Raw genomic sequence first — 143,577 nt, forward strand, 5'->3', positions numbered from 1 at the left:
GAGTTAAGCGCTTCGTCTACTTGTTCAAGTTTTCTTTTCTTGCTTTTGTGTTTTGTCACATTTGAAGATTGCTCGGATGAAGAAAGCGTAGAATATACCCCTTGAATATCGTCATCATCACTTGACATCTCTTCTTGTACATATCTTCGTTGTAACTTAGCACGTTTTCTGGTAGACAGTCTGTGTCGTGCAATGAAAGCCACCAATAAGCAAATCAGGTTAGCTGCTTGCAATTGCCCGGCTCGCACAACAAGAACTGTCTGGAGTAGCTGGTTATCCATGGTAACTTTATTTGCTGTGTATTACTTAATTAGAAAACAAGACATATAAGAAGAAAATATTGGCGGATTTAGATACCAATATTCCTATTTCCTCTGTACGAATAGGCTTGTAAACGAACCAAACGAACACGAACAAGGTCATGTTTGTGTTCGTTCGTTTGACTTTAAACGAACACTTAATCATACAATATTTGTGTCATGTTCATTTATTTAAAAAATGAACATATTCGTGTTCGTTTATGTTCGTTCTTTTAAAATCTAAACGAACAGTACATGAACATAAATGAACATAACTAAACAAAGATAAACGAACACAAAAAACCATAAATGAATACAAGTAAACAAGTATAAAACATTAAGTAGATGATTCATCAAAAAATGAGCATAAATGAGCGTTTACATACATTAATGAACAAACGAAACATGTGTTCATGTTCGTTCGTTTAAATAAATGAACACAAATTTTTTGTTCATGCCCGTTCGTTTATTAAATGAACGAACTTTCCCACCAAACAGTTCACAAATAGTTCAATGAACTTTCGGTTGGTTTACAGACAATCTAGGGTTAGTGAAAATATAATAAAGTATGTTCGTTCACCTTGCATATAAATCCTAAATAACAGGTGGTAAATCACACTCACGAAGTGAAAATGGTAAGCCTACACGGCTCCTTTATTTATTTATTTATTTATTATAAAATTACAATTTCAATAGTTAGAATTAGTTATGGTTTCCTATTATCTATCCTTAACCCATTATCAGAGTCAAAGTCAATAGTAGTGATATAGATCTAACTGAGAACATAAAAGAAACCAGCAATCGGTGATTTTACCTCAAGAAATCGATGGGGTCCGGTCCTGTTTTGATAATGATAATCGAGAAAAACTGAATTGGGTATGGTTAATTTAAAGTTTTTAATTTCGAGAAAAAACTGAATTGTATATATTGCCCATTTGCCCTCTCACTATGTCACATTTACTTTTTTGTACTTGCAAATTAACTATTCACTAAATGACCAAGAAAACAATTAACAAAATAAATTTTTAAACTTTTAGTCATAGTAATAATAAACAAAATTTCAAACCATAAAGTCCAGACCGACTTACTGAACGATTGAAGTAAATCCACTTTGATTTTTAGGCACATGGGACACGCATTTGATTGTTGGTGAGTTGGTTATATCGGTGATATTTGAGTTTTCTTCTTGCTTAAACATCATTAACTGATAGCTTTTTTAGATAAAAGTTGAAAACTCTTTATAAAACATGACTTTGATTCTCAATTTCACTGCTTAAGCTGACCTATCTCTTTTCTTTATGAAGTTTGGGAGATTTCAAATCAAATTCCCTTTGAAAGTGCCAATTTAAATCATAAAATCTCCTTTAGTCATTAAAATTGTTGTTTGTTGTACACTCTGATACATTACCCATTATTGATACTGGTCAGGCAAATTAAGCTCGTCCTAATGGAAATTATTATTTATGTATTCGGAATCGACTTGTCCATCATTGTATCCTAATTAATTAAAGAAATATAAGTTACAAGTTTATTCAAACAAAGAGTTAGTTACTGATTACACGTGTCAAGTTTCTCCGTCACCTAAGACATACAAATTTGAGGTCTGTTAACATAATTTGATGCCCACCTATATTAAAAATTAAGTTCATCACATCTGATCTACACAAGTTTAGTAAAATAAAATGCTAAGAAAAGACAGAAGTTGAATGGAACTAGGACGGTAAACAAACACAAACAACGGCATACTCATACTCGTTTATTTAACTTTAAATGAACACGAAAACGGACACTTAATCGGACAAATATTTGTGTTCATGTTCATTCATTTAAAAAATAAACATATTCATGTTTGCTTATGTTTATTCATTTAACGATCATAAACGAGCATAAAGGAATGCAACTAAACAAAAATAAATGAACACAAAGATATCATGATTCATCCAAAGTTTGATACAAAAATTACCATAAACAAAAATTCACAGACATAAATGAATGCCCCAGACATGTGTTCATGCTTGTTCGTTTATTAAATAAACAAATTTTTCATCGAACAGTCACTAAATGTTCACTTCATTCACAGAATTACAGGTCTAAACGGAACCCATCCTTATTTACAAATAACAATTTACACAGGCTAGAAAGAAACCCCACAAAAACCACAAGGACCAAACCTATACATCCACCGTACTTATAACCACAACCACCCTCTTCCGTCACCACCACTCACCGGCGATCCAATTAGGGTTTCACAACACCATGGATCAATCGTTCCTAATCATGCTCTCCAACCTCCTCCACCTCCAAAACCACCTGGACCCCACTGCCTCCCTCCTCTCCGACACCACCACCACCACCACCACCCCTTCCTCCCTCCTAACCACCACCTCCGCCGCCCCACTCCTCTTCTTCACCATCGCCTCCGTCCTCTCCTTCATCTCCACCACCCGCAAACCCCGCACCCCATCCCCACCACCCACCACCTCCCAATACTCCGTCGCCGCCTTCCGGGCACTCTCCACCGAACGCATCTGGCACATGGAAGTCCCTTTACGTGACGCCCAGTGGCGCTCGTTGTACGGACTATCATACCCTGTATTCACCACAATAGTTGATAAATTAAAACCCTATATTGCACAATCCAATCTCTCACTCCCGTCTGATTACGCTGTTGCCATGGTCCTCTCTCGCCTCTCGCTCGGGTTATCCGCCAAGACCGTAGCGAAACGATACGCTCTTGAACCGTACCTCGTTTCGAAAATTACTAATATGGTTACGAGGCTGTTGTCGACTAAACTGTACCCCGAGTTTATTAAGATACCTGCGGGCAGACGGAGGCTTCATGAGACCACGGCTGCGTTTGCGGAGATTACGTCCCTCCCGAATATTTGTGGCGCGATTGATAACACGCATATTAGGTTGCATAGTTTGCCGTCGGGTGTGGCGAATCCGAATGTTTATATGAATGGTTACGGGTTTAAGTCGGTTCAGCTTCAAGTGGTGGCGGATTGTAAGAAGATATTTTGGGATGTGTGTGTGAAGGCGCCGGGGGCGTTTGATGACGTCTCGCATTTTCGGGATAGTTTGCTTTATAATAAGTTGATATCCGGGGATATTGTGTGGGAGAAGGTGGTGAATGTGAAGGGGCATCCGGTGAGGCCGTATATAGTTGGGGACTGGGTGTATCCGTTGTTGTCGTTTCTGTTGACGCCGTTTTCGTGGAACCGGACGGGGAATCCGGCGCAGAATACGTTTGACGAGGGGTTGATGAAAGGGAGGAAGGTGGTGGAGGAGGCGATTGGGCTGTTGAAGGGTCGGTGGAGGATTTTGAAGGATATGAATGTGGGGTTGAATCATGCGCCGCAGACGATTGTGGCGTGTTGTGTGTTGCATAATTTGTGTCAGATTGCAAGAGAGCCGGAGCCGGAGTTGTGGAGGGAGCCAGAGGAGAGGGGGCCGGTGCCGAGGGTGTTGGAGAGTGAGAAGAGTTATTATTATTTTGGTGAGAGTTTGAGGCAGGTGTTGGCTGATGATTTGTATCAAAGGCTTTCTTCAAGATGAGGATGAAGGTGGGTGGTTCTTGTTTAAGGTTGGTTTTGTCTTTTGGTTTTTTTACTAATATTGTTGTAACTTTGTTCTAGGATGATTAAAGCTTTTGGTAATAACTAATAAGTAGTGAGTATGTGAACTGGTTGGTCTGTGATATGTAGTTAAAGCTAACTCAATTTCTGAATGCATAGAAGATGTTTTGCAGTCATATGTTGTTTCCTGTTTGATCTCTTCTGCACCTGATGTTGAAGTTGAACCTCTCCTAGACACTATGGTTGTGTGCCTGGTTTGGCCATAACCATAAGTTATTGTTTTGAACTGATTGGTTCGGTAAGTTTTCTGTTTGGTTCCGTTATATGTTAACTGTATAGAACAGTTTGGTTAACCAGCCACTGGGCTTAATGTGGTTAAATTTGATAAAGACTTGTGTTTGGAAAATGTGAAAGGCTTCAACAAATTTAATCGGAAACCGATTAAACCGAACTGATCTACGTGTTTGAGACTTGGGTCAGTGGGGTTAATCGGATTTGGTTAAACTCGGCGGGCCTGGAGTCAGCCGTCAGCTCATTGTTCACATCATGTTTTCTACTAACTAAAATATAAGCACCAGCAGTGAAACACACAAGCAATGCAAGATGGCAATTAAATTGCAGTGTGCCAATGGTTCTAGCTCTATGAAACTCAGGGTATTCTTTAGATCTAATTGTAAAGTTTACCCTGCTCTTTCACGCATAAAGCAGCATTTAGTGTTTTGACACCAGTAAAACGAAAACCCATCTGATCAAACCACATTCCTTGCAAAACCAACCTGATTCTAATCCCTAACCGAGAATAGTTCGAATTTAGGGTTCTCAATTCAAGAATTGTGGAAACTATGCATGCCCAGATTGGGACAGACATGGGTATCGCATAAATCGATCCTGTAATCTCCCTGGGTATCGCATATATCGATCCTGTAATCTACGCCTCTGTTTACGAGGAGTCGCTTCATATGATAACTGATTGATTGGGATATAAGAAAGTGTTTTTCAATTCTGAAAGATTATATTTGTCATAACATGAAATTACAATGGGGGATATATGCAATTTAGTTTTGGGTTTAGTAAAAAATTGATCTAAAATGTGATTTACAAGACAAACCTATAAAGTTTCTAGCATGACAACATCTCTACTTGAACATTCTGATATATCAGAGAATAAAGTCATAATAAACCAAAGCTAGTTTTATTAAGAATAAGTGTTACAAATTCAGGCTGATCAGCAAATCATAGATAACCATACAATCTATATACAAACCTTCTGTTACTATCACCGGAAGGGTCTCACACTCCACTTAGCATCTAAGACTGATCAAATCATCAAATAGCTCGTGGCTCTCAGATTACTCGACGGCTTGTTAACATGTTAACAACTCAGGCTGATTAAGTTTGAGCTCACTGGCCCGAGCCAAGTTCGAGCTTTATAAAACTCGACCTAGTTTGACTCGAGTAACTCACCCATTGGCTCGCTAAAATTTGCTCCTTTCCTTGTATGTTAAAGATGACACATTAATCATGATAACTGAGCATATTCAGTTCTCCCACTGTTTGGAAGAAGCCCATCCTTGGCCATTTCAGAAAGAATCTTGAACACTGCATCCATGTTCCCTTGTTTATGGTTTATCTCCACAAGCGCTTTCACCACCTCAGCGTCTGTAACCTGACAACTTCTCAACACATTTTCTATAACCTCACTCGACTCCACAATCATTTCACCTTTCACAAGCTCTTTCACCAACGCAATAACCGTTGCAGTATGAGGAATAAACCCATGACTCACTATCTTTTTATAAAAATCAAAAGATTTCCTCAAGTTCCCACCTTTACAATGACCATGTATCATAACATTATAAACAGCTTCATTGGGCACTTGTTTTCTTTGAAGCATTTTATCAAACACCTTATCCGCTTCACTCATCAAACCTTTCATGCAGAACCCTTTTATAAGAGCTACAACACTTTTCATCTCCATGTTACCACAATTCTCTATTAGAGTATTGTAGGTCACATCATCCGGAACCGCATTGTCGTAATACAACTTGAAAAGAATCTGCTTTGCTTCACGGGTCCGTGCTTGCTTGCTAAGCCCGTTAATCAACACACTGTAAGTCACAACATCGGGCAGCAAGCCTTTATGAATCATTTCATCATGCAAGTGTAATGCGTTTTTTATATCTCCTTCTATACAATAAGCGTTTATTAAAGCCGTGTATGTACATTCGTCAGGTGGTAAACCTAATCTCAACATTTCTTGGAACACGTCACATGCTTCGGTTAGTTTACTTTGAACACAGAGACCTTTAATCAGTGATGAATACGTAACATGATCGGGTTGAACACCTTCTTTGACCATTTGGCGTTTCATTTCAAAGGCTTTATCGAGTTCTTGATTTCTACAAAAACCGGTTATGATTGTACTATAACTAACAACGTCTGGGGATAATCCGGTTTTACTAATATCATCAAGAACGCGCAATGCGTCATCCATTTTCCCATCTATTGTATGTCCATGAATCAAAGCATTATAAGTCACAATAGATGGTGAAAACCCGTTCTTTTTCATTTCATCCAACAACTTATAAGCTTCTTCCATGAACCCCTGTTGAGAGAACCCGTCAATCAATGTTGTATAAGTTCTAGCATTCGGAAACAACTTCCTTACACGCATTTGTTCTAGAAACCCCATAGCCCGGTGCAAGTTTCTAGCTTTACACATGCTATTAATCAAAGAAGTATAAGTAATAACATTTGGAGACAACCCGTTACTCGTCATCTCATCATGCAAAACGAGCGCTTGATGACAATTACCATCTTTACAGTACCCGTTCACAAGTGTATTATACGTGACTTCATCAGGAACAATTCTCTTCCGTTTCATCTCTTCAAGAACCCGACCCGTTTCTTTCATCTTCCCTTCTCGACCCAGCCCGTTAAGTATTACATTATACGAAATCACATTTGGCTCCAAATCCCTCTTGGACATTTTATCAAACACCTTGAGCGCATCATCAAGTCTCCTTAACTTACAATAAGCATTAATTAGCGTGTTATACGTAATAACATTCGGCAAACAACCATTTGTTTGCATCTTATCAAAGAACTCCAAACCCTTCTCCAACTCATTAACCGCACAAAACCCGCGAATTAATATATTATAAGTAAACACATTTGGCGAAACACCAGTATTAATCATATGCATATACATTTCTTCAGCTAACTTGATCGGCTCATTCAACCTAATAACCGCATCAAGAACCGCGTTATACGAAAGCACACCGGGCATAAACCCATGGGATTTAGCTAAATGAATAGTGTTTAACCCCCTTTTAACCAATTTCAAATTGGAATATGATTTCACCAACAAATCGATAACCGAAGAACTCGAATTACAATCAAAGTATGTGTCTTTAATCAATGTAAAGACCATGTCTCCGTTTTCGTCGTCCCGGGTTTTAACGGCTACGTCTTCGGCAATAGATTGAGCTGTTTTGTAAAGCTTGAATCTTGTGAGAATGTGGATTGATTGAATGCTACATTTTAGATCGAAAAAGGGTTGACGGCGGGCCCAATTGATGAATGATAGGATTAGGGTTTTGTCGAATTGGGAATGGTGGAGTAAATAGGAAGCTGATTGAGGGGTGAATTGGGAGGATAGAGGGTTTAGGTTGTGTATGTGGTGGCGTTTGAGGATAGAGATTGCTTTTCCGACGAGATTGACATCAGGCGGCGGTGGTGACGGTGGCGGTGGAAAGGAGGTGACGGTGGAAAAATGTAGGTTTTTCCGGTAGGGTTTAAGGGTTTTCATTTTTGAGAGAAAATAAATTAAGGGGGGTTGTCAGGAGAGAATTGATATTGCACACTCTATTCGGTTACAACTGCCGTGACGGATCCAAGAATTTATGATTATATGTGTGGTGACAAATCCAGGAATTTATGTAAGTGGTGGCGAAAAAAAAAAGAGCAGGTCGGGTCAAAACAAAGTGTATCATTTAACCTTCGTGGAGTTCGGTTGAGGGAGTGTCTGGGATTCCTTATTTTACCTCCTTATGACTTATATAAGTCATAAGTTGTAAGTTACAAAATTGTAACTTATAACTTTTATACACTCGCAAAACCTAAATTTCTTAAACTTTAACTTATAACCTATAAGTTATAAGCTATAAGAAGGTAAAATAAGGAATCCCAAACATCCGGGAGGCTTCAACATGCTATATAGCATCCGTCCATTCTCTATTCACCCGTATATACATGTGTAATCACACTTTATGCATACATGTAACGCTCCCAAGATGCATACATCATACACGTGTAACCATGTTTGTACGTTTAATACCAACTTTTATACGCTTGTACAGCATTGGGTTTCACCCATAAAAAAGGCGTGCCACTTTCAAGGTTAAATCGTTGTCGTAATATGTTTTAATACACACTCCCACACACACACTCGCACGAACACGACATATTTAGCTTAGCGTGACCACCCGCCGCCCACTGTAACCGCTTGTCACTACCACCTATCTATCCATGCCACCAATCATCCCTCCCAGCCCCTGTCATCGCCACCGCCGCTCACCACCGCCACCACCCACCACCACCACCACCATATTGCTCTCAGCCTACCACCACCACCCGCCGTCACTCACCACCATTTTATATTAATTCGGCCTTTTCTAGTCCACCAAACATCACAATGTAATAATTCATTTCATTCCCACATGGTAACCAAAAATCACAATGAAATGGTAAATATTCATTCCATTTCTCACTCTTTCAATTCCATTATATCATATCAAACGCACCCTAAGAAATAATTAGCATGATAAAATTAAAGCTAACGATATTACAATTTAAATTTGACTAAACTATATTCGATTATTTATTTATAAAAGTAAAACATATCGTCATTTTGATAAATATGTCAAACATATTATAAACATATTATGTCTCCGTATTAACCTATTTAACCAGAGGTGAACAAATCAGGTTTTTCAAATACCCAGGTTCGGGTATGTAACCGGATTCGGGTATGACCGGATATTGGAAAATCGGGTATTTTCAATACCCGGGTCGGGTTCGGGTCCGGGTATTCTCTCTAAAAACCATATTCTATGCATCAGGTTTGGATCGGGTATAGAACCGGGTATTCTAAAACCGGGTATTTGAATACCCTATTTTCGGGTATTGAAAAACCCTATTTTTCAGTGGTTTTTGGGCTTTTTCCAGATTTTTTTCGGGTATAGGTTAGATTTTTTAAGGGGTTACAATTTTAAGAAGTATTTTCGGGTATTTTTCAGGTATTTTTTGGGTATTTTTCATGTATTTTTCAGCTAATTTCGGGTATGGATCGGGTATTTGAAAAACCCGATTTTGGGTATTGGAAAAACCCGGTTCCGGGTATGGAACCGGTTCTGGGTTTCGGGTATTACCGGGTATAAATCGGGCCAGTTCCGGGTACGGGTTTTGGTACCGAAATGCATACCCTATCCGTACCCTACGGGTAGGGTCGGGTTTGGGTTCGAGTATTAAAAACCCAGGTATAAAACAAACCGGTTCCGGGTACTTTTTTGGGGTATGGGATTTTTGTGCACCTCTGTATTTAACACATAGTTTAGCATGTTAAGCACTTATGCAAGTAGTAAACAGGTTAAACGGATTAAAGAAACCAAAGATCTTTATCGGTTCAGTTGAACAAACATAATGCTTCATTGTCTTCTTCACTCACCAAACCAAGAACCAAAGAAATGCAACTGAACATCACTTCTCAATCTCAAGACCACTCACCATTCATCTTTATCCCCTCCTCTATACCCACTCCTGTTAAACCCTACTTACCACCCATGCACACAGCCTTAACCCTCCTCCGTTCTCTCACCACCTCCTTCCACCACCGCCGTCTCATCACCCACCGCACTTTTAACATAACCCACAAACCCCACGCCCAATACCCACCTCGTACGTCTTTTTTCTCGCGCTCCGCCGACCAATCTTCAATCAGTCATTTCGTCGAACACTTGGTGGGCGACGAAGAAAGTTGGGATTTTGATAAAAATAACGAATTGTTTAGCTTTGATGCCGGGTTTGGGTCGAGTGTTGATGATTTCAAGAAGCCGAAGTCGAATCCGACACTTGATGTGAAGGAATTGGATGAGCTGCCTGAACAGTGGAGGAGGTCTAAGTTAGCTTGGTTGTGTAAGGAGCTTCTGTCGCATAAGCCGGCTACTCTTGTTAGGATATTGAATGCTCAGAGGAAGTGGGTTAATCAAGAGGATATGACTTATGTTGCGGTGCATTGTATGCGAATTCGTGAGAATGAAACCGGGTTTAGGGTAAAGTTTGTTACTTTAATTATTACTAATGCTTAATTATACAAATTTGTTTGTTTGTTTTATTTTTTAGTTGATATATTTGGGTTTGGTTGGTTAATTTTTAGGTTTACAAATGGATGATGCAACAACATTGGTTTCGTTTTGATTTTGCGCTTGCTACGAGGCTAGCGGATTTAATGGGAAAAGAGAGAAAATACTTGAAATGTAGGGAGATATTTGATGACATAATTAACCATGGATTAATCCCTACGGAATACACGTTTCATATTTTGATAATATCCTACCTTAGTTCATCGAATAGAGGCTGTTTAGATGAAGCATGTGTTATCTATAACCGAATGATTCAGTTAGGCGGTTATAGTCCTCGACTTGGCCTCCACAATTCTCTTTTCAAAGCCATTGTAACCGCACCCGAAGACATCTCAAAGCGGTATCTTAATCAAGCAGAATTCATATTTCATCAAGTGGTGACATCTGGTTTCAAGATTCATAAGGATATCTACAGTGGTCTTATTTGGCTTCATAGCTATCAAGATGAGGTAGATAAAGAAAGAATTGAATCTTTACGGGCCGAAATGCAGTTATCTGGATTTGCAGAGAGTAAAGAAGTGCTTGTATCTGTTTTAAGGGCTTGCTCAAAAGACGGGGACGCTAAAGAAGCTGAAAAAACATGGAAAAAGCTTGTTAATTTAGCTCAAAGTATTCCTTCTCAAGCTTTTGTTTATAAAATGGAAGTGTATGCAAAAAACGGAGAATGTATGAAATCTTTAGAGGTGTTTAAAAGTCTGCAAGAACAATTAGGTTCAGCCAGCACTTCAGGATTTCATAAAATTATAGAAGTGCTGTGTAAAGCTCGGGATGTGGAGCTTGCAGAGTTTGTGATGAAGGATTTTATTGAAAGTGGTAAGAAGCCATTAATGCCATCTTTTATTGATTTAATGAACATGTATTTTACATTAGGTATGCATGATAAATTGGAGTATACTTTTTTTCAGTCCCTTGAAAAATGTCGTCCCAATCGTACCATTTACAATATATATCTAAAATCTTTGGTACATATTGGCAATCTTGAAAAGGCGGAGGATGCATTGTGCCAAATGCAGAATCTTGAGGATGTTGGTGTCGATTCCAAATCTTGCAATCTTATTTTAAGAGGGTATTTAGATGGCAGAGAGTATGTTAAAGCAGAAAAGATGTATGCTTTAATGAAGGAGAAAAAATATAATGTTGATCCTGCTGTGGTTGAAAATCTTGAACGAGTTCTGAGTTCGAATGAAGAAATTGTTAAGAACCCGGTAACCCTGAAGCTTAGCAAAGAACAAAGAGAATCTCTTGTCGGATTATTGTTAGGTGGTTTAAAGATTGAATCAGATGAAAAAAGAAAGAATCATACACTTGTTTTCAAGTTTAATGAGAACTTGAGTGTGCATAAGGGTTTAAAGAGACGCATTTGCAACGAGTTTCACGAGTGGTTGGATTTGAGTAATGAAAAAGATGACCAATTGACTACAGTCTCACACTCTTATTTTGGGTTTTATGCTGACCAGTTTTGGCCACAAGGTCAACTGGTGATTCCAAAATTAATTCATCGGTGGCTGTCACCGCGAGTTCTTGCATATTGGTACATGTATGGGGGCTATAAAACTTCATCTGGAGATATTTTGTTGAAGATTAGAGGAAGTGAAGATGGTGTTGACCGAATTGTTAAAGCTTTACAGAAAAAGTCTTTGACTTGTAAAGTCAAACGCAAGGGGGGATTATTTTGGATTGGTCTACTTGGAAGCAATTCAGTATGGTTTTGGAAATTGGTGGAACCGTACATTGTATTGGAGTTAAAAGATCAGTTAAAGCCAGAACAGTTATCCTCTGACATTAAGGAAGAATCCCAAACGGTTGACTTTGATAGAAGTGATTCTGATTATAGTGAAGATGATGCATCCTAGCTATTTTGTTTGGATTTTCATGATGGTATATCTTTAAACACTTTACTAGGGTTCAAAATCTTATGATCTTATTTATAGAATATCGTTTGTGCATATTTAATATTACATTTGGTATATATATTGCATATTTGCATGGGTGCCTTAGATTGTTATAGAATATGTAAAAGAAAGAATTCTAGAAAGGCATAGCATGTTTACTTGGTTATTTTTTTGTTGTTGCCAACCATGTGCCACCTTAGCGTTCACCTGCCATTCAGATGCCAATTGGCTTAAAGAACCTAGTACCTTTCATAGATGCACCAAAACTAGGATTTTGATGATTTGAGGAAAATCCTAGGATATTTGCCTATAACCAATGTACACATGACAAACGATTTAAAACGTTGGCCTTTGCTGCACTAAAGAATCACGCAGCTGAATGGTTTCCCTTGAAGATTTGTTGCAGCTTCAGTTGGCTTACTTGTTTACAGTTTCTTAATATTTTACAGTGGTCATCTGGCTTAAAGAGACTTATAGTCAGGTAGACACCCTATCAATTTACTTTCATTGAGTTAGCTTTTATAGAGTTAATAAAAAATTGGTTCACATGTGAAGTAAAATTTGTATTTGGTTAAAACTGAATGTAATTCACATGTGAACTATAATTTGTTATCGTCTTAATAATATTTGATTCACATTAGCTCATGTTCAAGAGCGATTTTTCCTGTACAACAATACAACATATTGTTACATTATTAAAAGTTTAGGGTTCAAATTATAATCGCTGTATAGTACACGGGACCACTGTAAGTACAAATTAACCATCTGCTAAGTTATTCTATATACTTAGGCACCAATCAATGAAGAATGGGTATAAATTGATTTGAACAAAAAACTCTCCCTCTTTAGTTTCTTCTATCTCAATAGAGTTGATCCTGACAACATATTTTATCTATCTATGGTGGAATAAATGAGGCACACTAATTAAAGTGGATACGGCGTAAACGATCATAGTGTTGTGTAACACTAGACTCCTATACATGCTACTAATTTCTAACATTTACATAGCTACCCATTTTTATCTAGGGGTACAATAACCGAAGACAAACTGAAAACCGACAAAGTTAACCGACTACGGGTATTTTTTGTGCCCTTGATTAACCGAACCGAACCATTAATATTTTCATATATTTGTAACTTTTATACCTCCATTTCATGTGCCCATATCTCCATGTCATGACTGTCTAAACAAAAAATTTAGCCCAAATTTGGTTTTGGTCATTAACTGAAATTCACCGAACGGACAAACTAACCGAATAACTGAACCAAATTAACCGAAAAACGAATTGTTAATAAAATTGATTAACAAATGACTTGGGTTATGATTTCAGTTTTGGCTAATAACCAAACTGTACACACCCTTACTCGTATCATCATGGCTATACATATCTAAATAAAAAAAAAACATTTTCAAAATTTAGACACTAGACTAGGTATGAATATGGGCCACATGAAATGATAAAATTGGACCCCAAATGAAATCTTAGATTGAATAATAATGAATATTAGCCCCCTTCCTTCATTCCTTAAAAGAGTGTGGGAGAATATTGTTAATGTTCCTTCCTTCCTTCCAACTTAACCTAGTTTCACATTCACATTCACATTCACATTCACATTCACATTCACATTCACATAACACACAACCATAATAATAATAATAATAATAATAATAATAATAATAATAATAATAATAATCAGTTAGTTACTTAACCTCTTCATCATCTTCTGTGCATGCCAATTGCCAAACCCTCATTCCATCCAAAATCAACACCAAAATGTTATCCGATTCAGAGCTTCTGAAACATCTCCACGACGTCCTCCGAACATCCGACCTCGACACCGCCACCGGCGCCACCGTCCGCCGTAGACTCGAGCACGAATTAGGTATCGATTTGTCCGACAGAAAGCCCTATATTAGGCAACAAATCGATCTGTATCTTCAATCGCGTTATACCGATGGCAATACGGACGGAGGAGGAGGCGTTCAACAATTGGACAATGTTAAGGTCGATGCGAACGATAATAGCGGGAGTATACCCGATGATGACGTAGAACCAGAAGAAGAAGAAAGTGATGCAGAGGAGGAGAAGGTTAACAGGTGTGTGTGTATATGCAATTAATGTTGATATTGTACAGTTTCTAGGGTTTAATTTGAGTCTCATTATTATTTGTCCTCTTATGGAATGAGCAATTAATATAGCCTGTAGTCAGATTGGCATTCTTTATCAATGTTAATTATAATTGTTATTATTAACTTATAAATTAAAATGTTGTTTACCTGATGAATTTATTGTTTCCTGTTGATCATTAGAAGATTCACAATGTGTAATTAGGATATAGGGGCATATATGTTGTTAATGTTGTAGAACTCGCTGGTCGGGCGGTGGGGTAGGGACTAGCGATTTATTGGACTCGAGTTTTTATATGTAGTGTTTAGTTTTATATATAAGTAATTTTCAGTTTTATACACACACAGCCACACATTTATGTGTGTATATACGCAATCGCTAGAAATTGGCTGGAAACTCTCGCAAATTGCCAGAATTTGGCAGGGGAATTAAGGCCAATTAGAACCAATTTGGTCCGGCTTTGACCGATTAGGGTCGACTAGGTCCTGCTAGGACTGATTAGGTCCGACTACCGATTTTCTCACCAGTTACCCAAAAATTAATCGGTAGTCCTCCGATCAGCGGCTAGTCGCCGACTAAATAAGATTCTTCAACACTGTGTGTTGTAACTCAGTTAATTGACTGCAGTTAGTTTCCACATTTTTTGTGTTTAATATTTCTAATATAACTCAAATTGTTTCATGAATTATGAAGTAAAAGCAACAAGACGGCTGCAAATGGAAAGAAAAGAGGAGGAGGTTTTAGCAAACCATGTGCACTTTCTCCTCCACTTCAGAAGTTTACTGGAGAACCCGAAATGGCCCGAACGGAGGTACAATTTAATATAAATACTAAATATTATGTTTTTAAATTATTTATTTTGAGATTTTTCTTGTTTGTTGTGTAGGTTGTGAAGAAGATATGGGCTTATATCAAAGAGAAAGATTTGCAAAATCCAAAGAACAAAAGGAAAATTCTTTGTGATGAAATGTTACATGAAATTTTTCGTGTCAAATCTATTGATATGTTTCAAATGAATAAAGCTCTTAGCAAACATATATGGCCAATAGAAGATGAAGAAGGTACTCATGAATATTAAAAACGTTAGTTGTTAACATTACGTGATCATATTTTCTTTTGAAAATGCAGTTACAGTTAAACCTTCAGATAAGAGCAAACTTAATAAACGAGTCAAAGAGACGCCTTCAGATAAGAAGAAACAGAATAAACGAGTCAAAGAAACATCTTCAGACAAGAAAAAACAGAATAAACGAGTCAAAGAAGGTAATGCCAGGTCTTGACTAAGTGAATTTTGGTCAATGTTGTAGAAATATTACTAATGTTTGTGTATTGTGTTCTCAGATGAACCTGAAGAAAAGGAAAAGGGAAAAAAGTCAAAGGGTTCAGGATTTGTTTCTCCACTTCCAATATCTGATGAGCTGGCTGAGTTTTTCGGTACGGGTGAACACGAACTATCTCGTTCAGAAGTCGTGAAGAGAATGTGGGACTATATCAAGCAAAATGACCTTCAGGTTACTTACTATTCTGTTAAGATTTCCTAAAATGGCTCGTTTCAACCCAGACTCATTATGGTCAAAGCCCGTTTTGATCTGAAGGCAATTGATGTTTTTTTTGACAGGATCCATCTGACAAACGGAGGATTCTATGTGACGATAAATTAAAAGAACTATTTAAGGTTGACACGTTTGTTGGCTTCACGGTTTCAAAGCTTTTGACAGCTCATTTTATCAAAGATAAAGAATAGCCATACGGTTTCTTGATAAGGTAAGTTGTTTTTTGCTTTTATTTCGTTATGTTTCGATAAGTGTATATAGGTCTCGACTCTTGAGAATGCTAACCATATGATCATTGGTGTATTCTACTTTTTGTTTAACATCATTGACAAAAGTTACCAGTTTCACTTGACATTAGAACGGTATTTTGGGATTTGTTTTGATTTCTCTTCTTTTAAACCTGTTAGGTCTTTTCAAGTCTGTAAATATGTTTTTATTGTGCAATTTGGATGGTCCAGTTTTGTAGAGATGATGCAATCTGTATTGTCCTAATTGGGGTGTAGTCATGTTTCACTTGGTTATATAATATTAGTTTCAATATATGTTTTGTATTATGGTCGATCGACTTTACAAAGAAGTAAAAACATCTCTATATATAGAGAATAGAGATGGTTACAAGAATATAGAAGGATAAGTAAAAGAAATAACATATCATAATCTATTTGGATCAAATAGTGACATCAAGAATGTGATGAATTTCAGTCAAGAGTATTTCTCTTTATGTTAATTCTTTCTTTGCAGATCTTTGTTTTGTACTCCGGTTTTTAAATTGCAGAGTCGGTGTCTGATTTAAATTTGTATCGGTTTATTAAATTCAGAATTGCTGCCTGATTTATAATCTGGATTGAGCTGTTGCTTCGATTTTCTTTTCTTTCTTTTTTCGGACAACAATATATGTTTATAGAGAAATGGAACCAGTCAACCAACTGGAAGCTGAAATGAGATACAAGTAAAGAAATGGGAAAACATGTACAAAATTAAGATCCATATATATATTGTGTTTTATTAGCTTTACAAAGAAGCAAAACTCTATATAGGGATGATTAGAAGAATATTAAATATAAATAAAATATAATAATTTAAAGTGAAAATGAAAGATAAAAGCGACGAGTTTAAAGACAATCGAGATAAATGTAAACATATGTGAACTGTGAAGTCACAAACAAGATAAGGTTTGTGAGCTTTACGAGCCAAGTATTTTATTGCTGAAGTTTCGAAACTCTATTCAAAATAAAACATATAAGAATTTTATATGTTGGATCAATATGTGCAATCAGATTATTGTGTGGCTTGGTATACTACTAATTGAAGAAACACTGGTTCAACCTAGAGGTCTAACTTATGTCTCAACTAGGTTAGGGTTACGTCCAATCTCCACGAGTACTAATATGCTAAGTCTACAAAACAAAACACTGTGAGCTTGTTACGAAAAGACGAATAGGGGATTCTTCTCGTAACCATCCTCCGGCGTGTGAATCAGTATAAGTTCTTATAGAGTAATCGTAAGAGTGAGAGAGTGAGGATCCTTAAACCGTTGGTCAAAGTGTGGTATTTATTGCCTGGGAAGTAGAGAAGGATTTACCAAGCTGTCACTATTAGTAAAACCTTCTGTTCTTATAGGGGAGCAAGCACGAGGTTTCTGATTGGACGCGACAGCTGGTAGATAGTGACGGTTGTCACCTAAGGGTACAACACTGACGTCCTGTGATTGGCTCGTCGTGCAGTCGTGGGTTCTCAAGGAATCTTGGACTGTGATTGGCCTAAGAGTTAAATGCAATGTTCTGTTTGTCCCCTCAGGTCACCACCAGCAGGCTTCTTGTAAGTTGCTAAGGATGGATCCGCGAGTGATGATGGCTGACCTGCGGCAGATATTCAAGACCATCTTATTGCGTATCTAGATCTGTGGGTGAGTTTAAGACCCTATCTCTTCACTAATGTCCTTAATTAACTTCTAATCCTCCAGTTTAGACATGCAAATTGTTGGGTGAGGGTATCAAGGTAGGGGTGTATCTAGGGTGCAAACAAGTCGAGCCGCTCGCTAGCTACTTGATATCATATTGGTATAAAGCTCGAAACGAGCTAAGCCTTATCGAGCCCGAGCCTCATATAAAGTTGTTTAGTTACTATCACCGAGCTTGACTCTTGTATGGGAAGATCGTTTAGACTTGTCGAGCTTTATGTATTTTTAACTTTTAACTTATTCGGACTTCTATGTATTACTAATTGAATAATTTCACACTTCACATGGGAACTCGAGCCAAGCCTTAGCTCGTTTAAGGTACACGTACGAGCTCAAGCCGAACTTATGGTCATTTAAGTTTTTCGCAAACTAGCTCGCGCCAAGCCAAGCCGATTATGCATCCTAGCTGTCTATTTTGGCGCCATGCCAAGCCAAGCCGATTATGCATCCTCCAGTTTAGACATGTAAAGAGTAAAAAGGATAATTGATGGTTAAGGGATAGTGGATGGTGTCTGTAAGGATAAAAGTTAATTAGGAAATGGAGGAGTGGAGTGTTTAGTCATTAGTGGACCTACCAGGAACCTCAAACGTTGATATGTGGCGAACCGATTCCTACGGCCGACACACTTCAATAAACTTACTTTCTATCCACTTGTTTTTTACCTAATTTCTTTTGACAGAATGCCTTTTTGCTTAAATATTTCCAACCATTAATGCAACACCCACTCAATATAATACAGTAAGTACAGAAAATTTGTCTCAACTTTTACAAAAACATTATCGCATAAAGTATAAGCATAACAAGTATATACTTACACAACATTACCTTGTACTAGTTAAATCCAACTTGTACAAATGTTATGTTTGATATGCCTGCGTACAACAATCAAGGTTGGCGCATAGCTGGGTAAACCGTCGTATAATACAAAAGTATGTTAATAAAGTCCCATTAAAATTCACTCGAAATTGGTTAACCCGTTATGCAACCATACATTTAATTTAATGCATAACATATTTTACACCTTTTCAGAGTAGAGAGAAGATTAAAGTGGATGGTATACATTAGACTTAAACTACACCATGCATAGTGACTTGATTTTACAATGGCTAATTTATTCTTAAAGTTAATAATATGGCTAAAATATCAATCTTAAATTATTATTATTATTCAAGTTAATAGAATGCCCTAAACATCAATTACAAATCAAATCAATCATTTTCTAAAAGAGATAACAAGCATTCAATCTAGATGATTCATTGTAGTTATTTATGCTCATTTTCAAGGAAAAATAACTTTTATTCTCCTGCATATGAATTTATTAATAATGCCAAGTGTGTGTGTATTTCATTTCATAATAATTATGTCGAAAAACAAGAATTCATAAAGTACTATATTTGCTAAACATAAACGTAAAATACAAAAAAGATAAATATCAACTCTTCTGGTTATTAGATCATGTTGTAGATATTAATTTTAGGAGGCGATATTATGTAAATATAGGCCATTAACCCTAATTTCACACAATTATCAATACAATTAACAATTTAGCATTTATGCACACTTAGGATTTTAGTATCTTCGTCAGGTAGTCGAAGTTCATCAGAAAAATGTCGCCACATTTTTAAATTGACTGTAGCCATGTTTCCAAATCAATATTTTCATTGACCCTTGAAGAATGTGGGGGCTTTCATTTTTTGTGTGATCAGTCTGAATATGAATAAGAAAGCGAAAAAAAATAATAGCAGTAAGAGCGATACTATAAATCGAAATAATCATTATGATAATAATCATGATAATAAATAATGAAAAACAAAATCTCACAAATAGAAACAACAAAAACTAATAAATTACTTATTAAAAAACCTTTTGCAAAAATTGAAAAACTACCAACTCCTAAGGAAGTATTGTAGCTTTTTCTTTGGTGGCAACAAGATATTCATCAAGAACTGTTTGGAGTGATACTTGAACAAAGGTTGTCCGGCGTGTAATTAAGTCAAGTAATTTTGTAAATAACTTTAAATCCTAAACCTTAAACGTTAAATCACATGGTAGAAAATGAGCAGATGAATCATGCTTTGTAAATGTTAAATTACTTATGAAATGAGTAAATATTGACAGAAAGATTCACGTGAAAAAAGAAGGTGAGAATATGAGAATGGGACAAAAGATAAATACCCCCATTCACATGCTAGATTGATTAGGATTGTTTTGTCTAGAGCTGCACAAATCGGGTACACCTTGAAAACCCGAACCGGTTCGGAACCGGTTTTTTTCAACCCGGGTAGAGAATGACACCGGTTCCAGTCAGGAACCGGTTCGGTTCCCGACCCGAACCGGTGCCCAGATATGCGAACTTTTAAGAACCGGGTAGGGTATGAACCGGAACCGGTTTTTACGTAAAAACCGGTTCCACCGGTTTTTTTTGAAATTTATAAATTAGAGCCGTTAGGAACCGGTTCCAACGGCTATATAGCCGTTTTTGACCGTTGGAACCGGTTTTTTAACTATAAATAGGGTTTTTTAACCGTTTTTGACCGTTTGACCGTTCAAACACGTGATTGACAGACAATAGTACAATTCTTCTTCGTCGAAACAAATAATTTTACCAAAACAAATAATTAGTCGAACAAGTTACAAATAATTTTACCAAAACAAATAATTACAACTCTTCTTCGTCTTCATTCTCTTCACCCTCGTCTTCGTTATCGGAAGAAACCCCGTCAGCCGCCTCCTCATCATGAATATGACGCTCTATTGGTATTTCGTCTTCAAAGTTCGACTTGTGTTGTACACGATCCACCGCATCCAAATGGTCCTTTAGGCAAATGCAAACCTCTAGAGACTCGGGAGTTATTTTTGTTCTTCGCATAGATAACACCCTCCCACTAAGAGAAAAAACCGATTCGGAAGCAACCGTTGAGGCTTGTACGGCAAGCAAATCACGAGCCATGGCGGATAGAATGGGAAATTCGTTTTGTTTACCTTTCCACCAAGCCAATAAATCAATATTGCGAATTTCGTCTACCGTTGCGCCCTCAACATAGTTTGCTCCACTATATCGACCAAGTTCGCTACTTGGTGTGTTTCCTCTTTGCCTCTTAGATGCGGATTCACGAATCCCATTCATCAAGTTTATAAGTGGGTCATTGCACGGCCTACCACTTGTTGTTTTTTTCACAAAAGACGATCTCGTGCTTGGACCGTACATTTGAAAATAGTGGTCATAAAGGTCTTGAAGATTTTTGTTGAACTTGTCCTTCGCTTCCGTCGACAACTTCGGGTCAATCTCGTGCATACCTAAGTTGTCGAATATTTCCTCAATCGTTGTTTCAACCCCATTAACATTCCAATAGGGGTTTAATGCGGCGGCACAAGTAAAGACCGGCGGTATGATTTCAAAATATTTTATGAACTTTTCTTTCATCACCGCAACAATATTTTCGAAGAGTTTGTTCTTCTCCGCAAAGCTTTTAAAAACACAAGACATATAGTACAATTCTTGCAAAACCCAACAACTAGTAGGGTAATAGACTCCCGATAATTTTGTTGTTGACTTTTTGAACACGTCAAGATACTCCAACATATAACCGACTTGGACCCAAAAACTTTCCGGAAACATATCGGCCTCGCGTTGTTCAACAAGATTGTTATGAAAAGCTTGTAAAGTTTGGCGTTGGCCAAAAGCACACTTTAACATATGACAAGTTGAGTTCCAACGGGTTGGAACGTCCCAATTCGGCCCCAAATACTTTCTTTCCACCGACTTGCAATAGTTCTTATATTCAAGATGTCTTCTTTTACCACTTTTGAAGACATCTTGTAACATAAGTCTAAAGTATTTTAAATCATCACAAATGTGTTCATTGTCAAGACCTACTTGAACAACCAAGTTGATGATATGTGCAACACATCGGACATGAAAAAAATCCCCGAAACAAGGTGGTGAATATTTAATGATAAATTTTTCAGCCGCCTTAGTATTGTTTGAAGCGTTGTCAAACGAAATCGAAAATATTTTATTTCTCAAGTTGTAAGTCGTTATAACTTAATCAAGTAATTCAAACAATTTTTCGGCGGTATGTGGGAACGGGAAGTTTTCAAAAGCGATGGTGCGTTTCATCAATTGCCATGTCACCGGATCAACCCAATGAGCGGTGACACATATGTATGATTCGGGCAACCCGTGTGGTGCCGACCAAACATCGGTAGTTAAACTAACCATGGCTTCTAAAGAATGAAAAGACTCGATTAACTCTTTTTTAGCACACTCCCACAACTTGACACAATGACGTCTTAAGGTAGTACGACTTACATGTGTGTATCTCGGTTGTAGAGTTTCGCGAATCAACGACGTCAACTCCGGGTCATCAAAGTGGTTAAACGGCAAACCTCGTTGAATAACGAACTTTGCCATTCTATCTTGAACTTGAGTCGTGTTGTAACGAAATAGTGTACCATCTTTACCCAAGTCAATTTGATCGGTCGTGCCAATCCCTTTCAACGCCTTGCAATATGGCTTCTCGATGTGCTTTCTCAAAGTAGAGTTGGAATCCTGCTTTAATATTGAACCACATAGTTTGCAACGAGCCTTTTGATAACCTTCGTCATCCACAATCAAATCCCAATTCTTCCATATGTCTTGGTTGCGGTTATGGTTGACTACCGTAACAACCCTTGGGTCCTCCGTAACAGGAACGGGGGCAACAAAAACACCCTTCTTAGCCTTGTTGTTAGTTTTTTTGATGGGTGCCATAATAATATTTTGTTGGATGGTCGGGTAAAGGAACGGGTTTGCTAAAGGAGTAGTATTTTAGTTTGTTTTTGAGTTTGGTGGTGAAACAAGTAATGGAAACAAGTTATATATAGGTTTGGCCCAAAAACCGGTTCCAACGGCTATATTACCGTTGGAACCGGTTCCAACGGATATATTGCCTCAAAAACCGGTTCCAACGGCTATATTACCGTTGGAACCGGTTCCAACGGCTACTTGGTGTCTAAAAAACCGGTTCCAACGGCTATATTACCGTTGGAACCGGTTCCAACGGCTAGTTTGACTTTTTGTTTGACCCTTGAAAAAAACCCGGTGGAACCGGTTTTTCCGGGTACGACCCGAACCGGTTCCAAATAAGAACCGGGTTGGAACCGGTACTGAAATATATATAGTAGAACCGGTCCCGATTTTCGGGTACAAAAATACCCAAACCGGGTATTGTTCCAACCGGGTTGGAACTGGAACCGGTTCCGGTTCGGTTCCACCGGTTAGGTTCCGGAACCGGTTTTTTTGTACACGTCTAGTTTTGTCCCCTCTTTAAACCAAAAAAACAAGAAGAGAAGAATATTTATGTATGGTACAATAAAGTTCATAAACAGATTAATTGAAGATAATGCACATTCATATGTGACTCGAAATATTATAGAGCATTCACGTTCATTCATTATTTTTATCTATATACTTTAACTAAAAGTTACTTTTAATTTTTAACATTAAATTTTGTTCATCTTTTGAAAATCTCCACATCTCAATCCTTGTATATATATTTGTATTTAATTAAATAATACTTTTAACCAACTTTTACAATTATTTCTCTCTTTTTCACTCAAAAAAAAGTATATGGATAAATTGTGGGTTGGTAATTATAAAAATCACTATTCAATCCATATACATAATTCATATGATTTATGGATAATGAAAAGTATAAAGAATGAGATGAAATGATTTTATTTTTCATGTTTTCCATATATTAAAGATGTGGAAGGTTATAAAGAATGTGATATGAATTCTCTTAGACCTTGTAACTAATAGTCTCACTATTCAAGAAAAATATGAATGTTTTTAACTTCATATTGATTTTTATATAATTGGTTATGGGGTACAATATGAGATTAGTATCCAAAGCCTTAAACATGTGACATGGTTTCTATCATATCCAAATCTATGAACTAGATATGGGACTAGTGTTAAAAAGTTTTCAAGTCTTGCCCTCCTACTTATGTGGGGACAATATGACACACTTAATCCATTTTCTTTAAAGTTTTCATAGATTTAACTGTTCCAACAACACAACTTTGAGTATATCGATATCTCATTCATCTTAAATCTGTTTTAGGCGTGGTTTGGTTTGTTACGAAGCCCTCACATAGTCAAACACAAACTCATAAATATATATATCTATATATCTCATATAGTAGATACACCGGCAGATCCAAAACTTTTTTTCCTATGAGAGAAAAAACTTGGACCAATCAAGATGGATCACGCCAAAAATGGATCAAATTAAACAGATTAAATAATGATAATTAATCAATTAATTTCTAAATGCATTCCAAAAATCTCTCCTTTTCACATTGTACTACAAACACTCTTTAACTTCCAACAACTAGAATCAATACTCTCTAACTCCAATAAAATCTTATACCTTAAAGCCAAATTTGAGTTCATATTTACTCTCACTTCATGAATAAACAGAGTTTACTTATATTCTCATTATATAGATAAACTTATAAAATTTTAACATCAATAAGTAGGTCGTAATTACAATAGAAGAGTTAGCGAGCCCTGTACAGCTGCTTACCTCGCAGATACGACCCTGGTGTTATAGTTCACATACATTGCTACTTCTAATGCAAATATAGCAACTTTTTAATCGATCCAAGTGTTAAGGAATCTCCCCTGTATGCCATATTGTTTGACAGCCCATTTTACCCACGTTAGATATTTCTTTTACCAAAAAAGGAAAGAAGAATTAAAAAGAAGAGGGTATAAATGGAAAACAAAAAAGGAAAGATTCCCATGCCCGACAAAACCAATGGGCACCAGAAGCTTCAAACGAATCTAAACAAAGAACTCAACCCATTCAAATCATTTGATTTCCTTACCAGATTCTCTACCGAATATTTAGTTTTCTTTTATTTTCCAAGGAATATCGTACTTTCTTTTTTCGTTGAAAAAATGCACCGTTTTTTTTAATTGTTCGTGCTTACATTTAACTTTATCTTAAACTTTAATCAGTTTATTAGGTTGTTTTTTGTGTCGATATTAGAAATTTCACAATAAAAAATATATAATTTCTTCTAATTTTCTTTTTATCATATGAACGTTGTGTGAAGTCTTTATCTAGCATTTGAATGCGTGAAGGCTCGCACCTTTATTACATTTGCATTTGATTTCTCTTCTTTGATTTATGAACTTTATGTTGTAGATACCATTGAACCTGGTGATCTTTAAGCTCAAATCATTTCATTTTGACCAACTTAGAGTCGGTGCTCCCCATTTGTGACTGAAAATGTTAAGAATCAGATCATTGATGCTTTCCATGTAACAGGTCTTCTGAAAGGCTGGTCCAAGCCTTGGCTAGCACCTCTTATTTTTTTCTTGGTAACATAGCTTTGCTTTCATCCTGGTAGAAATATTTGTTCGTTATTTTGGGGGCATTTGTTTGTTGGATCTGGGGTTGATGGTAGGGAGTTTGGGTATTAGTGATGCAATGAATCCAAGTTAGGTTGATCTTGCGGGAGATGAAACTCAACGTGCGTTTGAGATAGAAATATTTGACAATAGTGTAAAAAGAAAGATTGACTTGGATTAAATTTATTTACTTTTTAACCCCGACAACTGAATCCATCGAGAGCCAGCCACTGAGTAACTAATTTGAATTTGTAAACGACCAACCAAATTACAATATTACAAGCATAAAGAATAAAACTACATTAGGACATCACAATGTTAAGAAGTTTAGTAAGGGGGTTTATGAAAAGAGTAAAAACGAATGAAAGGGGTGATGGAAGTAGTACCACTCTAATGTTAAAGAAAGCACTTTAGAATCTCAAAGTTAGTCCCTACAAATTGACGGTGTGGCGTGAGAATCATCGACACGACTTTAACACATGGATAAGAACTAGATTCATTTTCCCTTTAGGTTCTAAACCTTTATGCTTACAATCATTTTGATATGACATCCTACTTTGATATATATTGTTAGACTATATATGATTTAGATCACGGTGTGCATCGTTAACAACAATATAACAATAAGTCATGTTAGGAGTTTGTTAAGGCCAAGAGTAACGGTTAATGTTCCTTAAGTGGCATTCTATGTCACATCATCATCACTCTTTTGAGCAAAAAAAAAAAATGTAATGGATAGTGCCCCTTAATGACCCTACAATCATTACCATTCCAAGACACATATGAACGTTATTTTAGAAATGCACATGGTCCTTCATGTCATTATAATGCCCCGTAGGGGAGTGTAGGGGCTTTATCCGCCCTGTAATATCTATATAATGTCCCATTACACATGGCGTAAGTGTAAAGATAAAAGATCGAATATAATCTCTCTCTTTTTGTAAGGTCCCGTTCCCGGTAACCCTACTTTGGTGTTGGATTTACTTATAAACACGGTTCTAAAATCAGAGTAAATTAAAAACTTCGCGGAATAATTAAAAACTTCCAACATCACAGTACAAAACATTCATTCTTGTCTTAACATACAAATTGCCTTTTCATAAGTAATTAATTAAAACAGTCATAACACTTCATAATGGATGCCAGTCTCTTCAGTCCATGCCCTATGTCCCTCCTTAAGCCAGCTGCCTCAACCTATTTGCCTGCGTGCATACTAAAAGTCAGCTACGCTGAGTGAATTCTAGTTAATCACTTTACATACAATACATTCATACCCTTACTCATACGCGTCCGAAGATACGTATTCATACCTTAGTTTTCTATTACTCCTTTCATATATATATCTTATATACATGCATACGTGCTTACATATTTTCTTTCATAAAACCCTATGGTATACCATAAGCTATTCTACATTAAACATCACAGATATTGTAAGGGTCTGGTCCCTAACATCACATATATTATAAGGGTCTGGTCCCTACTGCCTCGAATAACCATACATTTATCATACGTGCATATTTTACCTGTCTCATGTATATAATATATATAATACATGCTCATTCATACTATCATTATATAGTAATAACATCCAATACATAGTCATACACGTATCATACACTTATCAATTAAGTAAATGTATTAACTATCATATAGGAGTATGCACACAGCCTCGAAAACATTTCAAAGAGAAATGGGGCTAGAACTCATCTGGAGTCGATTTCTCTCGCCGTTAATGGTAATTCCCTTCTTTAGTTGTGCACGACTAACTGTACAATACATTAAGCGTGTCAATTATCTATTACCACTACTTTCTACATCTAAATTTATGAAACCCTCAACTAACGGGGGTCCGGGGGCAGCACCCCTGGTAGCGGGGTCTAGGGGTGGCAGCCCCTAGCAGGGTCCAAGGGGAAGCGCCCCTGGCTGGGGTCCAAGGTCAGCTCGGAAAAATTTTATTTTCATTAACAGTCCTTTAACAAAAATGCATCAGAAAATGAATTTTATAAAATTTCGCATGGAAGAATTTCGCTTCGCATGCATGGAAGAATTTCGCTTCGCATGCATGGAATTTCGCTTCGCATGCTTTTTCGCTTCGCGTGGAACTTTTTCGCTTCGCATGCTTTTTCGCTTCGCATGGAACTTTTTCGCTTCGCATGCTTTTTCGCTTCACACGGTCATGCGATGCGAAATTATTGATTTCGCTTCGCATAGCTGTGCGATGCGAAATTCCTGCCTTTCGTCGTTTTTACCATTTTAAAGCCATCTTCCGACACATTCTGACCCATGCACCTGATCCTGAACCCATATCTCTCATAGTCCAAATCCACCTTTTCACCTTAAAGTGTACCCAAGAGGTTATTACTTGCCAAGTTTATATTTTTCTTACATTTTACAACCCGATCTATCATTATATCTGTTTGCATGACGATTCTAACCATAAAACTTAACCATTTAAACCGAAACCCACCTTTTTGCTTCGGGTTCGAGTTCAGATCTGGACAATACGTAGATCTGGACGTGATTCTTGTTGCTTGACGATGTTAAACACGAGATTCCACCCTTCTTTGGCTTGGATTTTAAATCCGAGTGCTAGAGAGAAAGTATGTGTCTGTTTCTTGAGTGTGTGTCTGTGTTTGTGTGTTTGGATGAGAAAAGAAAAGAAAAGAAAGGAAGAAGTAGTTGGGTATATATAGAGGGGGGTTTCATGGGTCCCATCACCCATTCCCAATTCCTACTCCAAATATTATCCTAACACCTAACACACAACTAACTTAACGACACACAGTTAATAACAAACTTTCTATTATGTATTATTTAACAAAAGTTGGATGTTACACTTTTAATCAATCAAATCATAAGTATTAGAAAATGGCACATAAGATGTCTTTGGTGTTAATGTGATTGACTGCTACATAGTGTGTTGGGATATAATTATAAAGAAAGCGTGTATATGGGGATGAGAAAATAGTTTTTAATCTTTTAACCACTAAACCAAAATACATGATTGAAAGGCAAGCCAATAACTTATATTTGTAAGGTTGAATAATTTATCGTAATTGAGTATAAGAACCAAAATGACAATGTTCTTTATTATAAGTAGAGTGCACTTCATTTACCACGAAAAATCGATGTGTTTCATGTAGGTATGTGCTTCAAAGGGTGCATGAGCTTGTAGTATACACATTAGCAATTTATATAACACATTAATATTTTAGTTTTATGATTCTATACTGTTTAAGCTAAAAAGATATTGAAAATGGAAAATATAAGTGTCTGGACAACTCTAAGATTTAGGTTTTCACTAAACTTGGACACAAACAACCACTTATTATTAGTATAATTAACGTGTCTAGTTTGTGTTCTCCATCACGAGAGCTTCCCAATGAACCAAATCTTGTCAAATATGAAGATAAAATGAATGAGATATTGATTCTTAAAGTGATATATTTGAGAAAAAAAAATTTGTTAGAAATGAGCCGAAACCTATTTAAGATAGAAGTGTGAGTGGTATATCTAAGTGGAAGTGTGGAACCTTTGTTGGATGTTATTTCCTAATTAGGTTATTAGGTATACGAAATAAAAAAGGGACCCAAGACTCATAAGGGTACAAAGCATTCTAATGCACACCCACACTTTGGATGATGGATTGATGGGTGTAATATATCGTGCCATTAAGCACCTGCTACCGCTACTGGCTCGAGTAAGAGGAAGTTTGGTTGCTGCTTGTTACTGATTTGCATATTTTTGCTGATCTTTTGCTATCGCTTGACCATCAAGAATACAAGATATTCTCGCCGATAGCATTTGCTGCTACTAAGTAGTAGGTAGTTTCTACTAATCGGATTATAAGTGATAGCCATTAAACATTCTATTTCTACCATTTTCGTATTTTCTTTATTTGATTGTAATTGTATTTTATCTTCTTTTAGTATCCTAAATTATATTATATACTGCTTGTTAGTTGTTTTTTTATAAATATGAATGATATATTCTTGCATGTTTAAAATCCGAGTTATTTCAATGTTGTTTCAAAATTTCTATTTGTACAATCTCAACGATAATTATAATTACAGAATTTAGAAAATGTTAACAAACATTTTAGTTAACAATAAGAGCGTAACCCCACATGTTATACCCAATATTCATCTTTTACTTTCACATCTTCGCTACATCCACCTCCTTCATTATTCACCTCCAGTACTTAACCTATATTATACCCATCACTTACCATTCACTTTAACATATTAATTTATTATAATAATCCTTGTTAAAATAATCAAATTGTCTAGTTAAATTAACAAGTTCAAGATAATTAAATTGATTAATAAACCTTCTAGGCTACCTCAGTCGGTTATGACAATGAAGATAAGAACTAGGCTTCCTTCGAGAGATTGCCCGTTCGAATCTGAACCACACATAGGCTTTATCTCGCCAGCGTTACGCCAAAGAGTTTCGACTCTTGTGATGGTGTAACTCATGTCCAGTGGCATAAGAGGAGAAGGTTTCTCTGAAGATGCCGGGAAGACCCGGGAACCAGGGGTTACGTCATTCGGAAGAAACACTCTGGGTTTCAAACAGGGTCGGTTGCAAGTTGACCTGAGACCACCCAATCATACCGAAGATAATCATCTTCTAAAAAAGTTAAATTAATTAATATCAAATAAATACATTTATAATATACTTGCAATCCATATTTAGTTCCACTATATTTACATTCTTTTTATACTAGAAAACTACATCATTTGCATACACAAACCCATTAAACCTATTTAACACGATAAAATCAATCATGTCATTAATATCCCAAACACCAACTCGTTTAACTTTATATATCCCTAAAATACTTACAAATTACCAAATTAAACACCCCAGGCTTTATGAGAGTCTTCTATTTCACTCTATTCCCATAAATCAACAGTATACACATATATATACATCTCTTTCTCTCCTCACAATCCATTTTCATCATCAAACTCAACACCGATGGGGAGCTTGAACCCGCCTCCTGAGCTGACTTTGGACATCAAACCAACTTTCATCCCCAACACAATTACACAATTTCTACGACAACTTGCCACTATCACCACCCTACCCGACAAGATTCTCAAACTCGACGATTTCGTTACCCGATTACAAACCGAAATGCAAAAGATTGATGCCTTCAAACGTGAACTCCCACTTTGCATGCTTCTGATTAACGATGGTCCGTTTGTTTCCATAATTTTCTCTTTAATATATATGTTTCTATGCTCACCGAAATGCGTACGTTTGTTTTCCAGCGATTGTTGCATTGAAAGAGGAATCAATGGTGTTCAAGAAGACATCAAATTGTGAGCCGGTGCTTGAAGAGTTCATACCGATTAAAAAGAGTTTTGATGAAGATGAACAAGTGGATATGATGATTAAAGAAAGTGGTGGTGCTGGAGATAAGAAGAATTGGTTGAGCTCTACACAGCTTTGGAATGCTAATGATGATAACCCGAACAATGATCAAATCGCAAACATGAAACCGAATTCAACACACCAAACAACCAACAAGGTATAAACTTGTACTTGATCAAATTCAAGCAAGCAAATGTTTATTGATTTATATGTTTGATGATTAATAATTTAATATCTTTTCAGAGAGTTGTCGAAGAAGATGATCATCATGTTATGATTAATGACTCGTATGAAGCGCTTGTCCCGTTTAGAGGACGTTACGGGCTCTCTCTTATTACCCCTGGAAACAAGAAGCCTGTTAGGGGAAGCATTTTGCTTACCAAAGCTAGTCATGACACCAAATTCGTTCCTTTTTCGCAAACTGATCGATTAAATTCACCAACCGGTGTGACTCATGGTCCGCTACCTCAGCAACAAACGTCTAGGAAACAGAGAAGATGTTGGTCTACCGAGTTGCATAAACGGTTTGTTAACGCGCTGCAGGAACTTGGAGGCTCACAAGGTTAGTTAGCCCGTGATAAGTTAATATTAAGCATCCTGATTAAGCATCCTGACTTTAATTAAATTTTGTGGTTTTATATCTTTTGTAGTTGCCACGCCTAAACAAATTAGGGAGCTTATGCAAGTTGATGGTCTTACAAATGATGAAGTGAAAAGCCATCTGCAAGTGAGTTTTAAACTTTCAACCTTTAAAGGTTTCAACTTTTTAAACATATGTTTATATAATAAAGTTGTGCAAATTAAGGTGAACTTGCTGAATATTAAACATATATATTTTTTTTATAATTGTAGAAATACAGACTTCATACAAGAAGACTTCCATCTTCTAATACATCATTTTCAAATCAATGTTTGGACTCCTCAAAACATGGAATTTCTCACTCGGGTTCGCCTGATGGGCCGCTCGTTATTGGCACCGCCACTGGTGGAACTTCCACCACTGACGGTGACAGCATGGATGATGGAGACGACTCGAAATCTGAGAATTACTGCTGGAAAGGTGTATAAATCTTGATTTTTTCGGAAAATAATTTAATTGATATAGGTGAGGTTATATATAAAATAGACAAGGTGAAGAAAATAACTTATACATAAAGACTGATGAAATTTTGCAGGATTAGTTTCCTTTTTTTAAGTTTCATATTAATGTTGTTAGTATTTTCTTGGATTCTTTGTCCAAGTGAGCTTCATGTGAAGCACATCTGTAATTGAGATGAGGAACATGATGATTGAGGTATGCATTATTTTGGGCATATTATTCCCTTGTTTGGTATCTTTATGAAATCTTGGATCTTTTTGCCCTTTGGATTTACTTTATCTACCAATTTCTTTCCTTTGGGATCATAAAAAGGTTCCTTTTTGTGGGTTGAAATTTCATTATGCATTGGTAATTTTATTCTGAAGCAAGTTTCACTCTCAAGGGTATTTTCTGTTACCTTTACATGAGATATACCTTTGTTTTTTCATGTATGTATATTATCATATATGCGTACGTGCATGTATTACGCGCCACCAAGTACGTAACCAATTTAAAGTAGACAACTATGAGAATTACATACACACATGTATACCATTTGTGTTTCTTCTCGTTATAAGTATATGTACAGTTTTTACCATTCTCTACTAAAAGTTGATTTTGTATAGATTACACTAATATATGTATTTATAGACAATGTGAGGTTTGCTCACCGGGTAGAGGTATACATCTTCTAAAGAAGAGATCGAGATTCAAACATGGGCCGTCAAATGAATAATTTAGAATTATCAGGGCCGTCTCCGAGAATTTTGGCCAAAGGCGAATAAAAATTTGGGTCTTATGTTAAGAAAAGATTTTTTTTTCATAAAATACATATAGTTAATATTAAAAAAATTTGGGCCTATTGGGACGTGTGGATGGGCCGTCAACCATCCCGTCATGTGAATTATTGATGTGAAGTGAAATAGGATTAACATTTTAGATTTGAAAAAAAAAAAACATTATGCCAAACACAAAGTCACAAACCACAAATCAGCTCTATTTTCTGTTTGGCTAAAAAACCCTGTAGTAAATTCAACCTTCAATTTGTTATACTTTTCAAGATGCCTTTTTAACTACCACTCAACAAATAAAAAATAATCATTTAAGTTTGTCAAAATCAAATAGTGTTTTGACGATATTTTTCTAAATAATTATATATAGAAAAAAAGAGTAAGCATAAATTTTATTTGCCGACAATATTATTTAATGTCTTATGTTTTCTTTCTTTAAAAAAAAGAACAAAACGCACCGTCCAATTCCTAGGTGGTACCGCAAAAATACGATGATGATTCAATAATTTATGACAAATAATAAATTAAATACGTAGTTAGTATTAAAATACAATTTAAATAAAAAGAACAACCTTATCTCTACGTCCTGATCGGGGAATCTATGCCTTCATAATCAGAAAATATATATTTTCAAAGATTTGATGAATGCAAGAATCTTTGAAGTTGTATAATTCAAACCAATAAATAAGCTATCTTTGACTTATTTGTCTTTTGGACTTTTGGTTTTTTTTCTATCTTGATTAATCAAGTCAAACAAACTGAAATGATTATTAAGTTTTTATTTTACTTTTGTTTTTCAGTTTTGGTGATAATAATTTTGATGTTTATTTTTTTCCCTAGGCACAGATTCAAGCCACTTTTGATTAGCCCAATTGTTCTATAAACTTATAATCTAGTTCAAATTGTCGAATTATGATCATTTTCTGAAAAATTATGATTTACAAGTCACAATAGTTTTTGAAGTGTTTAGATACATAAGAGTTCATAGTTCTAAGATTTAATAAACTAAAATAGTTATTGTTTATTGTATTTTGAGTTATTGCTTTGCTTGTATTTTTATATTTTATTTACAATTTTTTCCATTAAAATAAATAAAATGACGTAGCAGTTTTCACACATCTAGAAAGTAGAGCCACGCCTTCATGTGTGTTTACGTGTGGAGTCTGTGTGGAAATGATATGACGCTAATGTTACGATTTTCACAAGTGTTAGCAATATTTTTTTGACGACATGTTCTAAATTTTGGACACAATAAGTAGTTGAATTCACTTATGCCTTATTAATCGTTTCTCTTGATGACCTTTATAATACATTTACTGATTAATAGTCTTTAATCAAAAGTTCCAACATCGATCAAACATAGCACAATGTTACGGTGCGTATTAAGTGCATCTAGTCTAAAATAGTCTTGCATCTTTTAATAAATTAGAACATGCAAGCGACACTCAAATCTCAACGAAAAAAGTTAACCTTACAATTTAAATATCATATAAAAACATGACAAACAATTGCATGATTACAAACAGTCAATACTCTTCGGGTTTGCAAATAAATGTTCTCTGCATATTAACTTAGGTTTGTTGGAGCAACGAAGAAGGCAGTTTAACATGGGTGGGGGTTCATTGGATACAGACTGATACATCTTCCTCACCATTATGTGACTGTCTAGAATCATCACCTCCAACAATTTTCTACAGCTCTGAAAAACCAAAATTTAATCATTAATGATAAGCTAATTGCCAGTTATACCCTTTTGAAATGCAAACAATTTTAGGAATGTAAAATTAATGGTTTATCCAGCAATTATTATACACTTCATACCTGAGGATTTAGCACATTCATTTGGCTTAAAAGGTTCGCCTGCAACAACAAAATAACAAGTTAAAATGTAATTATATCATATTTCAATAATTAATATTTAAGAAAGCAGAAATACCTCCAATATTCCAGGATTTTGCATGACGATACCAAGCACACGGCGTACAAGTCCCTTGTAAACAATCTTGTTGATGGTACCATCTCCATTTATCCAAGGCAATATTGGCTTATATGAACTAGAAGAACCATCCAGCCTAAATTCACAATTTTCCTCGTGTGGGCCCGTTAAGGTTTCAATTTCATTGTTTGTGTGAGCTTCACCCATAGGTTGAGGAACCTCTTCCAGGTTGTTCAGGATTGTTACTCTGTGTTGCACCTCATCAGTACTTGTATGCACCTCAGCGAGGTCTGTGGAAGCTTCTTCCATTAATTTCTTGTTTTTATTTTTATGGTTTTGTTGCTGCAACTTTAGTGGCTCACCATCCTTGAGATGAAGGTCATGTTGGTGAGATGGCATTGAAGTCAACATGTACTTTGATCGGTACATAGAATCAACAACATGAACAGAATTGTACGCGTTAACCTGCACTCAACAATCGATAGAATTCAGTGATAAACCATAAATTGTGTAACTATATAAAGCAAACCTTTAAAGCACGCCCAAATGCCTCGAGCACCTCCACAACAAGTTCTGCCATCTTTTCCTCTAAAAGTATTTGCAATATAATTAGATTCATATGTATGCAATACAATTAAAAATAATGTAAATAATTAGCATACCCTCCACATGAATAATATGGGAGATTTCTTCAATGCTTAAACCTTGGTCACCAGAGTTTTGGATGGCTGAATAAACAGTTTTGAACAGATTGGGAGATACTTCTTGTGCACAAGATACCAGGTGACTTGCATAGTAAGTCATAGCTTCCCATGTTGACTCATATGCACCGTTTGACTTTGAGACTCCTTCCATATGTTCAGATGGCAGTGTGTTGTACTCCAAATTGGAAACAGATGATGTGATGTCATCAACTCTTGAAATCAAACCACGGCTTATGGATAACTGAATACCTGGGAAACCTTTCTCTTTACGGGAAGTTAATTCGCTGTCTAATAATTTCGGCTTTTTAGTTATTTCAACACTGCAATTTTCATTATCGTCAGATTTGCGCTTCTTTAATTCCTCAATTTCTCCAATGCCTTCGTGAGGCAAACACGGAAACATTGATATTTTACCTGTACACATCAGCACACACAGTTGGAGGACATCTCCACACTGCAGGTCATCAGATAAATCCACTCCATTGCCTAATAAATCATTTTCTCTTTCGTGAAGCCACCTAGACATTTGTACAACTCTTTTTCCGGTGTTAACAGGAAATGGAGATGAAGAAATATTATGTAAAAACTGCTGGGAGAGTACAAAGTGGCCAATGTCACTACCCCTCACCTGTCAACACAATAAAGAGTAACGAATGAGCAAAAAAGACAAATAGTTATCAGGCATACTCTAAAAGAAAATAGAAATCTTGTTACCATAAAGTTTTTGTCTTTGAGGTAGTTAAAGGCAGTAAAAAGATCATGCTCTGAGTATCGGCGCAATGTTTCTGCTAGAAAATTTGAGACCTCTGGAGCTTTTGCAGTGCTAAGAAATATCAGCTTAAAAAGCTCAATTGCATTAGAAACTGCTAATGATTTGTATGCTTGTGTACCAAAATCTTTTACTTTATTCATAAGCTTAATATAGCTTTTAGGAAGTCGACTCTTTCGACTGTGTGCTTGTCTTTTCTCACCATCCTTTAATTCATCGGTATCCAATTCCTAAAGCACGGGCAAAAAAAGAAAGTTTATGATACACAAAAATGATATATGCCTAATGGTATCCGATATGCAGGCAGCTTAGCATTCAACCATAACAAGTAGCATGCTTTACAAAAGTCAACCTGGTCAAAGTTACCAACACATCAACTACCACCTCATCATACGAAAATCGAAACTTTTTGACAGGTGGTTGCCTTAACTCAAAATTCTTGAAGCTATGATACCTTTTTATAGGTGAAAAAATCAAATAAAGTAGGATACCTCTATATGCAACTTGGAGGTATATCTGGCACTTTTAGTGGGCTCCACTTTAGCAGCCTGCTTGTATTTTAGAACCTCGTCGAGGGCCATCTGTATATCTTTGTTATTAAAATCGTCCCATCGTTCTTCACTATTAAAATCATTTGTATGATCAATAGGATGATGCCCCTTAACAATCACATTTCTGCCATTAGCACCAAGTGATTTGTTATTGGAAGCATCTAGATGCATTGCATATCTGACACTAAGCATGTTACAGAGTCTCATTAAAGCTTTTCTCAACTGCTTGTTTCCATTGAGAATGCTCATTCTTCTTCTGCATGTATCAGGAGGTCCGGGTAGATTTGGAAGTGAAGACCACTCTACACGGTGAAATTTTGCTCCAAGAGCAACACGGTGTTTTACATATTCAACAACCAATATCCTGAAAAAGATCACGAATAAAAACTTTTGTTACATATTTGAGTCAGACAGACTATTTATTACGTTAACAAACAAAATAAGTACCTATCTTTGTCTTCTGTCCACGCAAACCGTTTCTGGCGTGAAGGCTTTAGCTTTGACAAGACACAGTCATGCATAGCAGAATAAGAATAACCATTCTCATCTTCGTTGATCAACATATTTGCTTCATCGATTTCATCGATCAACCTGTGTGAAGAACTTTGTTCTTTTGTGGCATTGTTTGCACTTTTGGCTTGTTTCAGTCTGCGTGAGTCTTCATCAAGTGAATTTTCATTATTTAGTGGTGATCTTCGTTTGGAAGACTTATTTATTGTACAAGAAAATGGAGCATCCTTTAGAGCTGGGAACTCATGCTCTTTGGCTCTTGCTGCTACCTTTAATTTATTCCTTTTATCATAAAATACACGGATCACCTGCAATGGGAGCACTAATCAACTTACAAAAACATCAAAAGTGCTACCTTATGTTATTAACAAAAAGCTCATAAGCACAAATCAGGTCATAAATCAACTACATAGCAACTACCAAGTAAAAACAAACCTGCTCCAAGGTCAAATTAAGACTCTCTGCGATCTTCTCACACTTTCTGAAGGATATATTTTTACTCACGTCTTCGTTTGCTACAAGTTTTAATAGCTCATCCCGCTGATGAGCTGTCATAACTCGGACTGAGGTCCAAGAACGGACATGATATACCTGATGAAACCAAGCTTCAGAATATACAGATGAAAAATAGCAAATGATTATCAACAGACCTCTTTGACAGTAGATCCAGGGAAGGCATGCAAAGCAGCAGTTGGATCAGAAGCAGCATAGCAATGCTCCAAGGTGTTCCAATATTCATCAACACTTTTCTTGCTTGAGAGAACAAAATCATGCCTGGCCTGAGGCCGGAGATCAGAAGCATTTATGCCTTTATATATCCCCACAGGTTCCTCAATGTAAGGCTTCAGTTCAAATGAATGTCTAAGAGTAGTGTGTGGGCCCACAGGAATGTCACCACCAATCAATCGTATCAACTGAAAAAACATCCAAAATAATAGAAGAACTAGTAGTAATCCAAACTAAACTTGCCCAACTGAATTTGAGAGTAACTAATAATACCTTGAGGCGTCTTAAAATATCAACAAGATATGAAAGACGTCCAGTTGCTCGGGTATCCATAAGACACCTGTACTCGTGTACAGGAAGATCAGAAAGGCGTAAACCTTTCTTGCATTTCTCAACCACAGACTTGAGTTGTAAATTGGAGCCTGCAACCTGCAAGAACAACTTAAGTGGCATAGCCTTAATGGCTGCATCCAACTCAAACAATTTACAGCTGCTATGTGGGTTCTTCTGTTCATGTCCATCTTTTATAGCATCATCCCAACCGGATAAGCCAGTGAGATGACCCCAAAAAAACACATGAAGCAACTTTGCACGAACCATTTTTGCCAATACAAAACCGTTCTTTTTCATTGCTTCATAGTATTCAGATTGAGTATCTATTCTCAAACTTGTATTAATTCTCTCCACGTCGTTTAACACAGGGATTGATTTGTTGCTTTTGCCGGTCTTTAGTTTTGAATAAGCTTGGGTACGTATTTGTTTTTCAAATAATCTTATTCTGTCATGAACTCGATCTGATAGGTCTGCTGCTTCATATACAGATGGGTGTAAAACTACATCAATTGAATGTTTTCGAACAATATTTGTAAGAGAAGGGATTGCAAAAGAAATGCATTTGCAATGTCCATCTTGTTGAAGCTTGTTTAAGCTACGTTCTAGAGTCTTCCTGTCCATTCTAGTCGACTGCTTCTTTTCAAGATTTTCAATACTTTCCAGCAGCCTTTGTAGCTCGGGTTTTATAAGGAGTTTTTCTTCCTGCAGCAACAAATTTTGCACAAACTCTCTAAAATCAGTAACGGTTTTCAAAATTACAAACTTTAGAAAGTGTACACTAAATTGTAAGATCAAGAAGTCAACAGAAAATGGATTGAATTGCGTTCTTAAACTGTTTTTCAATAATAGCACCTCGGAGCCCCTATTATGCACAGAAAGTACTACTATCTAATCTCTAAACAAAAAAGACTATACTCACTAGGAGGCAAAATTAATTACTTGAATATCCATATAAGGGGATGTCCAATGTATGTGCTGTAAAAAGAGCATCTTTTTACACCATTTCACTCCAATGTATACATAAAATACTTACACAACTTTTTAACATTAACTAATTTATGTAATTACTTGAATATCCATACAAGGGGATGTCCAATGTATGTGCTGTAAAAAGAGCATCTTTTTACACCATTTCACTCCAATGTATACATCAAATACTTACACAACTTTTTAGCATCAACTAATTTATGTAATTACTTGAATATCCAGGCAAGGGGATGTCCAATGTATGTGCTGTAAAAAGAGCATCTTTTTACACCATTTCACTCCAATGTATACATCAAATACTTACACAACTTCTTAACATTAATGAATTTATGTAAACATCAAATAATTTAGTGCAAAGAGAAAACCATAGAAACTGCAAGAACCACATAAGCACTTGCACATGCACGTGCTTATGCATCGGTTTTGTATTAAACACGCCCCTATAAGTATATGCACACACACACACACATATATATATAATGTGTATTTTCGTGTGTATACAGAATACAGACCTGTAGTTTTTCAAGTATTCGCTGCTCCCTTAGTGATTTAACTGTATTCAAACCAATACAAGGATAGGTTGTATAAGAGCGGCGCCTTCGGGGTGCTGGTGAACCAGATGGAGATCTCTCTAAGGAAACAGGATTCAATGAGGGCTTTACAGTTACAATTTGAGGTTCTGCATCAGGAAATACATCAGTTGCCTCAGCATTACCCTGTTCTTCACTGACCTCAGCATTCATGTTGGAGGCCTGATAATCTGCATCTTGGATGGTGTGAGTTAGCATCAGCTGTCCAGCTTGGGCATAAGTCGGAGGTTTCTCAGTATAAGGAACTCCAGCATTATAGTTCCCACAAGTCCAAACTCGGTTGACTACACCTCTTTTAAGGGCTTCTGAATTTAGATGCATCCTGAATCTTTTCTTCATATGCTGAAAACGATTATCGTATCCTTTGCTGTCAATGCCAAGCCTTTTACACACCTGCTTACAGCAATGAATATACAAAAAGTTGGAAAAATCATTGCTCTCCAAAACTAATAGAAAGAAGCTATACCCAATAAAGATAACACACCTCGTTATAAGTCAACCCTTTGGAACCTTCAGCATCAATCATATCATAAATTTGTTGCTCAATAGGAAGCTCAAGAAGCTGTTCAGTAATTTGCCCTCTTTTTACTCGTTTAACCTGTTGTTCTGTAACAAGACCATCATTTCCACCTCCATGACCTTTGGGCATAAAATTTTCAGGAGAAAACTTCTTTAGCAGCCGTACGCACGTAACTTCCTGAAACGCGGACAAAATATATATGACCGAGGCGACAACTTAAAACTATGGCATAATTCATAGATGTGGGACAAATACTATAGTTAGACTACCTTATTGTTCACTTTAGCAGTAAATTCCTCGACTATACTAGCATATTGCAGCTTGTTCAAGAACTAAGAACATTTGAGCAATGAAGTTAAGTCAGTGAGGAAGAACTTAACAGAAAAACAAATGCAGGGATATGGCCATATGGATATGTTAAACTCTAATATACTAGCTTACATTTCTCCAAGCTCTATGTGCAGGTTTATTGTTGCAGTAACCTAACTCCCTTTTAATATCTGAAGCCACGAGAACCTTCAAAATATAAAAGCAAAATTAACTTAACAATTAGCATCTAATTAATTATGAAGCCAAGTAAAACACTATCAGCTGAAATGTCAATAGTAACCTTGCGATCGGCCTTTTCTAGTCTATCACATATAGCTGTAAAAGCAGGTCCATAGTTGTTTACGCGTTCTTCAGAAACATCCGTTCCTGTACCAACTTCTTCAGCTGCATTGTCATTATCAGTGACACCTTTGGTAATTTCAAGTCTTTGTAAGTGACCCAAATGCTTTGCATAACAGTATAAATAGAGCATATTGGTGTTCACTATTGAACCATTTGTATACTCTTCATTGCCAGCTTCTTTCTTCCTTATTATTGTTGACTGCCTCACAATTAACCCGCGCGTTTCAAGAGTCTTTAGTATATAAAAAATGTCGTTGCTTTTTTTGTCAAGTTCCTTGGTAAGGTCATTTTGGGTAACTCCATCTGTTCTGCAATATACAGCAAATCAATAACATTTATGTATTTTTCATTTAGGCTTATCATATTACGCAGATTTATCATGTGGTGGCGTTGATAGCCGGAAGACAAGGGTACATGCACCAATCAGCCGGTGTCCCGATGGTTGAGTGTTATGTGCCTTATGTCCAAGGCTTGATGCAAAACTACTATCGAGCCGGGGGTCTCACCGAAAGCAGCCTCTCTACTCCTATAGGGGTAGAGGTAAGGCTGTCTACATCTTACCCTCCTCAGACGCTACGATAGCTTTGCTATTGGTGGAATATACTAAGTACGATGATGATGATGATGATATTACGCAGATTCACAAATCAAACAAAATTTTGCACAAATTGTGTGCATTAAGATATCCACTGTGGTAATAAATAGGGGTGTACATTAAACCCGAAAAACCGATCCAAAAACAAACAAGAAAACGAAAAGACCAAACCAAACCGAAAACTGACAATTTGACATTATTTTTATTATTATTTATTATTTTTTTTTTTGCAAACTTTGAACTTACAGTTCTGTTTTGGTTTTGCATGCAACAAAAGTCAAAAAAACCAAACGTAACAGAATGTATAGATGTTTTTTTTTTTAATTTTAAGTAATATACAGAATTATAACCGAATGTATAGAATTGTAAAAAATATGTAACTCAATATTTTATACCAAATATACAATAATCAATTCGTTATTAATTAAAAAAATATTATTCAGGATTTCAGGCCCAAATTCATTATTTTGAGCCAACTTTTTCCTCGGCCCAAAATGTTCATACTCAAATGCCAAAACGAAAAAACAAAAACCAAACAGTTTCCAAAAATTAAGAAAGCGAAAAAGTTTTGGTTATTTGTTCGGTTTTAGCCGAAAACAAACCTTGCAAGGGCAAGACGCTCAAGAACACGGCGTTGATCCTCCGAAACGCCGGCATCGGAAGCTTCAATGTCGTACATTCCGACAAAGCTATTAAGCATATGCTCCGCCGCAACGATTTTCAAGTCCATAGCCTCAGCATCTTGGAACGATTGAATGCTAGGGTTTTGAGCATCGTACGGAACGCCGTTGCGTTGGAATTGGAGAGTTGGAATATTGAGAAGACTGGACCATAAGGCCTGCTTGAGGTTAGAGGATGAGACATGAGATTTGTTGTTGATTTTGGACCAGAGACGAGTTAGGGTTAGTCCTTTAGCTGCTTGTGTGCATATTTCATCCAGTGCTCCGTGGATGATGGATTCCATTGGTAGTTAACGGTAGATGGCCGTTAGGGAATTTGGGGGGTTTTGGAGGGAATGAATTCGAGAGGTAGGTTTAGGGTTCGAATCCGCAGCAAGCAATTCTGATTATTGAGTGGTGTTCGGTTTGGTATTTATATTTTCTTTTCTTTTTTCTAAACAAATACTATATTTGACTAATACCTAACAATCTCAAATATTCGCAAAACTTTATATTAATATGATTTTTTTTTTTCATTAGGTGTTATCAACCAGAATCGATTAAAAATGTAACATAATTGAAATCTAAGTTATATGGTTGAAAAAATATGAAACGAAATCAATTGACTTAAATTCTTTTCAGCATCGTCACTATCACCACATCGCTGTTATACTATGTGATGAAAAGTTTAACCAAATGATTGAAGGATTCACCTCCTCGCAACCATCACTACCATCGTATTGTCGTCACGGTCACTACCACATTGCAACCTTTTTAGTATGTTTATAAACCAAACATGGTTACTTTTTGTCACGCCTCAAACCCAAGGTAAGACGATCGGTTTAATTTTCACAAAACATTTTTTTCTTATATGACAGAAGTCTTAAAGTCCATGAAACCAAAAGTAAAATCCATGTATATCAAAAAGTACACGTTGCCAAGAGTACCACATACCTATCAAAATTCCTTGTCAACTTTGAAATGGGGATCTTATATTTCTTTAAATACACACTAAAACAAGTCAAATTTTACTAGTAAGTTCCAAGTCAATTATTTTCAAACATAGCTAATATATGTGGCTAATTAGAAATCTTTAGCTATGGCTTGAGTTTAACATATTCCTAGTGACCAATCTAAATCTCATGGAAATGAACCATACTTGATGTTAGCATGAAGCTAAAGATAGATCTAAAGAACAGTCATATAATATCCTACTTTAAATTCGGAAACAAACACTTATGGGAAATGTACTCGCTCATAGGATATTCTATCTCAAACTTCCTAGCTAACCAATACACACTTAAAAACATGTAACTCACACAACACATTAACAAAGTTAAATAGATTAAGTGACATAATCAACATAGGTTAAACGCAAAATAATTTCTTCTTAAACTTCATGTATTTTTAACTTAAACTGGTTAACCTTTTTTATTTAAGTTAATCCAAACACAACATTATATATATATTAAAAGGGAACTTGTAGTTATCACACAAAAAGTTACTATTCGTAATATCAACCTCTTATATTTTATACGCGTTGGAAGAGCTTTCAAATGGGTAGTTATAAATTCATTATATAAATATTAAAATGCAAAAATTGTGGAGTTTTATTCTCAACTTAGGCCACCAAAGTTTCTTTGTTTAATGTTTTGGCCTCAAAACTTATACAATATGGCAACTTAAGCCCCTATAGTTCCTTTCTTTAAAACTTTTCTTATGTTAAGCTTATATCTAACTTCTAGTATCTCGTAATTATACATCGGTACCAGTATCAGTACCAACACTATCGAATCATTACCGATATATATTATTTTGGTTTTCAATTGATATAAAACATCCGCCGACATCTTTTTAGCATATCACAACTTTATTTTTTATTTTTTTTGTCTCTTTCTATTGCTATATCTAGTGCTGTTACCGCGTTTTCGTCCTAACGCGCGGGATAATTTTAATAGTATTTATTAAATAGGTAGAGTTAAAATATAAAATTCAAAAGAAATGGGTGGTAAATGTTTTGCAGACAAATTCTTTTCATGCATACCACCAGATTCTTACTTTGGGCGCCAAAAATGGATCCAATGTCAAATTACAGTTACCCCAAATTCATGCCAACTTCTTCGCGCCAACACAACTTCACCCTGCAAACACATTTTCACGTTTCTTGCTCCTAAACAAACAATCAAATTCAAGATTCATAATTTCATAACACCCACTTATTCATCATTCATTAGATTAGTTTTTCACTTCTGAAAAACAAAAACAAAAACAAAAAAAACCCTTAAAAAATCATATAAAAAACAAACCAACAATGGCACAGGCACACCCGGAACAACAATTACAGGAGACAACAAAGAGGGATGAAAAGAGGGAAGTTTCAAGCCCGACGCCTTTTAAATTCAACGCGCAAGCACCTGAATTTGTGCCCAGTTCGCCTAGTACCCAATCGCCCGTGTCGGGTTACTTTTACCCGTATTTTAGTTATATGGGTATGGGTGGGAATGATGGGAGTGGATCAGGGGATTGGATTTATGCTGGTGTTGGTGATCAAGATCAGCAAATGCATGTTTTTACGAACCCGAGTTTTTTGCACACCAACTGTTCGAAGAATGTCCTGACTCAAGATCTTCAGCAGAAAATCGTCAAACAGGTCCCTTTTGCTTGTTTTTGTTTGAGTGAGTTTGATTTATCTGATATTGTGATTGTTTTTTTTTTTTTTGAATTATGTAAGTTTTTTAATATGTAATACGGTTTTCGTTTGTAACCGATAGGTGGAATATCAGTTCAGTGGCCTGAGCCTGCTTGCGAACGAGTCGTTGGTGAAACACATCAGCAAGGATCCAGAAGGCTATGGTAATTACTCATGAGTCATGTCACATTAGACATTTACAGTTAACATCATCAATGTGTTTTTTTAATAATTTCGATATGAATTCTCGTAATGTTACAGTTCCTATATCTGTTATTGCATCCATGAAGAAAATCAAAGCCTGCATCACTAACAATAATCTGCTCGCCCAAGCGCTTCGTTCCTCTTCAAAATTGGTTAGTTATTTGACCCGCCAAGTTTCCAATAATTTATTTTTACTGTTTATAATTTAATCATATGTAGGTTGTAAGCAATGATGGGAAAAAAGTTAGGCGTAAGCACCCGTTCATAGATAAAGATAAAGGAGAATTGCAGGTAGTTTGAATACTTGTTGGATGCTTGTTAGTTTTCATAACTGTAATTTGTTTCGTTTAATTATTAACGCAGTCCCGCACTGTTGTTGGTGAAAATCTTCCTGAAGATCACTCTCATCAAAATCTTGAGAACATATTTAGTGTGGTTGGATGGTAAAGTTTCAAACTTTTTACATTTTTTGGCATCTTGAAATGATTCAAGCAGTGGTTAACTTTGTAAAGTTTCATTACCCTCATATTGGCCAGTGTTAAAGCCATTCGTATATGTCATCCACAACCCCCGGAACCAAATTCATTGCATGCAAAAGGGGGTTATGTTTTTAGTAATAAGGTATGTAGTTGATGTTTTGTTCTTTGGTTCGTGAGTTATGTTGTTCAATTTTTGTTTCATGGTTTTGTTTTGTAGCTACATGCTCTTGTGGAGTATGAAGCTGCTGAAATAGCAGAGAAAGCGGTATGATTTTGTGGTTTTTGAATTATCTGAATTGAAGTTTCGGTTTTGTTTCATCCATTTTCTTGAATATCTTGATGGCATCATGAAGGTTGAGAAGTTAAACGATGAAAGAAACTGGAGAAAAGGTTTTCGTGTTAGGTTGCTGATTCGTCGTTCAGTATGTAACTTTTTTTACTTAAACTGGGTCCAATAAAAAAACTTAACGAGTCAATTGGGTTCGCACAAAGTATGTATTTAATGCATATAAGAGTATAACCTCTTGTTTTATTAAAATATAAAATATTATTTTATTCACAATAAGGGTTGTGAGTGAATAAGCCGATCCTGGGCGAGCTGAGTCAGGTTCAGCTTGTAAATGATCAAGACAGCTTGTTTAATTTTCAGAATATTAAGTTTTGTATTTTTTACACATTGATATATATATAAACAAAATAATATCTTTAACATACAGATATATATGTTTGAATTTGAGTTACAGTTTATATATAGTACAGATGGTGTATATAAAAGTATAATATATGTTTGAATTTGGGTTACAGTTTACATATAGTAAAAATTTTCTTTTAACTTAAACGAATCAACGAGCCAGCTAACCTTGACTTGGGCTCAACTCAGTTACAAATCAGCCGATATCGAGTGAGCTTTTTTCAAGCAAGTCTCGAGCTTTTCCGATAGCTCACAATTAACGCATTAATTATCAATAAAAAGGGCAAAAGGGCTGACCCATCTCTACTGAAAAAGGCCCGTTTCAACCCAAATCGTTGAGTCTGTCATCTCCATGAATTATTATAATCGACTCTTTTAAACGATTATGCAACTTTTATAATTCAAACATCCAGCCAAAATCAGTTCTAAAGACAAGGAAGTCGGACTTTGATGGACTTCTTGACGAGGATGACAACTTTGACTGGGAAGAGTCTTCTCAGCCCAATAGTGGGACTTCAGAACCAGCTACTGACAATAACGTGAGCCCATAATATCCCACACATCTTAAATGACAAAAGTTTTGATTTCTTGTAAAAATAAAAATGACTATAGTTACTAAATTTTGAGCCGGCAGATTCAGGAAAATTCAAAGAAAGGATGGGCCCGCGGTAGTGGTAAATCAAAGTCACGCACCCCGACCCACGTCACTTGTGGGCTTCTTTCACCGAGCAGCTCGGCCCATTTGGACGCATCACCAACGAGACAGAGCCCTAAAGGCCCAAGAATGCCAGATGGGACAAGGGGTTTTACAATGGGAAGAGGGAAGCCTATTCTAACAGGCATACCTTAAGGTTTTTGTTATAGTATTATACGCTAGTGTTCATTTTCATTTTTTATTTTCTGTTGTAATAATTTAACATGAAGGTTCTTTTGCCAACATGGGTTCATAAAGTTCAACTCAGTGAATAATGTTATGTTGAGAATGTGTCTTTATAAAGATCCTGCTACCCACACATGTGCAGCAGCTTAAATATTGTTAACCATTTAAATTAATGGAAGCAAAATTTGACAAGTTTTTGACGCAAAACAAACTTGATTCACCCGACACATTATCTCAACATTATGAACAATGCAAATTGAAAATACAAATGGAATCTCAATAACAGTACTAACTGTATAGAAATTGAAATTCATGATAATGAGAAGTAAATGCTCTAATAATAGTCGGGATACGGGTTAGAAGAGTATGATATTGTTCGTGATTGGTTGGCTTGTCGAAGAGCGTAATCCATTGCTCCTGTGATAAACACAGTTACAAACTCGTATGCAAACCTCATTAACAGCAAACATATTTCAAGTTTCTGAAGCATACTCGCGCGATCTTTTCTTATAGCATCATCATCCAATAATATCTTTCACAAACAAAAATAGATAGTTGTGAATGTGTGTGTAAGTTAACAATCATCAACTATAAGGATATACTTAATATGACTTTTGGAGCTCATGAAGGGGCATAGGCATGGTCATATAGATATGCATATATCTATATCTAAATGAACACCCATATTAATCAGTTTATGGATAGACCGTGGGACATTCAAACATGAAATGTTATGATAATTGTGAGAAACAGACAAATACCAAGATATTAGATATTCCTCTCACATGTTTTTGGAAAAACAAGTACAAAAAATAATATATTAAATTATTATTGTATTTACAATTGTGTTTAATTGCCTCTCTCACATATTAAACAATATTTTTTAATATTTGATATAAATTTAATCATGGATATTTATTATTTAATTATAGATAGTTATTATATCATTAATCAAATGAACACGTATTTATTCACCTATGTAATATATATATATATATATATATATATATATATATATTTTAAAGACAAACTTTTTTATTAGTAAGCAAATATATAATATTACATTATGCAATCCGTGTAATACACGAGATTATAACTTGTATATATAAATTATTGGACTTAATCCTTGTCGGGTTGGGTTTAAACACTTTAGTTTAGTTTGTATCATTGTTAACAGCTAACTGATTCCAATGCAATTCAGTGTTTATCATACCTAGCGTGTGTCTTTATTTGAATAATTATGAAGTATAAATAGCGTGTGTCTCTATTATTTGAATTCGGATCTTAAAATCTTCTATTATTTGTTTTAAAATTAAAGTATAAATAGGGTTAAATGTTATTTAGTTTTCAGTTTTTGATTAAGTTTGATATTATAAGAACATTGTTCTTTGAGCCTTTGGTTCGTTTATTCATCTTTGATTATCATAAAGTGTCTCGAGCCATTGATCGCTTCCAAAACTGTATCAAAAATTCTAATAAGTTGGTACAGAAGAAGAAAAGGCGAACTCGAAAATATAGATACAAGTGAGTTTATCAACCACTAGACCAAGGGAAATGGTTATGCTAGATTATGGTTTCCAACTTTTTAATAAATGTAATATTTCGAAATAGACATTTCACTCAACTTTCATATATACAATAATAGTAAGTAGTTTTTTTTTTTTTTTCGCAAGTGTCGGTGAGTCACGTGACATCAGTACCTACATGTGGGTCCGTCCTAGCTGAGACATAGTTATCAGTTCATTCCAAACTATCAGGTGAATGCATGTTGGAATTAATATGTGACTATCTATCTGGTGTTACTTAATTTGATAGAAACAAAACTTGATAAGTTTGTGACAGAAAACGAATTTAATTGATTCGGTCACCTGATAAAACACTTGTGGTAGAACTTGCAGAAGAAACCATTGTTGCCATAATTTGTGGTGCATAGTTGTTTGTTCCAAATCAAGTGTGCTGCTATGTTATGAGTTTTGTAAAAAGAAGAAAGATCGAACAATTTGCAGATACTTGCCATCAAGATTAGACATGGCGTAAAAATAGAAAGATACAAACTTGTATATTATTCACTATATCTCAACATTTGCACAATGACAGCTATATTGAACACAATGCAAAAACTGAAAACATAAATCGAATCTCGATACTCAATAGTGGTACTAATTACCGTCTAGAAACTGAAATGCGCGCATGATAATGAGAAGTAAATTAATGCTCTAATAATAGTTGGGATAAGGATTAGAGAAGTATAATATTGATTGTGATTGGTTGGCTTGATGAAGAGCATAATCCAGTGCTTCCCTGATGAACACTGTTATAAACTCGTATGCAAACCTCAGCAACCGCAAACATATCTCCACTTTCCGAAGCATACTCGATCTTTTCACGGCATATATACTAATATTCATGCATATGATCATATATTTGTGTGTAGGGAAATGCTCAAACAAAAATGATATTTATATGGCTTTTGGAAGTCATGAATGGACATAGGCATATGGATTTACATGCATATCTGTCTCTCTCTCTCTCTCTCTCTCTATATATATACACTAATACGCGCGCACACATATATATACATACACACATTCAGAAACGAACTCTTACTATAATTGCGGAAATCAGACAAAGAGCATCCAGATATTCCCCTCATTATTATGTTTTTAATAAACAAGTAATGCCAAAAAGAATCATATTAGGTGTTCCTATTAATACTTGTTAATTTTATTTTTCGTTATAAACATCATTAATTTTCTTATAAAACTATAACATGAGATTCGTGTGATATTTATTATTACAAAAATTATTCAAATTTCAAATTAGAGTTCATTAGGAAAAAGAAAAATATTACATACTAGTATATTATCATACCTCCTAACTTCAAAATTTCAGAAATTTTAATTTCTAGTTAGGAAATCTTAAGACGCAACTCGTTTCTATTGATTTTCAGATACATACGATTTTACTAAGTCGCTGTCAACTTCTCTTTAGCTTAAAAGAGACGTAATTGAAGAAAATATTCATCTTTAATAATCGATAATCATTATCATTAAATAATACTCATCTAAAATATCTAAAATAGTTTGATATTAGGTACTTGCTATGTGAGATATCTTAACAATAAGATAAGATTGTGTAACTAATTATCATTCAATTTAAATATTTTTCTCTCTTAAAACCAGGTTTGAAAACTAAATGTTTATGCAGCATAAAACCTTAAATAGATCTCTAAACCTTTATGGAATAAAAAACTAGTAGCAAACACAATATTGTGTAGACATTATAGACAGGACATCTTATAAACAAACCACCACATTTCTTATTCATGTCTAGTTTCTTACTACCCTGTTTATTTTATAAAACTTTTGCCGTTAAAAAAAGTGTATATACATATAGAAAACATCTTGTAAACAAACATCCATATCGCTTATTCATGTTTCCAATTAAACTTTTGAGAGTACCATTAAAATATTTTAATATTGAAATCTATCTAATCGCTATTCACAGAAATATCCAGACCCTTCTCGTGAATTTACGAAACTTACATTCATTATTTGTAAAAGCAGAAAGAATAACAAATAATGTCTATGGCTAACCAATCCAACCCAACCCAACCCAACCCAACCCAACCCAACCCAATACAAATCTTAACTCACCCATTTTCAACTGACAAAACAAACAAAGCTTTTAAACATAAAAAGAATAAAATAAAAACTGAGCGTAAGCAACTAGTGACAAACAGTTCAACATTCAGAAGTGTATGCAGCTTACAAATCAAACTGGAAGTACGATTTTAAAAGGTATCATCTTTTTAAAGTTACTGGCAGGAGTACAGATTCATGTGTAAAAATCAGATTTGCAATCCCAAACTATTATCATAAACTAAGTACAGTACAAGAAATTTTAAATAACCTAAACAGCAGGCATTGAAGTAGTTAGAATGACATACGCCAAGAAATGTAAGCCATCCTGGATTTTACCCACAGCAGTCGTCCGATTAGCATGTAGATCCTCAGAATATGAGTTGACTTTATCTTGAATTGACTTTTCAGATACAATTTCAGAGGAATCAGCAGTAGCAGATTTGATTGCTGCTGCATAAGCTTCTGCTACATCTGATATGCCTGTTTTAGTCGATTAAAATTAGAATTATTTATATCTTGCAGCAATAATAACAATAGAGAAAATATAAAGGAAAATATTTACACCTGTCACAAAACTGATGGCAACTGCCTCGAGATATCCAGTCATCGATTGTGTTTTCAACCTCATTGTTTTAGCTTTTTCAACAGAATCCTCGGGCCATTCAATATTTGCAATATCCTCATCATCATCAGCACTTTGGGCTTTGTTTGCATTGTGTATAACTGATTTCCCAAGGCTCAGAAGTTGAGAAACTGCAATGCAGCACATTTCTGAAAGTCTCTGCACACAGATAACAACAATTAATTGCTTTTCATGACTACATGATGTAAAATAATGTTTTTCTTTGAAGTAAAAGTTTACATGTATGCCCTCAGAGTGAAGAGAATCTAGTCTGCCACTAGTTCTTTGAACAATATCACTTGGAGACAGTCCCGTTAAGGCATTTGCAAAGCTGCAAGATATCATTTAAACCATTGTGATACTATTACTTTAACACGACAAAAGAAGATGAAAAGACTGTTTTACCCTGCAGCCATTTCTGCAGCTTTGCTCACACTTGAACTGTGAAAACTCTTGATCTCATCATGAGTGCTATCATTAATGGTCTTTCCCTTTTCTGATTCTTGTTTGTTTTCATCAGTTACAGTGTCCATCATCAGCATTTGTTGGACCTCTTTAAGCTTTACATCATATGTGAATTTTTCTTCTGTTGACAGCTTTGCTTTTCTTCTATTAAATAGCAGTGCGTAATGGTTTGATAACGCTTCGAGCTCCTACAAGTCATATTATAACACATGCTTCGGTTTGAACTTTGAGAAAATAATAAGTATGCTTTAACATGATCAAATTCTATAAAAAAAAAATCGCCCTGCTTGCGGTGCGCGCATATAATGTATATATGTGTGAACCCTCGGGTGGGCAAAAGTAAAATTGCACTAATTTTAACGTTATTTTACTAATCTCGTGAAAATAACGTTAAAAGTGGCAGAAGGTTAATCAGGCATCATGTGGTGGCGTTGATAGCCGAAAGACAATGGTACATGCACCAATCAGCCGGTGTCCCGATGATTGAGTGCTATGTGCCTTATGTCCAAGGCTTGATGCAAAACTACTATCGAGCCGGGGGTCTCATCGGAAGCAGCCTCTCTATCCCTATGGGGTAGGGGTAAGGCTGTCTACATCTTACCCTCCTCAGACCCTACCATAGCTTGGCTATTGGTGGGATATACTGAGTACGATGATGATGATGAAATTCTATAAAAAAAATATACCTCCAGCTGTTCTGGACCTCCATAGATGTAGAAGCATCTGTCAAAAGTGACCTCTTCTGTCTCATGTCCAGTTTCTACACCATTTTTGTCAACTTCCATGCCTGATTCTATGATTAAAAGATCCACAGTTTCTTTTCCAACATACTCAAGCACTTCAATGCCCTTAGCAGTAAAAGCTCTTCCAGTCTATTGAATCAATTCATTATTTTAATTATAAAATATATAATTATTTTGAAGGAAATAAAAACAAGGATTTTGTGCTAACCTCTAGAACAGAACCTGCTGCAGGTAAACCACCTTGTTGTATAGAATTCTCTAGCCTGAAGAAACAAATATAAGTAAACGGATTGAAATTTGAATTACCACCGTTGATCAAGATATTTTTAATACTTTCTTATAAGATACTTTCTTATAAGTGATTATCCAAAAAAATGTAGACCGATACAATTGATGCTATTTAACTAATACTATATACCAAGAATTCTAATACGACGACACTACCCTAATAACATAATACCATAATAATGTTGTCTAATGATCAAACAACAGCATATGTACATAGTCATGATCAAGAACCATGGTCCATAATGTAGGCAAAGATGAAAATTTGATGGCAATATATTGACTATTTGACTTACTTTTGAACAAAATCAGAACCGCCTTTCCACGCATTACCCAATGCCTGCCAGGCTCCAGAAGCAAAATTCTCCACAGAAGTGTCAATAGCCTTTATACCCTGTACCAAAAAACTTGTTACTTTTGCAATTAAATGCATATAAAAGAATTTATTTAAATTTATTAAATGATGATATAGAACATTATAACTTGCCTGGCCAAGGAATGTGTCCTTGCTGGCTTTCTCGAGTTTTTCCAGAGCAGCCTTCCGCTTCTTATCATCTTCATCTTCAGTTTCCTCGTCTTTATCAGAAGAAGCTTCTGAATGATCCTCCTTAGAAGATTCTGAAGCTTCAAACTCCTTCTGCAAGTCAGAGATACTATTTGCAGCTGTCTTAGCAACCTCAGCAGCCTGTAAACACAAACAATCGCAGTCTCAATTAAGATCCAATGCACAACTTCATCAACATGAAATCATTGGCAATAAAAAAGTTCTCAAATTGATTAGATTTCATTTCACTATTTCAGCTTCAAGTTCACGAATCGAGCCAGGATGGGTTCTAGCTCGAGATCGAAATTACACGAAGCAGCTCAGCTAGGCTTGAGCTCGATTTTGAAGCTAAACAAGCCTAAAATCGAGCCGAGCTTGGGTCGAGTTTGGCTCGGATACTGTACCATGAACCAGTTCAGTTCAAGTTGTTTCATATCAAGTTTTTTTAGCTAGTTTTATCGAGACCAAGCTTCGAGCTTTTTGTAACAGCCATGAATGAAACCCTAGGTTTGAGACTATAGTTCATCCAAAACAAAACCCTAATTTCAGAACCACACTGTTGATAATGCAATAGAAAAGGAAGTAAACCTAATAATAATAATAATAATAATAATAGAGTAATTGTTTTGCAATTGAGAGAGACAGAGCATTATTATTAATATTACATTGCGAGAGATCTCTTCGGCAGCTTTCTGAAGATCGGAGAGAACAGATAACGGAGAGAAGCTCCACCCCCATCCACCGCCGGTGTTGGTGTCTTGCTTCGCCGTTAGTTTATCTTTGAGTGGTTGTGTGTCGTCATCGATGTTGGGTTCCATGTTTTTTTTAAATAATCGAAGTTTTATATAATTTACTAAACGATTACAATAAAGTGGCAGGCAAACGGGCAACAAGCTGCGCCGCAACCCCCTTTTGAACAGCAAAGCCAATCCTGCTAAAAACGAAGTTTTGAGACCTAGAAGCTGAAGAGGTTCCGTGTACGACGCGCTGAACCCTACTCAAAAATTTCACAGCCTCTGGAGCCAGAAAACCAAATGTATCAAAGGCAAATGGTAGAAAGACATGTTGATTATCTAAACAAGCTTTCTCGTGTTTAACAACTTTGCCCGATTCAGCCTTCAACGCAGCCTGACCCACAACAAACCCACGGTCCCTGAGCCCAACAAAAGGAGACACTCCTGTAAGATCCACACAGGCGTGTTTCCCCCCTGCCCACCCGAACACAAGAATATCAGCTGGTCGTAAAGTAGACCTCCCTTCAATAAGATCCGTGAGAAAGTTAACAAGGGCCTCCTTTTTAGCAGAAATCCCTGCCCGTTTAAGAACATCACACAGAACATCCCTAACCAGATCATGTCTGTATTTAAAGCCAGGCAATTCTTTGCAATGCACCGCATGGTCACCAAAAGAATCCAAACAGACCTTGCGACAAATTGGGCAAGGTTCATCCGTCGGGAACATAGGGATCATTAACCGGTACTTAAGGATAGCCCGATACTCCAAACCCGACATACGTTGGCCTAATCCTTCAATGGGGATAGCCGTTAGAAAATCCTGAGCCCGAGGAGCCCGAAGGCATTCAAACACCGCCTTTTGGCGAGGGGATAGATCAAACTTCACTTCTAAACTCTTGACGATTCCACTAAATAAGGCACTCGCCACAACATGTTGGGTTTTAGGGGGGCGGTGTCCTTATTAGAGAACCCGCTAAGATCAAAATCTGGAAGTGAAGTACGTGAACGATCCATCGCACACCCATAATCAGAGTCCAACCTATGAATATCACAACCCCGAAGAATATGGTCTTGCAAACACCACGACTGTGCTCTCGAAGCCACATGTTTAGAAGGTTTAAGATTTGGGGATGGATGGACCTGCAAAAGCAATGGATTTGGATTTGGATTTGATCGCGTGTTGCCAACTTAAATGAAAACCACTTCGGATCTTCAACTACAACACTTCGCCTTGACTACTCGTCTCGTCGGTCTATTTATATATGGAGGCAAAAACCTAAAATCCGCGTCTTTTTACAAGCTAGGCCGCAATTTGTGCTCAGAGGACCGCAACTTGCGGCCTTCTTTACCAAAATTCCCTAATCTGCGCCCCTGCATGCAGCCTCTCTTACCAGATAGGACCACAAATTGCGGCCCTAAGAGCACAATTTGCGGCCTGTATGGTCTTCTTTATTTTTTCTCCATATCTTGACTATCGGCCTCATTCATCTTCGTTCTAACTTTCAAGTATCATCCTAATAGTTTCCATTAAACTCCATTTGGCTCGATTAAGCACCAACACACCTGCAATTATAAAAGATCTCAAAGTAATCGTGTTCGATATATATAAATATCTAAAACACACGATATTAGACATTAAAAACGCATTCTTTTACCCACTCATCAGTTTCCTCGCTAATCAAGGAAGCTTTAACTCCTTCAACTACAGCCTTACGACGTCGTCTCGGGTTTCCTAAGCACCACACGTTATTTTTTAGGTTTCTAATGGACTCCTAGCTAAATTCCTTTCTTTCTATCTATGGGACCACGAAAAACCCACCAACGCCCACTCAGTTCAAAGAACCAATTAGTGAAAGTCACATTATCATCAATGCTCCCATCATTATCCTGGTGCCTCTGAAACTAAATATTGGGAGCAGAAATCGAACCTGAGTCGCATGAAACACCAAGTCTCTCCCTTACCGCTCCGCCACTAGCTCATTAGCCATAAGCACCACACATCTCCTCTTCTTTTGTAAAATTAGTTACACATTGTTACAAAAATTCACTTTTTAAGGGGGGTGTTTGGGATTCCTTATTTTAGCTCCTTATAAGGTATATGGTGTTTGAGAAAGTTAGATTTTGTGAGTGTATAATGCATAAGTTACAACTTTGTAACTTATAACTTATGCCTTAAATAAGGCATAAAGAGGTAAAATAAGGCATCCCAAACACCCCCTAAACTTACAAGAAAATACAACTCATGATTCTCCGATTCAATATGACGTTTCGATTCTCGCAAAACTAATCGGCGATTGTTACTCATCGGCATGATTGTTCTCGTCATTGATTCCATCACGAATGGCGATTCCTCACTCTTGACTCAGCGACTTCAGCTCAGATGTTTCAGGATAAAACCTGTCGCTTTTGTTGACTTGTCTAGTTTTAGAAACAATTAACAAAACCACCTTGAAACACTAGTGGTTTTGATAGACCACCTACATTTACGAAAAAAAATCCCAAACATGCAGATTCAAGTTAAGAAGAGCTAGGATTTTGTTTTTTAAGTTACATTTTTACCCTTTCAACATTAAGAAGTTGTATTGCAGACCATGATAGATGGAAATCCAAGGTAAAAGTTAAGTTGGTAACTATATATATTAATCAAATGACTAGAAGGTGTTCTTTTGTGCGGTTGGCCTTCTGGACCAGTGGTATGGTGGGAAGTGATGTTTGATGTATTAAGGACTTAAGTTTGAAACCTGGCTAAAAAGAGTTTTCTCACGGCTGTATGTTTCTTCGATGATGTTATTGGGTGAGTCAGGCCTAAAACGTCAAAATCAGTATGGACGGTTGGCATCCCGTCTCAGGGATGGTTCCAAACGTCATTCCCTTGTTCTCTAATTTTTTTAATGTTTTTAATAAACAACCTTTTTTTTAATGTATACACAATGTGGAATACACTGTTTTGGTATTTTTAGATATATGCTAAAGTACAACATTCACTTAATCCATCCTTTATACATATAATCGATGTTTATAAAACCAATGACTACAATTAAAACTCAAAGATTCAATTAGCAAGCATTGTACAGGAGTGAAGATGATTCCAAAGATTCAGATGAAAACACCTATGACTCTAACATCAACCAATAATAAATTGCCAGCCATCAACCAATAACTTGAGTCACAAACAATGAACACAACTCTACATTCATGGCCATACTTCTTAGTCCTCATAATCTTAATCCTATTTGGTTTATACAAAGCCATAACATGCATTTCAACCAAAGTTGTCAAATCCTCAAACACTCGAATCACCAACAACCAAACCCCGATTTCGTTAGAGGTCAAGGTCACCCTGCCCACACGAATCATATTCGGTGATCCTGAAACCGTTACAACATTTGACTCGGCTGAACTCGTGCAGCTGCCCAAGAACAGGCTCGGGGAGGGCTCGTTAGGGACGCTTTATAAGGTGGTTCTTGATTGTGGTTCCATGATTACTATAAGAAAGATTTATAAGAGGGTTAGTTGTGGGACTGATTTTGAGTATTGGATCAAGTTTTTTGGTGGCGTTCGTGATGATCGTTGGCTGTTGCCGATGTTGTTTGGTTTTTGGTATGGTGGGGAGGCTTTTGTTATTCATGAGTATTTGTGTTTAGGCAGTTTGGAGGAGCTCTTGCATGGTAACTAGTCTTTCGAGTTGACGGTCTCTTTCCTTTTAACTACATAAATTAAGGGTGTTCATGTCTGGTTCGGTTAATTCAGTTATACCACACATCAAATATTTGAAAACCGAAACTGAACCGTAATATTTGGTTAATCAGTTATGACTAAACTAAACCATTGATCAATTGTTCAGTTCAGTTATGGTTTGGTTATTTGTTCACTTAATTGTTCAGTATGAATCCGTGAAACTGCCCAAACCAATCATTGATTGCATTCTGTGCAATTTTTATTATAAAAGCGAAATAAGCTCAAACCATAAATGAAATTAAAACCAAACCATTTGTAAGGTGTGTTTGCTTTGGTTCGGTTTAAATTTTCAACTGTTTGGTTTTGGTTTACAATGGTCAAAAACCGTTACTAGCAGTTTGGCTTAAGATAAACAACTGTGAACACCTTACACGAGTCCTAACTCTTAATGTATTTCATTAATGTAGGTAGCGAAGGTGTTCAATTTGCACCGTTAAACCGGAAGATCAGACAACAAATCGCGCTAGGAGCAGCAAAAGCCGTAGCTTCAATTCACAGCCAAACAACTGAAAAAGGTGAACCACTCGTTTGTGGGGTGATCAAGTCGTCAAACTTCCTTATACAAACCGATTTCTCCCCTCGTCTTTCTAGCTATGAAACACCATACCTTATATCCCCTTCCAATATCATCAGAAGAAACTGTGGCCGAATGGCCCCGGAACTAACACAAACAAGAAGTGTGTACAAGTTTTTCACTCGGTCATCAGATGTCTATAGTTTTGGGATTTTGATGTTGGAAATTATTACCGGGAAGAAACCTTCGGTCACTAACTTAGGTGAGTACATAGCCGAGAAACGTAAGAGAGAAGGGCCAAACGGAGTTCCTGACAGGCGAATGGCTGGTGTCACGGATAATGTAACGGCTATGATCATGATTGCGCGAATGTGCCTTTTGTCTGATCCGAAGCAACGCCCTTCGATGGAAGGCGTGGTTGAGATGATTCAATCAGCTCTTGATTAAATTTTTGTACCAGTTTTGAGTGAATGTAGCAATAGTTAAAAAAAGAATCAGTTGATTACTGGTTATTCAGATAACTTGTGTTCAAACTCATATTCAAGTATTCAACTACAAAGAGTTATAGCTAAGCCCATCATGAGCTATCCACAAAATGCTCATGTTAGGCCGGGTGTTTTGTAAACTCTCTAATAGGGTTTGGCCCAAGATTATTTATTTTGGGCACTTAATTCAACATTTTTGGTTTTTTCAAAAGTACATTTTAGGGCCCTGTTCAGCATCTCTTATCAGCTTTTTTCAGTCGATGGTCTAATTTGTTCAAATACTCGAACCCATTGCTCAATCGATGGTCAGGTTTATTCAATCATATTTGAAAAACTCAATCTTGTTGCAATCAACTACCCTATGTGTTCAAAAACTGGTCAACTTCGTAAGGTGTCACATAAAGCATAAGATCACATCAGACCGTATATGTGAGGTGCATCATGATATGAGATCTCATCACCGCATGATGTAATGCGTGCATTAGTATGCACTTGTGCGCATTTTAAAGCCAAGGTTACAAATGATTACCAAGACTATGTGTTATGGTTCGTGACAGTGAAAGTCATGTCACATAGGCACCATAGAAATTTCATTTTTACTATCACATATGACATATCATGTGTTATGGTTAGTTACTTTTTATTTTACTTATTTTCTTTATTTATTTATAGCCGTTGCTAGTGGCTAATTTTGGCATCTAATCCCACACGGCCATAAAAAAAACCAAAGGAACAACCCTGCACGACCACACCACGCACACCCATGACCACGGTGTATAACACATTAACACATAAAGAGAGGGTAAAGGAAGACATGAATGATTTGTGAATAACTTTTTAATTAGTAATCCAATACAAGTTAGTCTACAAGTGTTGTTCTCTACCCAAAAAAAAATCTTTACTAACATAAAGACAAGTCTTCTAAATTGTACATCTAATATCCTTGCAACACCAATGATGGTTGCGACGACAACGAATATTATGAGCCGGTATTTTTGAACATCCGTTTTGAAGGCGGCGGTGGTGGCAGTGGTGGGACTGGTGGCGAGTTAACCATCGGTCTCGGTGGCGTTCTTTTTCTTATATTCTCAAGAATCGTCGGATCTTTCGGCTGACACCCAATCGTTTTACAATCTACCGGGTGCGTCACCACAGGCAAACACTCAGTTTGCGGTCTTTGATTTTGTTTCCTAGAGAAACAGTTGTAACTATCATTCATAATAAGCTTATCATTCATAAGCTTTTCACATTCACCTCCAATCTCATTAAAAAAGTTGTTAAAAATTGTCATGTTCCACAGCTCAGGCAGACCACAAAAACTATCATGCACCTTACCAGTCAAATGGTTGTCTGAAAAGTCAACCCTTTCAATCATTTTTAATCTCTCCAAACTTTTGGGAAGTGGGCCCAAGAAGTAGTTTTTACTGACATCCAAAACAGTTAAATATTTCGGCCCGCCTAGTTCCTCGGGCAGGCAGCCGGTCAGCCGATTATTTGCAAAAGAAACTTGTTCTAAATTTTGCATTCGGCCAATGCTTCTTGGTATGCAGCCACTAAACTTATTATTTGCTAAAACAAGTGTTGAGGCAGGTGAGTTCCCCATGTTTTTCGGCAGGTGTGACGAGAATCGGTTATTGTTCACGACGATGGCATCGATGTCGATGTTGAACAGTTCGGGTGGTAACGGGCCTTCGAATTCGTTAAACCGGATATCGAGAAAATGCAAAGATGACAAGGTTAATACCGGGGTGGGAAAGCGGCCTGAAAGGCGGTTGTTACTTAAGTCTAGCTCAAACAAGAGTTGGAGGGTGGAGAATGTTTTTGGGATGACTCCACAGAATCTATTGGAATGGAGATGTAAGATCCCGAGGTCGGTTAGCAGGCCGAGATGAGGAACGAGTTGGCCCGAGATGTCTCCGAAGTTGAGGTCGACGCCTGCGACGGTCTGAATACTCTCGTCGTCGAGAGCTTGGAGACAAAAGACACCATAGTAAGAACATACATTGGGCCCAACCCAGTTTCCGGTCATGTTAAACGGGTCGGAAATCATGGCCTTTTTCCATTCTTGTAACGCACAATACGCGTTCTTGAGCCGAGGGTTGTCGAACTTTAAACTTGGATCGACATCAACTTTTATATCGTCAAGGAGATGGTCTATGTCCGGGTTTGGGATTGGGTGCGTTTGTTTCGGTGCGGTTAGGCCGCGACGGCTAACCGGATAGTGAATGTTGGTTATTGGGATGGAAAATGAGGAGGTATAAAATATGAAAAGCAGGGCTATGTGGAAGAAGAATTGCATTTTGAGAGGGTTTAGGAAATGGAAAACCTGATTTGGCTGGACCAAAGGTTTCCCATATGAGTTGCATAGCAAGGATGTTATAAATGGGAGGATGGTGTTGAATCTTGTTGGGTGGTCAATGCAATATTTATCCATGAATATCTCTTCATCCCACAAATTCTTAACAATCTCCTAAATGCCTCAAACTAATATAGTATTTTTGTTGTTACTTGTTAGTAATATTATTGGTAATACTGGTTTCATACCGTATTATAGAATCATGTCAGATACCCGGCCCAATGCCCTTTTAGTATCGGGTAGTTGGGTACTCATTATGTATTTTTAAATTAATCAAACAATCAAATATCAACTCGGGACGACCATCATGAGTTTACCACCTATACCGAAAATCTTTCGGTATTGATGGGGTGGGCAATGATCCCCCGTTACCTCTTTTTTCATCATGCCCTTGGTTTCCCAAAACCCACTCCAAGTGCTCTTATAGTCAATTGATTATTGTTTGGTTTATTTGACTCTTTTAAGCAAGATAATGGTGCACTAGATCTTTGTATGCTGCTTTGCGTTCTTAGTATGTTAGTTCTTGACTGTGCTGAATCTTGAACTTCAAGCATCGATGCAAAATACAACGGTCGCAGTATTCCATGATTGCAAACGTTCGTATAAAAAAACTCATTATCAAAACTTGACGAACTTAACGTTGAATCTATATAAGTTAACTTGAATTTTGGGAGGGGCAGATAAAGGTTTAATTTGTAGAACACGTGAGTTAAAAAAAATTACATTTATAAAGTTTCATTATTTATTTATTTATTTTTGTATTAACCCGAACAGTCATATAGTTACTGAATGACAACGAAGGATTTGAGCTAGGCCTTGTACAAGGTTGTCAGTTCGGATTCCGAGCTCACTCGAGTTTTTGTCCCACTGTGTGTTACGCCAAAGAGTTCTACTCTTGTGGCGGCATAACGACTGTCAAGTTGCAGTCAGCGATATGGTTTCTTAGGGAAAGCCCAAGCCAGACTCTGAAGCCAGCGTGGACCCGGTTAAGACAACATAGTCCGACCATAATAGGGCATCAGGCTCTCCAAATTTAAATAGTATGGTAGCGTAAAATACAAAAAAGTCTCCACGATCTAAATAAATATAGTTATTGGAACTTTTTAACCTTCTACTTTATTTTATTATACTTACTTCCAGTGGTCCAAAAAACGTGTCTTAAACTTTTGTTTTGTTTTTGTTTTTCAAATAATCCAACGGTTATATATCAACTCAGGCCGGCAAGAATGAGTTTGCTACCTATACCGAAAATCTTTCAATATCGAATGGCACGAATGAAACCCACCGCGTTCCCTTCTCCACACGCATCTAGAAAAATAAATGTCTTTTATTATATGTACTATTTGCTACCATAATCTTATAAACCATGTCACCTATCATAACTTTCACTTAACCCTATGCAATATAATGTCTCAATTATTACATCATTCATACACGTGTAAATAACCTGTGTTATTGTACCAACCTATTCATGTTAAAGGGATATGATCCTCATATACCACCCTCATGCTGACTGAATATGCCTATATGGCTCGTATAGGTCTATACGGGCCGTATAGGCTACGCATGGCTGATATGTGACAAAAAAACAGCTTTTGTAGCCTATATGACCGTATAGGCCTATACGAGCCGTATGGGTGTTTAATGACTCGTATTGCTCCATGACACACCATAAAATCTATACGGTCGTATAGGGCGACCGTATAGAAAACTTTTGCAGAAAAAGTTAGCCTGCCTTTGAACACTGTAAAGCGTTGCTGGAAAACGACTATACGAGCCTAGACGAGCTATATAGTGCTACAGATTAATTAGCCAAATATGTTATGTATATTTTAATAGACAATTTATTTTATTCTAAAATATCATATAATTCAACTTTTCAGTGTAAAACATAATTCTATACAAGTGAAAAAAACATGAAATGGATAAAAAGAACGGTTAAAATTACTAAAAAAATATGATACAAGTCAGATAATATTTGGATGATGGCTACATAGAATGTTAAAGTCATAAACACATAAATATATGGTTGTTGGGCTATACGAGACACTACAAGCAATGATCGACAAAATCTGACACAAACTGACATGACTCAGACGCTATACGACCGTATAACCCGCTATACTAACCGTATAAGAAAAAGAAGGTATGGAAAAATGGTATGAGAGGGATCCTAAGCCAGTCAGATTGTCCATCTATACAATCAACCAATAATTACACCATATATGCATAGCATAATCCACATCCAATTCACACCCACCACTAATTCCAATTCCAATTCCAAAAGTCTGTGTTCTTTCTGTAAATGGTCCTACATGTTTCCATATTTCCAGTGTATACTAACCAATCCATCACCACAAAATTCTACACAGGCCCCACAAACACCACCCTTACTCTCTCACGGCGGCGCGTTACTTCCACCGCTTCTCCGACAACCGCCACTTCACCGACTTATCCAAACTACCACTATACACCACCCATTCTATCACCACCATCACCATCACGCTCCTGAACCGCCAGACACTTAATCGGCCCATCGTGTCCGGTCAAAACCGAAAGGCACGAATGAAACCCACCGCGTTCCCTTCTCCACACGCAAATGCTTTTATCCACGGACCCACTAAACACCAATTGGCCCGCGGTAGCCAGACAAAGCACTGCCAGCTTATGTCCTCTAATAACGCCACCTTGGGCCAGCGTGTGCTTATGCCGTTCCCAAAAGTTCAGCAACCCGTCCGAACTTCCAGCGTACACGACTGCGTCCGTGGCATTAACTGCCACGGACGTAACGGCCGCGTTTTGGTTTAATAAACTATAAACCATCATATGCTTTGTTTCCTTTCCAACCAACTCCCGCCTCCATACCTTCATCGACCCGTCAGCCGAACCCGAGAAAACGAAACCGTCAAAACCCGTAGCAACCGAGTTAACCGCGTCGTCATGCGCGTCAACGGATTCCATACATTTGGAATCCGAAAGTCTCCATACTTTAATTGTTTTGTCCCAAGAACCAGAATATAATAACCCGTTTTCTTCATCCAAACTCATGCATGAAACAACGTCGTAATGCTTAATTCATGGAACGTTACGGTGACGTCGGACTTCCACGTAGTTTCCGGGATTCATGGAGCTGATTATGAAGTCACGTGTGGTAGGTAAACTACCCACCCGTTTATATACTTTCTTCGAATCCGAATATCTCCATACCCGAATTTTACCGTCTTGGTGACCCGTGAATATTTTCTCGCCCGAAATAATAATCGCTTTCACCAATCCGCTGCTGGATTTAAACCCCGAAAACTCGGATAAATTTTTCCAAACACGAATGTTTCGTGAATCCGAACCTGCGTAAAATAATAAACTAGGTTAGATACACGTATGCTACACTCGTTGAATTAACAATATAATATGAAATAAATAAAGTTAATCAATAAATAATAATAATAATAATAATAATAATAATAATAATAATAATAAAGACGAATATGAGCAGTGTAATAAACTGGGTTAGATATTATTGCGTTACATAAGTTGAAAAGACGACACAATGTGAAATAAATAAAGATGTTTAATAAATGACACAATGTGAAATAAAAAAAAACACGAGCTCGAACCTGTGTATAATAAATCGCGATATGAAGCGAGTGAGTAGACGTGTCCTTCTTCGCGAATTAACGAGCCGATTAACCCGGTGGAAGCCGAAAGGGTTTGGTCTCCAGCAAACGAAAAGTTCCACGGAGATTTAGTAAACGGCGACGTTTGGTGGACCGGGGACATGAAGTAATTAACCGGAGATGCATTCGGAGAATTGATTGGACTTGGATTAATAGAGACGTTGCTATGGCTGTGATGTGAACTGCTGTCGGTGTCATGTTGGTCTTGACCGGCGGTGAGTAGAATGTTGGGCTCGGAGCTGTGGAAGAGTGCTCCGAGCTTGGTCTTCTTCTTGGTCGTCATGTTAAGTAGTAATTTGTTGAATTATGGAGGTGATGGATGGATATATAGAAGGTTCTGGTAACGGTGGCTTGAACCGGCGTGTCTACACTTGGTTTGAAAATTGGAATAAGTGGTGTTGGCGTATAAAAGTCGAAACGAGTTGAAAACTTGGTGATTTTCTTTGAACGTTTTTTTATCTATCAACTTGTCAAGCTTTATGTATTAAATTCACAACTTTTATTTATTGGTTTTATACTTGTTACTATAAATAAAATTATATAAAAGTGTATACGTTGTATTAAGATATTATAAACATAAGTTTTTTGGTTGCTGGTCCGGTAATAAAGAAAAAGTCTCTTAAACTTTTAAAGCTTATGATTTTATACTTGAAAGTAAAAAAAATGCCTTTCTTTAAAGGATCTAAGAAATGGGAATGCAACAAAATTCAATATGATACGAGAATACGCAACCCTAAAATCGAAAAGGATACCCACCATTACGAAGAAAAAAGTCTTTTTGTTAAAAGTCAAGTAAATTCTAACAAAAACATAAAATGAATCCAAACATCAATTAAAAAAAAATCACGAATATATGAAAAAATGCAATTAAGTACTTAAGATTACTAATTATTCTTCATTGCTACTACGTAAAAAGGAATAACGAGGTTAGTATCCACGTCCACGCCCATGTAATTAAGTTAAAAGTTATATTTTGTTCATAACTTTGTATTTTAAACTCATCTTATTATTCATTTCTTATTATGATATTTTTTTAATTATTTCACACCTTTTTTCCTATCAAAGAAATATGGAGAAGTGGGTTGAATATGAATAGTGTATATCTAAAGATACGGAACTAGGTTATAAACCCGTGTGATATACGGGGTTGTGTACAATAAATTATAAAATTAAGAAAAGTTTATAATAAATATATACGTATTATACTTGAAAGTCAACTTGTAAAGAAAGTAAAACACGAAAGTCAGAACATGAAATAACCTAATAAGTCTCTTTCATAGAGCCGTTGAGTTTTAGCTCGTTTGGCATTAAAGGTGATTGGGTCGATACATGTAAGGGGCAATGTTAACTAGGCAAAATGCTTTTATATCGGTAAGTCTCACCCCTTGTGATTATACTGTCGGTATACTCGTTATGAGGCATTTGGTCCATGACATCGGTGAATTCTACCCAATCAAGTGGTGAGGGTTTAAACCCCATCATGCTATTTATATTGAATTTAGATGATTAGAATTAGGAAGCGTGTGTCACCGAGACATTAAATTACTATTATCCCTAAGAATCTAGGATAAATTATAGCATGTCACATTGAAAATAAATGGAATCTATAAATTTGTACCAGTAACTGGTTTATGGATGAGTGCTCTTGGAGTAGTCGGTCTGGCCTTGAACCTACGTGCCTATGATTTTGTTTCTCAAGAAATTCGCGTGGCGGAAGATCCTGAATTTGAGACTTTCTACACCAAAAATATTCTCTTAAACGAAGGTATTCGTGCTTGGATGGCGGCTCAAGGTCAGCCTCATGAAAACCTTATATTCCCTGAGGAGGTTCTACCCCGTGGAAACGCTCTTTAATGGAACTTTAGCTTTAGCTGGTCGTGACCAAGAAACCACCGGTTTCGCACTCGTGAACTCAGGGATTAGAATAGAAATATAGAAACCAATCGGCCAAACCATTGAACTCAGGTGTTGGTGAAAGATTTGATTTGACTCGTGAAATCCAATATCCAAGCATTCGCATCATCAGGGCCAAGTGGCTAAAGCCCACTTCACACTCGCTTAATGGATTATCATATTCATGGGTCCCGGATTGCAAGTGCTTCCTCCTTATACTTCGAAATGTCTTTTTCTTACGCAGGATAATAAATGGAATATTCTTAAAACACAAAAATAGAGATTTTCTGACAGAATAGCCGTATCACATTGTATCATACTCGTCTCAAACAAACACCAATGGTGTCACCTGCCCCGCTGGCAGTTGTTTCTGGTGGTTGTAACCTAGCTATTATACCAAATTAATTCTGGTAAATATTGTGCTTGTGTTAGATTGTTTAACGATTAGGGTTACATCATATGTATTAATATAGAAAACCATTTTATATCTCTAATCCCTATACTATCACTAATAGTGCCATTTTTTTCTCATTGTAAAAGTCTAATATCCATTACACTTTGAATTCAAATAAACAAGTCTATCAAGCATCATTTTCACTTTTTAATCTTAACAACTAACAAGTAGTGAAACCTACAAAAATTGAGATGCTACAGATTACAATAAGACTGTTTGATCGGTTCGGTTTTCGTTAAAATCGGTTTCATCATAGTTCGGATTAGGACCAGAGGTGTAAAAAAAACCCAATTGGGACCAGTTCATGGCAAACCAACCCGAACCGATTTGATAAGGAAACTTGTTTCACCCAAACCGGTTCATGAACTGACCGAAATCGCCGGTTTTGGTACCGGTTTCCTTTTTGAACAACCAAACCGGTTTTAAAACTAAACCGGTTTATAGAAAACCGGTTTTAAACCGGTTCTCAAATGAACCGAACCTACCTGGACCAGGCCGGCCTATCTTGCTTCTAAACCGGTTTTCTGGTTTGGGTCAAACCGGTTTTGACCAGCGTTTGACCAAACCGGTTTGGGAAAAAACCGGTTTTGTACACCGCTAGTTAGGACCGTACGACTCTAATTTATTCCGTTTTTTATTTTGACCCAATCTGTGAGTCCAATTATTTACATCAACGGACTCAAGAATCAAGAATGGCCTGGACTTTTATGGGCTTTTGTTTACATCCTACAGCCCAAATCTACTGTTAATGCTGGGCCGAAAATTCGACCCGGATTCGGTTCGAACCATACATAGGTCTATCACCCAAGATAAGTTTACTTGTTCTGCAAGAACTCATTTCTATCATACAAAAGTGATTACTGATTACTAATCCTTCGAACTTACTTATGGAATTGAACTTCGAAGAAGGCAAGCACCTGCACCACGAATGCTCAACGTTAATCCTGGTTTGTTCCATTAACTTCTTCCCTAGGGTTTAACAAATTCTGTTTAATTATTATTATTGTTATTAATGTAACTGAGGTTATATATTGTTTAATTGATGATGCTTGTTGTTCAATTGGTTGACGTAGCCAGCATTATCGATCGGAAACGTAGGGCAATTGGCTGTGGATCTTTTGATAGCTTCCACGAAAGCTGAGCGAGTTGGTTACCTCGATGATCCCAATGTTCTTCCGTGTGTAGGAAATGACGCTTATGCCCCTACTTCTCAAGGCGACCTTGCCCTTCCTCTTGAAGGTTCCGGTTTTTGCTCTGCGTCCGATTTTGTTATTACCTGTGTTTATACACAAATCTTACATGTTTGCAAAAATAAGTATATTCCTCATATGAATATAATCAAAATCTGTGTGAAGAAAATCAACTGGAAATAGTATTGCATTTTGCAAATTTGAAAGTGGATTCTGATTCGAAATTAATGGTGCATAATGCATTAGCATAGAACATTAGAAGCTACATGACAGTAAGCCGATTCAAGATGACTAATCTCCCAATACATAGACCCTTTGAGCGGGTTAGGCTCTAAAGAAATACAGAGAACGCTACTTGTAATTTACTTCAGTTTTCGTCTTAAGTTATAAACTTGCAATGCCTTTTATAGGTTTACATTCAAAGGTTAGTAACCAAAAGAAAAGTTAACAGGGCATGCATGTACTAGACCACTAACCACTAATCTCGAGACTTAGTTAATATATAATAAGAAGCAAATGAAAACGACACTAAATAAAGATGAACATGGGCAACGGGGGTTGTAGAGACACGTATCACGACATATATGATAAAGGTTTAGTGGAGTATCAAGTATCTATATCATACGCAGGATTCAGGAATGTGATTTGCATCATTTTTGTCATTGAAATTGTCTTTGATTACCTGTTGTGTGCATTTGCAGCTTACGAGTCACCTTCTAGTGCATTGGCCTTTATTCAACAAAGATCACCAGTTGTCAAGGCAAGCATATCATTTTGTGTACCTAGATCATCTTCTGTTATTTGTTACTGCTATTGAAAAATTGGCATACCGTATACTTTTCGTTCTTTAAACATGCTTAATCTTCATTCCATTTTTCTATTAGCACACTGGCAAAATGATAGTTCGATAGCTGTTTCTAGCAATAATTTTGAGAAGATAATAGGTGTCCTATCATTTGTGAATGATAGTTGTCATTAAGATGAAGGGTCCCATATAATTGCGTATACTTGAAAAGGGAATTTGATGATTAAATGAAGAAAATAACACCTGATCATAAGAAAATCGGTGCAAAGTTGGATCCTGTATTTGGTTAGTTAATAACTGGCAATTGGTGTTCTTGGTGTAGTAAATGAACAATGATAATAACTAATAAGTTATATCCAATGTAAATTCTTCCATTGGGCCAACCAATCTAATGTCTGTAATGGATATTGTACAACTATTTGCACTGACAAACATTTGTTTATAAACATAATAATTTGACTTTAGCTACACAACGTGCGTTGCACATGATTTTTTTTCTTTTAAGTTAACTAAATTCTGATTGGTTATAAACAGGGAATGATGATTGATTTTGCTAAAAATCTTGCTGATTTTGCTGTTGCTTCCGGAAAGAAACACATTGTAATCCTCTCTAGCTTAGACTTTGGTAGATGGCAGACAGTTGATACATCAAGGTTTTTTTGTCAGATAATTTGTGTTCCTCTTTTACCATGTAACAACTTACTGATGTAATCACATTTACTAACTTTTTCGAGGTAAATGTTACAGTGGTTTGCAGATATATTACCTTTCTAATACACACGTGGACGGAGCAGACGATCAATGTGAAAAACTAGGATGGAAGAAAATGAAGGAATATGATCCAAATCAGAAACTATGGAAATATCTTAATACTTTAGCTGAAGGTAATGTTAACCAAGATGATGCTTCACCTCTTGAAGATGATGATCTTGGAGAAGAAGATTATTATCCGAGTCTACCTTTTGCAGCAATGTTTTCTTGTTTCAAGGTAAATCCTTAAAACAACATTTTTAATTGTTATTATTGACTAAACACGTGGCATTTAATTGATAAATATGTGTTTTTAATAAATTGTCTAGGCCAAAGGGTTGAAGGTGACATGCTTGTTATGTTATTGCTCTGAAGGAGACAACATTCCTGATGCGTTTCATTTAGCAGAGGCAGCATGCAATCTTGTTGGGTTGACCCCTGCTACCTTTCAAGGTGAGATTAAAGTTGGATAAATAACATTAAAAACCAATATACTTACTTCTTTCTTTTTTTTGCGAAAAGGTAGGGTGCGCATGGGTCGGTTTTGGACTCAAATCGAACCAAAAAACGATTTTTTGGTTTTCTGTTCTTTTAAAACCGTTATGTTTCGGTGTTTGTTTTTTTATAAAACCGTTATGCTTCGGTTTTTGTGGTTTTGCCATATGGGCTTGAAAATTTTGGGTCGGAGAAAAATTGACCCAAATTTTTGGGTCTAATTCTTTTTGTTGAATTAAACTACTTGATCATTATACATGTGAGTAATACTATTTAATTTTTATATGCTAATTAAATTTAAAAATGAAAATCTATGAATTTGATTCAGTTTTCCTGGTTTTAAGTACTTCCAAAACCGAAACTGAGCTAAAATTTTCGTTTTCTATAACATAAGTTCAAACCGTTAGTTTTTGTTTGGGTTCGGTTTCTTTTGGCATCATGCAGGCAGGCCACTTATGAAAATGGCTGAACCTACTTTTGGTTATATTAGAGTCCCTCAGGCCTCGACTTTATAATAGTACAAGAAAAGGCCATTAAACTTGTTATTTTAAAGTCTCTAAACTTGTCTTAAGTTCACGGTCTATAGAAAAGAAAGTTTTTAACAATGACTAATTAACTTTTATATTGGTCAAAATAATACCGTATAATTTCTTTTTTGCAAAAATGTCAAGTGCCACTTAATTAAGAGTTAAAAGTCATTATTAAAAAAATAGTCACAACCATGTGCATTTTAGAATTTTGACCAGTTAGAGGAAAACCTTTCATGAAAAAAAAAGGGATAATGTTTTTTCTTTTAATGATCCTAACCCCTTTAAGCGTTCAAATTTATCAATCATACGTTGAATATTAAAAAAAAAAACTGTTTTCTTTAATCTCTATGTTTTCCTTGGATTCAGGAAATGAAGGTGGTAAATGGGTGATCCCATTTTCATGGCAAAGTGTTTACGGACCACCTCCAGATATGTCTCTTTTCTAGTTAAAAGTTGTATTTGTTTGAATGATGTAACATTTTAGTTTGATCAAACCCCGTAATTTAGTCTTGATTACGAGTGGATCGGGATAAGAATGAACACGGGACCTACAAGGTTGAGTACACGATTGGTTGGCGGTTAGCCAGATAGGAACAGAACATGTCAAAAGACCAAGCTTGAAGATTCCATGTGTGTATGTGAATGATGCCATGATTGGATGCCAGCTTAGTTTATGATTAAGATACAGCGGCCGTTACTTCTAGAAGAAAGATCGGTGCAAGTTTAATACCAAATCCACCTATGGACGCTCTTCATTCTCTTAAAAAGTTTTCTTGCTTTACCTGAAAGTATGTACCGCTAACACATTACACAAAAGACTAAATGACTTGGTGTGAGCAATTCACGGGTCGTACCCGTCAAACCCGTGTACCTGACCCATCAAACCTGTTTAACAGACTCGGATTAAAACTGTGTCCGGGTTCCGGTTATGGTTCCGGTTATCATGGCTAAACGGGTTACGGTCCGGTTCGGTTCGGTTCCATACCCGCCGGAACTCTTAACCTGTGGACTCATGAAGATTAATAGTCAGCCCGCTTTTCACGTACCCTATACAATTACACCTCCTCGGGTATTATTTGGTATGAAGGAATGGAGCTTGGAATAAAATGGCCATTCTAAAAGAATGCAATTCTTTTTATTTATAGATTTTTTCATTCTTTAAAAGGTGTTTTTTTTTTCATTTATAAGGAATGAAATAAAAAAAAAGTCGTAATAATAATAATAATTAATGTTATATTTATTATTTTATTATCAATATTAATTTTTCTATTACAATATAACTATTATCATTATTATAATTATTATTTTGTTATCGATGTTACTTTTATATTATAATATAACTATAACTATTATAATTATAATTATAATTTTATTTATGTTTATATCATTGTTATGTTACTCCTTTATTAATTGATGAAAATAGTATGTGTGTGTAGTTTACCTTTTAAACAAAATGATATAAAGTGATTATTAATTTCATTCTTATATGGTAATCAAACAAGACTATGAATGATGATAATTCATTTCATTCTTTTGTCCATTTCATTACTCCGTTTATTACATTACCTTATTCATTTCATTATCTTATACCAAACAGACCCTTGATTCTTGGAACTTTACCCACCGTTCAAGGCTTCAAGCGATCAAAGAACCATCGATTTTCATTTTTATCAATAGTTGTTCATAAATTGAGTTTTTAAGTCGATTTATTGGAATACTCAGTCGCTCACTCTAAGAGGGCATTTAATGTACTGAGTGGAATGTATACAAAGGATCATGACTAAGATACATATACGTAAATTAAAGAGGTTATCAAACACACTATTATACTATTGTTACTATAATCAAATTCGTTCATGGGATACATTTGAATAACTTAGGCATGTTGTAATCACACATTCTCATTCGGTTATGTGAATTGGGCAATTTATACGTATATAACTGTAACTGAATTTGAAAAATGGGTTATAAATAAGTTAATCAGTTTGTTAATCGGTTAGCGTATTTTAATTTGATTTTGAGTTGTGATCTGGTTAATTATCCACTAATAAACTGGTCTAAATGTCTAATCACCTTGAAATATGAATATACTCATGTTTGAAATGCCAGTTTATTTGAATTTTTGAAATGTTTGAAGGATAAAAGTCAATAACTTTATTAATAATAACTACAAGTGTGCTCATTTAATAAGAAACTTTAATATAAAATGATGTGCTGAACAATTTTTCCACCTGACTAAGAAACATATGTGATTTTTAAGTCAATAACTTACACGTACGATGTCTTACAACCACTTAGATTTTTTATGTTATTTTAGAGAGGAATTATATATTACTAGATTTTATCCCCCGTATTATGAAGGTTGTTTTACATTATTCGTTTTTAATATTAATATATGTATATTTGAATTTTAATTTTATTTATTGTAAAAAAGTTAATAATTAATATACTTAAGGTATGATGATAAAATGGTTTCACAAATAAATGATATGTTATAATCCGGTTTAAAAGCTTTATGGTTTGGTGATACCCATTTGTGACATTTGTTAATTTCGGGTCTTGTTTGTATTCGTTTTTGTATTTGTTTATTATGTAAACCGACCCGATTTGTAAACCGAAGCTTATGTTATAATCAAAATGATGGATTTATGTTACAATATTGTTTCACACTTGTTGGGTCTTGAAAACATCTTATTTTTATTTGTATTTTTATTTATTTATTTATTTTTTTATTGTTTTGTGTTTTTGTCTTAATCCATTTTGCATGAAAACTCTTGTGTCTCACACCCATATTTGACCACCAACATTATCCTATATATACACCACCTTTCCTCTTCATTTTCCCTTGCTACAACTAAAAAAAAAAAACTCTCTCAAACATCAAAGATTCAAGGTTATCTTCTTAAGTGTTCTTGAAGGATTTTGGTCTTTCATCTTAATTAGTTTATGTAGCCTTACTAATACTTGTTTATGGTTGTGCAACATATATATAATATACACCCCTTGTTTACCTTTGGTAGTTACTTCTCTGATTCCGGTCGGTGAGGTTTCGGACGTCATAAGACAAGGCTTCATGGAGGACTTCGTGTCCTTGATATATATACATCTATATAACTTGTTCATACATATTAATCTTGCTTATTTTAGTTTGTTGGTCATGTTTACAAGTTCCATGGTTATGGGTTTTAAAAGTCTATGCTTCGGTTTAACCGTAAATAGCTCTAAACCGTAAACCGAACTTTGTTACTAGTTTTGTTTATTTAAACATACTTAGTGTTAGATCTAAGTTTCTAAAATCATTTTTACAAATTCTATGGTTATGGGATTGTAGAATCTTACCTCAGTCTTAACCCGAAACACGATCCGAACCGAAAACCGAACTTTTGTTTAAAGACTTTATTGTTAACTTTTGGTATTTTTTTATTTGTACATTATTATACAAGTTCTTTAATGTTTGGACATGTGGAAACCATCTATGAACTTGTTGTGAGATGGAAACCGAACCAAACCGATTCTTGCTCGCTTAAGACACACAAGTGTGTTTTTTTTTAGCCATCAAGACTTGTATATTTCTTTAAAAATAGTTACAAATTGATTTTTAAATATTTTCTTAAGTACTTGGAAATGTTGGATCCAACTTGATCTCATAACAAAGTTTGGACCGACAAAACCGAACACTCGCTTAACGTGCGTTGTTAGTTCTAAAACAATAGAACTACATACTTGGTTAAGTCTTATTAAATTTTATTGAGTTATCTCATAACATTCAATATTTTGGAAAGTTGACTTTGGGTTTGACCAATTATCAAGACCCGAACAGACAACCCGAACACTCGATAAAAAAAACCCGTTTTAGTATCTTTATTCCAAAGGGATTTGCATTCTTGCATTTTACCCACCTTATTACTTAACATAGGTTGAGTAAATATTAAGGTTAGATACTTTAACCCGGTTTCGAGCAAACTTACATTTTTAAAGGGTTATTATTATAAATTCTTAAATAATCACATTTTAAACCTTGAACTTTAATTATTTACATTTCTCAACATTTATTTTATTTAAAGACCTTCAAGACAACTTTTCTAAATTTAAGACTTCTTTTCTTTTTAGGCATTGTGCGTTAAACTCGTCGTTCCGACAAATCTCCAAATTATCATCTTTCAAGTTTACCACTTGAATGTGAGTACTTCATACCCCATTTTCCATCTTTTATTTTGGGGGCGACATTTCATACTTATTCAACAAAATGCTTTATATTTGAATCTTAAACCACAAACGTAGTTGTATACTTTACCTAAATAATTGCTTGATTTGGTGTTCTATGCTTATATGCCTATGTGTTTATCGCTTTTGGTTGGTGGAACTATAAAATCCTAGACTATTTGGCATCCCCTTATAGCAAGGTTTCGTTAACGTAATGCAATTAACGATAACTATAAAATCCTAGACTATTTGGCATCCCCTTATAGCTAGGTGTCGCTAATGTGTTTAGCGATATCTATTTATCCAAATTACCAATTTTATTTGTCGTTTCGTATGCAAGTTTTGTGGCTATCTTTATTATATACTAATATGATCAAACTTATGAATTGCTCACCGACCTTTGTGTTGACAAACTTTATTTTATGAAATGTTGCAGGTTTGCATCTTGGTTGATTTATGATTGTGAAGAACGGTTCGGGATTGATCCGGTTTAAGAAGCCTAAAATTTTGAACCTGTAGAATCAGTTCAGTTCAGTTTAAACCAATTTATACATAAATTAGTTTTAAACCGGTTTGAATTTAAAAGGTGACATCTCTGTTGAATTAAGGAAATTCATTGGCAAATAAAAATCTCACTCTTTGGCATTTATTATTGACCGTTAAGAAATATTAATTCAATTTCAACATTCCAGAAATATTAACTCAATTTCAACTTTCCAATATCAAATAACATTACCATATATTTAATTAGGTTAGTATCCCGTATAATACACGAGCCGAATAGAGAATATAACATCAATAAAAAAGATTTTTATATACGTGCTATAATTTAGGAATGTATAATAATTTCTCATATAAGAAATTAAATATTACATTGTATACAAATTTGAAAAAAGATTAAATACAAAAATTGTTCATAAACCTTCAAATATCTCATTGTACACAACATATGTGGTTTTCTCATAATTCAATGGTGCGAAATGATAACTTTAAGGTTTTAAAATGGTAAAATAAATCACGAGTCAAGCTAAGTTTAACTAAATTTTCACAGAAGACAAGTTCTGGTTATTTAGATATACACATGCTCGAAAAAGATAATTTTAATAGTTTGTACATACGTTAGTTGTTTTAGGCAAATCAAAAGGATCTTATAATATTAATATTTTGAAATAAAGTATTTAAAAATTAGTTTAAAAGACGTAGTAAATAAATAAAAAAACATTAAACATTTTTTTTATTTATGGAAATCACAATTAAATGAGAGTTAATGAAAAATTAATTTAGAAATTTTAAAAATAATAGTAAATGTAGCATATTAATTTAGGAATTTTAATGAAAAATTAATTTAGGAATTTTAAAAATAATAGCATATTAATTTAATAGATTTAAATAGTGTTTAATTTTAGAAAATAGCTTATGTGTCAACCTATGAGGACACTTTAGAAACATGCCATGTGTCAATATTATTTTTCTTTAATATAGTAGTAAGATTCGATTTCAAATTTTCTAAATCAAACGGGCACTTATAGAAATATATAACTATATTTGGAAAATATGTAGAAAAGTGCATGGGCGTAATAAACCGGTTTCAAACCAGTTTAAACCAGTTTATGTCTCACCGGTTACAAACTAGTTCATGCTTTAAAACTCCAAACCGGTCTCAACCCAACAGTTTCAATCAATTTATAAGAAAGTGGTTTCAAACCTGTTTAGTTTTGGTTCAATTAACCGGTTTATTTGTCCACCTATACTGCTCATATTAAAATATGCATCTCACATTTGACACATCACACATGTGAGTTATAATTTGGAACTCGTTGCATAAGTTTCTGTGTGAATAATTATTGATGAAATATTAGTGTAAATCAATTAGTAAGAAAACTATAAATAAGTGATAACATACTGAACCACTAGACTATTCATAATGAGGCGTTAATTCATTTGTTTCAAAGTAGAACACGCCCACACATCCATTACATATTGATGCTAAGTGAGCTTAAATCTTTTGTGGCATGTTTTAAATAACGTCATTGTGAATTTATGATCCTTTAATCCTTTATGGGAAAATACAAGCAACCGTTTCAAACATTAATTACATTGATATCTTCTATAAAATAGCAAATGTAACTTTTTAAGTTTAATATTTATTTAAAAACAATTGAATGAAAAGATGATTGAACCTTTTCTTTTAACCAAATGTTTCATCTTAAACCTTTCATGGCATTCCATTCGAAATGAAATTGTTTACAAACGCTCCATTTAATTTGGAAGGTTCAACAATGCGAACGTTGTCAACTAAACATTAGTTTGAAATGAAATATTTGAAATATTCTATTTTTATTGGTTATTTTTTTTTTAATTTTAATGAAATGTTTTATGTTTTATTAAGTTTGTATTTTTTAATGAACTATTTTAAGTTTTTTATTACGTATTTTTAGGTTTCCTTTTTAATTTATAATTTTTTTTTTTAAAGTAAAGTATTATTATTATTGAATTGAATTTATTTCTACTGATGAAACATAGATATTACATCAATATAGCAGGTAGGCGGGCAACAAGCTGCGCCGTCACCCCTTTCTGAATTGCAAACCCTAACCTGCTAAAGACATACCCCTGCCCCTTTGGAGTCGACACATTGCTATGCACAACCTGTTGGACCCTGGTTAGAAAACGGATAGCTTCCGGTGCCAAGGAGCCAAATGTATCAAAAGCCAGAGGGACAAAAACATGTTGGTTCTCTTCGCAGGCTTTAGCATGTTTCTCCACCTTCTTCGTTTCAGCCCTTTTTATTGCTTGCCCAGCTACAAACCCATTATCCCTCAAACCAGCTAAGGGAGATACCCCTGTGAGGTCAACACAAGCGTGTTTTCCCCCGGCCCAACCAAAGACGAGCAAATCTGCCGGTCGTAGAGTGGATCTCCCTTCCGTGGGGTCTGTAAGGAAGTTTACGGGGGCTTCCTTTTTAGCTGATATCCCAGCTCGCCTTAAGATGTCCCAAAGAACGTCCCGCACCCAATCATGTCGGTATTTGAACCCAGGCATCTCCTTGCAATGAACCGCATGCTCTCCGAATTTATCCAGGCAGGCCTTACGGCAGATCGGACATGTTTCGTCTTCGGGGTACATTGGGACCATCAAACGGTACTTAAGAATGGCCCTATACTCAACCGCAGACATGCTTTGGCCCAAGCCATCAATCGGGATAACGGTTAGAAAATCTTGGGCATGAGGACCTTGTAAGCATTCAAAAACCGCCTTCTGTCGGGGGGACAATCCAAAAACTTCTCCCAGGCTCTGAGCGATTTTTCCAAAAAGGGCATTCGCCAAAGTTTTTTGAGGCTTTGGTGGGGCGGTGTCCATATTAGAGAAACCGCCAATGTCAAAGTCTGGGAGAGCGCCATTTAGGCGTTCCAGGGCCTGCACGTAGTTTGGGTCCAGGTCGACAACTCCGCTATTCCTTAAGATGTGATTCTGAAGCTTCCAAGACTGAGCCCTCGACGCTACAAAAGCGTAAACCCCGACATCATGAGCCGAAAGAAGGCCTAAACCCCCTAAGCGCATCGGTAAAGATGCAAGTCGCCACTGAAGATCACCAAAGAACGGGCCTCCACATACAACTATGTCTTCGATGGCTTCTCGTAGCCCCTTATCAAAACAGGATACCGCATCATCCATCATATGGGGGTGGCATGTTCGTAACCCAAAAAGCAACTTAGCAACCCCCATGCAAGACCTAAGCAGGAGGAGTTCGCTCTGGGGATCCCTAAGGCAAGGTAAGAGTTTCATAAGATCAACCGCACGAGATGCTCTCCGCCTCGCCAACTCCTTAATAAAGTAGGGATCTCGACTAACAGCCCCTCCAAGGAGCTTTACCCCTCTCTCTGGTCTACCAATCCCACTAGGGAAGAGCCCATCTTTGACTTTCACCCCGTTACACGTTGGCCAAAAAACCTCGGTTTTCTTAATATTAAGTTGCAGCCCCAATGATGGCCCTTCCGAGTTGATAATGTCTAGGGCTTTAGCGACTTCGTTGGCACCACCAATAATAGTCCCATCATCCAAGTACCAAGCATGAAATGGGAGGTTACAGTCATTTTGTACCCGGAGAACAAGAGGGTGTAATGCTAAGGCAAAGAGGAGGGGCCCAAGGGGGTCTCCCTGCTGAACCCCAGTAGTAGCCCCTATACAGTTATCATCAACGTACAACCTAGCCGGCTGGGCATAAAGGAACTGGACCCATAGATAGATAGACGGGCAATGATGATGAACCTCTCGGAGAAGGGCTGTGCGGTCGACCATATTGAAGGCGTTGGAGAAGTCCACGGTAAGCATAGCTAAAGAGCCGTCCGCGTGAAAGGAGTTAAGAAACCGGTTCGCGCTGTGAAGCACCGCCTCTGCCCCATTAGGGGTCCCCACCCCAAACTGAAAGTCCCCTAAATACTGAGCCATTTCCTTCCCAACCATCTTCATAGCCACTTTAGAAACCAACCTACGCCAGATAGCCCCCACAGCAATGGGCCGAATTCCATTATCCGGCTTTAATAAAGGGGTAAGGGGGGCCGAAGCAATAAACTCAGCGAGCACCTTGGGGCACAGACCCCCTAGCCATAAGTTGACGACTTCAGTGATGGCTGAGAGCAGACCCACGGAAGTCACTGATCCCTCACCACTAAGAGCGTCCAACAAGTGTTGCGCCCGCAACCCGTCTCTCCCGCATGAGGTCCCTTTAGGAAATGATCGGATACATCTAAGCACACAGTCCCCATCCACAGAGAGAGTAGGCAGGACGACAGAGCTAGAAGGCAAGGACGGAGAGATTGTACAAGTTTCTAATTATTTTATAATGATTTAAAGTGTATGACGCGGGCTTAAAGTACTACACCTTTTTTTTGGCTAAAAATTCCTTCGCTGAAATGGCGTCCACATTGCAGTAAATGCTCCTAAAGTGCTTGAACCATTACGCATGGCCTAACTAGTGATCGGTTTATAACTGTTGATGGTAAAAGTTAAAACTTACGGGTGATAATCCTGTAGGATTTTAGAGTCCGTGTTTATAAGTTTTATAACACAAATTAAAAATTAAAAACTATAAGAATCGTAACGGAAGTTGGTTTGTTCAAAATACATAAAAAGAAAGAAAAAAAATTGGATTTTATTAATCTCACAATTTTGAATTTGCTGATAATAATCTCACATTTAGAAAATTGTTGCCACCGGTCTCACCTTTCGTAATATTTGTTTGCATTAGACCCCCGTGAAGTTAAGTTTTTTCCAAATTTCAAGGTGACGTTTTAGTGCTTTTGATCGCAAAGATACGAATCAATTGATACAAAATTTATCTCGAAACAATACTCTAAACAGCTTTATTATATATATATATATATATATATATATATATATATATATAATACACACACACAATAAAAACAATCATATTGAAACAATGAAACCTTCAATTATGAACGGCCACATTATAAAATACATCATGCAAAAAGTTGATAATTAAATATAATAATAACTAAAATAATCTATATTACTATTACTATCTATGATATATATAAATGAAACCTTTAAAAGGTTTTTGGTTACTCCCTAAATTCTTTCAACCCACCAGATTGTTTTATTTGTAAATGGAGACTTCTCATGCATTTGACCCGAATTTATGGTTATGGGTCTCACCAAACCCAGATAGCTATTAAACGGGTTATAACATCTTATTAAATTAAAATTTAATCTCGCCAAATATTTAATGTGAAAATCCTATAAAATAGGGATATACTAAAAATTAACATATGATTTTTTTTAAAAAAATATATTATTTATAATTAAGAACAATTTATACTAAAAAGTAAAAATAAGCGGGTCTTGAGTCTTACCAAACCTATATAACTTTTAAACCGGGTTATAACATCTTCTTTATTCATGAAACTCTTTTATCATCAAACCCTAAGGAATTATTAACTTTATTACAACAAATAAAATTAGAATTCAAAAAATATATAAATATTATAAACGAATAATGTAAAGCAACACCCATAATATGGGGATAAATTAAATTGAAAATTAATCTTACCAAATATTTGATATGAAAATCATATAAAATAGAGATATACTAAAAATTAATATCCGATTTTTTTATAAAAAATATTATTTTATAATTAAGAAACAACTTTATAGTAAAAGAAAATAAGCGGGTCATATGTCACCAAATCCAGATAGCTTTTAAACGAGTTATAACATATCATTTATTTGTTGAGCCATTTAATCATCAAACCCTAAGTATATTAATAACTTTCTTACAATAAAGAAAATTAAAATCCAAAAAATATTAAAAAACGAAAAATGTAAAACAACCTAGTTACTAATATATATAAAAGAGAAGTTTGGCGACGCTGGACTATGATTGGTCAATTTGGCAAGATTCCATTAGACCAAGTTTTTTTTTGTTTTGTTTTAAACTCAGATAATTATATTTCTAATTATCTTTGTTATGTTTGTTTTTTATTGTTTAGTTCCAATACCAATATACCGTAACGGTTGTGATAAAAACTGACATAATTTGCGTAGACTTGGCGCATTTTGCTTTAGTTATAGTACCGTAATAAAACTGACTGAATGACAATTCTTTTTTTTAGTTCGGTTTTATAACGAACGTGAAAAACTCAACCAAATTTGCATAGACTCACCGCCAGGGACCAACAACGCTCGTGTTTTACCAACGCTCGAGTTTCACCGACCAACGCTATCCCAATGTTCCATCTCAATTTTTATAACTTATTTTTGTTTTAGTTTCCGTACAATAACACAGGTAACAGAAACTAACCGAATTCACGTCAACTTACCGTCTCAACACTTAGGACCGGTAATGCTTGTGTCTTACCAACGTTCGGATTTACCAACCTGCCCGCGCCGGGTTAAAAACTAGTATAGACTATATATAATGCATGAGTGAGAGACGCTTAAATGGTATCAAACTTGTTGTTTTAAGTACAAACCATAATGCATAAAATTAAGACATTTTAGGTGCAAGTTTGTCTTTTGACAATTTTGTCTTTTATAAAAATTATATACCTTGATTTTAATTTATTGAAAAATAATTACAAGTTTGTTCCTTTAACTTTAATCACATTTTGTTAATTTATAGAATAGTTACATATATACCCTTTATTTTAAACCAACTACCTCAGGACGTTTAAACGTTTATAACTTATTCACACATTAATATTTTTTTAAAAACATTATACTATAAAAAAGAGTATTTTATTATCTTTAATTTGAGTATGATATTGTTATACTTTTTTCATTTTATAAACTTAATGTGTTACGTGATTACCATTAAGGACCGACAAACGGGTTGGGCCGAACCGTTCGTGTCCTGGGTCTAAAAGGTTAAGGTTGGAATGGATCAACACAAAAAAGGTTAATTTGGTTTGGGGTTAAGACGGATTCGGGTCGAAAAGGGTCAAGCCAGAACGAATTTCGTGTTAGAACAATGTTAGGCAGAACAGGTTGCAGGCCAAGAGTCCAAGACACGCTAAATGTAGTGTTACGTGTGCGCCGACACCTGATTGCGCGCATACAGCCGTTGTGTGACGTGCTTACTAACATTGGTTAAGCTTCCACTTCCGCATTACGAGCATACTATCGCCAGGTTACGCGCCTACTGTTGTGAAGTCACGCACTTACTGAAACAATAACAATGGTGACGGGTTCGATGTCATGCTTGCGTACATACTCCGCTGCATCGTCCAGGCACCCAGTTATATATAACAAAGGATATCTAATACTATATAATAAAAAATTAAAACGCATTTAACGTTTACAGTCGGTTTTGGATATAAAACTCGAATCAAACTGTTCGCTACGATTTGAAAATTTGAAACTGACCAACCGACCGAAAGTAAAAAAACCCAGCCATGAAACCAAATCGATGACTGGTTTAAACAGTTTCAATGTTTAAAACCGAACCATGAACTCTCACAATTGCTACGTGATTAATAGAGTTCGCGCTCAAACACCCGCTAAATCGTGCGGGCACCCGTCTAGTATCAAACAAATAGTTTGGGCCTCGGGGTTCATATATACACTATATAGCGTCTTACTGTGACTTTATTTTTTTTTCTCATTTTTTAAAATCCATTAGTCCCTAGTAATAACGACTTTAGGTGCGATACGTATTTGTGACGAAATAGGATGGTGTTTCTGGAAGAATATAAACGACATGACAATGCCGATGGGTTTTTCTAAAGATTCGTTTAATTAAGTTTTGTAATTTAATTATGTAATTTGCTACAAGTTACTATGTAGTTTTGACGAAAATCCGTCACAAGTTATATATGTCGCTAACTTTTCGACCATGTTTTCCGTGGCCAAGGCTGGTTATGAGGATTTAAATGTGATTGAGCCGAAACAGAAAGGCCCTTAGATCATAACGAATAACGCAACATAGTTGCTAGTTTAGGATTCCTAACAATGCGTCTAATTTAGGGCTCAACAACCAACTGATACCGGACCATTTCAAACCCGGAACCGGACCATTTACATATGGATGTGAAAAATGTCAACTTTTTTTTATGGTCCGGTTCCGGGTTTGAAAAACCCTTACAAACGAATCCGGTCAAGGTCGGTCCATGTTGTACCCGTTGCACACCCCTATAAATGAGTAACCAACTCGAAAGCACCTGGGTATAGAGGTGCATAGCCAAACCGATTAAGCGGTTTCGACCTGAAATCCTAACCGGTTAGTAATCGGTCCACCACTAACCGGTTTATACCCGGTTCTAACCGCCGGTTAGAAACCGGTTTATATCATTGATCTCCGAAACCTGTTAACCGACTTTTTATTTGATTTGTTTTGGTCTATAATTTTTATTTTGTTTGTTTTGTTTATTATTTATAGGAATTCTCTTGTTAAGACCCTATGAATCGATTCAAACCCCATAGTCGTACTAGAACCACAATGATTCAATAAATTACTAAGTTAAGCCCAAAGATTCCTTGATTAAGAACCATCGGACTATCGCTTATCCCACGAATAGATAATAACCAAAAATCCAAAAAAAGATTTATCTTTGAGTCAAAATAAGTATAAAAAGGCTTTTGACATTTGAAAACCGGTTATTATTATTTTTTTTTTGTTTTTTGTTAAACCATTTTTTTCGGTTATTTACCGGTTAACCAGTTATACCGAATAGAGATTTCTTGTCTCAAAACCGATTGGTAGCTGACCAGATTAATCAGTCTAACCAGCTTGTGCACAACTGCTTGGGTATTCCGCTTTCACTTAATTAATATCCTTATTTCATTCTGATAATTTCTTTGTATCTTGACAATATTAATTATTATTTTCATGTTTATACGACCTAGTATTTTACTATTTTTCTTCAATCACTTGCTCATATTATGCGTGTCTTATCACCTGAAGCACGCACATGGAGCCACAAAGAATAATATCCAATAATAATCTGTCCGCATATATAGTGCACATGAGTGGCCTAACTACCACATTTATACAATATGCACATGCTTATGACACTATATACAATTAAGTAAACATAACGCCACAAACTTGACTCTATTACTTATTTCCGTGTCTTCATCCTCTCACGGGAAACACATAGCATTCAACTCGATAGTGTGAACAAGCAAACACGCGTAACTAACTGTACATTAACAAGGACAATGATTTATCAGTATCTACTCCCATCATTTATTACCTTAATGATTGTGTCCACCGCCCTTGATTACTACTAGTAACCTACGTTAAGTTCGTTTTGAGTCCTGGCCGGTATCTAAGTTGATATCAACTCATCGGGTGTCACACCCCGATCAATGAAGGCGGAAACGTCGAGGCGCGACATGATTGCTCATTGCACAATGACACTATAAAGTTAGAATATTTAAACAACTCATTTAAATCCATATCATCATAAATAACACAACAATTGTTCATACAAAATGCCAAATAGATAGATAAACAAATAACTTGTTCTTTTATTTTCTAATATCCTAAAGCCAAGATAATAAGTTTCTTCAAGTAATCCAATCAAGCTAACATCAAACCTATAACATTGCATAAAATAGAGTTTGTCAACACGAAGGTTGGTGAGCAATTTTCATAGTTTTGGACAATAAGTATATAGTATGAAATCCACAACTAGTATATGAAAACAATAAATAAAAGCAACAATTTAGAAAATAAAACCGTCAATAAGAATACATTGACGACAATAATGAAATCATCAATAAGAATACATTGACGACACCTTTCTATATGGGGATACCATATATACTCGGAATTAACGTATGATCATACTTTGATGAGGCTACCCGCCTTAGCATTCAAGAATTTGCACATAATCATGTAAAGCATATAACACCAAATCGAGCATTTATTCAAGTAAACATATACAATACGTGTTGTGGTTTAAGACTCAAGTATAAATCATTTGAATTTGAATAAGTATGCAATGCAACCCCCAAAACGAAAGATGGAAAACGGGGGATGAAAAAGTACTCACATTAACAAGGAACTTGAAAGATAGTGTCGTGAATAATCGGAGAGATCGGTTTAACGAGCAAGACCTATATTAAACGGGTCTTGTGTTAGTAGGTAGTCTTGGAAGGGTTTAAAATAAAATACATGACAAATAAAGTAAATAAATAAAGTTTAGGATTTAAAATGTAAATATTTGAGAAATTAAAGAAACGAGTTTTGTAAAATAAGTTTACTCAAAACCGGGTCTCGGTATTCTATTCATTATTTTTTTTTCTTTTTTTACTCAACCTATGTTAAGTAATAATGTGGGTTAAAATACGATATTGCAAAACCTTTGGTTATAGGAATACCAAAACGAGGTTTAAACGAGTGTTCGGGTTTGTCGGTTCGAGACTTGATAATTGACCAAGCTCACAGTTAACTTCCCAAAATAATAAATGTTATGAGATAACTCAATAAAATCAAAATAGACTTAACCAAGTATGTAGTTCTATTGTGAAGAACCTTAACGTTCGTTAAGCGAGTATACGACCTTATCGGTTCGAACTTGTTATAATATCAAGTTGGTTACCGACATGCCAAGTATGTTTAGAAATTAACTAAAATTGATTTAAAATATAATCTTGAAGAAAAATATGAGTTTTGGTGGCTAAAAACACACTTGTGTGTCTTAAGCGAGTGAACTCGGTTTAGTTCGGTTTTTGGTTCGGTTCTCAACTCGGGATGAAACCGAGGCTAGTCACCACATACCCAATACCATGGAACTTGACAAATATGAAAAATAAACTAAAATATGTAGAATTTAAGCAAGTATAACAAGTTATATGGTTAGATTTGTTAAATATATAAACAAGGACTACAAAGTCCTCCATGTAACCTTGCCTTACTAGTCCGACATTTCAACCAGCCGAGACCGGAGAAATGAAAGACCGAAGGTAAACAAGGAGTGTATATTATATATATGTTGTAACATCAAGCTTTAAGTATTGAGAAGTTAGTTAAAATGAAAGATTAGCTTATGAAGAACAACCTTAGAATTCAATAATTTGAGAGAGAAATGAAGAAATGAGCAAGCACAAATAAAGAAGATGAGTGTATATATATAGGGTAAGTTGAATGGGTCTTTCATAAAGGGCGTTTCATGAAAATGGGTTGGTTATAGACCCAATAAAGCACAAACTACAAATGGGTCCTTCAAGTCTCCATTTTGGTAGTTTTAGTCCCTGGAGTTCGTTTTGAGCGTTTTCGGGGAATTTTAAGAACCGAAAAGGGTGTTTTTTTATCCAACAACTATAAAACAAATATTTAACATACAATTCATCATTTTGATAATATCGAAAGGTTCGGGATACAAAACGCGTCGGGTTTACATTAAGAATACAAGTATAAAATAACCCGAAATTGACAAATGTCACATCGGGCATCTAGATTTCAAGCCAGTTTCTTCCTGTGACATCATTCGATTAACTATTAGCTAATAACAAACCTAACACCGTACTCTTAACATCTTGCCACTACAATCACAACTACTTCAACACAAATAAAACTACTATCTTCTAGTAAGTTTTCAACATACCACACACATGGTTCAAACATAAAATCTAGTGAGTCCATGGGTAAATACCCTGATTGAGTTCATACAATATACTAATGGTCTAATTTACTCCATTATATTTAGCTAATTAATTAAATATCATCTAAATGTAGTATGGAGGAAACTAGAGAATTTCATACTACATGTTAGAATATCATACTACATATAAGATGTTATCACTGCATATATGCAATATAGAGTTCTCTAGTTCATTTACAGAAAAGAGTTCTCTCACGATCCATCTCTAAATATAAAATAACATATACGCAAACATACAAAACAAATATAACCAAAAACTTTTGCAATATATGAAACTATATTTCACTATGTCAACACAAGTCATTAGAACTTTCTCACGCTAGAGAATATGAATACAAAAGAGTGAGTTCAACACGAAACATAAAAATATAAAAATATCGCATTTAAACTTGTGCAAACTCAATGAAACTATTGCATGTGAATCCACGCGCTTCAAAAATTGTATAAGAAGATAAACATTAATTTTGAAAGGAAACAAAAGAGCATGTGCTAATAAAGTCTAATAATATTAACTCACGATAGCAAATGCACATAGCATATTAGCATTCATCAAGGGTCACGATTTACACAAAGAAAAATAATTGTACTTGTTAGTCTTGATCAAAGACTACATTGTTAGCAAAGAAAAATAGTACATAGTAATGATCAAAGGCCACAATGTAAGCAAAGCATAGTAATGATCAAAGGCCACAATGTAAGCAAAGCATGTGCGTCTTGTAGGGGTGCTGATGGGTGAGCGTATAAGGTGGGTTCATATTCTAGAGAGGGTTACTTTACGCTTAGATATCGCCCGTCGATGTAGATGCATACACACATATTTAAAGAAATATACGAAAAACAATAAAATAAGTGAATGTGAATAGGATAAGAAAGAGTTGGACCTAGAGGATTTTAAAAAAGTAAAAATTTAAAGCATAATATGTTTTTATTATAACTATAGAGATAAAACTTGTGTAGCCACCCTATTATCCTCCCCTAATCAACACATCTATAACTTTACTTAAATGATCAAGTAATTGTGTATGAAATGTTGATGAACAACTGATATGCTAACTCTAAGTAATTATAATATATATATATATATATATATATATGGTAGACGTGTGTTTGTTCAGGTGATGAGTCAAAAGCTAATATCGGTTTTTGAAAGTTCATAACCGGTGTATCATCGATTAATGGCCTGCTTTGAATAGAATCAAGCGGTTAACTGATATTTATTTATTAAAAAAATATAACAAAATTTTAGAAAAAAAACATATGAAAGTCGGTCTTTGATGATTCAGCCTGGTTAGCTAGCCAGGTTAATTATACAAACATAATCATAACCAAATCATAAAATTGGTTATTAGCATAATCTTATAGAACTAGCGATTCTGTATGTTCGTTTGGTTATTAGTTTTGTCAGTAGTTCTATTTTTCTACGAGACCTTACATTTACAAGTGTTTCTATATGGTTTAACATTATAACTTACGAAAATGATAAAACCTTACACTTAAGAGATATATAATACAAACATAAAGAAATTGACACTTATAATATATACGGATAAAATAATAACTAATAAAAGAACATTAGGAAAACTTGCACGTTTATGTAAACATCTGAGAGTGAGAACCTTAAACATCTAAACTATATTTAACTATTTATTAGTGTTGAGATTTTGATGAGTCACGAATGCGTGTAGAGTTTTAGACACTCAAGTTTCAACATGAACATTCTTAGCCCTTAATTAAGCAATGGTTTATAATAGTTTATATTGCCCGATCACTTCAATTTTTTGGTATTTGTGTATGACCATACACGTTTAACTGTTTAAATATATAATAGAAATTAAGTGTGCATTACCTTTATAATTTGTTTATTACCATACGTGTTATTTTTTTTTACCTTTCATCTCCGTATTATCATAGTCATGGCTTATGTTATTTTAGTGTTATCGGCATGTCTTTTGTTGCACCTTTGTTGTCTCTTTGGTTATAAATCCGTTGTATTGAGCTTTGCCCGTGGGGTGTAAGAAAAATATAGACCGATGTGAAGGGCGGTTTAATGAAACTCTGTGGCAATGTTGTAATTAAAAAATGGTCTAGATAGATGAGTACTCTACAAGTAATACCTGAGCACCCGGCAAGTAATTTCTAAGTGGTCCCCTGACTAAGCTAAAGCTAAGTATTTCCAACTCCTCAGTCGACCAATTTAGCAGCACTTAACGACTTCCCGCTTCCGCAACCATGTTCCCCTCTCATCACGGAGATGATCAAACTGGAACAAGAAACCAATACCAAACGTTTAAAAATATAGTAAACTTACAAAAAAAAACATGTTGAATCAGCCAACATTAATTGTAGGAGGTGGGCTGTGTCAGCATGACAGGTATATGTTATTTTGACATAACATTAACATGATCTGGATACATGACAAAAATATTAAATAGAAAATTATGGATGATCATAATAATCTCCGTAAAACAAAGGCTGCTTGTTCCGGTGTTTCCGTGATCACTTTCTCTAAGCAAAACAAATAATTATAATTATAATTTTAATAGGTCATTATAATACAACGCCAAGTCGCTGACACGCTACGATAACTACATTTTTTTAATTTCAAGTTCAATGGATTTGCATCAAACATTAAAAAACTTTAAAATCGAAGTATAATATCATTAACTGATCCTTAAAGCTACATGTTTCTTTTTTGGTTTGGATGCAACCATAAACCATTAATTTGTCCCCCACCTAGTCAACACGATTTTTAAAACAAACATAAAACTAACTACTTATGTAAAAGAACTTTGGGTGTGTTTATCAATGTTTTCGGATCCGGGCCGGACGTCGACTCGAACGCTTTAAGCGGGTCAAAGATCAGACCGACCCGGAAAGGTGGACCGGTGTTTGACTGGATGATGTCATAAATAATATATATATATATATATATATATAAAATTCATATACATATAAAAAATAATAATAATAACAAACTTTAATGCTTATTTGTGTTTTGTGCATTGCTTTTTTAAATATATATGATTTACGTTTGATCAATAGAGACATCAATAAAGCTTAGTTGATTGACTTATGGGGGTAATTATTAAAGCTTCTATCTCTAAATTGACCAAAGTTCAAATCTCGGCATGCACATTTCATTTTGGATTTAACAAAGCTGGGTTTCAAAACACAGGTGTTTATATGCGCATCCTACTCTAAAACAGCCAGGTCACCCCTAATTTAATCATTATCATATAATTTTCTCGTTAAAAGCAACTTTTATTTAACTATTATTTTTTTAACGGTCAACAAACAGAGAATTGCCTAGGTATTCCGTACGGGCCGACTTGTTAGCAAAAGGCCACTGCTAGTTGGCCCAACCCAGCCGTACGGAGCCCTTAAGTGCCTCCAAGTTATCTCCAGTTCCGGAGAAACCCACCCGCCCAAAGGTCCAGTAGTGGTAAAACCGCTCTCAGAATCGAACTAGAAATCATAAAGATTCTAGTCTTCCTTCATTGAGTTACATATATCCCCTCCGAAATGTTGTAAGTAGGGTTTAAACTTGGGTCTCAATTGAGAAACCCAAGTTTTCTGCCACTACACCACATCGGAAATGACTATTTAACTATTATTACGCAACAATAAATTGCTCCTATTAAATACAGCCAATATTGGATTATTATTGCTTAATACTTATTTATCACAATAATTACAGCACTTTCTCAATAAACGCCACATATTTTTTATTACCTACCATTTTTTTCTTATAAAAGCTCTATCAATCATATAAAAAATATACCAGAGTACGAACGGAACATAGAGTATAATTATTTTGATATGTAGATGTACCAATATTATGTGTGATAACAAGCGAAATTTAAGGGTTGTGAAATATATGGTGAAATTAATCCTTGGAAGATCAAAATTAGGCAGGATCTTCGCTTGTCTTTCTCTAGACATAAAGTTTTAAAGTGAGACTATAATTGATAAATGTTTTGCCTGCTAAACGGATAGGATCAGTAGACACCCAGCTGGCTCTTCCCCAGCGATTACTGTAGTTATAAAACCTTATTTTATATTAAGGTTTTACCTTTTCAGATAAAATATTTAGATAAACTAAAGTACTTAACAATTACAGTTATTATTATACACGGAAGCTGACTTTTATTCCTCGTTATATTGTCTAAAGTGATGTCACTAATTTAACTTTTGATATTGGGTCCCTTTGATATTTGTTTTTAATGGTAAAAATCATTTTTTTAATATTCAACAAATATAGAATGCCTAGGTATTCAGTACGGGATGACCCAATAGTAAAAAGCCACCGCCAGTTGGCACAACCCAACTGTATGGAGCCTTTAAGCGCCTCCAGGTTATCTTCAGTTTCGAGGAAAACCCACCCGCCCGAAAGCCCACTTGTGGTAAAACCCGGACGTCCTTAGGATCGAAATGGAGATCACAAAGATCCCAGACTTTCTTCATTGAGCCACCCATGTCCCCTCCAAATTGTTGTAAGTGGGGATTAAACTTGAGTAAAACTCATGCTTTCTACCACTGCACCACAATGAAAATGATTAATGATAAAAACTTTACCCATACTCTGTTTTAGTTTACACCAATAAATCTACTCTTTTGTTTAGATATGAAGCTGGGACCTCTTTTCTAAAATGTCTATGCGTCTACAAAATGGATTAGCTCAACATCGACTATTACTTATGTTAGGGCTCGGATTTTCAGTATCCTAAGCAAAGGATATGTTCAGGATAACTTCAGGATACAGTATCCTCCCAAGCAACAGGTATCTTTAATATATCGTTATATTAACAGTTAAACCGCCTTTCTTTGGTGTTTACCAGGTCATACAACTTTAGATTCGGACCACTAAGCAACTGTTATACATGGGACTTTTTGGTATCCTGAAATGTGGTATATTCAGGATAACTTCAGGATGCAGTATCCTCCAAACGACAAGAAACGGTCAACAATTAATAAAACATTAAAAATTGTAGACGTTGGAGGGAGTTACAACTCGTTTATAACAATGATATGCAAGCCATAACCGCTCCAAGATCATAATCAGGACAATTAATGCTCTTTATTGCTAGTTATTATCTAGTGATCCTTCTTGTAATTATAAATAGGAGTTGTTTAGATTATATAGGACACACAACTTACACTCTAGCTATAGCATTACTCTGTAAACACGATCTAGAGAAGAAAGCTCCAAACATTTGTAACCTTTTTTGATTATTAATAAACTGGTGGTGATAGTTTTCACCGCCCGGGGTTTTTTTTTTGTTATCCTCAGGATAACGGGTTTTTTACTCGCAACAAATCCTTGTGTCATTGCATTTACGTTCCTTTCTATCAAGCACCTAAACCTCACTTACTAATTTGGTTACGAAATTACACTTGTTGATTTTTACCCAAAACAACTTATATGCATATGTATTCAAAGTAAAAAGTACAGACATGCTTAAACTATTAATTTTAGATAAAGACGGTAAAGTTACAAATACGACTATATGTACTAACATTTGTATTCTATAGATTACATTTATATTACTTAAAATTTTGACATTTACAAATTTATATATTTAAATATTCGAGTTTTACATGCCAGGCTGAAGTATATGTAAAATTGTTCGACCAACTTGAGTCTATATCATGAAGGTTTGTCAAGGTGTCAAGCCATTAATCAAGTTCAAGTCGTGCAAAGCTTAAGCCTGGCCCAGTCGTTTGAAGCCTCAACGTATTTATTCAAGTTTCACCTCTATAGCCAGTGTGCCACATATATTATTGATCAAGCTATTGCTTCTCTTGAGACAAGATTTGATACAGTCAAAAATTATAAGTATTTATTGGGTTTTTAGTTTCCACATAAATAGGGGGGATTGTGGATGGCGATCTTAAGTTGTCTTGCAGTTTTCTTGAACATGCACTAAGGTATGAAGGAAGATCAGATATTGATGTGAAGGAACTTTATACGAAGTTGAGTTTATTAGACACATTGCATACTATGGAATATAGCAACCCTATAGAAATTTTGAAGCATTTAATGAGACTCAAGAAAAGGATTGCATATAGAATGTTTTTGACTATTCCGGTCAAGGTAGCATTTACAAAAAGACGTTTTTCATAGATGAAGTTTTTCAAATGCTATTTATGTACGATCAACAATGTCCCAAGAAAGACTTAATGAATTGATGATGATAGCTATCGATAACGATATCTTAGATAATATAAACCACAAATACGTGATCAAACAGTTTGCTGTCAAGAAAATTAGGAGAGCTTCACGAATAATCGGTTAGCTGCTAGCTATTATGGTATTTGATTTTATTACTGTATTTTTTGCTATGTTTATTTTTATAATGTTAATGTTTTTTTTTTAAAAAAAAACTTGCTTATATATTTCGTTACTTATTAGAGCCTACGAACCTTTTTATTTTGGCTCGACTGAGGTATAAATATTCTTGGAGACGTCCCGATGCATGGTTTATGGCTCTATCAACCTTAAGACTTAAACTTTTGTAAATCTTGTGATCTCATCAATAGTAATATATCTATGATTCATCATTCTCATTTTCTTCTATTTTAGCAGGCACTTGAATCACGTGTAATAGTTTTTAATTCCAGACTTGATTTTGTTCGTTGGTAAAGATATCGTGTCTAATAATTTCAAATGAGTGTATTACGTTCCCATTATTCATGAATATTAGACATCCAACTTGTGAGTAAAAAAACATATATTCATAATAATTTAAACAAGATATGTGTTACTTGATTAGTTATATATTCATATTATAAAACGATGGATCGAGCCAATAGATCTGTCGAATAATATATACGTTGATGCTTTCATAAATGGGGTTTGTATAGTTTGGCAGTTGGCACATACACATGGCCGTTTTGGCGTTTTAATGAGGAGTAAATTCAATATAGGGCTTTAGCCTCCATTTTAATACGACCAATTTAGAAAAAAAAATATTCTAAATGTTAAAAATAACATTTAAGTTGTTAGAAAAGACAAACATATTTGTGGTTAATTGTTTTGCGTTGTAAAAGTAAAATTCGAAAAATTGCTCTAAATTTTCGTTTTGTTTTAGGCTTCTAAAAAGGTTAGGCCGTCCCTACATACGCTTTGAGCTCAAGTATCTTTAAAACTAATACTCACATTGGTAATTTTTTGGTATTAATTCTGTTGAATTTGTAGGATAATATAGTTCGTAATATGTAATAGTTTTTTTAAAACAATTAAATTATGTGAACGAAAAATAAACATTTAAAATAAGCGATAGACAAAAAAGGGAAGGGTGTTAAAAACAAAAATTCAAGTCACCTTTTGAATAATACATTTGTCTCCCGTGATTAAACGAGCGTAGCAATATGTACTTCAGGATCGATGTAGCCCTCGAGCCTGAACTTGCACATGCAATTTGTAGCACTAAGAATTCTCGAGTGCTGATAATTTATCGGGATGTGTTAACTTAGATAGAAACTTTAGTTTTATAGTCATTAATAAACATTGTCAAAACATTTGGTTGCATTAAGAAAAAAAAAACTAAATTATATTAAATGTCTTACGTTTTTTATTTGGATACCATGAGAACCTGCTATCTTGATACTTACAGGACTCCACAAATGCTCTACTAACCAAGGAGATCATGTGAATGACTCCTAGTACTGGGCAAGTGACTTTAAGATATTGTGGGAAACTAGGGTAAGCAGTTTTTGAAAATGAGACCTATGCTAGCGAGAAATTATGTTCCGTGTATCATCCCTCGAAAGTTCGAAAGTTCGTATTAAACGTCTTTAATATAAATGTAAATCGTTTAATGAAGACAATTTCAACCAAATGACCAAACCTAAAAACCTTATGCCAAGCTGCCTCCACACCATTATTATATGTTTTACCCACAAGATCAATGATTTGATTTGGTTGCTGAGGTGAGGACTTTATAAGAGGTACTCATCCTAGTACTGGTTTCACTAAAGCACACTTAAATGGAAAGTTTTATTCTCATCCATAACTTTTGCCCCCTTAATGCCTTGGTAACAGGTGTGGAACCCAAGAGCCATGCGTGGGCCGATGTGGCCATGGTCGTGGTTGCTTTGCGTGGAGATCAATGGAGATGTGCAAGGAGATGGGGCCAAGTTCGGAGCAAGGAGGTGTGAACACATGGCAATTTACACATTAGTGGAAAGTGGAACACTTGTCCAATTAATGTAGAAATCGTGTGAGAATGATGTGACACTTACCAGCTTCTGCACCCATATTCTACCACATGCCCATGGTTATCGACATTAAACATATATAATATGTAAGACATGGTATAGACGAATGATGAAGTTATTATTCGTTAGATTCTGTTTGGTTCGGGCTCGGTTTTGTTCTTAGGAAAATTACAGATTTGACCATTAGCCAATGTTTAGTAAAATGAACATGAACTTTTTGTTTTTCATATTCTCGGTTGGGCTAAACTATAATTTCTTGTTCGGTTTTTTTGATCGAAAGTTTTTAATTAAAAAAAATAATCATTTTCATTTGTTTTAATCCAGCGAGAAGTAATAAAATATAATCATTTATTTCGACGAGAATTTTAATTCCTCTCTTTTCATGTCTAGCAAGAATTTGACATATGGTAAGCTGCTATTAGTCAAATAGAGTTATAAAATGATAAAGATGATGTTTATTTTGGTAAGACTTCTTGAGCAACCGTCTAGATCGGTAATTTTCCCTTTATTCTTTGTTCCGTTGCCTCGACTAGCTTTTACACATGTATCACGACCTTTATTTTTCTCTCACATAATAGTTGACCCTTAATCCAACTAAGAGGTTTCTGCATGTTCTTTTCGTATTTATTTATTGAAAGTTATGTAGTATTGGTATTCGTCAAATGAAAACTACTGCTACCTGCTGACCACAAACCTCCAACTTTTTTTACTTCTTTCTAATTTGAACCATTTATTTTAGTTTTTCTCTGGCCTTTTTTTTTTGTTAAAAACAAAACCAAAATTTTTTTTAAAAAAAAGGGAAAGAAAAAACACACTTTTATTTTAAATCATCCAACATAAAAAATTTATACGATTCTTCGATCAATTTCTTTTTCGGCATTAATTTCCATCTATTTGGAGTGATTCAAGGGCTATTGTTTAAAATGTCTGTATTACCCACCAGTTTTTCTTTCACCATGTTCATGCACTGATTGACTATATACACTATACTCAAAAACACAAACATTTAAGAAAAATGAAGAACAAGAAGATAATTATTATGTACGTAATTTAATTTGTTGTATTAAGTATGCATATCTATGTTATTGCATACGTGTAATTTTATTACATATATGAAATTATATGAAAACAAAGAATATTATTGAACACGAGGAACATAATGAACAAAAAAACACAGTGAATATGAATTAACATAGTGAACTCAAATAAACATATCATTTTCAACATATATCAACAAATAGCAAACAAGACCAACTATTAATATGCATTTGAAAAGAAATTAAACATTACCCATAATAATCATAAAGAGGATTATAAAGTTGACATACCATTTTGTCCATCTATAATTTCCTTGACCATATTGAATCAAGTATGATTCTCGAAGACTCGATTGTTGTTTATACAAACCGGCCAAACCTAAATATTGAGACGATGTATAAAGAAAACATGTATCTTATAAACATTTGGTAAGCATATGCAGTTACATCATGTCATCATGAACAACCTATCTCTTTCCATAATTAAACACCCTAATAAAAGAAAGTAACACCTCTACATGTTATTCTTTTACAAAGTCATGCGTCATTAATACCTTTGCCTAGCTTCTTAACCTTTCTAGGATTTTAACACTTTCATAGCCTAACCTCCGCTATGCATATATCCTTCTAAAATGAAAACACATGATCCTATATTCGAAGCTTTCTTAATACCAAAGTAGACATCAAACCTTATTATTTTGACAATATTTGTGAACCAAAAGACATTTAGCCAAATGATACCAAGTTATTGAATTAGTCTTATTTTATGCGTGTGTGAATACACATACAGCTAAATAATGTCGACATGTCGTATATGCACTCCTAAGATTCCTATTATTTTTATTTTTATAAAATTATACACAAGTTGTAACTATATTAATCTCCACTATATTAATCTCCAAGAAAGCAGAAGAGAAATGGAAGCAACACACGCGGCCAAAAATATTTGAACAAACAAATAAACAATGCATTCGTCACTATAAATATCTATTCCCGGTTCATTATTTATCATTACTCCAAACTTAGTGTTGGTGCATGTTTTGTAACAGATGATCCTTTGTGTTTGTTAGAATTGAGAGCAACGGCCAAAGGGGAGACTGTTGGTGCATTTTGTGGCCGTCGCTATGCAATTCTGACCAGCGGATCGCCACAGGCGAAGTTAGCACAACTTCGCCTTAGGCGAAGTTAGAACAACTTCGCCAACGGCGAAGTTGTAACAACTTCTGCCTTAGGCGAAGTTATCACAACTTCGCCTAGGCGAAGTTATGCACAACTTCGCCTACTGAAGCCCAGGCCCGTGAATGTTATCTATATATACATGTGTCATGTTTAGTTTTAGGTATCAAGTAATCAAGTAATCCAGTAATTCGTATTGTGTTATAGTTCAGTTAGAGAGAGCAAGAAAGTGAGAGTCGTGTAAGACGACCCGAGGTAGAGCTCACCTCGGGTCAGTCGTGTTTCTGTTTATGTTACGGTATGTAACGTGATTATTTTATATATGAATCTGCAGATTTGATTATTCATTCTTGTATTTGTTTGTGTATTTGATCGTGTACGTGTTTGTGTTCTTCGTCTATACACCAATAAACGAGTCTAGGAGGATTCCGCACTCCTAGACCTCGTGCGGATCTCGTATCGATCAGCACCGGGACTAACAAGTGGTATCAGAGCCTTAGGCTCTTATGCTATGGTTCGAGATCTTCGTTTTGGTGTTTCTGGCACGTTTCTGTGCGTTTCTGGCCGAACAGCGCCGCAGGCGAAGTTAGTGTTCATCAGGCGAAGTTGCCGTCACTGTTCGTAGGGTTTCAGCGAAGATATAAGATCTGGCGAAGTTATGGACAGGCGAAGTTATAGCCAGGCGAAGTTATAGCCAGGCGAAGTTACGAACAGGCGAAGTTGACTTTGGGCGAAGTTGACTTCTCGGCGAAGTTAAAAAAAAAAAAAAAAAAAAAAAAAAAAAAAAAAAAAAAAAGTCTGGAACGCCCGCTTACACGAAAATTTGCCCAAGCCATTTTTATCAGTCGGGAAGTCTTCTGAAAAAGTTTGGCAAAAATAAATTTTTTCGGCAAAATTTCCGGGAAATTTTCGGTTAATTTTCGGGTCTGTGATGAAGATTTTTCTGGACATCCTATACAAGTTGATTACTTTCCAGAAAAAATTTGGTGACAGTGAAATTTTCACTGACTTTGGAGTTTTCGTCTATATGGCCAGGTGTACACGATTATTGTGAGACCAAAGATGTGGTTCCGTCAACGAGTGATCTTGTTATCTTTTGGTCTTACGTGTGAACAAATACGTGTCAACTCTGGATTTGGAGTTGATGTTCTGAATGGGATATTGTTTGGTACTGGATATTGACACAGATTCGGGTGTTTGTGGGCAATGAAATTGTTGTTGTTCGTGGTGACCAACCGAAGAAAGTCAAATTAAACTGAAGGTTTTCGTCATTACTGGATTGCGGTCAGAGCATATTATTTATGTTATTTTCAAGGCGTTCGAGAATTGGATCCTGAAACGTGATGCTTATTGATTAGAGTGAAGATTCTGGAACAAGTTGGATTTAACCGGGAATTAAAGCGTTTATGTTCCGGATCGTTATCCCTGGTGATTGAAGATGCTTCGGATTAATTAATGGTCGTGTGTTTGATTCTGTCAAGGTGGTTTTGTGATGATATTGATCACTTAATGTTGAGTAGTTGAAGATTAAACCTTATCGTATGCCGACGAGTTGGTGAAGTTGTGGAGGAAGCCCAACTTCATGTGTTGGTGAAGTCAGATGGACTCACGTGATTGATTGAGATGATCTATTGGCACGAGGATGCATGCATTTCAAAGACCTCAATCGTTATAGTCGGAGAAGCTTACACTGAAGGGGAGATCTGATATGGAAGACGCTGGGTGATTGGTAGATTTGTGAAGCTACAGGACGGATTCAGACACGGCTGGTTGACTGCAAACAGGGATCATCAGTTAAGGGGGAGACTGTTGGTGCATGTTTTGTAACAGATGATCCTTTGTGTTTGTTAGAATTGAGAGCAACGGCCAAAGGGGAGACTGTTGGTGCATTTTGTGGCCGTCGCTATGCAATTCTGACCAGCGGATCGCCACAGGCGAAGTTAGCACAACTTCGCCTTAGGCGAAGTTAGAACAACTTCGCCAACGGCGAAGTTGTAACAACTTCTGCCTTAGGCGAAGTTATCACAACTTCGCCTAGGCGAAGTTATGCACAACTTCGCCTACTGAAGCCCAGGCCCGTGAATGTTATCTATATATACATGTGTCATGTTTAGTTTTAGGTATCAAGTAATCAAGTAATCCAGTAATTCGTATTGTGTTATAGTTCAGTTAGAGAGAGCAAGAAAGTGAGAGTCGTGTAAGACGACCCGAGGTAGAGCTCACCTCGGGTCAGTCGTGTTTCTGTTTATGTTACGGTATGTAACGTGATTATTTTATATATGAATCTGCAGATTTGATTATTCATTCTTGTATTTGTTTGTGTATTTGATCGTGTACGTGTTTGTGTTCTTCGTCTATACACCAATAAACGAGTCTAGGAGGATTCCGCACTCCTAGACCTCGTGCGGATCTCGTATCGATCAGCACCGGGACTAACAAGATATATTGAATAACCAAACCCGTGACAGTAGGTCACTGTTACAGAGAACAAAACGAAACAAAACTTAACACCAAAACCCTAACACACGTTCTCTGCTGAAACGTTCTATTTAAACACGACAACTTCGCCACTGGCGAAGTTGTCAGTAACCTCGCTAGATCAGCAAGTTCGCCATAGCGAACTTGCTGATAACTTCGCTAGTTTACAAAACAAACCATAAACAAACCATTAACTATATTACAGACTCGATAACAAATACTAGACTATGAACTACTGACAAACATGTACCAACAGACTCCCCCTTGGCAGTAGCTTCATATCTTGATCTCTGAGTCTTGTAATCTTGCACTTTCACGCGTGCGCCCCTTCTCTCACACAAACCGACACAACTCCTTGATATTTCCTCGCTTGATCCTTCCAAGCAGGAATGTAGAAGATCTTCTTGTTGTTCAGCACTTCCAGATCAGCCTGCGATAGATTAACAAGATGCATCGGGTCATAAACCCGAAGTACTTCTTGTTCGTCCTCATCTTCCATAACCGCCTCAGCTGTCTCGCAATCCACATACCACCATTTCAGATCTTTCAGTACATTTTGAGGCATAGTTTTCATGGGTACCTCCTTGATACATCGGACTGGTTTGTACTTCATCACCATCCACGGTTTACCATCTGCTCTCATACCTCTTTCTGTATCCTTCACTAATTTTCCCTTTTGTGGCTTTAGCAACTCGAACTTCTTTTCTTTTACTCCTTCTTTCCACATTATCTTCTCAATCATTCTAGCCATATTGTCGTTGCTTCTGTTTATCAGGCCCAACCTGGCCAAGTCCTTTACTTCGCATTCAGGCAATGTGTTGAACGATCTCAACATTCTCTTGAAATATTGAACGCCATCATAACGCTTCACCACAAACAACTTGAGCTGTTCATCATAAATCCAACAAATAATCCCCTTTTTCGCCTCTGCATACCCTTTAATGTTGTAGCTCTTTCTGAACATGGTTGGAACAGCAGGCTTCTTGGTCTTGACAAACCAATGAGCATATTCTTCCTTCCATCTAGGCTGCTCTTCCCACACCATCTCATCTACCACATTCTTATCCCCAAAATCTGCTCTTTCAACAGCTGGAATCTCATGTTCCACTGCATCATCCACGATCTCTCCTTCTTCCAACACATTTACCACATCAATCTTTTCTCCAATCCTTTCTATCTCCTCCACGGGCAACACGTCATCATCATTCACACAGTCATCATCCTCCTCCTCATCTAAGTCCTTCAAAGCATCGATGACATCTTCAACATCAGCATCGTCATCAACATCCACAACATCATCACCCGCTGCATCAGTTGACTCCCCCTCAGTTGTGGAAGCCCCAAGAGCCTGAGAGGTTCTTGGCAGCTCACCACCTGCACCCGAAGGTGCATTGGGATCATCGTCATGATCTTGTCGTCTCTTTGTTCTCAACTCATCGCCCCTGCAAGTCGTCTCCCCCTGAGATGCCAAGAATTCCTTGAAGGCATCGATAACTCGTCCGTGTTCTACCAGGAGGGCGGCTTGGATTTGATTGGCTTCCACTAGGCGTTCAATGGTCTTCGATTGTTCAGTAACAATACGCTCCAGCGAAGCAATCCGTTCAGAGTCTGAAGCAGGCGATGGAGTTGGTGGAACCTCAGTAGCAGAAGTGACCGCAGGTGGTACCCTAGGTAACCCTGCAGTTGTTGTAATTGTTGATTCGACGAAGCGTGCAACTACCACCGGGGGATCAACCAGTTGGGGTGGTAGCGACACAACTACTGGTGCCGACGCCTCGACCGCAGTAACCTGTGCAGTAGTAGGCAATAGAGACATACCTGACAAGGCAGGCGGAGCAAATCGTACGTACCTTGAAGTCTCCCCCGCTCCAGTGGCCATACCTTGTCGTTCTCGACGTGAGCGTCTCAGCACAACTTGGACTGCCTCTTCCTCATCTTCATCATTTTCATCCTCATCCACAGCCCTCGGCCGCTTACCCGTTGTCCTCTCCCGAGTCACCAACAACCGTCTGGCCTCAGCAAATGTTTCATCCAGCTCGGTTTCAGCTACCGAAGTAGCCGCTGAGGTAGTACCCAAATACTGATTACCCGAGAGATCCATATCGAACAGACCGTGTCCACTGAAAGCAGCATCCAGATCAATGTTTTCAGCAGTAGACACAGCCTGCGATGAAGTAGCTGGCACAGCAGCAGAAGTGACAACAGGCGCAGCAGATACAGCAGGAGGTGCTGCCGCCTGATGTTGTTGTGGATCCCTGAACTCATCCCCGCCTGCATGGACATACTCTGGGTTAATTAGATACCCGAAAAGAGGAGTATGCCTGGGACGACGCTCAGGGTTGCTCCGTGTGCTTGACGTCCTGCACTGAGCGAAGATACGCTTGGATACACCCTCAACGTATCGGATTGGGCGCCGTTGCGGTAGAGACGGAGCAATGTGATTGATAATCATCTGCAAGAAGCGCGGATACATAGTGAATCGCTCGCGCGCCGCAGCCCGTATTTGGCGATCAATCTCATAGAATATCATCTGACTAAATGAGTATCTGCGATTATAAGTCAGCGCAAGCATAGCCGATTGCATCGTCGCCCCCATTCCGTCTGTCCCCGCCTTCCTGCCGGACATGCAAACAATCAACACATGCATCAAGAACCGCCATTGGTCCAGCAGAAAGCCTTTCCTCCTTTGTGAGTCCCCCAGTGGACCCGAATAGCCCATTCTCAAATATGCTCCATCACGGAAAGGAGCTGTGAATTCCGTAGGGTCATCTCTGGTTTCTGCACCGAATTGCAGAGCCAACCGTATATCCTCAGAAGAGAATTGTATGTTTTGGCCATTTACGGTTGCTCTAATCACCGAAGGCTCAGCCCTGCAATCAAGGTAAGCTGTCTCCCAGAAGTCCTCAATGTTTGGTAGGGAGATGGGCAATGTTGTCGTTATAGCATGAAATATCCTTGATCGCTGGAGAAATGTGATAATCTCCCTGAAATCATCTAAGCCTCGTGCATCCGGATCTAAGGTGATATATTGGTTGTGGGATGGAAAGAATTGTCGTCGTTGGTCATCACCGTCATTACCACCAGTTCCTCCAACAGCAGCCATATCTGCACAAAACAAATAAAGTTAGAACCGTTTAAAAACCGAAATCACAAGCTCGCGGTTTACCAAGTGCGAAGTTGTGAGGTAACCAGTACAGGCGATGTTAAGGATGAGGCGAAGTTGGAGACAACTTCGCTTCGTCCTTAAGTTCGTCTGAAAACTGATAAGGCATTGGAAATAGGCGAAGTTAAATTCTTGGCGAAGTTACGGTTAACATCGCCACTGGCGAACTTAAGCCGAGGGCGAAGTTGGGGACAACTTCGCCATTGGCGAACTTCAGCCACTGGCGAAGTTGATGATAACTTCGCCAAAACCTTAACTTCGCCAGAACCAGAACCAGCGACTGTTGAGATTCAATCGATTTTGTCCGATGGTTTTCGGACAAAATCGATGATTTATAAGTGAAGAACAACATATTTCAAAGGATTTGAGACGTAAGGCTCGTCCATGAGCACGTAACAAAGGGTCGGAAAAACTTGGTTTTGAAAAACCGACGATCCGAGGTCTCGAACCGGGTAAACTATTACGAACGAGAGAGGTAAGACGCAAGAGATAACACATACCACACGAATAATAGTAACAAGAAACACAAGATCGAAAAGACGATTGAGTATAAAGATTGCCGTAGGGTTTAGTGAATATATGTTCGCCGGAAGATAACAAATGAGCACAGTGACATAACGTATATAGGGCGGAGTTGTGTCTGGCGAAGTTACGATTAACTTCGCCATGGCGAAGTTAAGCACAACTTCGCCAAATTCAACAACTTCGCCAAATTCAACAACTTCGCCAGTACCTTCAAAATCAGCCCTTTAAGTTTGAAAAATCTGTCATTTAACCTTGAAAACTTCCAAAAAGAGTTATAACTAAAATGATTATGTCCAAGTAACCAATAATAATAAAATAATAAAAATAAAATAACTACGTAACAGAAAATACTTATATAATTTTAACGAAATAAGGGATCAAATTTCAGTCTAGTCAGGGACCACTACGTTTTTGAAAAGATCCGAACAGGAATCATACTAGCTATGTGACTGTCACTTGGATCCGTGTTTGGCTGTATTATGACATAGAGAGACAGGTTGTAAGCATGTAATAACTTAAATGGTTATCATTGTTTCTGTGATACGGATTAAGGTTCAGTTAAGCTCAAAAATTTAAGATGGCAACGACTCAGAGGTAATGATGACTTCTATCTATTCTCAAAGCGTATTTGGCTATACCCACGTCACCCCGAATTGACTTCGACCCATAGTGTCTGATTAACTTGTAGATACTTGTTGTCTGCTTCCCGTTTTCTTCTTACTCCAAACTTGAGAAATCTTGAGAAGTCTCGGTTCTCGTCTTGATTGTCACTATTTCTCATAAGTACAAAAATGATACATGAATAAAATTTATTATTTTTATTTTTTTTTTTTTTTTATTTTTTTTTTTTTTATTTATTTTTTTTTTTTTTGAATCAACATCAGTATTTACATCGGAGTACTAAACTACTGCAAGTCCCGAATCTGGATCACTGCAGTGTCTTGAGATGCTTTCTTTACGGGAATCAGAACACTCACGGGCTCGTGTATGACTGGGTAGTCGCCTTTCTGCCTATCATTCGAAAAGATATGTATGAAGCCATGCAAAACTCTTAAGGAGTTTCCACATAAATTCGAGTAAATTTAAGTTAGTATCACATACACTTTTACGCACCATTAAAATCACCATGACATACAATGACTGTTCTAAAGCCTTTTAAGCCTAATAACTTCACTAGCTAAGCACACACAATCAGTATATCTATCATTTTCCAAGGTTGGATCAATTTTCTGTTAAACATAGCAAAGAACTTCTTACGAAGTAATAGACTTGAAAAGTAATTTCATTTCCCAAAAAAAATTTTGACTTCAATTGCCCCAATCATGTCAAAGTCATCAGGTAAACGGCTATCCTGAAGATCCTTGGATCAACTGGACCGACCACATACAAGTATGTGTCCTTCTTACTAAGAATGACCGACTAATTTTCAGCAACTGAAAGAAAACATGTCAAGACTGCCCCAGTTACTTTCAGTCTTCCGGTTAATGGCTATCCTCATCTCCTAAATCGAAAACAAGGACCAAAACATATCCGAGGAGATGTCCATCAAACTGAGATAACCGACTAATTTTAAGCAATAAAGACATTTTTTTTTTTTTTTTTTTTTTTTTTTTTTTTTTTTTTTTTTTTTTTTTTAAGGTAAACATGGTTACTCGGGATTGACCATCCCGTTAAGCTCAATCAGGTTAAGAAATCTTGATTTATCAAAAGCTTTTGTGAACAAGTCAGCAAGATTTTCAAGAGTATCAACTTTTTCGATCTTTATGAGTCTCTTCTCAGCACAATCCCGTATGAAGTGATGACGAATGTCAATATGCTTTGTTTTACTATGCTTCACGGGATTGTTAATGACTGAGATTGCGGCAGTGTTATCAATTAAAATGGGAGAGAGTAGAAAATTCAAACCGTAGTCGCGCAATTGTTGCTGAATCCATAAAACCTGGGAGCAGCAGTTGGATGCTGCCATGTATTCAGCTTCACATGTTGAAATTGCAACCGATGTTTGTTTCTTGCACTGCCATGAAACTAATCTTCCGCCAAGAAATTGGCAGCCTCCCGTTGTTGACTTCCGACTCTGATTACAACCACCATAGTCAGAATCCGAGTATGCTATCAGTTCAAAGTCTCCACCTTTCGGGTACCACAACCCTAGTTTCGGCTTGCCTTTGAGGTACCGCAAGATCCTCTTCACACCTTTCATGTGAGATTCCTTTGGGTTTGCCTGGAAACGAGCACAAAGACAAACAGCAAACATAATATCAGGTCTAGAAGCAGTTAAATACATCAAAGAACCTATTATCGCCCGATATTGAGTAGGGTCCACATCCGCGTCACCGTCTGATTCAGTTCCCAGTTTGTGATTGACGCAGATTGGTGTGTCAAATGGAGAACTGTCCCCCATCTTGAATCTTTCCAGCACATCATGAACATATTTCGTTTGATGAATGAACATACCATCCTTCCTTTGATCCACCTGCAAACCTAAAAAGAAAGTTAGTTCACCCATTGCACTCATCTCGAATCGTTTCTTCATGACGTCCTCAAAATCCTGACACATGGATACTCTTGTGGCTGCAAAAATTATGTCATCCACGTAGACTTGAACCAGCAGGAAGTCACATCCATCTCTCTTTACAAAAAGCGTGCTGTCTATCAACCCCCTCTCGAAACCATTTTCCAGCAAGTAATCAGATAAAGTTGAATACCAGGCCCGAGGAGCCTGATGTAACCCATATAATGCCTTGCTCAACCTGTATACGTGATCAGGAAAGTCCGGGTCTGGAAAACCCGGAGGTTGCTCAACATACACAACCTCATCAACTTTCCCGTTAAGGAACGCACTCTTAACATCCAACTGAAAAACCTTCATCTTCTTAAAAGTAGCAAATGCCAAAAACAGTCGAATTGCTTCTAACCGGGCAACAGGAGCGAAAACTTCATTGTAATCAATACCCTCTTGTTGATTGAAACCTTTAACCACCAGCCTCGCCTTATTACGCACGACTATTCCCTTATCATCTCTCTTGCATTTGAACACCCATTTTGTGCCTATAGCATGCACATGCTTTGGTTTTTCAACCAAAGTCCACACTTCCATCTTCTTGAACTGAGCCAACTCTTCCTGCATGGCATCGACCCACGAGCTGTCCTTTAAAGCCATTTGATAATTTTTTGGTTCAATTTGGCTTATAAAGCAGGAGTACAAACATTCATTCAGTATACCTGTGTCTCTTATGCTGGTATAGACACAGGTGTTCTCGGTCAAACTACTTCTGGTTTGTACACCGGAGGACACATCACCTATAACATTCTCCAGTGGGTGATTCTTGTGAATTCTCGTGGTCGGTACAGCACCGACATGCAGATTGTCTTCTAAGTTTGAAGAGAGCTCATCTATGGTTGTTTCAGGCTGAGAGTGAAACGGATTAATGAATTCGTCTTCAGTTGAGGCCGCAGGGGTATTGAAAGGGTTTGATGTGGAAGGTTGAGATGTTTCAGTCATCTGATGGTGCAGTAAATTCTCTTCCTCATCAAAAATCATCTTCGTCGCAGTAGTTTCTTCCACTTCAGAAATCTCCAGATCAGGCACGTTAAACGACTTAAAAAGTTTAACATAGTCAAAGAGCTCCGCCGGTCCATTGCTTGGTTTTGGCGGTTGGTAACTAGTAATGTCAGTGTTACAGACCACCTCCACCTTGCAAGTGGAAGTATTGAAGATCCGTCTGTTGGGGGTCCCAACAACGTAACCAACGAGGATTCCCTCATCAGCTACTTCCCCAAATTTCGAGTTAGGCTTCAAAATCGAACAAGGAGACCCAAATGGCTCAAGACCGCACAAGTTGGGCTTCCTTCCTTGCATAAGCTCATAACACGTTTTTCCAAGCTTCTTAACCGTTAACACCCGATTCAGAACATAGCAGGCTGTAGCCACCGCTTCAGCCCAGAACATCACAGGAAGTTTTGAGTCAGCCAGCATAGTTCTGGCTCCTTCTATCAACGTTCGGTTCTTCCTTTCAGCCACTCCATTCTGTTGTGGAGTATACGGAGCGCTGAATTGATGCTCAATGCCCTTCTGAAGACAGAAGATTTCCATTTCAAAATTTTTGAACTCCGTCCCATTGTCACTTCTGATGTACTTAACTGATTTGCTCATGATATTCTCAACTTTTGTAATTAGATTCTTTACCATCTGAGCAGTCTCATCTTTAGTTTTCAGAAAGTATACCCACGAGTATCGCGAGTAATCATCAGTTATCACCAAGCAGTAGGAAGTACCGCCAAGACTTTGTACATTCACTGGACCGAAGAGATCCATATGAAGTAACTCTAGAGTACCACCTATTGAATTAATCTTCTTGGTGAGATGGCTTTTCTTATGTTGTTTTCCTTTCTTGCATGCAATACATTTATCTTCAAAGTTGAAATTTTTTAAAGGAACACCAATCACAAGCCCATTTCTGACAAGGTAGTTCATCTTCCGAAGATGAATATGTCCCATCCTCCTGTGCCACAGCTCCGATTCAGATTCGCTAGCTTTTGTCAGTAAACATGATTCTCCAGTTATCATTACAGTTGACCTCATATCCATCACATAAGTGTTTGTCTCACGTGGAGCTTTCATCACAATCCATTCTTCTGGTATTTGAAAACCAGGCTTTAACACAATCGCTTCATCTTTCGTGAAATGGACAGTATAATCTTTATCACAAATCTGCGACACGCTTAGCAGATTGTGCTTTAACTCCTCCACAAAATTCACATTCTCTAGTGTCATCCTCCCATTTGACACTGTTCCTCTTCCAGTTATTCGTCCTCCACTTTCACCAGCAAAACTAACTCTAGCTCCCTGAACAGGTTTTAAATCTTGCAACAAGTGTTTGTTGCCAGTCATGTGCCGGGAACAGCCGCTATCTACAATCCAAAGATTGTTGGCAGCCCTGTTCAACTGTTCCTGCACAATAAAACAATGAGTTAGAATCTTGGGACCCAAGACCAGTTGGTCTTGGATCGATACATCCCGTACCCTGGCTTTCTCAAGTTAGCGTCAGGATAATTTCTGTACGTCCTGTTAGGGAATCTCCCTGCAGATTGAGTGTAATGCCTTCCAAACCTTTGAGAATAGAAAGTGTTATTTCTTGTGGTTTGGTTGTAAAAATGAGGTTGGTTTTTATGAAAACTTGAATTCGTTACATTTTGGCAATTTTTAAAGTTTTCATTTTTAGCTGGAATAAAATGACGCTTATTCTCATTTTTATTTGGCTTCACATCTCTAAATCTCGGTTTCAAAGGACAATCTGCAACAAGATGTCCTAACCTGTTACATCTAAAGCAACATCTACTCTCCATTTTCTTGTCAAATGTTGGTTTGGATGTAGAGGTAGTATTACCAGCCGTTCGTCTCACATAAGGTGGGACGTACGGATTGAGTGGAGAACTCTTTTTAGAAACTTTATCATTATCTCCACTGGTGGGTAATTCTACCTTTTCTTTTGTCTGACCAGATTCGGACAACATATCCGAATCTGATGAGACTGGACTTGATACAGAAATATTCACACTAGAAACAGGCGAACTTGTTTCGCCACAGCTAACACTTGGTTTGACACTAGTAATTCTAATTGGGGTTGACTGAGCAATCTCAAAATCAACAGATTTCTGAACACTTGGATTATAAGTGTAATTATGGTTAAAGGGTGGTGGAACCTCGTGGTATCCGATTCCTGCCCTCTTTGCAGAGGTACTTGGATCACTCACAAGGTGATCAAGGATAGCCGAGGAGTTTCTGAACTGCTCAAGTTTGCGGTTCAGTTCCACCACCTTTACCTGGTGGTCAGCAATCTGTTTATCTCTATCAGCAATCAATTTTGTCTTTTCTTCCAAAACCTCATAACTAAGATCAATAATTTCTATTTTCTCAGCAAGTTTAGTTTTAAGACTTTTAATGTCTTTTTCACAAGCCTTTATCTTAACTTTATAACTGTTTTCTCTTGCTTTAATGAAATGGTGATCTTCTTTAACAGTTTTAAACTCAGCATCTAATTTGACATACTGATCAGTTATATTGGTTAGTTGCTCAGTCAAATTTTCACAATTAGCACAAATAATTTTGGGACATACCTTGGATCTACCATCCTGATCGTTCGCCATGAAAGCAGTTTCTTCTTCATTTGCTTTCTTCTCTCCATCAACCTTCTCAACTTCTACAGCTTCAGTCTCAGCCATGTGTGCTTGTTCACCCAAACCACTTGAGTGTTGGTTCCAGTTGTATTCTCCTGCCTCTCTAGTTAACATGGCATTGATCTCGCGGTTAATTCCAGAGTGTTGGTTAGGCCTAACTTGTCCCCGTTCAACTCTCTCATTCCTACATTCCCTAGCAAAGTGCCCGAACTGTTGACAATTGTAGCACCTTACTTTTGATTTGTCAAATCCAGGCCTACCACCAACAAACTTTCTTCCTGTTTTGTTCATAAAACGTTTTACCCGTCTCACGATCATTGCCATTTGCCATTGCAAATCCATTTCTTCCAAATCGTCAGCATCAATCTGGTCATAATCCTCATCAAGAACGGCAGGGTCCACAATCTTCCCCTGGATATAATTCTCGTATGAAGCAATAAATGAAGCGTAGACTGCAAACTGCTCTTCAGCAGATTTTACACTCATAGGCATCTTGGTGTAATTATTGCTTGTGGGACCAGCTGAATAACCACTTGTAGAGGATTGAGGCTTTGAAGCACTAGATCCTCCAGCAACAAAACATACGTCCCCATTTGAGTTCACAGAAACATTTCCTTCATGTGCAGAGTCAGAACCTGACTCCCCCTTCGAATAAAATGCAGCAGATTCAGGCCTTGAACTTGAGCCTGAGTTAACTTTAGCACCATACATACCAGGGTCTTGTATCTGGTCTGTGGGTGTCTCCTTTCGAACCATATTTAGCTCATACGTTCTGAGCTTGTTCACTGCAGTTTCTAAGTCACAGTTAGGAAAGTCTTTGTCTTCCCTCATTAACACGGTATACATTTCCCACTTCGGTGGGAGAGCATCTAGAAGCTTTTCAACGATCTCCTCCTCTCGATAGGCAATTGAATAGTTGCTAAGCTCTGTCATTAAGTGATAGTATCGGGTGATAATATCATCTAAGGATTCATTCTTCAAATATTTGAAGACGGAGAATTGGGTTTTTAAAAGTTTAATTTTTGAGGCACGTATACCCACGTTCCCCTCGAATCTGTTTTCCAGAGCATCCCAGAGCTCTCTTGCAGAAGTGTACTTTCGGAATGTATGAAGAACTTCTTGAGGTAGTGCCATAGTAATAGCAGCATGGGCCTTACTCTCAGCCTCATACATTTTCTTCTCCTCGTCATCCATCTTACTGTACTTCTTCACCACATCACGTCCTTCGTATTGCATGGTTGGAGGTACATATCCATCCTGCATGCACACCCACATCTTGGCGTCCTGATATTTGATATACTGGATGAACCTGTCCTTCCATGCCACGAAGTCCGTTCCCTTCATCAACCTCGGGGCCTTAGTGGCTGACCCCGCCTCTACCTCCATCTTGACTAAATCTGAGATGTTAATCGCGGACATCCTTGCGAAAACCTGAAAAACCTGAAAAACACAAAAAAAATATTAAAACAGCTCAGATGGCGAAGTTAAGAATAACTTCGCTGGAAGTTAACTTCGCTGAACAAGAACTTCGCTGGATCTTAAATTCGCTTGGCTTGGCGAAGTTAAAAATAACTTCGCTTAAAATGGGCGAACTTAGGATGTAAGCGAAGTTGGGTGGTAAGCGAAGTTGTGGTTAAGTTCTGTGCGTTTCTCTTGTTAGTCCCGGTGCTGATCGATACGAGATCCGCACGAGGTCTAGGAGTGCGGAATCCTCCTAGACTCGTTTATTGGTGTATAGACGAAGAACACAAACACGTACACGATCAAATACACAAACAAATACAAGAATGAATAATCAAATCTGCAGATTCATATATAAAATAATCACGTTACATACCGTAACATAAACAGAAACACGACTGACCCGAGGTGAGCTCTACCTCGGGTCGTCTTACACGACTCTCACTTTCTTGCTCTCTCTAACTGAACTATAACACAATACGAATTACTGGATTACTTGATTACTTGATACCTAAAACTAAACATGACACATGTATATATAGATAACATTCACGGGCCTGGGCTTCAGTAGGCGAAGTTGTGCATAACTTCGCCTAGGCGAAGTTGTGATAACTTCGCCTAAGGCAGAAGTTGTTACAACTTCGCCGTTGGCGAAGTTGTTCTAACTTCGCCTAAGGCGAAGTTGTGCTAACTTCGCCTGTGGCGATCCGCTGGTCAGAATTGCATAGCGACGGCCACAAAATGCACCAACAGTCTCCCCTTTGGCCGTTGCTCTCAATTCTAACAAACACAAAGGATCATCTGTTACAAAACATGCACCAACAGTCTCCCCCTTAACTGATGATCCCTGTTTGCAGTCAACCAGCCGTGTCTGAATCCGTCCTGTAGCTTCACAAATCTACCAATCACCCAGCGTCTTCCATATCAGATCTCCCCTTCAGTGTAAGCTTCTCCGACTATAACGATTGAGGTCTTTGAAATGCATGCATCCTCGTGCCAATAGATCATCTCAATCAATCACGTGAGTCCATCTGACTTCACCAACACATGAAGTTGGGCTTCCTCCACAACTTCACCAACTCGTCGGCATACGATAAGGTTTAATCTTCAACTACTCAACATTAAGTGATCAATATCATCACAAAACCACCTTGACAGAATCAAACACACGACCATTAATTAATCCGAAGCATCTTCAATCACCAGGGATAACGATCCGGAACATAAACGCTTTAATTCCCGGTTAAATCCAACTTGTTCCAGAATCTTCACTCTAATCAATAAGCATCACGTTTCAGGATCCAATTCTCGAACGCCTTGAAAATAACATAAATAATATGCTCTGACCGCAATCCAGTAATGACGAAAACCTTCAGTTTAATTTGACTTTCTTCGGTTGGTCACCACGAACAACAACAATTTCATTGCCCACAAACACCCGAATCTGTGTCAATATCCAGTACCAAACAATATCCCATTCAGAACATCAACTCCAAATCCAGAGTTGACACGTATTTGTTCACACGTAAGACCAAAAGATAACAAGATCACTCGTTGACGGAACCACATCTTTGGTCTCACAATAATCGTGTACACCTGGCCATATAGACGAAAACTCCAAAGTCAGTGAAAATTTCACTGTCACCAAATTTTTTCTGGAAAGTAATCAACTTGTATAGGATGTCCAGAAAAATCTTCATCACAGACCCGAAAATTAACCGAAAATTTCCCGGAAATTTTGCCGAAAAAATTTATTTTTGCCAAACTTTTTCAGAAGACTTCCCGACTGATAAAAATGGCTTGGGCAAATTTTCGTGTAAGCGGGCGTTCCAGACTTTTTTTTTTTTTTTTTTTTTTTTTTTTTTTTTTTTTTTTTTAACTTCGCCGAGAAGTCAACTTCGCCCAAAGTCAACTTCGCCTGTTCGTAACTTCGCCTGGCTATAACTTCGCCTGGCTATAACTTCGCCTGTCCATAACTTCGCCAGATCTTATATCTTCGCTGAAACCCTACGAACAGTGACGGCAACTTCGCCTGATGAACACTAACTTCGCCTGCGGCGCTGTTCGGCCAGAAACGCACAGAAACGTGCCAGAAACACCAAAACGAAGATCTCGAACCATAGCATAAGAGCCTAAGGCTCTGATACCACTTGTTAGTCCCGGTGCTGATCGATACGAGATCCGCACGAGGTCTAGGAGTGCGGAATCCTCCTAGACTCGTTTATTGGTGTATAGACGAAGAACACAAACACGTACACGATCAAATACACAAACAAATACAAGAATGAATAATCAAATCTGCAGATTCATATATAAAATAATCACGTTACATACCGTAACATAAACAGAAACACGACTGACCCGAGGTGAGCTCTACCTCGGGTCGTCTTACACGACTCTCACTTTCTTGCTCTCTCTAACTGAACTATAACACAATACGAATTACTGGATTACTTGATTACTTGATACCTAAAACTAAACATGACACATGTATATATAGATAACATTCACGGGCCTGGGCTTCAGTAGGCGAAGTTGTGCATAACTTCGCCTAGGCGAAGTTGTGATAACTTCGCCTAAGGCAGAAGTTGTTACAACTTCGCCGTTGGCGAAGTTGTTCTAACTTCGCCTAAGGCGAAGTTGTGCTAACTTCGCCTGTGGCGATCCGCTGGTCAGAATTGCATAGCGACGGCCACAAAATGCACCAACACTTAGCCATGGTTTCTTCTTCCAACTACGTTGAACCCTCATCAGAGCTCAATTTACGGGAAATCCCTGGCAGCTACGGATTACCGTTCTTCGGACCAATCAAAGACCGCTACGACTACTTTTACAACCAAGGCAAAGACGAGTTCTTCAAATCCCGAATCAAAAAATACAACTCCACTGTGTTCCGAACTAACATGCCACCCGGCCCGTTCATTAGTTCGGATCCACGTGTAGTCGCAGTTCTCGACTCCAAAAGTTTCACCATCCTTTTTGATAATAAAAAAGTCGAAAAGAAGAACATTTTAGACGGCACGTACATGCCGTCTCTCTCGTTCTTTGGCGGTTATCGCGTGTGTGCGTTTCTCGACACGAACGAATCTGAACATCATGTCTTGAAGTCATTTTTCATCACGTTCCTAGCGAATTCTCATAAGAAGTTCATTCCATACCTCCGGACCGGCTTGTCCGAGCTGTTCGAAAATCTCGAACACGATATCTCCGATAAAAAATCAGCTGATTTCAATAAGAATTGTGATCACATGGCGTTTGACTTCGTGTTCAGGTTAGTCACCGGATCTAATCCATCGGATACGAAGCTGAAAGCCAAAGGTCCGGCAACTGTTGACACGTGGCTAGCGCTTCAGCTAGCTCCGTTAGGAACTGCAGGTTTAAAATACGTTCCGAATTTTATTGATGATATTATTCATACGGTTAGGTTACCGTTTTTCGTAATTAAATCCGGATACAAGAAGTTATACAATGCGGTTTATGACTCAGCGTCGTCGTTACTCGACGACGCTGAGAAATTAGGGCTCAAACGAGATGAAGCGTGTCATAATTTAGTGTTTCTTGCTGCGTTTAACGCGTTTGGTGGTATGAAAGTGTTGTTTCCTTCGTTGATCAAGTGGATTGCGTCTGGTGGAGAGAGTTTACACCGTCGGCTCGCTGATGAAATCAGATCTGTAGTTAAGGAAGAAGGTAATACTACTTTTACAGTTGTACTACAATTTTGAGCATTTTTATTAGTTTTATTAATCTATCTATATTTATTATTAAAACTAGTGAATTAAGATGCTAACTAATACCATTATCATTTATAGAATCTACGTATACTATTAAAGTAAAACAATTTTTTCACATGTTATTCAACTACACGCTCCACATAGACTACCAAGTGTACAAGTTTTCATTTTTACAATTCACACTTCATGAATGATAAAATAAAAAATATGTTGCTGATGGTAATCAAACTTATTACCTTGCTTTTAAATTGTTTGTGACTTATCAACTTAACTATAATGAATTGATGGTAACCTTTTCTTTTTCTTATTTGATATATAAATTCACAGCCTTCCATTTTGATTTCTAATACAAATTATTTTACTAATTTATGTATTTTAGAAAATTATTTATATTATATGAATTTATAAGGCATGCTATTATGCATATTATTAAATGCAACTTTTTTTATATTTTTTAACCATCCGTGTATCACACGGGCTCTATCTTAGTTACTAATAAAGTTATAAAAATAACTTTAAATATTGTATTAAATAAGATTTTTAGATATTTATAAATTATAAAATTTTATTTATCATTGTTTTTATCTTATGAATTTATAAGGTACGTTATTATATATATATTATTAAATTTAACTTTGTTGATGTATTTTTTTAACTACCGTCTATATTATATGTATTATACGGGTACGTTATATCCTAATTTTAATAATACGGTTACTCATTTCCTGCATGTAGGTGACGTGACGTTCTCCGCATTGGAGAAAATGCCGATGACTAAATCCGCCGTGTACGAAACGCTTCGAATAGATCCGCCGGTTCCCTTCCAATACGCGAAGGCCAGGGAAGATCTAGTACTTGAGAGTCACGACGGCGCGTTTCAGATAAAGAAAGGCGAGACGATCTTCGGATACCAGCCGCTGGCGACAAAAGATCCAAAGGTGTTTGAGAATCCTGAAGAGTTTGTGGCCGATAGGTTTGTTGGAGAAGGTGAGAGGCTGATAAAGTACGTGTACTGGTCGAATGCTAGGGAGACTGAGAGTCCGTCTTCGGATAATAAGCAATGTCCGGCCAAGGATTTGGTGGTGTTGTGTTGTAGGTTGATGTTGGTGGAGTTGTTTCTCCGGTATGATACTTTCACGGCGGAGACTGGACAGGTGGCACTCGGCGCGTCAGTTACCATCACATCGCTATCGAAGACAACCTGATTAACTTGTTTTTTTTTTTATAATTTTATGGTGACAGTTGTACTTCTAAGTTTTTATATTATTTGTTTGAAATTGTTTATATATTGTTGTTTCTTGTGTTAAAACTACTTGATCATTTGTTATTATTATTTTATAATTAGATTTGGTTTTTGCTTGGGGAATTCCAGAGACATCCCTTGTTTACTAAAACACCCCCATCAATACGTCTACGTCATACCAGGGGGGACGTATAGGGCCCGTATAACCCCCCATATAGACCTATATGAGACATATAGGGGTGTATATGTGTCCCTAGTATGACCCTTTTGCTTTCTATATGGAAAAAGAAACGATAAAAATGTACTTTGTAATACTAGAATATTGCTTGGTATGAAATTCTATATTTAAGATTTGTATGTAAAAAGTTAGATGCCTTTTTGATGTTTTGAAAACTATATTCAACGAAAAACATGATTACGTGAATTGAAAGTGATTAGAACATTTTGTTTACTTAATATAAACTTTGAGGTTCCAACATGCAAAGGGCCACATGTTTAGGATTGTGGGTCAGCGGAATATGGGCTGATCTTATAAACAATTTAATCAAAACATATGATTTCAGGCCAACTGTTGAGCATGTGTGCTTGCGTGATATGGCAGATATTGCACATATACTTTTAATAAGTCATCCATTATAATGATGGAATAATGTAGCTCTTGAAATCGGATCTGACAAATGAACGGATTTTATTTTTGATAAACGATCAAGATGGTTACAGTGAAATCAAAAGACCGAACGAAAACAAATAAAGATAATATAAACGAACGATCTCGTTTTTGGATAAAAGATTTATAATATTAAACGAACCAATCCCACCCAAGGTGAGCTTCCCTTGGGTGGGTAAAAACGCCATACAAAACACACACATAAAAAGACAACAAAATGATATATTTATAGCCTAACACATTTGTTCTATAAGCTTTCTCTCCGTTGAAGCTAAACACGTGCACCGAAGCTCTCGTCTCATATCCGAATTTCCCGCTCACTTTAATAATATTTGACCATAAATATATTACGAGTTTCGCATTTTAATATCGCAAGTCACAGATTATCGGCCTTACAAGTACTTTAAGTTGTACATCTCATTCAAAGTTTTTCTATCGTATAAATTAAATTATAATTTGCACTGTCGTGAAATTTTTGTAAATTAGTGGACCAACATATTATGATTACATTACATATAAATTATTTGAATTTGATAATAACATTGTAAAAACGTGATTCACAACTTCATGATTTGATTGAACGGTTAGCGATTAAAACAAGTAAATAAAAATAATTGGAGGCACATGGCATGATTGAGTAAATTGTTATTCTGATTCATTTGGTTTTCTTCCGATAGCCCATTCGGCTCAAAATAAAATTTTTAGACGAATAAACCATTATCGTTTAGTTTTGTTTGCAGTTTTGGCCACTGGTTTTTATAGGTATTTATATATTTATATTTACATTTTAAGTTAACTTAAATGTGCTAATTAAATATATATTTAAAGGACTAAATACATTTTAACCGAATTAATAATAAACAATTGCATAAAAAAGTTAATGCCACTTGAATTTTTTTTTTAAAAAAATTTAAGTTAACAAAATCTTTAACTGTAACGTAAATGTTCATTGTTTTTTAAAAGATACTAGTTACCTTAAGGACTTGTTTTTCACAAATGTATACAAAAACAAGCAATGGGTGGGTTACGGTTTTAAGGTTAAGAAAAAAAAAGAAGTGATTGACATTTAATATTAACTAGGTAATAAACCGCCGTGTTGCGGTGGCGCAAGACATGTGTTCGGTCAGTATTAGTTAGATTCGTTACGGTGACAAACCCAAAAGGATAAATTAGTAAACGGCTAGAATAACGTTGACATTTGAAGAGACTTATGATAAAAACATGTTTAAAATGACGTGTAGTCGATTGGAAAAACCTGCATGGTGTGGAATAGAGCTAAGATAAAAAAAAAGCATGTTTAAAACGACGTGTAGTCACTTGGTAAAACATGCACAGTGTGGCAGCTAGTTGTCGCAAATTCGATCAATATCGGTATGACATTGGAACTAAACAAAAAAAATTCGTCAACGCTAAAATACAACTAACACATTAAACAAATCTGTGCGCTACGGCATTGAACCATCGCGAATGTGGCCAGTAGCGATACTAATGGTACTAAATCGTAAATTTAGTAAGTTAAAAAGGCACGTGTTTTTTAAAAGAAATTAACATATATTTTTTTTGGTTGAAAAAACATACTTTACACAAAATGAAAACAATAAAAAAAAAAAAGAAATAAGGCATTATTTATCTTCTAAAAGCAATCTATATGGCAAAACACAAAGCAGCCTGAAATGATCATATAGGAGGGTTTCGAACCTGTGCAGGCAACAACCAAAGTTTCTAGGAATGCTTGTTCAACCACCACAACAACAAATAATAATTGGTATGGTTTCCTAAATAATTACTAAAATGGTTGTTCTAGAAATGGTCTTTTTTTTTTGGCACCGACATTCCGATAATTATCTATATATATAGAATATGTTGATGAGTGCATATGCTGATAGATTACATTATATTTTATTGAATCCATGTAATAGACGGGATTGTTCAACCTGTACAATACACGTGTTTTTCTAAAAAACATAGCTTTTCAATTACTAAGTATATAACAATACATGTATTCAATCCGTGTAATACTGTAATAAAAGAAATTCACAAGTCTTGAAATATATAGCTTATTTTATTACCGATACACATCTTTTTATACATGCCATCTAAATCAGCATACACAGTTATCTTGCCTTGCGTGGCATCCACGACGACGCTCCTCACGTCGTTAATAACAATCTTCAGGCCAATTGATAACGACGCTCTTCATGTCAGCGTTATCTACACAAGTATTCTTGGGAGTAGCCATAAGAGCGTAAAAGGCAAAGAGGAATTGTAGAGGAGTCGAACATTAGAGTAAGAGTACAAGCGGTGGAAAAATAAATTGGGGGGGGGGACATTTTATAGAGACAAAGAGTAAGAATATCAAAAAAGAAGAGAGCGCCGCTTCAAAATCTCACATCAGTAGGGGAAAGGAAACTAATGTCATGATAGAAACTTTAACGGTTAATACTTTTCACAGGTTCCTTAGCCATGTGACAGAAAAAATGTGGGAAAATCCTCACCTAAAAAAAAGAGATGTCACTATCTTTTGTGTACGATAAATACGCTATACTTTGAAAGGATTATAGTTAAGCACCAATATATGAGAGAATTTACACTTGCGAGGTGTAATAACTTGTAATTTACACGTTCTTAATACAATAAACGAGTGATATCTTGTAATTTACACATTCTTAGTACAATAAACGATTAATTCCCGTTTATTATCATTTGTCGAGTTTTATCAACTCTTCAATACTGTAGACCATTTTCATCACGACTTTCTTCTTTTAAGGCTATATTAATATCTTTTTGTGTTTTTTTTACATCTTTTTCCTTTTAAGGCACTTGATCTTAATTAACATGTCAATAAAAGTGCAGTACTTATTAATTTATATTAGTATGGTGGCCTACTCACATCTCAAATAGATAATATCAAAAGCCCACCTCCAGAATGGAAGTCCACTTTTTGGTTATGCAATTTTGTTAACTTTTAATTGATTATAAGATTTCCAATAACAAAATATATATATATACAAAATCATATTTTCCAGGTGTGAAACAGAGCAAATTGCATCTATGGTGAATATTCTTCATTCTCACATAGCTTCTTTCTCTTTCAAGTTTCATCTATTAAGAGTATCAGTTGGTGTAAATGTGAACATTTCAAAGCATTGAAAACTGGTTGTCAATGAATTTAAAAATACATTATTCAATGGGAATGGAAAGGCGTTATCATTTGGTGATCGGCTTACTTCATAAAAGTCGGTATCGGGGAGCTTGCATACCTACTGCATCTCCTTATTCAAAGCTCTTAATATGATGATTAATTTGTGGGAAGACCATAATTGTTGGAACCATACGCTCAAAGTACAATAATATAACAACGCTGTTAATGCCTTATTGACACATGATCCCTAAAATATTACACACTTAGCAATCAATCTTATATTAATAATTTCAAGCATGTGAATTGTGATCATAGACTTCGTAATCTTTACAACTTGGATTATTGAATCCTTAACTAAATGTTTTACATAGTAATTTTGTAAAACATGTAAAGATAAATAATTTGTCGGACATATAATCAAATGGGCCTTGATGGAAATGGATTATTGCCCAATAGTGACCATTATCTCCACCAAATCCGTGAATATCAAAATGGGCCCTTCCCTTAAATCCTTGATGGTTTGACTTTAGGGGGTGTTTGGTACAGAGAATGGAAATGGAGAGAAAATACAAATGGAAATGGAATTGTAGAGAAAGAGAATTGGTATGGAGAATGAGAATCATTTCTCTTGTTTGGTACACGAGAAAATAAACAGAGAACTCTACCATACCCAACCCCACCTCCACCCAACCTGACACCACTCACCACCGCAGCCCCACCACCACAGCCCCACCACCACCACCAGCCCCACCACCACAGCCCCACACCACCAGCACCACCACCACAGCCCTTTCTACAACCACAGCCCACCACCACCGGCTGCCGCCACCAAACCCCCTTCTTCAACCACAGTACACAAGAAATTAAAAAGATTCAAATTTTTGGAACATAAGATATAGAAAAAGGAGGCTCAGATCTGTCATCACTGCCTCTTTGGAGATTTTGTGGTGGTGGTTGTGGTGGCGATGATGATGATGATGATAATCAGAAGCCACCTGCAACCACCGCCGATTTCCACCACCACTGTCACCCACCTGCGACCACAATCAACCGGTTACCATCTCTGTGTTCACCACTGCGAACGGCGGAGACGGGGTGGTGGTTGCAGACTTGGAGACGAGGTGGCGGTTGCAGACTTGGAGACGAGGTGGTGGCCGGAGACGGGGTGGTGGCCGGAGACGAGGTGGTGGCCGGAGACGAGGTGGTGACATGCTATGAGGAGGCTGCTGAGAAATGGATTTCTCTTTGTTTTAAAGAGAAATGGAATTCTCTAGTTTTAGAGAAATAGAAAGAGAAATAGAAATGAAAAGTGGAAAACAAACAAAAGAAATATTTCTAATTCCATTTCTCCCCAGTCAAATCCCTCTACCAAACACCCCCTTAATGTCACGTGATAAAGTAGACATCTCTGGGTTAATCACATGTTTGTAAGTTTGTGTTCTTCCAAAAGTATTAAAATAAGGGTCCACCAAACTATTCAATTAAGTTTTTGACAAAATTACATAAATTTTCTTTTTATCATTCACCCAAATTTCACTCGTTGTCACTGATATTCAAAATTGATCTTTTTTGTCATTTACATTTCAAAATCCTTCAGCGTTTGTCCTTTTCGCCTAACCTAGTTAAAAATCCTCGTTAAGTCAGGTCATATGCCTTGCACATGAGGACAAATTGATCATTTTATCTATTAAATTAAAAAAAATGTTTTAATAAATAAAGAAAAACAATAGAATAAAAATATATATTTAATTTCTTTCTCTCTCCACCTTCTTTCTTCTTCCTCATCCTCCTCCTCCACTACCAATCTCCGGCAGCCACGACCACCACCGTGTTCTCCGATAAAGAAAACCACCTCCACTCCCACCGACCACCACCACCACCTCCAATGAGCACCGGTGAACCGCCATTAACACCGGTGAACCCGATGAACCTCCGACGAGCAACCGTGAACCGCCGCCGGTTACATGAATTTTGAAAACCACTGGACAACACATGAATTTTGAATACACAATTGATAATGTAAACCCTAACTACCTGAATCTCGGCACGAATTTGTGCAAAATCGAAGAACTTCCTTCCGGGCAAATGCAGAAACTCACCATACTCACCGGCTTCTTCGTCAGTCTGTACTAACTGCAACAACAATGGACGACGGGTGCATATAATGGAACCTCTAGGTAAGAAGTCACGGCCAACTAGGGCTTCTAACACACTCGACTTTGTTACGGACTGAAACCATTGCAAGGTATGGGACTTGTCCCACATCGGTTGTATGGGCAACTAATGTGGGGTTTATAAGCCAAATGAGTTCCCTCACCTATCAGACTTATCTTTTGGGTTGAGTTCTTCTGTTTGGCTTGTAATAGACTTCCCGCTGCTTTGGCTGCCAACAACCACCACAATCGGCAATTGCAATCTCGATTCACCTTCGCCGACATTAACGAGTACTTGACGGAGCTTGTTAACCACCGGAATGACGGTGGAGCCCAGTGGCGGTTGACTGCGGTCCATGATTTACAGGAGTGTGATGAGATTGGAAGGAAGGGGGGATTTAATGGTATATTAATTAATATTATATATTTGGTAAGAGGGGTGACTTGTTGATCAAGAAACGAGGATGATGATGGTGTTTTCACTTCTTCCCAGTGTAACCGGCGGCGGTTCACAGTTGCTTGTCGAAGGTTCACCGGGTTCACCGGTGTTAATGGCGGTTCACCAGTGCTCATCGGAAGTGGTGGTGGTGGTTGGTGGGAGTGGAGGTGGAGGTGGTTTTCTTTGTCGGAGAAGACGGTGGTGGTCGTGGCTGCCGGAGATTGGTAGTGGAGGAGGAGGAGGAGGATGAGGAAGAAGAAGAATGAGGAGAGAGAAAGAAATTAAATATATATTTTTATTTTATTGTTTTTCTTTATTTGTTAAAACATTTTTTTTAATTTAATAGGTAATATGACTAATTTGCCCTTATGTGCAAGGCACATGACCTGACTTAACGAGGATTTTTAACTGGGTTAGGCGAAAAGGACAAACGCTGAAGGATTTTGAAATGTAAAGGACGAAAAAGATCAATTTTGAAGATCAGTGACAACGAGTGAAATTTGGGTGAAAGATAAAGGGCAATTCTGTAATTCTGTCTTAAGTTTTCAAATACATTTTTTTTTGTTTTTTGTTTCCCCCATTTGTGCTATTTTGATTGTATATTTTGCCGTATTGTGTTTTGTTCGTGTAGTATTTCTAAAAATACAAGCCAAATCAAAGAAATCTGCGAGCTAGCTGGCTCGAGTTTAACTAAGGTGAAACCGAGCTTAATTTTCTGGTTGGTTATTAAATTTGAATAGAGTTTAATTGACTTGTTTAAAGTTCAAGCTGAGTCAGGGTACTTGGCTCATGAACTAACCTAATATACAAATAATGCCTTGTATATCAAACTAATCCAAACATGCAAAAGTTCAAGTTGAATCTCATTTTAACAAAGAAGTAGTGTGCTTTTAGGGTAACAATTACTCATGCGGTCGAAAAATAAGAAAATAATTAGGTTTTCGCTTGTCGTATCTTACCTATTTAATGGGCTGTGTCGGGTTGAGCTATTCTACCTTCTTATTTAGTTGTGTCTTGTTCGGTTGATTTATCTCATTTGTTTAATTAAGCATCATGCCCACTTAACCTCTTCAACATGCTTAGTTAAACATGTTGGCCCATTAACTGATTTAAAATTATGATTGTAATAAATATATGATATATTTTATAAGGTCACCACAACCTACAGCCCTTTTAACCCATTTATGAAAACCAACAACTAGCTTAACCCATTTACAATTTAATACAACCTATATACACTTTGCAGCCATGTTTAACTTGTTTTGATACACATGGATTACAAGACAAGTTGTTTTTGGTTTACACCATTTTAAGTGTTTAGATTGTTGTTGATGTCTTTGACATATATAAATGTATGGGCCGTGCATAGTTCATCAAATTGAACCAGCCAGCCCGACACTACCATCCCTACTTTTCCCATAAAAGGTTCGGTAATGTTGAAAATTAATAATCTGTTGCATCTAAAAGTCCAGAATTCGAGGCACATTTAAAAGGTGGAGTTTGTGGACACAAAAGGGCGAAAGGCCCACAGTTTTAAAAGCTTGTGGGCTTTAGAGCACGTGGGCCCTTTAATAAAACTTTTGATCAAACAAGATTATTAATTATACATTTCTACGTTCTATATTAAACACAAGTTCGATAACACATGATTACAAACCATAGTGTAAATTCGTTTAAAAGGGTTTAGGGTTTAGAGCATGACATATATGAGTTCCAAACTAAACTAAAAAAACACTTCATATAAACCACGAACGTTAAACGCGTTTATGAAACATGCATGATTCATTTCTTGGATGCCTTTGCTTCAGCATTCAGTTTATCAATGCAATCCTGCATATAATATACCAAAAGAAGATAGAAAAATAAGTTAACTTTTCTAATAAAAATGATTATAAAACAACTAAGTGATACCTTATAGTATTTTAGCAGCTGCTGCCTCTTCAGTTTAAATGTTGGCGTTATCAAGTCACGCTCAAAGTCAAACGGAACAGGCTCCAGGTGAACGGCTTTCAACATCTCAAATCCACGAAGCTGCATTCGGGTTATCATTCGGGTTAAACAGAAACTAAAGATGTCAAAACAGAAAGTAATATACAAAATCTTTTAAGTTTAAAGCATACCTTATTATTCTTAGCTTCAGCATTAAGCTCATCAAGAACATATTTCTTAACATTTGGATTCTTGCACAATGATTCATAGTCTCCAGATTCATTATTCTTAGCTGCCCATTCTTCAACTGCTGTTCTATCCGGGACCACAACCGCCACGAGAAAAGATTCAAAACTATTGCCATACACCCAAATCTGTCATATCACAATAACTTGTTAGTTAATTTGTTACATATGCTTATATTATTTGGTCTGTTGGTATTTATTTGCATTATAAGTATTTGCATACCGCGGTCACCAATGGGCACCGAGAATATGCACTTTCAATGTTTTCAACCGCGACATATTCCCCTTGTGACAACTTGAATATATTCTTTTTCCTGTCTATTATTTTCATTGCACCATCCGCCTGCCATTCTCCAATATCACCTGGCAACAAATGGAAAAATAAGCCTTCGAGGGTCGGTTGGTTTCTCCCGTATAAGGATTCTGGTTTTTTAGTTTTGCCATTTGGGCTTGAAAGTTTGGGCCGAAAAGAGGCCCAAAGTAATGAATTTGGGTCTGAAACTTTGGGACTAAATTTTTTTGTTCCTTAATATTAATTGATTTTTACACATTTGAGTCTAAAATGTTTGGGCTACATTGTTTTAACTTCTTATAAATTACTTAAAATTGATTTCTTCTGTTTGGTTTGGTTCGGTCCCAATCACTATTCGGTTTTCAGTTTTTGGTTGATGCAAAATCAAAAAATCATTTTTTTACAACATAAAACCAAAAGTTTCGTATGGGGTTCGGTTAAGCCATTTAATTCGGTTACAGTTCCGTTTCTTCGGTTTTTAGTTAATGCAAAACAGAAACCGAACCAAAAAATCGATTTTCTATAAAACATAAAACCAAATTGCCGGTTTTCATTTGGTTCGCTTATGCCGGTTCTTTCAGTTACGGTTCAGTTATTTCAGTTTCATTCATGCACACTCCTACACTGTTTGGCAGTCTATTTGCGGGGCCCGTCAGTTATCTTAACCGGCCAACAAAGCGTTGACTTTATTACTTTTAACATGTTTTACCTGTATGAAACCAGCCATTGACAACAACCTCATTAGTAAGATCCTCTCGCTTATGATACCCCGAAAACAATGTGGCCCCCCTAAGACAAATTTCGCCACGCGGTACGCTGCCGAGTGCGTCATATCCCATCTCGGGTACCGACTCCAGTCTTGCTTCAATGGTTGTCATAGGTACACCAACGGTTCCTATCATAGAGTACACGTTTGCTATGGATGTAAAACATCCGCCACAGCTTTCTGTAAGGCCTGCCATTTATAAATCATAATTTATAAACTTTTATAAAGTTCTAATCAATATAAGCTATAATGGGTTATGGACTTATGGGCATACCATATCCTTGTGAGAGGACAGTGCAACATGTCACCCTCAAAAATTCTTCCACATGTTTTGGCAAAGGTGCAGCTCCAGATAACATAAGACGAACCCGTCCTCCAAATCCTTGTTTAATCTGGAACAAAATATAATAAAAATATAGATTATGATACTAATAGAAGACTAGTAGGTGTGTAAACATACTGAACTTTCAGTGAAAACTTCGTGAACTGTTCGGTGGAAAGTTCATTTATGTAATGAACGAATGAACATTAACATATTTTTTGTTTATTTAAGCAAATGTACGAAGATGAATACATGTCTCGTTCGTTTGCTTTATCTATGGTCGTTAGTTTACGTTTGCTTGAGTTTGCTAGTTTACGTTCGTTAATATATTCATTTAAAATATTTTTGCCCAATTCAAGTTAGTCTAGTATTAATAACTTTTTAGGCCCACCGCATTGTTTTTCACATCACTTTTAACTAGTTTTAGCCTTGTTATGTTCATTCATCTATGTTCAGTTATGTTAATTCTTTTGCGTTTGTGAACTGTGTGTTTATACGGTTAACGAACGAACACGAACATGTGCATTTTCTTAACAAACAATCAAACACGAACAAGAAAACCCTGTTCATGCCTGATTGTTTGTTCAGTTAATGTTGAATGACCAAACTGAACATATTTCATTCGTGTTTGTTCGGTTTGTTTAAATGCATAGATGACTGAATTTTAACCTTGTCGAAGACTAGCTTGTCCAAAAGAGGGGCTGATTTATCTTGTTGCATTCCCTTTTCAAGGTTCCTCAATTTACTGTTTAACAGATTTTTAATTAGTTATAACACAACAAGAAACATAACTAACTGGCAATTATGTGTGTAACATGAAACATACTAGGCGTATGCAAAATCGAATAATGCCTTCCTTACGGCACCACCAGCTAAAATCTTAGCCATTATACCTGCAAAACAATCACAAAACATAAGCTTATATAATCAAGCAAGATATTGAATCCTGCAATTTGATAATATGTTTCTTACCAGTATAAATACGGTCATAAACTCTTGGAACACCACAAAATATGGTCGGTTTCAATACAAGAAGATCCTCAATCAAATATCTGATATCCTGCAAGATGAGATTGAAAACCGTTAGCATGCTATTAAATTTAAAGAAAATATATGTTATACAAAATAGTCAAATAGATATATTTATAAATCTTACTGCTTGCCAAAACCCTATTGAGGAGCCTCTGAAGATGCAATATGTCTCGATTATCTGATCAAATATATGCGCTAATGGAAGAAACGAGAAGTAGCTATCTTCTTCCGAGAACTGCAAAAATGTAAACAAAAGTCATACAAGGAAACTGTGTTCATATAATGAAACCATAAAATGAATAATTCGATATTGAACTCTACCGGGTTGTCTGTTTCCACAAGCATTTCATGCATGGACAACACTTCAGACATGAAAGCAGCATTGCTTAGTATGACGCCTTTTGGTTCTCCGGTCGTGCCACTTGTATACATTATTGTGCATATGTCAGTTTTATGTTTTGCTGGCAGTTCATCTTCCAAATTACCCTGGAAAATAATAAGATGTGATGAGTGGTTGAGATTGATTGCTGCAAATCCACCATTTGAACAAAATTATGTACCAATGAAGCAAATTCTTCCCATGAGAAGCACTCGACACCGTGTTCCATGGCTTCTTTCTTTTGTGATTCAGAGATGATCCCAAAGCTTACAATAGCTTCAAGAAGAAAGAGAATAATGTTATTAGATTATTAGTCGATTACTTTTTAAAAAGAATCTAAAAGTGAAGTCTTACTTTTTAGATTTGATGAGCATTTTGGAAGGCATGATAATATCTGCATGAAGAATCCATATGATAATCAATCAAATAATCAAAAATTGAAAATGTGGCTAAAGAATGTAAGAGTTTAAGTATAACATACAGAAGGTACTTTGTTATCTTGAATGAAAACTAATGAGATTTCTGCATGGTTGATGATGTATTCAACTGCATTAGCACCTGTGGAAACACGAGTTGATCGAACGGCGGTCATGTTAAACACAAATAAACCTGACTCAAGCTTCATAAAATAAAATGAACAGATCAATGTACCAAGCGTATCATATAGAGGAACATAGGTTAGTCCATTGCTGTTACAAGCCTGAGAAAATATAAACCATGCAATATTACAAAGCAAAATAAAATAAAAAATCTGTAATATGAAATTCAATAATAATCATACCTCCATGGAAATGATCCATTCAGGACAGTTAGGCCCATATATGCCGCATCGATCGCCCTACATTAGCAAGTATGAACAATGAGTCACTAAATATGTATGTGAACTAGATAATGAAATGTAGAGAGAGCGCATACAGGATTAACAGATCGGGTTCGAATGGCGGAAGCAATTTTGAGTGCAGAGTTGTAGGCATCTTGATATGATAGCCATGAATAGCCACCAGCCTGTATGAAGTTGAATCAATCAGTACATCACCTTCCATTGATTGTATATTACATAGAGAGGATTTGAGTACCTTTCCATCAATGATTTGACGACGACCGAGTGCAGGGTTCTTCGGGATTCTTTTTGCAGACTCGCTGTTAAAATCGATTGAAAATAATTAGGCGCCTACTTTGTTAATTATGATTAAGTGAAAGGCTATATACAGCTATACAAACAACACCCCGAAAAGTATAAACCCGTCTATATGTCACATACGAGCCATATAATGTCAAATTAAGTCCGCACAGCATGACTTTGTCAGTGTCCAGTCATGTCTTTCATACGAGGGTTGTGATTTACCTCTCATGCAACCCCTATAACCATTTTCCCGTATGTCAGATGACCTATATTGCCCTATTTCCTTTGTCATTGGAAATGTATGGACCATATGGCCCGCATGATACAACAATTGTGTAATTATGTCTAGATAATGTGTTACTAGTTTTACTTTAGACGTGACCTATATATACGACCAATAAAATGGTTATACATAAGACGGATATATAATAGTCTATGTTACTTTCATAATTATTAATTTTTGTCCTTAAAACTGATTTGTGATTGAAAAATGAAAACCGGTAATTGTTTTATTATTAAATGTACTACGTGACCATGTTAATAACATTCGCATTATGTATGTTGGTGGTGGTGGTGGGGTGTTAGAAGTTTAATAGTAATGCTATTGATAGCTACACCCATTGAAAATTTACAGTTTTATAAATTTGTGGCTACAAATCTTTATAATGTTAGTTCACTATCATAGATGTATTATAAGGAATTGTTGGATATACTTTAAGTTAACGTTAAAGATGTGTCATTTTGCTTAACTTATATAAACTCGAAATGTAAAGTTCTACGGGATATTTGAAACAGAAAATAGTCAAACATATTCAGCTGTTAAATTTGAGAGAAATGATTTATGTCTTGATCCTAATTTGATGTTGATAAAATATAAATATTTGATATGACTGTTAAAAATAATTACTCATACCTTTTACAGTATTGAAAACCCCAATTAATAATTAAAAAAAAAGAAAAAAAATTGATGCACATAGAGACAATCGATACACTGTCTCATCGCGGATTAACCATGCCAACTCTAGAATGGATCTATTATTTAATGATGTCACAACATAAATCATTTCTTGATTCAGAAACTTAGATCAAAACGACAAAGGTTTTTATGTATATACATATTTTTGAACGACGAATTTCTATCATATGGGATAATGAAACCCAAGAATTCCCAACCTCTTGGTGTTTTAAATGTTTTGTCTTTGCTAATGGTCACCAACCCTTTAAACATATTACTTGTTTTATTTCTTGAATTGCCAACTTTTAAATAATAATAATAATAATAATAAATCATAACCTTTCTAAACTTACTGACAAAATAAAAAAAAAATTATGGACAAAATATTTATAATACATATATCAAGCATTAAATGCATGAAAAATGTTTAATACATATTTGTAAGACAATAGACATATACATGTCAAACATTTAAAAACCATTGGAGTATTCATGGCTAATCTACCTAGCTTGACAACAATTAAATATTGAAATTTGATTTATTTTATTTCCTGATGCATATTTCATTATTTCTTGATGGAGAGTGTATTATGTTTCGTGGCTATCAATTTACTTGTCCCACACTTGTTACATGATCAACTTTTTAAAAAAGAAATATAATTATTAAAACTTTCAGCAAAAATTTATTTATACACAAACAAAATTTATGATTTTAAATTAACTAAGACTTGCATCGTCTTTGACTTGTTTGACTAGAAGTCAAATCGTTTATTTGAAAAAAAAATGTTATTCTTTTTCGTTACACTATAAAAAATTTTATCATGTACTCAGAATCCTAGATCCGTCACTGCCTATTAACTTAACGTGTGCAATCGGGTTATAGATCATTTTATAAAACAATGTGTAACAAGTAACCTGAAAAAGTCCCAAGGAGAATCATAACCGGGTGGCAACTCCATAAGACCATCCTTTGCATATATGCACCGATAAACCGGCCCCGCTGACGGCACGCCTGCGGCTGCCGCCCGTGAATCCTCCACTTTCACGGTGTAGAGTGACATTTTTTTTTTCAGTGAGAGATGTGATGAGAGTGAGTGAGTGAGTAGTTGATAAAATGAGAAGAATTTAAAGAAGGAAGGTTGTGGCTCAGCTATATTATACGGCAGAGCTTTTATGACACCTCTCTTAAATTAAATTGTTGAATACCACACCACTCATTCCACGTAAATGCCTACCACCTTTAATATTTATTATTACTATTATTTTAATTTAATGGTTTTTTTTTTCTTTTTTTTGGAACCCCCAATAGCTAAAGGTAGCCCGAGCTGGCCCCGAGTCTGGACGGACGGAGCCCCTAGCGGTCCACCTATTGAGGAATTCTCCGAATAAAACCCGACCCCCACGCCCGCCAAACAGCACGACAGCGAGGAGCCGGTAAAACCGGGTGAGATCAGGACTCGAACCCTGGCAAGCCAGTGTCATCCCTCATATCTCCCATATAAATTGGTGGTAGTGAAGTTTGAACCCCTACCTCTCACTAGTAAAGTGAGTGCTCTTCCATTGAGCCAAAACCAGTTTATTAATGGTTTCCAGTTAATAGTTAATAGTCAATAAAGTATTTGACTTTTTATTAACATTTAATTAGTACGTCTGTCATAAATTTTACTCGTTTAAATTAAATCAAATATTCAAAGGTGCAATATTTGTAATAACTATTAATATGTAATCTGATTAGGTGCAAATTATGATAATATGGGGTGACATTTTATTTTATAAACATGATATGCTTTCTTTATTGCAAATTTATGAAATTTAAATAATATATCCTGTTGATATTCCTTTACAAATATTATTTCATAGATAGTAATTAGAAAACTCTTGAGTCTTGACTAATGAAGTCATAGGGAATTTAATGTTCTAACAACCGAATTAATAGTTTTGATGATTTACCGGCTCAACCACTTAGCATGATCTTGATATAGGCTGGTCAACAAAGGAGGAGGTAATCATCCGTGCTTTTCCACCAGTTTACTTAAGTTTTATCGGTTTGTCTGATTAATTTGTTTAAAACTGGTTATTCAGTTTTTCGGATTCATTGACTCATAAGTCATAATGGAACCATATGATATCGATGATTTCTTGTTAAACAACTAGCTAAGTCAGTATGATTTTGAAAACACCTATAAAAGTTATAAGCATAATTAGGGGTGTGCAGGTCACAGTTCCAACCCGTGTACCTGGTTTACAAAACCCGTATAATGAAACCGTTATTTGAAATCATGTACGGGTCCAGTTCTGAAATTCAGCTTGAAACGGGTAACGGGTCGGTTCTGGGTTGTGCCCGGCGAACCAAATCGGAACCGTGAAACCCGTCTCCGGCTTCTCTATGCTTTTCTCAAACACCTGTTTTTCAAAAATTTAAACATGCATCTTTTATATATTATATATTATGGTTCTAATAAATCGCTAATATTTTAAATTTTCATGGTTCAAACTTCATTTCTTTATTGTTTATAATTTTTATCTTTCTTTAATTTCAACTTACTGGTTAAAATACTTTTATCATCTGCTCCATGGAAGTTCCTCTTTGTTTACTGGTTAAGTTAGTCTATATGTATCCAGAAACCCTAAAAGTATAATTGAAAAATACAGCTAAACGGCTAAGCGACGGCGAATGTGGTTCAACTCGTGAAAACCGCCAACCTATCCCGTAGAACCCGCTTCAAAACCCGGACCGACCGATTTGTAGATGGTCCGGTTTCGGGTTTCAAAATTCCATGTAAATGGTTCCGGTTCTGATCCGGGTTCCATGTAAACAGTCCGGGTCATACCCGTTCCACACCCCTAAGCATAATTAATGTTTTTATAAGGAGTCCATCTGATATTGTTGATTCATGTAATGTATTTATTGATTAAAATAATAAAATATTTATATTGAAATGCTAGAAAACAAAATGAAAATTTAATAAAAAGAATGAGTGGCTATCATTTAACTATTTTGGTGGTTGAATCACATTTATTACACAAATACAACTTTGCATGAGAATGGAAACCTTTTATGTCCAAACATTATAATCCTTATTGCCTTTATTATTAGCATGTTATTGCACCATCTCTATAGTTAAGCTTTTCTTGGACGACATTGCTCTTCCTGTCCTCTTCTCCACAAGAGATGGTATTCAATGTAGAAGATGGTCTAATACGTATTTCGGTATTTGAGTTGGATGACATTTTTATATTAAAAAACGAAGTAGACAGCATCAAGGCATTGAAGAGTGTATATTTACAAAATTATTTTCCTGTTATTATTAAATATTTACAACTATTAGTATGGTACATATTTACCAAACTTAATTATTCTTGACTATAAAAAAAATAATTTGGGTTCACTCGAAAGTCGAAAGTCAAACCCGTTGCGGTAGCATTCAATTCAATACTATAGTATACGTGGGCCAATGGGCCACCGATAACATAAACCAAAAATTGAGAAAATATAAAATAAAAAATATTTTTTTTTGAGCGGCTGCATTTTATTAACAACAAGGCCCAGGAAACAGGCCCAAAATCTTTTTAAGCCCAGAACCACAAATCCAACTCAACAAAAATTACATCAGAAAGAAACCAAGAATATACATTTAAGCCTCCCTGTTTGCTCTAACTTTTAAGTTTTAACCACAAAGATGCATCTTCTTTGATCCTTTCCACAATTCTGAACTCGGGATTTCGCCTGTTGTTAAAATTTGTTACATTTCGACATCTCCAAATAATCCACATAGTAACCAAACCCCCCGCTTGGATTGGCTTCTTCCTTGCTTTATCTCCACTTTGATTTGCTCCAAAATCCGCCATTTTCCTAACCGAATTGACATTTAAAGGGATAGGAATATTGAACCACAAACTTGTCACCACACCAATTTAGCCATCATACACGACACGAAAATATGGTCTATGGATTCGTTCATGTAGCCGCAATTACAACAATCACTCCCATTTGACTCCATCAATTGCATAAATTTGGTGTAGTTTGGTATTGCATGCTACGTATGATATGACATGATACCGCATATTACTCAACACATATATTTTTATAAATTTATAAAGTGATTATAAAAATATATTTAAACATCATATATCATGGTTCACTTTGTTTTATATGTTGGATGCTTTTCTATGTGTAAATATAATAACTATGAGAGCATTCTCAGTCTCCCCTAAAATTATGTGGGGGGGGGGGGGGTGAATTATAGGATGGGGTTATGAGTAATTGTGAGCACGAATTTTAGGACAGAGAGAGCAAATGTAGTGATTTTTTTTGTAAATTTGGGAAAACTTTATTTGCCCCTATTTATTTTTTAATATTTGTTGAATTGGTTATGAGTAGAGGAAAGTTAAAACTGCAATAATAAAGATATAAAAGAATAAAAATATTATTTAATTAAACATGAGAAAGAAATGTAGTGTTTTTTAGTGTAATTATTAAAATGAGAAAATGAGACGGCCTGGAAATGCTCTTATAAGAAGATGAGTAGTTAAGGAACGTAATGGATTTGGAATCATGCATTTTTTTTAAATGACAAGCACTGAAAGCTTTAGGGGTGCAATTATGCATGTTTGATTAAAAAAGAACAAAAGAAATAATAAATAAGAAATAATGACAAAAAATTTAAAAGAAAAGTAACAATAGAAAAGCTAATGAAGTTTAATGATGTTCGGACGATTGAGGATTGGTGGCTAAGTTCTTTGGAATGACTAAATTCTTTTGCACTCTAGGATTTGAACCGTGGCATTCTATTTCACACCTTAAGGTGGTCAATTAAACATTAAAATCTTGTTTAGCTTGGGCGCATATTTATTTATTTTTTGCATCTTCAGAGTTTAGGGTATTGATTTATAAATAAAGTATGGTATCCCATAATTCTACAAGTCTCCAAGTTAAAGAAAATGAAAATGATGTTTTGCTTCACACTTTGCCAACACCAATTCATACAATACAAGCTAAGCTACCTCATTTTCCTAAGCATCATGTTTTCCCTTTATAGATTTTCATACCCTAATTCTCAAGAGCCTTAGACTAAATATAATAATAACCATGTGAGCTAATCAAATTTGTATCAAACACAGTTGTTTTCTTATAAGAATAAAAGTGTGGTTGAATGTAAAAATGAGCCACTATTATAAAACAGATAAATTAACACCACCCTTGATTGATTGTTGTTTGTCTCCGCCACCTATTTGACGTCGCCAACACCACCGCCACCACTTCCACTGTTTCGCAGCCACCACCAGCACCATAGATGTTGGCCCCATCACCATTGCTGTTGCCTCCGCAACCACCACTGACAACATCACCACTGTTGTCGTTACCTCCACCAATGTCACCTCCATTTTAGGAGCCACAACCCGTAGCCACTAGTCGCCGTAAAGAAAATACAACAATGAACCTATTTTATACCTTGCTGTTTTCTGAAACACTCATTCAAAACCTAGTCATCAAAACCTGTTTTGATCCGAGCCAAGCTATTAATATTTTAAAATGCTTGTTTTGACTCATACCCATTTTGCTCAAAATCTATATCGACCCAAACCCGTTTAGACCTATCACCCAACCCGCAAGTTTGCCAGACTTGTTAAGGATTTTCATATTCAACTAAGGTCGAATATCCAATAACTTTATTTAGTGCATAAGTACCTTGTAGCATAAACCAAGGTACAGTGCCTCACATTGCATCTATGTAATCATGTATTCATGAGTGCTATAGTAGTCTTCTCCATATACATGGACCCATATACATGTCCATGTATAAGCATACTTTGTATTGCTTTTTTCCACAAGCAACCCTCCCAAAAAACAGAAAAAATACTGGTAATCAACAAGGTTGAAGGCCACTATTTTCTCCACCATTGATCAAAACTCTCCTTAACAAGTTATTCTTCTTTAGCAACTACTTGTTATCCCTTAAAAGAAACACATACAATCCTAATGCTTTACCTTTATAAATAAATCACCCCACATTCAAATTCTATATTTTCTTCTAACCCATTTTCAAAAACTTACACAACCAATTAATCATGAAATACAATGAAGTTTCTCATTTCAGCCATCCTGAACACCGGCTCACATACGACTACACTCAAATCCCATTCAAGTGCGATGGCTGCAACGAGCCCGGAATTGGGTCCCACTACAAATGCACCACATGCGACCATGACTTGCATGTTCATTGCGCCCTCCCGTCCCCTTCCATCTCCCACCCGTTCTACACCAAATGCACCTTCCAGTTCCTAACCACCCCACCTGGATCAGCACCACGTTACTGCAACGCATGCCAAAAAGACATATATGGGTTCGTTTACCACTGTAAAGCGTGTGGCTTTGACCTGCACCCATGTTGTGCTAAGCTCCCAGCCATGTTAGATGATGGTGAGGTCAAATTGTACTTGTGCAGAAAAGTGGGATCCGCCTACCACAAATGTGGTAAAAAAGGACGCAGTTGGAGCTACCGATCGACGTGCAAGAAGTATAATTTACACGTGGCGTGTGCAAAAGAGATGTTGGCAGAAAGTTGGAATGATATATATTATTGTGGGGTCCGGGTCGGTGAGGATGATGACTACTATAACAGCATGTATGGGCAAAATTGGAAACTGGAGACGAAAATTCCTAGCTTGAAGGGTACATTACAAAGTTATCACAAAAAGGGTCCAAAAAGAAAAGGGAAAATCAAGAAATGCTGTAAGATAGCAGGTTTAGCGGTTCAGTTTGTGATATCAGCAATTCTTGGTGATCCTACTACTTTAATTGCTGGTGTTGTTGGTGCTTTAATATCAAAATAGAATAAAGACTTATCAGGTTCTAATCTTTTCAGTTGAGATTCAAGAACACAATAACTAGATTATGAAATGTTATTATTGTAATGTTGTAAAGCTAAATTCATGTAAATTTGATTCCCATTAGAAGAAAATTGATACCAACACAACTCAAGCTACTAGCACTGTTTCCATAAGAAAATGGATATACAAACGATTGGATGAAAAGATTAACTTACCCGCACCCGTAATTTACATCAGGATTTGTAGCAACAGATTTGAATGGGATTTCAACTCGTTCTTTCACAAGGCACCGAGTTACACCATTCTCAACAACTAAAACCTTGCCAGGTGGACAAACGATCATCTTTTCTGTCTTTTCTTCATTCCCGTATTCTTGAGCCATACGCAAAACCTTAGAAACATTTCCTCTTTTATCAAGTTTTGGTTCAAAACCAGACAAATGCAGAACGGCTATAAACCCAACAATTGTAATAACTGTTTTTGCAGCTGAACCAATAATCTGCGTCAATCGTTTTAACGGGCTTTTGGGTGTTGGTTGATGAACACTGCCATTCGGTTCGCCGTTTGAAGAGTCGTTTTGAGTGATTTTGTTTGTTATTGAGAAATGTGAGGAAGTGGGACGGGTTGGGTAAGGAGGAAGAAGAAGATCATTGTTTTCCATTTCTACTGCTGAGCTGGCAAAAGCAGTAGCTTCACGTATGACCTCCAAGTCATCACCCTTGTATGCTTTTAGCTTTTGTAGCAGCTTCTTGCGGCTGTAATCAATTTCTGCTAGAGATGCTTCCTTTTCATACCATTGTTGTTGTTGTAATGCCTGAAACAGAGTCCAAATCATCAGAGCCAGCAGAAAATCAACAAATGCAGACGACAATAAGTAGCTGGAACAATAGTATCCTTAATTTAGAATCAGTTTTACAAAACCCTAAGGCCCAATAATTTTCAAATAAGTTGAATAATATATTTAAGTTCATGTTGCAATCTCAATGCCACATTATATTTGACAAAAAAAAAATCAAGTGTTTCAAGCATACTTACTGCTGCAAACAAACCGAACATTCGGCAAACGGTTCGTGAACGGTTCAACGGGATTTTAGTTTGTGTTTTTTCATTTAATAAATGAACAAACATGAAAAAGAAATTTCGTTCGATTAACTAAATGAATGAACACGAACAAAATCCATGTTCGTTCAATTGTGTTTGTGGGCGTTCAATAATGTGTTCGTTTACGTTCACTTACGTACGCTTGTGTTCTTTAGTGTTTGTTTATGTTTGTTCATTGAAGATTTTTTAATGAGATTTAAGCAAAATTATTAACTATAAAACAAACCTCTACATATATGAGTATTATGTGATTAACTTATATGTAAAACTAGCATATAAATATGAATGCTATAAAAACACCAACACAAACTTGGTAGCCAGACCAAAACGTTGACACGGAGTCACTGACCATTCTTAGTTAGCCAAATCGAATAGAACAATGTTTGTGTTCGTGAACGGTTCACAAACAAGTTCATTTCCGTAACGAGTGAGCATTAACAAAAAAAAAATTGTTCGGGTAGCTTTTCTTTAATTGCTCGCTTGTCCGCAAAAAGCTTATAAACAAGGCCTCGTTCGGTTCAGTCACACAAACATAAACCCGTATTTTAAAGTTGAAAAAGGCAATAACATGCTAAATCTGAACCTCTAAACATCTAATTCGCAACATGAACTACAAATTGAACCAAATTGACCTTAATTTGTTCCATAACACAAGTAACAACAAAATGTGAAACCCTACGTTAGGTGAACAATTAGGTTTGCAAGAGAAGAAGACAGACAGACCAGCAAAGAAGTCAGTTGAGCTTCAAGAGCTTCGAGTGAATCGCGAATGTTGAGAAGGCCATCGGCTTCTTCTTCTTCACCGTCGTCTGGTGTGGATGATGCATTCTGGATGCAATTACTGATCTTCGACCGGAGCTCCGAAGCTCGAGCCAGTACCAAGGCGATGCCGTCTTCATCCATCGAGTGGTGAGTTGTTGATAGGGTTTGCATAAAGAGCGCCAAAATTAGGGCTGGCTGGCTGGCTGGCTTTCTCTTGTGAGATAGACGTCACTAGACACTCCTTTTGTTGCCACCGTTCTTTACCAAAAACAATAATAATAATAATAATAATATATCATGTTAATATTTTAAAGTCATGAGTTCTTTTTAATATTATTTATATTTAATATTCCACACACTTGTTCATTAATCTAAGACCATTAGACCAGGTGTAGTAGGTTGGCGTTTTCTCCATATCAGTATTTTGTGGTACCAAACAGTATTATGCAGAGGGGTGTTAACGACGGAGGTGTGCAATATTATATAGTGTATAAAAAATAATGAATGATATAGAGAGAGATGAAGCCGCTTATATAGTCATCTTATACATCATATTCAAAGCAATGTGTACAAATATATTATTTAGGATTTGTGATTCTCAGCATACAAAAGAAATAGATATAAATGCATTATTTAGGTACAAATACATTACTTAGTATTAATTTGGACTTTTAAACTCATAATTTGAATATTTATAAGTTTTAGTGTCAAAGTTGACTTTGTTTAGCATTTTAGTTCATTTTTTTCCAACAAAGTACAAGGAAATTTACTCACATTTGACATGGCGGAGGCAACAATAGTGGTGAGACTGAATGTTGTGGATGGAAACCAATCTCTTTGGTGCCAAGGGGCGAGGGCAATTCTCATTTGCTCTCCACTAGACTAACCACAGAAAGGGAAGCCAAATGAAGGCGTCACGCCTGCAACCCAATCCACGGGGCGCCATCTTCTTTTCCACAACACATTGGTGATGGCGTTGGCGAGGAGAAGAGTTTTCAATCGTTTGATTGGCTTCATTCATTATATCAATGGTCTCTAAAGTTGTTTGTCCAAAATTAAGGTTATTATAATTGTTCTAAGAAAATTGAAAACATAATCTCATGTACAAACTAATTATGCAATTTTAATATTTGAACTCTTATTAACATTTACACATGCAAGAAAAACATAAACAACTCAAAATAAATCAATCTAAGATGCATTTCCAACATGCAATATCAAACACTTAAACAAATTCTGACGAAATCAGATAACGAAAATTGAAGTTATGCGGGACCCAGTCAATCTTCTTCAACGATTTCCTTGTCCGAATCGACTTGAAACTCTTCAAATAAAGCTCAGGAACAGAATGTTCAATCGTATCCATCAACTCATTCAAGCACAAACTCGAATCTTTCATGTACATTTCCACAAGTTTTGGGAGAAACAACTTTTGCCCTTTTGGTATTTTAATGTTTGTATGAATGTACTCTTCTTTCGCCACTTCAAGCTCCTGGAAGACGCTCTTTGGCGTGTATACTCGCACCTGAAAATAACTTAAAGTTAACATGATACTAATGATCACTAAAGACATCAAGATTCAATCTTGGGTACCATGGGATCAGAATGACTTCCGCAACAAAGGGCGAAATATAAAAGAGGCTGCACATGATCTATTGCATAATCTTTTCGTTCATCTCTTGACTTGCATTTAATCGTTGGAAATAGCAAAGATTGAAGCCACTACAAGCATAAACTTTTGTTAGCTTCATTGAAAAACATATAATCTAGAGGTGTCAAAATGGGCAGGCAACAGGTCAAAACAGTTTGTGTACCAAACAAATGTCAAATAATTGGAATAAAAGTATAACTACAAAAGGTATAATATTTCAATATAGTTTAATTCATTGGAAAAAAAGAAATTTAGACGTTTTATTTTTTGGTAACATTGACATGTTTAACATAACCTGAATTGACAATATTAAAAAGTAAATTGGACGAAATTGACCCTCTGAGGCTTACTTGTCCGGGACGAGGCAGCCTGCATCCCAGCATAGTTCTTTGAATGTCACCAATGCTAATATTGTGACCACCAATGTTATAAGAAGCCTGAAATATGCATAACGTTGATTTCTTTTGCATTACAAAAAACTACTTGTCATCGTATGTGCGTGTTTATATGCTGGATTTGCCCGTTTACCTTAAGGGCTAAAGTGTTCCTCTTCAAAGCACCGCGTGGAGCTCCATAAACCAAGAATGCCTGTAACGGAAATGTCATAAGTTAACAACTCAAGTTTCCTCATTTTTAACAATTTGAACAACAATTTCAAAATAGTGTGTGAATATTACATGCATCATGAGAGCGTTATGAACGTTAATCCAAAATGCAAGCTTTTCCTCGGGTTTCAACTTTCTTGGGTCAACCTGTTCCAACTGAGAAACTAAAGACCTGCAAAAAGATCGTGCTTTTTATGATAACTATGAATGTAAAACAACACGGGTCACGATCATAAACTCAAAAGGTGTCTAATACTCACTTATAGTTTCGTTCTTTGTGTTCAACATTACTCGATCTATAACCATTTATGCAAATACCTTGCACCTCAACCACAGTTAACCAAGGTTCACTAAACTCCCTTAACGGTTCAAACTCATCACGTACCCATTTTGTTTCACCTTCGCATTGTGGGCTCCACATAGCAAACTCATTTTGAGGTGAAAAGAACACATGATTCAACAAAGGCGGATCAGCAATTTGACAGTAGATAGTGCAAATGCATTTAACCATCTCCTCAGAAAGCCGATTTGCAGACATACATATATCACGATGCTCAGATAAACTTAAATTTGATAGATCATCCGTCGTACGCTGATACAAAATCAAAGTTTGTAATGTTAAACTCAAGATTCAAAGCTTTAGAAATAAGACTAATAAATCCTAATAAAAACACTAACTATTATTAACAAGCCGTAAAGATCTATTATTCAGTTAAGTTACCTCCAGCATTGCTAATGGCAATGAGTGGTATGAATCAAGAGCTTCAAGAACAAATTTTTCTGGAATATTTATTCTTGATGAAAGTGAAGAGTGACTTCTATGAACAGTAGCATCTTCAATCGGTTCCTGTGGTACCAGTTTCACATAATCTTGAAAAGCTTTACGGTAAAGTGAAAGGAGATACTTTTCCAAATGCTTAACTTCAAATTCTAGCATCGATATCTCCTTGATCAAATCTTTAGCATGCTGATTTATCAAAGGAACACGCGTTTTAAAATAATGAAAATATTCTTGATAAATATTTAGTCAAGATGAGCTTTTTACCTGTGGAAGTGAATCTTCAGTGTTCGGATTATGCATCAGAGCTTTATCAAATGTTGCTTTCTCCAATTCTCTGCGTATAATGAACTGATCTTCGAGCTGCTTTTGAAGCTGTAGAATCTGCATACAGAACCAAAACTGATGACTGAATGCAGAATTGCAGAAGACTTCTGGTGAAAATTTAAATTTTTATACCTCTTTATTTAGCGAGTCTTTTGTGCTTTTGAATCGTCCTTCGGGTTCTATGTAATTCTTAACCTGTTTCATTAACTATTTAATGATAAAAACCATATTTACATTGTATGAAATACTAAAACATCGAGAAACCTCACCATTTTCTTATGTTCATAGATTCTTTGATCACTGCCAAATATGAAAACAAAACCGGAATCAATTCGACTTAACATTTGAGATTATAGTCAATATCCTCAAACAAATCATATTAAAACAAATAATTGAATAACAAACAGAAACATGCAAGTGTTCTAGAACCCAAACTGTTGCTAGCAAAACTCACAGATGAAAATCATCAAACACTTAGTGTGCACAACGAAACACGTGTGGAGATCGAATAATACCTGTTCCAACGCTTGTGTTTTGAAGCAAATGATTTCATCTTCAAAAGAAATAGAGGTATTGGAGATGGACCCACTTTAATAAACCATCATTACTTGTAATAAACCCCACATAATTCCAAAATTACAACACCAAGAATAAAAACAATCATCACAAATTAGAGTTCATCAAGAACAGAGGACTGTTATAGATTTTCCAAAATTTTAAACAAAAATCTCAACTTTATCCCATACACCAAATGGGTTTTATCTAAAATCACTAATCATTCAATCCCAAATAATAATATTGAAGATTTTCATCATCATATGTTCTAAGTATGGAAGCACATTCGTCTGGCTACTTACCTCCATTTCCCATTTTGAACTGTTTTATTATTAGTCTTTTTTTGTAATAAATTAATAACCCCACGATTATTTGTTTATTTAAAGAAGGAAGATTATTTTTTTGTTAAATATATTACTTAAAGAGTTATTTTGGCAATGTTTTCAAATATCAATTTGACTTATCAAAATCTTTTAATATAAGGGAATGCAATCAATAATAAACATGTGGTTTAATTTTCTATGCATATTTAACCGTTCTACAAACTTTTTTTAGAAGTTTATCAATTTGACTACTACAAAATCTTTTAATATAAGGAAATCTAATCAATATTAAACATGTGGATTATTTTTATATGCAAAATTTGACCATTTTACATCGATTAGACCACATGCAGCACAGGGTTTACGACTCTACCGCCCTGATATTGTTCGATTATACCACAAACTTCATCCCCTCTCTCCTCTCTCATGGATCACACACATTCCCTTTCAACTCCCCCCCCCCAACTGAAAAGACCGGTGACGGCCACCAAACGGTCCGTATTATAACTTATGCAAATTTTGTTATGGTTTGTTACAATTGTGGCGTATTTTCAACGTATGTATTGATTTGTAGGGTCAAGTTATTTTGCAAAAGGGTACAAAAATGAGGAGGATTTGTAGTCACACAAAACCCTTAAAAAAATTAAAAAAATTAATAAAAAAAGCCATAACTCAAAATTTAATAAAAAAACCAAAAAGGTAAAAACACAAAAATGTTTTCACCGTCTTTCTCGCTCTAAAAAAAA

The 143,577-nt window shown here is 36.3% G+C and overlaps 14 protein-coding genes and 3 pseudogenes across 16 annotated transcripts; 8 read left to right on the forward strand and 9 right to left on the reverse strand.

The window, feature by feature from the left end:
* Positions 1-5,311: 5,311 nt before the first annotated feature.
* Positions 5,312-7,688, reverse strand: LOC143621622 (pentatricopeptide repeat-containing protein At5g39710 pseudogene; annotated as a pseudogene).
* A 1,936-nt stretch (positions 7,689-9,624) lies between these two features.
* Positions 9,625-12,234, forward strand: LOC143621623 (pentatricopeptide repeat-containing protein At2g15820, chloroplastic-like). The gene is made up of 2 exons (XM_077092983.1): positions 9,625-10,209; positions 10,314-12,234. Exons 1-2 carry the CDS (start codon positions 9,625-9,627, stop codon positions 12,150-12,152), a joined length of 2,424 nt encoding a protein of 807 aa, XP_076949098.1. The 3' UTR covers positions 12,153-12,234.
* A 1,697-nt stretch (positions 12,235-13,931) lies between these two features.
* LOC143621624 (uncharacterized) lies at positions 13,932-16,240 on the forward strand. 2 transcript variants are annotated; one of them, XM_077092985.1, is made up of 6 exons: positions 13,932-14,289; positions 15,014-15,131; positions 15,207-15,381; positions 15,455-15,583; positions 15,662-15,831; positions 15,939-16,240. In XM_077092985.1, exons 1-6 carry the CDS (start codon positions 13,967-13,969, stop codon positions 16,062-16,064), a joined length of 1,041 nt encoding a protein of 346 aa, XP_076949100.1. In that variant the 5' UTR covers positions 13,932-13,966; the 3' UTR covers positions 16,065-16,240. The 2 variants fall into 2 exon arrangements, with proteins under 2 accessions (XP_076949100.1, XP_076949099.1); XM_077092984.1 differs by having other exon boundaries at positions 15,449-15,583; positions 15,939-16,237.
* Positions 16,241-30,225: 13,985 nt separating this feature from the next.
* On the forward strand, positions 30,226-31,709 carry LOC143621625 (transcription factor HHO2-like). Its single transcript, XM_077092986.1, has 5 exons — positions 30,226-30,445; positions 30,522-30,781; positions 30,868-31,186; positions 31,275-31,351; positions 31,477-31,709. The coding sequence occupies exons 1-5, from the start codon at positions 30,226-30,228 to the stop codon at positions 31,690-31,692; spliced, it is 1,092 nt and encodes a 363-aa protein (XP_076949101.1). The 3' UTR covers positions 31,693-31,709.
* A 2,232-nt stretch (positions 31,710-33,941) lies between these two features.
* Positions 33,942-36,702, reverse strand: LOC143621592 (uncharacterized). The gene is made up of 7 exons (XM_077092959.1): positions 36,394-36,702; positions 35,848-36,132; positions 35,092-35,761; positions 34,959-35,017; positions 34,430-34,894; positions 34,315-34,353; positions 33,942-34,192 (listed from the first exon to the last, which is right to left on the reverse strand). Exons 1-7 carry the CDS (start codon positions 36,700-36,702, stop codon positions 34,010-34,012), a joined length of 2,010 nt encoding a protein of 669 aa, XP_076949074.1. The 3' UTR covers positions 33,942-34,009.
* Positions 36,703-36,996: 294 nt separating this feature from the next.
* LOC143621593 (uncharacterized) lies at positions 36,997-42,350 on the reverse strand. Its single transcript, XM_077092960.1, has 12 exons — positions 41,989-42,350; positions 40,726-41,099; positions 40,561-40,640; positions 40,386-40,451; positions 40,239-40,296; positions 40,084-40,205; positions 39,522-39,992; positions 37,963-38,724; positions 37,614-37,877; positions 37,399-37,554; positions 37,045-37,271; positions 36,997-37,000 (listed from the first exon to the last, which is right to left on the reverse strand). Exons 1-12 carry the CDS (start codon positions 42,348-42,350, stop codon positions 36,997-36,999), a joined length of 2,946 nt encoding a protein of 981 aa, XP_076949075.1.
* Positions 42,351-44,356: 2,006 nt separating this feature from the next.
* Positions 44,357-46,958, forward strand: LOC143621635 (la-related protein 6C-like). Its single transcript, XM_077092996.1, has 10 exons — positions 44,357-44,695; positions 44,817-44,898; positions 44,996-45,090; positions 45,158-45,229; positions 45,302-45,381; positions 45,475-45,559; positions 45,635-45,682; positions 45,771-45,839; positions 46,522-46,647; positions 46,743-46,958. The coding sequence occupies exons 1-10, from the start codon at positions 44,357-44,359 to the stop codon at positions 46,956-46,958; spliced, it is 1,212 nt and encodes a 403-aa protein (XP_076949111.1).
* Positions 46,959-50,735: 3,777 nt separating this feature from the next.
* On the reverse strand, positions 50,736-54,109 carry LOC143621594 (uncharacterized). The gene is made up of 8 exons (XM_077092961.1): positions 53,957-54,109; positions 53,044-53,432; positions 52,671-52,725; positions 52,406-52,591; positions 51,660-51,907; positions 51,495-51,585; positions 51,197-51,413; positions 50,736-51,112 (listed from the first exon to the last, which is right to left on the reverse strand). The coding sequence occupies exons 1-8, from the start codon at positions 54,107-54,109 to the stop codon at positions 50,901-50,903; spliced, it is 1,551 nt and encodes a 516-aa protein (XP_076949076.1). The 3' UTR covers positions 50,736-50,900.
* Positions 54,110-57,200: 3,091 nt separating this feature from the next.
* Positions 57,201-58,748, forward strand: LOC143621596 (putative inactive receptor kinase RLK902). Its single transcript, XM_077092962.1, has 2 exons — positions 57,201-57,693; positions 58,171-58,748. Exons 1-2 carry the CDS (start codon positions 57,201-57,203, stop codon positions 58,722-58,724), a joined length of 1,047 nt encoding a protein of 348 aa, XP_076949077.1. The 3' UTR covers positions 58,725-58,748.
* A 993-nt stretch (positions 58,749-59,741) lies between these two features.
* LOC143621597 (leucine-rich repeat extensin-like protein 7 pseudogene) lies at positions 59,742-61,196 on the reverse strand (annotated as a pseudogene).
* A 2,333-nt stretch (positions 61,197-63,529) lies between these two features.
* LOC143621598 (protein JINGUBANG pseudogene) lies at positions 63,530-65,075 on the reverse strand (annotated as a pseudogene). The gene is made up of 2 exons (XR_013151568.1): positions 64,733-65,075; positions 63,530-64,462 (listed from the first exon to the last, which is right to left on the reverse strand). The product of XR_013151568.1 is annotated as a protein JINGUBANG pseudogene (transcript).
* Positions 65,076-67,957: 2,882 nt separating this feature from the next.
* Positions 67,958-71,435, forward strand: LOC143621636 (uncharacterized). Its single transcript, XM_077092997.1, has 7 exons — positions 67,958-68,086; positions 68,213-68,378; positions 69,031-69,089; positions 69,669-69,787; positions 69,882-70,122; positions 70,214-70,337; positions 71,276-71,435. The coding sequence occupies exons 1-7, from the start codon at positions 68,027-68,029 to the stop codon at positions 71,353-71,355; spliced, it is 849 nt and encodes a 282-aa protein (XP_076949112.1). The 5' UTR covers positions 67,958-68,026; the 3' UTR covers positions 71,356-71,435.
* Positions 71,436-114,197: 42,762 nt separating this feature from the next.
* Positions 114,198-116,440, forward strand: LOC143621626 (allene oxide synthase 3-like). The gene is made up of 2 exons (XM_077092988.1): positions 114,198-115,167; positions 115,947-116,440. The coding sequence occupies exons 1-2, from the start codon at positions 114,198-114,200 to the stop codon at positions 116,414-116,416; spliced, it is 1,440 nt and encodes a 479-aa protein (XP_076949103.1). The 3' UTR covers positions 116,417-116,440.
* Positions 116,441-124,569: 8,129 nt separating this feature from the next.
* Positions 124,570-130,962, reverse strand: LOC143621637 (putative CoA ligase CCL6). The gene is made up of 19 exons (XM_077092999.1): positions 130,814-130,962; positions 128,897-128,960; positions 128,736-128,825; positions 128,602-128,658; positions 128,472-128,520; positions 128,302-128,378; positions 128,175-128,214; positions 128,002-128,096; positions 127,763-127,927; positions 127,566-127,676; positions 127,382-127,469; positions 127,236-127,302; positions 127,079-127,154; positions 126,362-126,479; positions 126,031-126,276; positions 125,253-125,392; positions 124,976-125,158; positions 124,767-124,886; positions 124,570-124,685 (listed from the first exon to the last, which is right to left on the reverse strand). Exons 1-19 carry the CDS (start codon positions 130,957-130,959, stop codon positions 124,638-124,640), a joined length of 1,980 nt encoding a protein of 659 aa, XP_076949114.1. The 5' UTR covers positions 130,960-130,962; the 3' UTR covers positions 124,570-124,637.
* A 4,966-nt stretch (positions 130,963-135,928) lies between these two features.
* LOC143621639 (protein VACUOLELESS GAMETOPHYTES-like) lies at positions 135,929-136,732 on the forward strand. The gene has a single exon (XM_077093001.1). The coding sequence runs from the start codon at positions 135,968-135,970 to the stop codon at positions 136,730-136,732; it is 765 nt and encodes a 254-aa protein (XP_076949116.1). The 5' UTR covers positions 135,929-135,967.
* Positions 136,733-136,924: 192 nt separating this feature from the next.
* On the reverse strand, positions 136,925-138,791 carry LOC143621638 (plastid division protein PDV2-like). Its single transcript, XM_077093000.1, has 2 exons — positions 138,554-138,791; positions 136,925-137,543 (listed from the first exon to the last, which is right to left on the reverse strand). Exons 1-2 carry the CDS (start codon positions 138,761-138,763, stop codon positions 136,941-136,943), a joined length of 813 nt encoding a protein of 270 aa, XP_076949115.1. The 5' UTR covers positions 138,764-138,791; the 3' UTR covers positions 136,925-136,940.
* An 819-nt stretch (positions 138,792-139,610) lies between these two features.
* On the reverse strand, positions 139,611-142,816 carry LOC143621599 (uncharacterized). The gene is made up of 11 exons (XM_077092964.1): positions 142,469-142,816; positions 142,223-142,253; positions 142,086-142,148; positions 141,894-142,010; positions 141,570-141,815; positions 141,109-141,440; positions 140,921-141,020; positions 140,772-140,831; positions 140,594-140,680; positions 140,186-140,314; positions 139,611-140,117 (listed from the first exon to the last, which is right to left on the reverse strand). The coding sequence occupies exons 1-11, from the start codon at positions 142,504-142,506 to the stop codon at positions 139,818-139,820; spliced, it is 1,503 nt and encodes a 500-aa protein (XP_076949079.1). The 5' UTR covers positions 142,507-142,816; the 3' UTR covers positions 139,611-139,817.
* Between the last annotated feature and the right edge of the window lie 761 nt (positions 142,817-143,577).

The sequence above is a fragment of the Bidens hawaiensis genome, unplaced genomic scaffold, assembly GCF_021521415.1.
Source record: "Bidens hawaiensis isolate Kalapana, Puna unplaced genomic scaffold, B.hawaiensis_p1.1 tig00002922_1, whole genome shotgun sequence".
Taxonomy (NCBI): domain Eukaryota; kingdom Viridiplantae; phylum Streptophyta; class Magnoliopsida; order Asterales; family Asteraceae; genus Bidens; species Bidens hawaiensis.

Excerpts from the sequence above, each read along its gene's own strand:
- LOC143621635 (XM_077092996.1), top strand. The coding sequence starts at position 44,357 with ATGGCACAGGCACACCCGGAACAACAATTACAGGAGACAACAAAGAGG. Across the intron at positions 45,091-45,157 it reads TTCGTTCCTCTTCAAAATTG|GTTGTAAGCAATGATGGGAA; the intron begins GTTAGTTATTTG and ends AATCATATGTAG. Across the intron at positions 45,382-45,474 it reads ATATTTAGTGTGGTTGGATG|TGTTAAAGCCATTCGTATAT; the intron begins GTAAAGTTTCAA and ends CATATTGGCCAG.
- LOC143621624 (XM_077092984.1), top strand. The coding sequence starts at position 13,967 with ATGTTATCCGATTCAGAGCTTCTGAAACATCTCCACGACGTCCTCCGA. Across the intron at positions 15,382-15,448 it reads GCCAATAGAAGATGAAGAAG|TTACAGTTAAACCTTCAGAT; the intron begins GTACTCATGAAT and ends TTGAAAATGCAG. Across the intron at positions 15,584-15,661 it reads GAATAAACGAGTCAAAGAAG|ATGAACCTGAAGAAAAGGAA; the intron begins GTAATGCCAGGT and ends TTGTGTTCTCAG.
- LOC143621626 (XM_077092988.1), top strand. The coding sequence starts at position 114,198 with ATGGTTTCTTCTTCCAACTACGTTGAACCCTCATCAGAGCTCAATTTA. Across the intron at positions 115,168-115,946 it reads ATCTGTAGTTAAGGAAGAAG|GTGACGTGACGTTCTCCGCA; the intron begins GTAATACTACTT and ends TCCTGCATGTAG.
- LOC143621592 (XM_077092959.1), bottom strand. The coding sequence starts at position 36,702 with ATGAGCATTCTCAATGGAAACAAGCAGTTGAGAAAAGCTTTAATGAGA. Across the intron at positions 35,018-35,091 it reads CCATATTATTCATGTGGAGG|AGGAAAAGATGGCAGAACTT; the intron begins GTATGCTAATTA and ends AAATACTTTTAG. Across the intron at positions 34,193-34,314 it reads TGAATGTGCTAAATCCTCAG|AGCTGTAGAAAATTGTTGGA; the intron begins GTATGAAGTGTA and ends TTGGTTTTTCAG.
- LOC143621594 (XM_077092961.1), bottom strand. The coding sequence starts at position 54,109 with ATGGAACCCAACATCGATGACGACACACAACCACTCAAAGATAAACTA. Across the intron at positions 51,908-52,405 it reads GAGGTCCAGAACAGCTGGAG|GAGCTCGAAGCGTTATCAAA; the intron begins GTATATTTTTTT and ends TATGACTTGTAG. Across the intron at positions 51,414-51,494 it reads TTCACTCTGAGGGCATACAT|AGACTTTCAGAAATGTGCTG; the intron begins GTAAACTTTTAC and ends ATCTGTGTGCAG.
- LOC143621625 (XM_077092986.1), top strand. The coding sequence starts at position 30,226 with ATGGGGAGCTTGAACCCGCCTCCTGAGCTGACTTTGGACATCAAACCA. Across the intron at positions 30,782-30,867 it reads CACACCAAACAACCAACAAG|AGAGTTGTCGAAGAAGATGA; the intron begins GTATAAACTTGT and ends ATATCTTTTCAG. Across the intron at positions 31,187-31,274 it reads GGAACTTGGAGGCTCACAAG|TTGCCACGCCTAAACAAATT; the intron begins GTTAGTTAGCCC and ends TATCTTTTGTAG.
- LOC143621623 (XM_077092983.1), top strand. The coding sequence starts at position 9,625 with ATGCAACTGAACATCACTTCTCAATCTCAAGACCACTCACCATTCATC. Across the intron at positions 10,210-10,313 it reads AGAATGAAACCGGGTTTAGG|GTTTACAAATGGATGATGCA; the intron begins GTAAAGTTTGTT and ends GTTAATTTTTAG.
- LOC143621596 (XM_077092962.1), top strand. The coding sequence starts at position 57,201 with ATGAACACAACTCTACATTCATGGCCATACTTCTTAGTCCTCATAATC. Across the intron at positions 57,694-58,170 it reads TTTGGAGGAGCTCTTGCATG|GTAGCGAAGGTGTTCAATTT; the intron begins GTAACTAGTCTT and ends TCATTAATGTAG.
- LOC143621637 (XM_077092999.1), bottom strand. The coding sequence starts at position 130,959 with ATGTCACTCTACACCGTGAAAGTGGAGGATTCACGGGCGGCAGCCGCA. Across the intron at positions 128,521-128,601 it reads AATGGATCATTTCCATGGAG|GCTTGTAACAGCAATGGACT; the intron begins GTATGATTATTA and ends ATATTTTCTCAG. Across the intron at positions 127,470-127,565 it reads CAATAGGGTTTTGGCAAGCA|GATATCAGATATTTGATTGA; the intron begins GTAAGATTTATA and ends CTCATCTTGCAG.
- LOC143621638 (XM_077093000.1), bottom strand. The coding sequence starts at position 138,763 with ATGCAAACCCTATCAACAACTCACCACTCGATGGATGAAGACGGCATC. Across the intron at positions 137,544-138,553 it reads CTCAACTGACTTCTTTGCTG|GCATTACAACAACAACAATG; the intron begins GTCTGTCTGTCT and ends ACTCTGTTTCAG.
- LOC143621593 (XM_077092960.1), bottom strand. The coding sequence starts at position 42,350 with ATGGAATCCATCATCCACGGAGCACTGGATGAAATATGCACACAAGCA. Across the intron at positions 41,100-41,988 it reads GAGCGTCTTGCCCTTGCAAG|AACAGATGGAGTTACCCAAA; the intron begins GTTTGTTTTCGG and ends TGTATATTGCAG. Across the intron at positions 37,878-37,962 it reads ATATTTTAAGACGCCTCAAG|TTGATACGATTGATTGGTGG; the intron begins GTATTATTAGTT and ends ATGTTTTTTCAG.
- LOC143621636 (XM_077092997.1), top strand. The coding sequence starts at position 68,027 with ATGGAATTGAACTTCGAAGAAGGCAAGCACCTGCACCACGAATGCTCA. Across the intron at positions 69,788-69,881 it reads CAGACAGTTGATACATCAAG|TGGTTTGCAGATATATTACC; the intron begins GTTTTTTTGTCA and ends TAAATGTTACAG. Across the intron at positions 70,338-71,275 it reads GACCCCTGCTACCTTTCAAG|GAAATGAAGGTGGTAAATGG; the intron begins GTGAGATTAAAG and ends CCTTGGATTCAG.
- LOC143621599 (XM_077092964.1), bottom strand. The coding sequence starts at position 142,506 with ATGAAATCATTTGCTTCAAAACACAAGCGTTGGAACAG. Across the intron at positions 141,441-141,569 it reads TGCCATTAGCAATGCTGGAG|CGTACGACGGATGATCTATC; the intron begins GTAACTTAACTG and ends ATTTTGTATCAG. Across the intron at positions 140,832-140,920 it reads ATAACGCTCTCATGATGCAT|GCATTCTTGGTTTATGGAGC; the intron begins GTAATATTCACA and ends TTTCCGTTACAG.
- LOC143621639 (XM_077093001.1), top strand. The coding sequence starts at position 135,968 with ATGAAATACAATGAAGTTTCTCATTTCAGCCATCCTGAACACCGGCTC.